We start from the raw sequence: 121,766 nt of genomic DNA on the forward strand, positions 1-121,766 counted from the left end.
TTCCCCATACCCTGGGTCTCAGCCTTCTCTGGGGCCTGTCCTCTGACCTTGCCCTGATTCACCACCAGCCGTGGACAGGAGTCCCCTGGCCTGTGATTAAACATGCAGACACATTTGCCCTTCGCTGCCTGGGGCCTCAATCTCCTCACCTGTTCCTTGCGGTTGGTAAGAGAGTGAGATAACCCATCCACAGGGCATAGCACAGTGCCAGACACAGAAACCCCGGGTGGGTGGCTGGTAAGTGACACATGTTAGCTATTATGTGATTTCATTCATTTGTGCAATCAGAAATACACTTTGAGCATCCATTATGTGTCAAGCCCATTTATGATACTGGGAACACGGCAGATAAAACTCTACACCTCCTGGGATTATAATCAGGCGGAGGGAGACAAAAAGCAACCCGTAACATTTGTGGTGTGCAGGGGAGTGATATGTCGCCCAGAGAACTTGAAGGCGGGGGCGGGGCTCAGACAGGGCTAGTCAGGGCCGGGCTCTCTTGAGCAGACTCCTGAGGGGGGTGGGCAGGGACGGAGCCATGCAGGTACCTGGATCAGCACAGAGAGACTGAGTAACCTGCCCCAAGTCACGCCGCGAGCAACTAGAATTGGCCCCAGAGCTGGAACCCTGGATCCCAGTGGCATGCTGCCATTCTCACTCTGCCAGGCGTGTAGTGGAGTCACTGTTTTCAGACCTGGATCACCACCCTCACTGGCAGCCAACAAATTAAAAAGCGTCAAGCTTTCCTCCATTCCCTGGAGGAAAGACAAAACAAGCTCTCCTGTAGGGCACGAAGCAGGCAGTGCTCAAAAGGCCTCCAGATGGACTCACCCAGAGAGCTCCTTGACGACACCAAAAACCCCTCCATGGCCCAGCAGGCCACCTCCTCCAAGCAGCCCTCCAAAGCCCAGGAGGCCCTGGTTCACAGATGTGACCGTCCCCAGCACGTTCTGCAGAATGGGGCCCCCAACCAGCGAGTTCTGGATGGCTGCAGGGAGAGAAGAGACAGCAAGGTAAGAAACCCCTACCTCACCCCAGGACCACGGCAGCTGCCCTGTTCCTCTGAGCTTGAGTTGACCTCTCTTTCGATGGAATTGACCCAGAGGCTACACTGAAATGGTGGAAGCCACCGAGCCATGACAGCCTCTTACCCTCACCGCTGGGCACGGGGGAGGTACTCAGTAAGCATCTGTGGTATGAGTGAGTGGATCCCAAGACAATCCCTTTGTTTTACAGCTGGGGAAACTGAGGCCCAGAGAGGGGCGGAGACTTGCCCAGAGTCACACAGCTAATTGGGCTTAGGGCCAATAGTATTACAACTTGGGCTCCCAATCCTGGGCTGCCCTGCAGCACCAAGAGAGCAAAGGAGGGGCAGCTCATAGCCACCAGAGGCTTGATCAAGCTGCAGGAGGTGACCCCTGCCCTCCTGGGACACCCCTGGTCTGACTCTGTGCGACTGTGGGAAGGGCAGGATGGAAGGAGCCACCCTGTGGGGGTGGGGGCAGGCCAGAGTGGCCTCCCTGACGCATTTCCCATTCACAGCTGCCCTACTCCATCCCTGAGACTGTCACCAAGGGCCACTGGGCCCTGTAGCACCAGCCTGCACCTTGCCCTGGACCTCCTCAAGCCCACCCGTCCCTATCCCTGAGCCACACACAGCCCCCACACAGCCTCAGCCCACGTCACCCCCGTCCAGCTCTCAGCCTGCAAACAAACCTTTAACCTCCTGAGCACCCCGCCCCTCCCAGTGTCCCAGGGCAATATCGTCTCTAAGCAGCTGAGAATCGCAAACTTTTCCCATCTGTTCTTAAAGCAGATTCTCTAAGCATGTGGATGGGGTCACTGACATTGCAGCGGACCCAGCACGGACTGCCCACCTCGGGCTCACCTTTGCCAAGTTCATCCTTGTCGATCCGAGCGAGCGTGCCCACAGTCTCCAGCAGCCCCTGGCACGGTGTCGCCAGGCCCCAGAGCAGAAGCAGGGACCACACGCCCAGCATCGTTGGCTGCACAGCTGGAAGGGGCGGAAGCAGGACCTCTGAGACACTCCTCGTGCTCAGCCTTCCCCTCCCTGATCCCATCAGCCCGGGCACCTCCCTCCCGCCCACCTGGCACAGCCCGAGTCCAGCTTCACTCCCAGGAAAGCCCTCTCCTCCCCAAGGCCGCAGTGCCCTCAGCTTCCAACGCACTCAGCCTCCAAGGCCCTGCCCAAGCCGCTCCCTCATCGGATTCCATTTCACAGATGGGAAAGCTGAGGCTGAGAGAGGGGAGGGGACTCGACCAACGCCACAGAGCTAATCAGTGACAGGACCGGAGTTTGAGCCTGAGCCCATCTGATTTAAAAGTCAGTCCTCGGCGGCCGGGTGAGGCTGGTCAGGTGTCTAGAGCGAGAGCTGCAGCGGGGCCTCCCCTTCCAGGACAGCGGAGCTCTGTGTCCTGGACCTGCTTTCCCACGGCTCAGGAGGCCACTTTAGAGGTTCCCCCACCCCATCTGATTGGGTACGCCCAACACTTAGACTTGACACGTCCCATCTTTCTCTTCTTCCCCCACCTCCGTCCCAAATGTTGTTGAAAAAGGGAACGAGTTGGCAGGTGGAGCATGGCTAATTTGCTAGTTTCATGGAGTGGGACTTTTCTTTATGGGGGTCCCCGTCTGCTCTCCCAATCACATGTCCACCTATGCCTGCCGGTTGCCCTCACTTAAGCCCCTTAGTGGCTCCCCTGCTCTTCAGGTAAAACTCAGGCTCCTTGCCATTACCCACGAAGTCCCCTCCTGCCTCTTTGATCTGCTCAGCCTTGAGCACACCAGGGCCCACCTCAGGGCCTTTGCACATGCAGTTCCCGCGGTTAGGAAGGCTGCTCCTGCGTTTTTGCATGGCTGACTCCTTATCTTTCCAGTTCCTGCCTCCTTGGAGAGGCCTCCCTCCTTCACCTGCCTAAAGAAACCCGTCTGTCGCTAAACATCACCCAGGATGCTTACTTTAAGGTGCCTATCACAATTTGCAATTATGCAGTCTGTGTTTGTGTCCCCGTGTGCCATCTCCGTAGGCTCCAGGAGGGCAGGGACTGTGTCCAGGGCCTCCGTGTGTGGTTGCGTGTGGAAGGGGCCCTGCCGAGGGGCAGGGGTGGGAAGTCCAGCAGCACTTCACTCGCCACCCGTTTGCCCCGGCGCAGGCTGCCTCTGTGCTAAGAGGGCACCTTTTCCTCGTTTGCACAGAGGTGCCATGTGGCACCATAGGGACCAGCAGCAATCTTGGCTGTGTCTGTCTTCCTTCCCTGAGACTTGTCCCAGACTGGCTCCCTGTGGCCTCCGGGTCTCTTACAGAAGGAAATACCCCATGATGAGAAGCCAGCCAGGTTCTGTGGCTCAGAGAAAAATGGGCACCCCTCGAACCCTGTCCCAAGGACGATTCTGTCCCCTGTCTACCCCTCCCCATTGTGAACTTGTACAGCAAGGCTTTGCCCCTCTTTGAGCCCAGGTCTATGAATGGGTTTTGTTCTCCCACTACCCTCCAGGTCCCCCCCAGTCCCCTCCCGGGGTGAATTCTTTCTGTGCCCATTATTCAGATGGGGCAGCAGAAGGTTGCAGGGTCAGTGGTGGGGCTCAGGACGAGGCCAGGGCTGCCAGAGGCTGCCTTACCCGCTTGCTCTTGCAGCTCCAAAGGGGTGAGTGGGGGTTCCTGGCCTTCTGTGGGTTCCTCCACCCACCTGAGCCCAGGGGCGGCACTTATATGCCCATAGCAATGCTGGGGACACAAAGGAGCCACAGCTGCCAGAAACCCATCAGTATGTCATGTCAGAAGCAAATTGTGGTTTTCCCCGAGGGCCTGGGCTAAGCCTTCCTTCTGGGGGGAGAGTGGGGGGACTGGGGTCGGTGCCTGGGGGCGGGGATGAAGGTGCGGGGGCTGCAGAGGCTGCCACCCCCTCAGCTGGGGGCAGGGCTCTGCCACCCCCTTCAGCCACCTACTGGGCCCCCTCCAGGGCTGCCCAAGAGACCCCCAAGGACACAGACTTACCCTGCCCCTCCCCACCCTTCCCCAGTGAAGGTGCACGGAGGGGAGGATGGGGTCATCTGACCCTGCACTGCCCCCAGCACAGGCCTGGCCTAGAGATGGCCACAGGCTGGGAAGTCTCCCCAGAGATCGTGTCATGGCACACTGTCACCTCTGCCGGGTATCCCCAGTGTTCCTAAGGCATCTGCTTGAAGGAGGGGGAGGGAAAGCTGCACCTGGCATTGACTGAGCCCAATAACTGTGTCCAAGGCACCTGACAGGTGTGAACACGTCCAGTCACCACAACGACCCCATGAGGTCAGTACTGTTGTTACTTCCCCATCTTGCAAGGGGACGCTGCTTGCCCGAGGTCATATAGGGGTCCAGCCACCTGACTCTAACACCATCCTAACCACCGCCCAGCCCAGCCTCTTGGAGGGGAAGAAAATGCTACCTAGTTTCTTGCTGGACTCATCGCCTGTCTTCCTTCCAGACCCCCACCCTCCCCCAGGGGACTCCGACCTCCACCAGCTCCCCAGGCGTCCCTATGTCCCCTCAGGCACCACAGCCAGGGCAGGGACTGGGCCGGCCCACGGTGGAGAGTCATTAAAGTGCTCATCTCCGGGCCCCTCCTTTGGCAACCAGGACTCCACGGGCGGGGCGGGGGGCATGCTGCCCAAGTTCCAGGGCCGCGGTGATGTGCAGGCCTTGTAAGAGCCCTGGTGAGGGCGGTGGGAGCCAAGGAGGGCACTAGGGCAGGGGAGGGACTTGATGGGGAGAAATACCCCTGGGCCTCAGCTCCCAGCGTGAAGGCTCTGGAGCCGGAATTCCTGGGTTCGACTGGCTCTGTCACTCGCTATTGAGTGACTTGCCTTACGGAGCCACAGTTTCCCCATCTGCAGAGCGGACTGATATTAAAGGCGCCCACCCTCACCTGACTGGCCCGGCCTGAGGACAGGTGTCCTGGGAATGGACTGTGGGGTGTCAGGAAGGGCGGCCAAGGGTGCGAGAAATTCAGAGGGTGGCGCTGTCCCTGGGAGGCCTTCCCGAGGGGCCTGGGCTGGAAGCCGTCAGGGAAGGGAGAAGCAGGGCAGGTGGGGACGGGCGGGGACACAGGCGTGGGGAATGGTGTGTGGTCTCCTTCCCGGGTTAGGCTGCCTGGCAGGTCCCTGGGAGTCAATAGCCGTAGGCCCAGGATCCGAGACCCGGCTCTGCTCCCCTCTTGCCCTGTGACCTTCGGCGTCAGTGTCTTTAAAGGAGGACACTGCATGCCACTGCTGAGTGTGGTGTGAAGGAGCCAGGAAGAGACTCGGACTCAGGCAGACACTGGACTCAGACAGACAGGGTTCAAGTCCAGCTCCAAGTGCGCCATGTGCCTTGGGCAGGTCGCTTTATCTCTCCGAGCCTCTGTCTCCCCATCTAGGGCTGGGGGAGTCTTGGAGGTGAGCAGTGGCCTGGGGGACAGAACTTCTGTCGTAGCTCTCTGAGAGGTGGGGTCACCATGGAGGGCTCCCTCGCCGGCCCAGACCCCCTTTTCTGCCCTGGGTGAATCCAGAGTAACTCACTACTCAAAGATTGTTGAAATCAGGTTAGAGGTCAGAGCATCCACACCCTTTCTCATTGCACAGATGGGGAAACTGAGGTTCAGAGGGAAGCTATGCCTTGTCCAAGGCCACACAGTACCCAAGGCCTGGCGAGAACCTAGGCCTTCCGACTCTAACAGCACGTGCCTTGGTTTCCCCATCTGCACACTGGGGCTGGGGAGGGTGGCAGGAAAGCTTTAGCCAGCCACAGGTGCGCTGTGTGAACATCCAAGTGCAGGGCTGGGGGAGCGGAGGGCGTCCCTGGCATGCCCAGGGTCATGGATTACCCAGGCGTCTGTCTGTGCCTGCCAGGTCTGCCTCAAGGCTGCCATTGTCCCAGAGCCGGGAGATGATGGGTGACGGTGTTAGGGCTGATGGTGAGGGACAAGGGGATGGCCCTGGCATCCGGGCTGAGGCAAGGGACGGCCCTCCCTTCTCTGTGGCACAGGCCTGGGCGTGGCTAGGACGGGGTGAACCTGCCAGGGCCCCACAAGCCCCTGACCAGGCCTCGGGCCACCCCACACCACCTGCAGACACACGCCTGTGCCCAGACACAGACCCAGCCACATTCACAGATGTCCCCAGACCCCCCACATCCAAAGCCTCAGCCCCACAGAGACATTCAGGACGCAGACGCCAATGCACACACACAGAGACACACGGCCACCACCCCAATAACTCCCAGGGCTGGGACACCCACTGATCATAGAAGACTCCGATGTATATTTTTTTCAAAGTTGTGGGTTTTTTTTTTTTTTTTTTAACATTCTAGCACATGACGCAGATTTTCAGGGTCCACTTAGAATACATTTATTTTGAGATGTATTTTTAACTTGATGACATGCAAACATACAGTTACTTTAAAAAGGAGTCACTTCAAAGAACAGTATCTGTGTGAATCCCAGGAGAGGCGATGGGGGCAGATGTGCCAATGTCAGGGAGCTGGTTGTCACATGAACATGAGGCGTGGAAACCCTTGACGGGTCACACGTGGGTGAAGTGGGACACACAGACACAGACAGGGAGGGACTCCATGCAGTCTTCCACGACGGGCCCCTCGTGTCTGCACAGACCCCCGTGCAGGCCGCTGGAGCCATGGGCCGTTTATACACTGACACCTGCTCACCCCCACACACGCAGCCACCTCCCACACTCCAACACAGAAGCACCCGATCACGTCTCTCTCGGGCTCAAAACCCCACCTGTGGCTAACACCAAGGGGGCATTTACTGTGCACAGGCACTGTACTAAGCACTTTGTATGATTTCATTTAAACCTCACAACAACCTGCCGAGGTGGTACTGCCCTCATGCCCACTTTACATGTGAGGAAACTGAGGCTCAGGTCGGCGAAGTGACTTGCCCAGGACACACAGCTGTGAGAAGGCAGAGGCAGGATTTGAACCCCGGCAGGCTGGCTCCAGAGCCCACACTCCAATCCCAGCTCTGCCCCCTGACCTGCCAGGTAGCCTCGAGCCAGTCGTTCCACCTCTCTGAGCCTTAGTCAATCTCCTCTGTGAAACGGGAACAGTCCTTATCTACCTCAGCTGTTTGGAGGATTTAAGGAGGTGACATGGGGAGAACTCCTGGGGTCACAGGCTCCCTGTGAATAGAGCCATCCTCAAGTCACCAAGATTTGGGGTCACACAGCTAAGGTGGCAAGAGTTTTGCCACTTGCTAACCTGTGTGACCTTGGACAAGGGGGTTGACCTCTTGTGCCTCAATTTCCTCATCTGTAAAGTGGGAATGACAACATCGGGTTATTGTGTAGATTAAATGAGATGGCACAAGTAAGCCCTGAGCATGGGATTTGGCAGGAATTCAATATGTGCTCTCGACTACCCCCCAGCTGTGACCAGATGCCTTCCAGACCCCAAAACCCACCAAAGGGGAAGAAAAGCCACGCACCAGTTTACTACAAAAAAAGAGACTGGAGCATCGTGTTTATAAGGGCCTTTCTCCTGTTTATTGGCAAGGCCCCAGCCCGGGCCCACCTGGCTCCATCAGGGGCTCCTCCATTGCGGGTGGTCGGTGGTGGGCGGGCAGCTGGCAGGGCGTCCTGCCATGGTCAGTCCAGCCTCAAGTCCAGCACCAGGGCGTTCTGGCAGGGGGCAAAGGGCCAGGGTGGGAGTGGGGGAGCAATGACCAGGGCCACCCAGGCACAGGCATGGGAGGGAACTGGGCCCCTCTCTAGGAACTGGAAACCAATGCGACGTTTAAGCAAAGGTTGAAGTAGACCCGCCTTGTGATGCTGGGGAAGTCCCTTCACCTCTGTGAGCCTCAGTTTTCTCGACTGTCAAGCAGGCACAAGCACCCCTACCTGCCAGCTCAAAGCCTGGCATGCAATAAAAAGCTCATATTTATTGAGCACTTATTGTATGCCTTTAGGTGAATTCGCTTAATGAATCATAATACTAGTTCTATGAGGTCAACGCCCAGATTAGCATCCCATTTTAAGCACAGGAAAATGGAGGCATAGAGAGAGGCGAAGTAATTTGCCCAAGGCAGCAGAGCAAGAGAGCGGCAGAGTTCAAGTTTCTTTCTGTGAAACCCCTGGCCGAGGAGGGCCCCAGGTTGTGAGGGGCAGCCTTGCTCATGGATTGGCAGGATTATACTGATGGCCACCGGCCCTCCCCAGCCCCACTCCCTCCAGTTTGAGAGAGGCAGGCTCTTGCTCATCACCCACTGGCTGAAAGTGTTGATTGACATGGCGTCCGCCAGCCCCGCCCCTCACCTCCACTATGTCCAGCTGAGCCAGGTTGTAATTCATAGCCAGAAAGTCCGGGAGTGGGAGCCCAACTTGGAGCGCATCTGAGAAATACAGGAAGGGGCTTCTCAGCCTGACTGCCCTGCAGGTGACTAAGGAGCAGGGTTGTGGGAAATAGTGCAATGATTGATTCATGATGTCTGCCAGCTGTGCAGGCAAACGGCCAATAACCCTGCTCTGGCATGTTGTTACATCCCAGGTAATCTCACTCATGATGTGGGGACAAGAGTCAGAGCCCAAATGGTGGGAGAGGCCACTGTCCCCAGGCAGGTGACAGTAACACTCCATTAGCCTCAAAGATTTGGCAATGATCATCTACTTCCTTTAAGCCTCCCCTGTCTGGAGCCAGTGACGGGGCTCTGAGGTCACCCTTCTTGCTTCAAGTGCTTCTTGGCACCAGTAAAACGAAAGCCTGTTGGAGCCCTCACCATTGACGACCGGGATGTAGGCTTCTTGGAGATAATCTGTGATGAAGCCATTTAGTTCCTTCTCCTGGGGGAGAGAAAGAGAGAAAACATCCACATCCTATCATTTAACTCAATTCAATCCAGTCCAACCCAATTCAACAAATCTGTTTGGCCCTCACTCTGGCTAGGCCGGGGGACCACAGGAGTTGACGTTAGACATCGAACAGTTTGTCCAGCTAGCATCAAAGGGCTGTGCCCTTCACCTCTGCTTAGTCTCTGTTCAGGCAACACCTGGAGTCTTGGGTCATGGTGCAGGAGACAAGAAGTGGCTCTGCGGACGCCACTCTTGCTCCTCCAGAAAACTCAGTGGGTTTGGTCAGCCATTCTCTCACCACCTCTCTGTCCCTCAGTGAAATACAACAGCACCTACTCATGGCCTTCCATGAGGATGAAATGAGTTTGCATAAAGCACACTGCACAGAGTAAGTGCTGTTGTTGTTGTTACTACTCTTAACATCTGCTGGGGTCAGGATCTGTGGTGGGCCCTGAAACTGTGGAGTCTAATAAGAACAACAGCTTGGCCAACCAAGGCCAGTGCGGGCTGCCACTATTCAAGGCAATGTTGTTAACATCACTCCAGGGAGAGGTCCAGATTCTATCCAGAAAAGGAAACAGGGACCCAGAGAAGCTAAGGGACTTTCCTAAGCTCACACAGCAAGGACAGGAGCCCCAAACCTCCCAGTGGCCTTGCCCTATTCATCCTGCCTCCATTGCAGGGCCTTTTCCTGCAGTCTGAAGGGAAACGGGCCCAGTCTTGCCCTCAAGCCAGCCCAGGCAGAAGCCTTTGGGATACTTACATTGAAGGGGCCAATCGATGAGGACTTCCGGGCAAGGCTCAGTAATCTGTGGAGGAGGGGAAAGAATGGTCAGAGCCACTGGCCCTGGCCCTGGAGAAGGGGCTCCCACACACCCCAACCCCTCCCCGATGCAGGAGTCCCTACAGCTTCAGACCAGGTGCTCGCGAGTCTCTGCTCACGTTACCTGTGACGGGACACGTTCCACCTTCATCTCAGCCCATTCTGTTTCCCACGGCTCAAACCACTACACTCTCCTGATCTCTTCTCACGGGTCCCGACTCATCCCTCTGGGACCCCCAGTCATGTCTGCTGCTCCTGCCCAAGGCCGGCTATGCAGAGGTTTACAGCCAGCTGGTCAGTCCCAGATCCTCCAGGACACGGAGTAGGAGCCCCTTACCCTGCGCCCCGAGCCCGCACAGCCTCCAGTAGGCACTAATGCATGTTAGCAGCGGACAGGCCACGCGATGGGCACCTGGTGGCTCTACCTGTCTCCTCTCGCTACTCCAGTAACAGACCCTCCATTTTCCACGCTCATCCCAAGTCGCCCAGGTGGGGCTGAGCCCAGCGCCTCTAAGGTGAGCAATATGACCCAGGCCTGGCCAATCAGAGCAGGCCGTCTCTCAGGCATGGTGATTGGCTTAGCATTGGTCATGTGACCCAAGCTAGCCCCAGGCCTTGGTAATTTCATCAGAACCATTGGACAAAAGGCTTCTCTTGTTGTTGGGATGGCTCTCCCACCCTGCAGGAAGATGCTGCCTTAGAGAATTTAGCCAACAAAGTGAAGAGCAGAGGCAAGGTGAGGAGGGAGACAGATTCTTGAGGACTTTGTCTGCCTGGATCCCACCATGCCTGAAGGCAGACCTACCCCTAGAGTCTTCAGTTCTAGGAGCCAAAAGTTTCCCTTTGAGGCTTAAGCTAAAGTTGGAATTCTGTCTCTTGCAACTGAAAGAATCCTGACATAATACAAATCAGATTACTTATTAAGGCAAACACAAGAATTCATGAGTGAGTGAATATAATGCTAGAATGTTAATAGCACCCTCCTCCCAGACTGTAAGGATGAAGTGGGATGATGAATACAATGTGTGTACTCGGTGCCTCACAGATAGAGAGAGCCCCATACATGTTAGCTGCTCTTTGTATAAGCAAAGGCTTCCTGGAGCAGGTGGCATTTCAGCTGGGCCCTGACTCTCAGGTGACATTTGGATGGCATGGGCAAAGGCCCATTAATGCAAAGGGGTGCATGGGCCCATGCATGACCAGACCCACTGGGAAGAGCCTAGTGGAAGAGTGAGGGGTAGAAGTGAGAGAATTTAAGAAAGATCTTTAGTGCCAGACTAAAGATTTGAGAAAAGATCATGCAGGCAATGGGGAGCCATTGTGGGTTCTAGAGCAGGGATAGTAAGGATAGTGACTAGAGCAGCCTTGTAGTGTGGACTGTGGTGGAAGGATCAGGGGGAGAGCTGGGGCAGGAAGCCAAGTGTGTTAAGGATGCCCATGCAGGGGTACAGGGACACCAGCCTGGGGCAGCAGGCTCCTACCTGTCCAGAGAGGTGGCCATCTGCAGTCGGTTCTCCCGCACTGAGTACTGGACTTTCAGATTGAAGTGCTGGCATGGGGGAGGGAGCAGAGAGAAGGAAGTGTGGCCCCCCCATGAGGGCTGGGAAAGCCAGAGACTTTACCACCCTTCAGCATCACTGCCACTGCGAAGACAAAGCAGGGGTCCTCCTCTCTGCCCCTCCCACCCTCGAGAATTGAACCCAGCCCAGGCTCTTCATCCCTCCTTGTCCTGGGCTAGGATAGCAACCCCCCAAATACCTGGCAGCATTCTAGGTCCCTGCATACACCGTGTTCTTGCTCCAGGCCTTCGCATATGCTATAACCTCTGCCTGGGCTGTCCTCCATCCCCAGCCTCCCCAACATCAACCCCTTCCCTGGCCAGCTTCTGCTCAACCTTCAAAACATAGCTATCACTTCCTCTGGAAGTCCTCTGTGATTTCCCCACACTGGATCTGGGCTCTCTAGGCTCCCATAGTCCCTCGGTGAACCCTTCACTGCCTTTGCAGATGCTAATGACTGTTGGAGGGAGAGGGGGAAGGAAACGGAAAGGCAGGACTCAGCCACTGACCCTTGGTTTGCTGGCCTTGCCAGCCTTTCAAAGGCTCCAGGCAGAGCCAAGGGTCAGACATCGTGACAGTGACTGGGAGGTTAGGACCAGCAACTGAGATTATCTAAGAAGCCTCCAATCCGTGACTTGGCTGTCAGCTAAAATCCCACTCTCCAGCCTCGAATACCCACGAGGTTGGGAACAAATGGGGAACAGATCTCACAGCTTCTAGGACAAAGAGGGACACCGGAGCCTTGCCCCGCTGCCGCCGAGCAGCAGCCATCTCCAGGGTGCTGTGCAGGTGAAGCAGGCTCTTGCCGGGATTCACGGTGAGCTTGGGAGGCTTGTTTATCCTGATCTTGGTCACCAAGGGCTTCGACCTGGGGTAGGCCTCAGCCACCTGCAGAGAGCAGGAGACTCAGGGCCAGTCCTTAGACTGGTGGCTTCAGTTGAAATCAGGAGTCCCTTGTGGAACTAGGTAACTTCTACTTTGGACACAGGAAGTGCAACATGCAAAGACCAGGATGTGTCAATCAGGAAATAAAAGGAACAAAACACACAATTTGGCTGTTCTGTCCTGAACACAGAAAGCACAATGCACAGAAGTTGAACTCTTTCCATGCTGGACCCAAAGGGTGCTTTATGGAGAAGTCAAGGTGCTGCCACATTGGACGAGGGACATGTGGCATTGAAAAGATGCCTCCCAAGTCCTCCCCTTTGACCAGAGGGCAACAGGGCAGGGCAGGGCAGGGAGTGGTGGTCACGGGGAATTGGGGACTCACTGCAGGGATGAAGCCAGCCAGCGTCACAGTGGTTTGTGGGGGCAGCTCACCAATCTACAGAACAAAAGTCAAGGTTGGGATCACTGATGTCGTCCCTGACCCAGCCTAACAAACTCTCCTCTCACTTGACAGTGTGTGCCCTCCGAGACTCCCTTCATACAGCACTTACCACTCTGCGCTTGACTAGATAATGAGCTTCTGGGTAGCCCAGATGACGGCCTACACATTCCAACACCCATAGCTCTTAGCACAAGGTCAAAGGCTGAGAAATGTTGTTGGATGAAAAAGCAAGAAGATAGATGGAAGAATGGGTGGATGTATTGGTGAGAGGGGGCGTGGGTGGATGGATTCCTGGAGGGATAGATAGATGGATGGGAGAATGGGTGGGAGGATGTATAGGTGGATGGAAGGATGGGTAGGTGGATGCATGAAAGGAATGATGGAGAAGAGGATGGGTGTATGGGAAGATGGTGGGATGGGGTGATAAATGGACGGGAAAATAGATGAATGATGAGCTGGGAGAATGGATGGGAAGGTTCATGGATGGCTGGTGAGTGGATGGATGGGAAGATGAATGGATAGATCAATGGGGTGGATGGATATAGGGATGGATGATTGGATGGATGAGTAGATGACTAGGAGGATGGGTAATGGAAAGTTGGGCGGGTGTAGGGGTGCTTGGGTGGTAAATGGCAGGTGCATAGATTCACTCATTTGACAGCAGGCACTGTTCTAGAACTTGTGTGGATGATATGGTGGGATGGATGGATGCTAGTTGGAAGGCTAGAACCTAGGGCATGAATAAATACATGGTAGCTAGCTGGATAGGTGGGTGGAGAGTGATTGGATAAAAGGAAGGTGATGGATGGCCAAGGCATCAGAGATGTCAGTTGAGGAGCGGTTGGTTGTATGGACAGTGGATGTATGGAAAAGTAGGTGGTGGTTACGTGGACAGAGGGATGGTGGATGGTGGGATAAATGTGATGGAAACCCAAATCAGTCCTGGCATCTCCCAGGCTTAGTGTCGCCCACAACCCCATGATAATTCCCAGAGTGGACAAAGTAGGCAGGGACTGCCACTATGGGGGCAGAAGAGGATGGGGTGGGACACTGGACAGCTCACCATCGTATCCCGAATGTCGACATCAAAGGACTTCTGCAGCAGGGCGAGCTCTGCTGTGAGGAGGGCGGCCGAGAGCAGCAGCCGTGACGAGCCTTCAGCGTAACCCTCGGGGAACTGCAGGGCGTCCCCGGCATCGGCAAGCTTGATGGCTTTGCCCTTTTGTTGCTGCACCACAGGCTGCGGGACAGCCGGGAGGGACACACTCACCCTCAGCCCCCGAGGGCCTGTGGTCAGGGGTGCGTCTCAGTCCTCCAAACCCCTGGGGCTCACAGCAAGCCCCAGGTCAGCAAGTCACTAACTGTCAGAGCCAGGGCAGGCCACAGGGCAGGCCCGACCCTCCCGGTGTACAGGTGGGTAAACTGAGGCCTGAGGAGAAAAGGAAGTCAGTCATGAAGTCCTGAACCACTGGGGGAGCCCCTGGTCAGGAGAAGCAAACGGCCTTGGGGGAAACACAAGTGTGAAGTCGGCAGCCCCAGAAACCAGCCAGGAGTTCGAGGTCCACGTTCAGAGCAGAGAGCAGTAGAGACCGGTGCCCGGGGACACCCTGGTGGGGGCCTGACGGGCCTCCTACCCTCTGCCTACCCACCATCCAGGCGGGGAGCCTGAGCCTCCAGCCCCCTGGTGGTCCCCAGCACTTACACTAAAGTCCACTTGGATGTAGCTGGCCGTGGTGACGGGTGTGGACGTCAGGACATACTTGACAGTGCCCCTCTGGCCCACGGGCATAGGGTCTGTGTGAAAAGGGGGTTCCAGAACCATCGGAGAGTCACCAACCCTGGGTGCTGCCCGGAGAAGCCCACGCCAGCCAGCTGCACCTGACCCCGGCCCTCCGTGTGACCCGAGGCAAACTGCTTAGCATCTCTGGGCCTCTGTAACTTCATCTGTAGGACAGAGGCCACAGTGCCCGGCCCGGGAAATCACATGGCGCTGCTGGCACAAGGCTTAAGAGTTCACCACAGGCCGTCGCGGCTTGGGTCTCGCAACAGACCGGCGGGGATGGGCTTATCAGCTCTGTATTACAGATGCGCAAACTGAGGCTCGGAGGAGGAAGTGGCTTTCCCAGGCCACACTACGGGGGACATGAGTGAGTTTTCTTCAGCCCCAGACATTGACGTTTCCTCTCCCCAACACTGGGGAGCCCTGTGGACCCCAAAATGGAAGCAGCAGATGCCCCCAGCAAAGGCAAATCAGGCATTGCCGCTATCGGATTACAATTCGGGGCACAAGGTTTGCGGCAGAACACAGAGTGGCTGCTGTCCTTGGGGTCTGGGGGTGCTGGATGGAGCGCGGGGTGGGAGGATGAGAGGGAGGAGCCCAGAGCCCCTCAGGACCTCAGGGCCTCGGGCTTCCCATCTGGACAGTGCAGGGCGGACACCCTGACCTCAGGGTCCTGAGTCCCGAGGCTGGGCAGGAAGCAGGCATTGGAATGGGGAGTAGGGCCCCCAAATCCATCCATCCTGGTGTCCCTGTGTAGGGCCGAGGTGTGGCCAGGGCTACACTCACCATTCAGGTTGGCCCACTTCTTGTTCACATACACCAGGACGGCATCGATGGCTGGACACATCTGGAAGCAGGGAAGGCACTGGGCTGAGAGGGTCCCTGCGTGGAGGGCCTCGCTCGGCACAACTGCATGGTTTTCCACAGGGAATCCTAAGAGCCCTGGTGGGACATGGACTGGTGGGGAAACTGAGGCCCCACATCACACAGAAAGTCCGTGGCAGAGCCTGAACCAGGATCCAGATCTCCTGGCCAGAATCAAAGTCTGCCAAATGGGCAAGGACTCATTCCCCAGGCACTGGCCGTCTAAGCAGGGCTGGCAAGCTATGACAGGCAGGCTGTCGTTCCCTCCTCCCGTGCTCATGGCAGACATCACTAGATGATCATGGCGCTTTCTCTCACTGAGCCAGCCACAGCCTCAGCACCCTTCCCAGGCACTAGCAACCAATCAGGGTCAGCACCCAAAAGGAAGTGCACTTGCCAGCCCTGGTCTAAGCCATCCCAGCCGCGAGGGCTGCAGGCTTTGTCCAGGCCACTCACCAGGCCAGGGAGGACTTTGTGCAGGGTGCTGTCCAGGAACTTGTTGACCACCTTGGGCAGCATGCTAGACGGACACAGGCACCAGAGGATGGGCGAACAGGTGCACCAGTGGCAGGAATTTAGGCACAGGACATGGAGGGACACGGTTAAGGGGATGTCAGTGGCTCAGGAAGTGGGATGCTAGGAGTGGAGCAATGTGGACCAGCCTTCCTCCCCAGCCAGAGCCCCTCACTTGCTAGGCAGGTTGGTCTTCACGTTGACCAGGATGACCTCACAGCCCTCGCTCTTGAACATGGGGAGGCCTGTCTCCTCGTCCTGCAGAAGCCGGTTGGTGGCTGTGATGTTCAGGACCACGATGATCTCCATGTTCCCTCCCATGAAGCTGGAGGGTGGGGCAGGCAGGCATTGTGGGCAGCTCTGCCACTGTGACCACTGTCCCTGCCTCCTCCTTGCTCACAATCTCAGCATCTCTGAGAGGGGGGAATGGGAGGGGACCACCCCCACAGGACAGAAAAGGGGAGGGGTGGGACCTGCCCAAGGTCAAACAACCAGCCTTTTCCCTCCCCTCTTGCTTTGGCAAACTCTTACACATCCTTCAAAACCCTGCTCAGCTGTCCTCACCTCCTCAAAATCTTTTCTGATTTCCACTGACCTGCCCAGTGCTTCCTCTTTTCTAGACCAATCACTGAGTCTGTGATTGTGCCCAGCTCTAATTCCCATCAAAGGTAGGAACCAAGTCTACATCACCTCAGTCATAGCACCCAGATGGTACACAGTAGGCACTCAATAAATGTGCATGTGCGGGTAAGACAGGGAGGCCATTCTCTTTCTGCCTTCCGTCTGCTGCCAAACTCACCTCTTGCCAGTGATGGTCATGCCTGTGGCCACACACTGGAAGATGCCCACTCCGGGTACAAAGTTCAGTGTGATGACGGGCAGTTGGACATCCTTCACCTTCAAACTGGGAGGGGACAGGCGTCCACAGCAATGAGAACTGAATATGCGAGACCCAGGGCCTCAACCCACTCCTCCACCACCTTGCTGAGGGGCCTTGGGTACACCCCTATCCCATGTCACAGGGATAAGCCTGCCTCAGGGGACCATGAAAAAGTACAGACAAAAGGCTGGACATGAACCAATTTTTATACAGAAATCACTCATCATACGGGAGATGGGACACCTGACTGACTGTGTATGACCTTGGACTGTTCCCTTCCCTTACGTGGGTCTCAATTTTCCCATCAACAAACGTGGACGTTTGCTTAGATCAGGGTTTCTCAACAGTGGGGCCATCAGCATTTGGGGCAGGATACTTTGTTGTGGGAGGCCGTCTTGTGCATTGCGGGGTGTTTAGTAGCATCTCTGACCTCGACTCACTAGGTGCAGTAGCACTTCCCCACTCTCCTGCAAACTGTGACAATGCAGACATTGCCAAATGTCCCCTTGGAGGCAAAGTCACCCCAGTTGAGAACCAGAATAATAAAGATGTGGCACACCCCCCTCCACTTGCCCATCCTGAGCTCTTGGCAGACATTGCTAATTGATCACAGTCCTATTTCCTGTTAAGTCCGGATAGTGGCTCAGAACCCTCCCGTTCCGGGCAGCCCCTACCAATCTACCCCACATGGCACTTGCAAAGGAACCAGTTTCCTCTTGTCATTAGATGATTGTTGATACCTTTCCAGCTCTACCATGTGAGGATGTTTTCATTTAATTTCACGCACGTACAGTGAGCTCACATTGCATGTAGGGAGTTGACGTTCGACTTTTCAACCTTACTTCCTCCTCAAATGACCCTGCTCACAACAGGGCAAGAATTGTCCCCAGGGGACGGCTGAGGAGGCCCGAGCAGAAGCAGTGACCTGCCCAACGTCACATAGCAGGACAGCACGAGGCAGGCAGGAGGCCCCACAGCCGGCACCAGCTCTCTCACGTGGCCTTCTCAGGTCTGGGCACAGCCCTCCCCACCACCCTCTGCCCGAACCGCCAGCCCCGCCCCTCCCCTGCGTACTTGGTGATGCCCTTGATCGGTTTCATGCCCGGCTGTTTCTTGCCTGCCTCAGCTGCCATCTTCTCCAGGATATGACTCTCATCCATGGCACTCTGGACCTCTGCCGTGGGGGTCCAGAGAGACACTCAGGTGGAGAGACGAGCTCGGGCATCCCAGGTGCCTTCTAGTCACCATGTCCCACCCTGGGCTGGGCACAGACCCGCAGATGAGTCATGCCCAGCCCCTGCCCTCCCCCAGCCTCCTGGCAGAAGCCAGAGTCACCAGTAATGACAGTGACAAGCTGTAGGAACCACAAATGGGGTTTAGGCCAGGAAGGGAAGAGCCAGGGAAGGCTTCCAGGAGGAGGTGACATATCAGCTGGTCCATGAAGGGGGAATAGCAATTTTCCCCAGGAAGCAAAGAAAAAGGGTCCCACTCCGGGCAGAGGGCACAAGTACAAGGGTGAGGGCAGGAGAAGGTGGCAGGTGAGGAAGACTGTGACATTCAGCATGGCTGGAGGGCAGGGGAGAGAAGACAAGCAGCTGGGGCAGTTTGCAAGGGGCATATCATGGGGGTCTTGAATGCCAGGTTGGAGTGTTGCTTTATCCTGTGGGCCAGCCACTCCCAGACCCAGGGGACTGGGGACTCCTCTGGGAGCTTGTTAAAATGCAGATTCTGGGCCTGAGGCAGAGAGATTCTTCCCCAGGCCTGGAGGCCCCAACTCCAATTACACCACCAGAAACACCTCTAGTGCCCAGAAAGGGGACAAATACTGAACTGACAGAACTGTCATTAGCCTTTTGTGCCTAGATGTGACTCCATTTCCCTTGTGGCCATGGAGTTGGGGGTGGAGGTGGAAAATCAATTTTACTAAGGTTCCCCCAGGGGATTTTAATCTCACATTTTATTTGATCCCAAGGAAGAACTGGTTGCCCTCTTTTACATTTCCTTACATTTTACATTTACAGATGAGTGAACAGGAACACAGAGAGGGCAAGCGACTTGCCTGAGGTCACACAGCAAGTTGTTGCTGGGATTTGACCTTTGTCTGTCACCCCCACAGCCCACTTGTGGCCACCAACACCTGACATTAGGGCTAAGGAGAGACTCCAAGGGAGCAGGATTTCCAGCTGTGCCTCTAACTTGTGGGGAGACTGTGGGCAAGTCATCCCATTTTCTCTGGGCCTCAGTTTCCTCCCTCCGTAAAATGGGAGGATGATAATAACACATTGCATATAAGTTTATTCTGAGGATCATAGTAGGCTCAAGGCCACACAACCATGATCACTGACTACCAACTGCCTGCCCCGTGCGCCCCTCCTGGCCCCACCCCCAGCCACAAGCTCACCTCGGTTCATGATGTCCATGCCCAACCGCAGCAGCGCCCCAGGGTCAGCTCGTGTGCCGATCAGCAGGCTGCAGAGTGCCAGACACAGGATCCGCAGCATGGCGCCACCTGTGCCGGGGGGCCTGAATTGGGTACAGCCCAGCAGGCCCTGGGTCCCCTCGGGACCTCCCATCTCAGGGCAGATTGGGCCTCCTGTTGTCAGGGGTCCGGGAGCCTCTGGCCTCCAGCCGTTCCAGCAGACATCGTTACTGTCTCTCCCAGGGGATTGGGGGATCCAGATTAAACATGGGGCCTCTGGAGTCACCCCCAGTAGGTCACTTCCCTCTCTAAGCCACAAACGCCCCATGGGCACGATGCGTTCTGACCAGCCTATGGTGGGGGGGGGTGGGGGGGGGAGATTCAGCTGCGGTTTCTCACGAGTTCAAGTGGGGCCCAGTGCTGGGGCCGCAGAGGGAACCCCAGCCCCACCCTGATTCCGGGAGCCCCCACTGCAGTGTGGATGTGGGGAGCCCTGTGTTCCCCGCCTGGCCCTGCAGCCAGTGCCACCAGCAGCTCTTCTGTCTCTGCCTCACCTCCACGTGCAGCCAGAAATCTCAACTCCAAGCCTCTTAATGCCCCTTGAGACATCAGCTCACCAATAGAGAAACCGAGGCACCCATAGGAGGTCTCACAGCTGGTGACTAGTGAACTGAACGAGGACCTCCCACCCCAGACCCTTCAAGGTTCCCAGGAAAGCCCCACCCCACCCCTGGCCCCCAGAATCCCTCCCTCCTACTTACCAAGACCTAAAATTCTCCCAGCCAGGGGCCAAGTGTGTCTTTCAATCCTGAGCTTTGGCTGAAAAGAATGAAGGAGGGGCCCGTGGGAGTCGCGCCTGCGTGCAGGGGCGTCCCAGCCGGACTGTCGCTGACAGAGGCTCAGGCACGGAGGGCTCCCCCAATCCACAAACAGAAGTGGGCCCTTACTGTGCGCCCACCGTCCCAGTCCAAGCCTATGCCTGTGTTCATTCATTCATTCATTCAGCTCGCATTTACTGAGTGCCTACTACGTGCGGGCAGACCGGGCTGCAAGGTGCCCATGGCAGGGACACCCCTGCTCCTCCTGAATCTCAGTCTGGGGGAAGGCAAGCGACAACCCAGGGAACAGGCTATGGGATGAGGTGGTCACAGAAGGCCACAGAGACATCTAGGCTGAGACCTAAAGGATGAAACCTGCCCAAGTAGAAAGAGCTGGGAGAACATTTGCAAAGACGACGAATATTCACTGAATGAAAGCGTGACCTCTCACGTCTATTCCGTTTGTAAATATCTATCTGGGCTTAAAAATAAGAGCTCTTAGAGCTTCCTCGACCCCGTGAACACACGCGAGTGTGCTTTGGCACGTGATCGTGTCCGTGACCGCCCAGCGCAGAGTGTCTTTGAAGATCGTCCCCAGAGGGGCTGTGGGGTCTGAGCCAGGTGACAGCGCTGGGAGGGGCTTGGTGAAGGTCTCCTCCAGCCCCAGCCCCATCTCACAGTGCGGGGCGCTGAGCATCACCCCAGACTCCCCATTCCCAGCCCAGAACTCATGCCAGGTGCTGGGGTCACCCAGGGCAGGGGTTTTGTCCTCTGGGAATACCCAGTGTCTTGGGGTAACAGGGTCGTGTGGGAGTTTCTGGGACGAACGGTTGGTTAATGCCAGGGCTTTGTTTCTGATCGTGCTTTGCCTGAGCTGTCCCTCCCTGTTGGAACGCCTTCCCTCCACCCACCCATCACCTGCTCATCCCTCAAGTCCTAACTTCAGCCCTTGCCTCCTCCTCCAGGAAGCCCCCCGCAACCCCAACTGCCCCCAGCCTCAAAGACCCCAGTTTGAACCCAACCATGCGCATAATCCATCCCACCGTGGTGAGCGTTTCCTGCTGCCTCACTGCCATCCCTTGCTCATGTCCTCCTCCTCCAGGAGTCCCGTCCTCCCTCTCTGTGCCTGGCACATGCTCCCGGCTGCCCAGCTCAGCGCTGAGTTCCTACAAAGCACAGCCAGGGTGTTCCCTCCCTGGTGTCCCCTCGGCCTCAGATGGAACCCGAGGAGGCCCATAGGCTCTGCCGTGTCCTTGACCTTGCCCAAGTCCTGCAGCATCTGAAGAGGGCACCGTGAGGTGTGGAGCACATGGGTTAAGACATCACAGATCCAAGCCCTGGCCCTGCCACCCATTCGCTGTGTGACCTCAGGCAAGTCTCTTCCTGCCTCAGTTTTCTTACTTGTAAAATGCCAGTGCTGGATAAGACACTCTCTAGCGAGGGTTCCACAGGTAGGGGACTGTCCTTACCTTGACACCAGCTTGGGGAAGTCCTGCAGATGACTGACCCCTGCCTCCCGACCCTGAGACGAGGAAGCCCTTATATTCGGGAGCCTGATTAGCTGCCTGCATAATTGAGGGTTTAATAAGGCCCAGATAATTATCTAAAGGCCCAAGGAACAGGAGACCCGACGCTCACGTGACGCTTCAGTCTGTTCCAACGTAAATAGCACAGAGGACAAGGGTGTCCAGGGAGCCTGGTGACCACAGAGGGCAGGTGCTGGGGACGGGCTCTGGTTGCCTGAGCAGGCATCCATCCTCACACCGGCCCCTCTCCTAGACCCAGCGCCTCCCACAAGGCTGGGCACACAGCAGGCACACATTCGTTCCTGGACAAACATGCAGTGAGCGCCTACTGTGTGCCAGTTCTGTGCAGGGCGCTAGGGTTGCCTCAGTGAACAGGGCAGTTTGGGTCCCTTCCCTGAGGGCTCCTGGAGCCCAAAGGGGGAGCAGGGGCCATGCACGTCACCGACCGCAGAGCCAGCCACTCCTGAGGGTGGTGGACACCACTGAACCAGGGGGACGGGGCAGGGATGGAAGAACAGGGTTCTCGTCACAGCTGGGAGATCCCTTGAGCAGGGGATGTTGGAGCCGATGCCATGGGCCGAGCAGACCAGCTCTACAAGACAGGGGGAGGTGTTTGGGGGGGACTGGCATGTGCAAAGGAGACATCAGCGGAACCCAGCGGGGTGTGTGCCCTGAGATTCACTCACAGGGCAGAGGAGCTAATGGCCAAGTGGGCCATCCTCAGAGGGACGCTCCTGCCAGATGCTGGGACACGGTACCTCCCAGGTGTGGGGCTTTCTCTCAAGCCCAAACCTGGGGGGCAATGAAGTCAGGGGTGACCTCAGGGTCACAGGTCGAGCCAGCCGCAGAGCTGGGCTAGAGCCAGGCCCGGTGCCAGCCTCTGCTCTGCTCCCATGAGCTCCTCGGGGAGGCCTGGCCTGGGGGCACCTCGAGGGCCCTTGTGCTGGAGGCTGCTGGGGCCTGGGGTCTCCTCTCCCACACCACAGGGAGCCCATTGAGGAAGACCATGGGGGCCACTGAGGCCACGGGGAGCCAGTGCCGCCTGAGGTCACTCAGCGTGGCTGAACCAGCCGCGACAGGGCGAGAGCAGGACCCTCGGCGGCTCAGCCAGTCTCTGCCCTGATCCAGGCCCTGAGCCGCAGGAGCCAGTCTGCAGATAGCGTCGCCTTATCCCCACGGACCCGCCCCCCGCAGACGGGGCCAGGCAGGCCTCACAGCACCACCGCCTACCAATCCACCCCGTGTGCTTCCGGCTCCCATCGCCGGCCCTCCCTGCCTCCCCCAGGGCCGTCTGGGTACAGCGGGGGTGGCGGGCAGGAAGGACACAGGGTGGGGAGACATGAGGAGCCCCTTGAATGGGTTCAGGGACTCGAGCCCCACTCCCAGCCACTGCCCTCCCAAGCTGTGTGTCTTGGGGCAGCCCCTCAACCTCCCTGGGCCACTTTTTTATCCTGTTGATGGTGGGGGCAGAACTCTGTGGTGCTATCACAGCAATGATAGGACCCTGTTCCAGGCACCACGCTAGAGCAAGTCACACATTTAACCCTCAGAACTGCCCTATGATGTGGGCAAATTGGCTATCTTCTCCATTTTACAGATAGAGAAATGGAGGCTCAGAGAGGTCAAGCCATTTGCCCAAGGTCACACAGCGAGTGAGTTGCACAGCTGGGGGTGGAGTGTGGATCCAAGGGGCTCCAGAGCCCAGGCCAAGACCTGCCAAGGTTGACCCACTGGGGCTCCTGCCGGCCTCTCTGACCCCCGGCCTCTCTGACCCCCCCTGCCCCCCGGCCCCAGGATCACCCTGCCTGATCCCTCACGACACCTTCCCTGCTATTGCTCCAAATTCGCCATCCTTCCAGGGCCAGCTGCGGCTCCTTACACCAGGGAGCCTTCCCTAGCTCACTTTCCTCCCTCAGCCTCTCAGACACTGAAGATTGGGCCAGTCTTGAAGCTCAGTGTCATCTTTTCCCTTCCCCATAGACCCTCTGGGACCCAACAAAGGGGACTGCAAGTCCAGCATCCCCCACCTTCCTGCGGGGCCTGCCCAGGGTTGGGTGTGGGGCGAGCCTGGGCCAGAGCTCTAGCATATACGTGTGCAAGCAGCTCACTATCCACACACTTATCATGCACTTGCTGTGTGCTGGACTCCGGGAAGGGTCGGGGAGGTGCTGTGGGGGAGGAAACCATGGACCCCAATAACCGTGGTGTGCAACTGAAGGGCATCGAATGACCAGGAGGGATGCCCTCCCTGGCTTTGGAGAGAGACAGGTCGCCCTGTGCTGCGGCCGGGGGACACTGCCTTTGAGCTGGTGCGTGGGGTGAGCGGGCTGTGACGAAGGCCCCCGAGTGAGCAGAGAGCAGGGCAAAGGCCTTGAGAGGGAACGTGCCGGGTGCGTATTCAGGGTTAGGAGTGGGCCGAGCAGGGGGCAGGTAGGAGATCTGCCGGACCCGGGAGGACCCGGGCCTTGCTTCTGCGCCCCACGGTGCCACTTAGCAGTTGATGCTCACGTCTCAGCTCTGAACGCGCCCTTCGGTGCGTGCTCTGTGATGAGTGACGACTCAGTTAAGTTCCTCCTTTCCAGCGAGCGTGATGGGAACCTTTCTCAGGAGAGGGCCCTGCGGGGCAACGAGAGAGGAGGAGGCTTCCTGCAAGTCCCCGTGGAGGTTGGGGCTGGCTGTGTGGGGATGTGAGTGAACCCTGTCCCAGCCACAGGCCCTGAACTTGAGCCCTCTGCAAGCTTGCAGCCTCAGCCTGGGGACAGCCCTTCCGTGCAGCCCTCTCCAGACAGAAACCAGAGATACCTGCCATGTCCCCACCTGGACGGCCCATCCCCTCTGAAGGCCTCTTGTTCATGCTGGTGCACAGACTCCTCTGTAAGTGGCCCGGTGTGGCCTGTCTGCAGCCACCTGTGGCCCAGAGAGCCACACTCCGAGCTCCATCTGCAAGCCACGCCCCGCCCCCCGCCCCGCCACACCTCTGCTGCTCACCTCTGGGCTCCAGGGCCCAAGGTGCCCGTAGCTTGCACAGCAACCCCAGGCCAGCTCCAGCCTGGCTAGACAGCCAAGGTCTCTGCTGTCCAGCAGGCTGACTGACGCTTTCTCCGTGAGGCCTGAAGCCCTTCCAAGTATGTCCTTCCTTAGACGCTGTCCCTCAGCCCCAGAGGACCATGCGGAGCTTCCTTATAGCTCACAGTTACTCTTTCATCGTAGTGAATAACTGTTCACACTAAACTTCCCCTGCTTAAGCTCCCGTGTGGTTTCTGTCTTCTCAGTGGACTCAGACTGCTACACTCCTCTGTCCCTCTCAGCAGCCAGTGCCCAGCAGGCCCCTCACTGAATGACCGATGGCATCTCTCAGGTACTGGACGGCTCTCTTTCGGCAGACCCTCTGGGCAGGGAGCTCGAGTCAGGAGTTTTCATCCCCCTCCTCTTAAAAGAACATATATTATTGAACTAGGCACATCATGGGTACAAACAAAGCCTGGCTGGGTGGAAAAAGTGATTGAATAAATGGGTGGATGTGTGGATGACAGGATGGATGGATGGATGTGGGGTGGGTAGATGGACGGATGGATGGATGTGGGGTGGGTAGATGGATGGATGGATGGATTGGGGGTGGGTAGATGGATGGATGGATAGGGTGGGTAGATGGATGGATGGATAGGGTGGGTAGATGGATGGATGGATGGATTGGGGGTGGGTAGATGGATGGATGGATAGGGTGGGTAGATGGATGGATGGATGGGGTGGGTAGATGGACGGATGGACGCATTGGGGGTGGGTAGATGGATGGATGGATGGATTGGGGGTGGGTAGATGGATAGATGGATGGATGGGGATGGGTGGGTGGATGGATATATGGATCAGTGGACTGAACTGATGGTTGGAAAGATCCTACATATTGAGCTCGTAATATTTTTCTAGATTATTAACCTTCTTTATGGGCTGGGGCTGTGTCTCTCCCATACTCCAGCCCACCCAGCCTAGGGCTGAGCCTGTACTAACCCTCAGGAAAAGTAGGATTAAAGAATTCACTAAGCAACCAAATGAAATAAAAGCCACGCTGTCCTGAGCAAATCTGTGAGGTTGGATTTTCCAGTCTGCCCCGTTCCACCCTCAGCGCTACCCGCACCTCCTTCCCACAACCAAGACTCTGGGCTCGGTCCAGTCCCCTCAGCCTGTCACCCCGGAGACTTCAGGAAAGAACCTGAACTCCCATAGCGGGAGTGGCTAGTGTCACACAGGACCAAAGGCTTTGCTCACCAATGGTGGAAATTCAGGCTCCAAAGGAAACACAAAGCAAAACATGAATCCTGCGCATCTAGGCAGGAAGAAATCCGACCTCTGGCTAAGAGATTAGCGTAACGGGGGAGAAAATCACACGTCCTTGGCTTGCCAGTGTTTGCACCCCTTGGTCTTCCCTGGGCCACCTTGTTGGTTCTGACCCACGGGGCTTGAAGAGCTTTCAGAGGGAGAAAGAGTTAGACACATTCGCTGAGACCAGAAGGGCAGAGGCCGGGGAAGCAGATCTGCCTCCTTGGAACAAAACGCTTGCTCACGCCCAGAGTGAACCAAAGACGGAGAAGCAGCCGGGAAAGGCATGAACCTCCCATCACCTGAAGTTTGTGACTCAAGGACAAAGTCCAGGTGGGGGAGCTGGTGGATGGGAGAGGGAACTGGACATCTTGTGTCTGGATGCTAGGAAGGTCACAATCCGAGGGACCTGCCACCGCCCCACTCTGAGACTCTGGGCACATTCCTCTCCTCTGGCCCCGTCTGTAAAATGGAACCGCAGAGCTGCCTGCCCAACACACGGGACTCCTCTGAGGTCTAGTAACAAGGTGGAGCAGGCCACCAGGCAGAGGGTACAGTGCCTGAAGGGCCACCACGGCGCTCTGACTTCCAGCTCATCCGTGTTGCTTTCCGGGGCCGTCTTTCAAAAAAGGAGCTCCCCTGGGCAAGGGGGTGACAGAGGCAACAAATGTGGTCAACAGAGATGTGGTCACATCTTCTTCCTCTCTTGGGCAGCTTTGGTGGCTCCAGGGACAGATGGGACCCAAGGACTGCCTTGGATATGCAGAGTTCACCAGGCCTGGCTGGAAGCTGCAGCTCAAAAGAAGTTGTTTAATGCAAGAGGGGAGGTCTATACAGCCTGGAGGAGCAGTGTGCTCCCCACCAGGAGGGGACAGGGGACAGAGCAGGGAAGCGAGGGAAGAGGAGGGGAAGAGTCGGGGAGGAAGTGAGAGAGCGGGACCCAGGCACTCAGTGAACATTAAACAGCTTGGCCGGGCAGTCTGGCTTGCTGGCGATAGCTGAATGTGGCTTTGCCTCAGTTTCCCCCATGGCGTGAGGTCAGAGTGTCCCCGGAGCAGTGAGCTGACACATTCTCAGCCCTCCCAGTCATCCTGCCTCAGTGCAGGTAGAAGAGTTCACTGGATACCACGACGTAGCCCTGAAGGACAGAGAAAACCACGGACCAGGTCAGAGGCCGCACGAGGCCAGGGACCCCAGCCGCCCGTCAGCCTGGCTCCGAGTCCACGCTCTGCCATTCTTGCCGCGTGCCCTGAGGAGACTCCTTTGCCTCTCTAGGCCTCAGTGTCCCTCTCTGTCACTCGGGGGTGCTGAGGTGGCTGTGAGGTGCAGTGAGACCCCTCAGGAGGAGCACTCGGCGTGGGGCCAGCACTGGATGTGTGTCCAGTGGTCAGGACCACTGCTGCTTGGGGACCAGAACTCTAGAACCATCGAGTATCTTCTTCGAGTCTAGGTCTCCCCAGCTGAGGACCCTCCACGCTCCCTGCTCTCTCTGCTGCCCTGCAGAGACGTTCTAGAGAGCCGCTCATCTTTCATTCATTCATTCAACAAATCTTCACTGAGCCTCTGCTACAAGCCAAGCGCTGTGCCAGGTACCGGGGACCCAGCAGAGGACAAGCCAGACCTGCTTCCTGCGCAGTACAGCTCGCAGTCTAGGGGGACGCGGTCCAACACAGTAGCCCTTACCCACACCTGCCTGTGGCCAATAGCGGCTACCGCTTTGGATGGTGCAAATTTCCATCCTCGCAGAAAGTTCCATAGGACGGTGCTAATCTAGGGACCTTTGACTTCTGTCCCAGTAGGCTGGACTCAGGAGTGCCAAGAGAGGTCAGTCACTGACTGTGCCCGTTTCGGGCAGTCTGCGGGGGGATTCCCACTAACGGCCCTGCTCCTCTGTGCACCGACTGTCCTTCTCATGTGGGCGCATCACCCAAGTGCCTTGGGACCAGAGTTCTTAAGGAACAAGGGCATCCTCCCTGGGAAGACATTGGCGGGTCACCCTGAGGGGGTGTGAACAGCACATGCAGATGTTGGGCTTCTGAGACTTTGGTTCAGTTTTCTGTTCTATGCACTTCTTGTTGAGTTAATTTCCTTTTCTATCCCAGGCAAAACATGAAAAAAACAGTTGTAGGATCTCACCCTGGGTTCACAGTTTCTGATCCAGGGAAAGCAATTCTAGAAAGCTCAGGAAGTTCCCCACCGCCATCTAGGTTGCAGAGGGTTGTCTACAAAGCTAGAAGGAGCCCCTCTGTCATCCTCCTCCAGACCCCACAGGGGTCGTGCCCATGGGACAAATCCCCTGAGTGTGGCCTGTTGTGGTATTTGATGGGGACTAACAGGCACCAGCGCCTCTTGATGTCCTGAATTGTCCAACTCGTGCAGTTAAGGATTCCTGGCGTGGTCCCGGCGGGAGCAGGGTGCACCCCCAGGCCTGGCTGACCCTGAGCCCCCACAGTTTGCACTAGCAAGGAGGCAGGAGCGAGGTGACCCCCACCTCACGGAGCCAGCCTCCCTCCAACGGTGGAAGAAGCCCTTCTGGTCACACCCAAAGGCTCTCACCTCGTAGACGAAGACCTCGGGGTCGACGTAGAGGAGGTTGACCACGTTGGGGAGGGAAATTCCTATGCCCAGGAGAGCTGTGGGTAGAAAGAAGGATCGAGTTGTGCTGGGAACGATAACATCATCTCCTGGAGCCGGCCCTGAGCGGGAGTCCTCACGTGCCTCATGGCGCTGACTCCTCACAGACACCCAGGAGGTGGATGCCGTTGTTATTATACCCATTTTACAGAAGGGGAAACTGAAGCTCTGAGAGGGAGAGGAACTTAGCAAAGATCACACGGCTGCCCATGTGTGTCAAGGTGCCACCCTCTTAATCTTGGAGCAGGGAGGTGGGAAGGGGGCGAGGACTGAGCACGGGACCGGGGTGAGGTCAGGAGGGGGCCTGAGGGGCCCCACTGGGGCGGAGGGAGGGGCTCACCGTTGAGTTGGTTCAGCAGGGGCTCCTCAAACACGCTGCCCATGAGTGCACGCACTTGACCCATCTGCGGCCGCAGAGCCAGTGGGGGAAGGGGGCCCAGGGAGAGATGGACAGTTAGGCACATGCATAAACACACAGACACACAGCCAGACAGACAGATGGCAGAGGCGGAGGGAGAAGGAAGGAGGACGGGTCACCTATGTCCTGGCTTCAAGCAGAGCTGAGCTGCACCCCAGGGCCGGGTCAGGCACCAGAGAGCAACGCTTGCCCAGGGGGAGGCTGAAGGACAAGCACTGACTTGCTGGCACCCATGCCTTGTGACCAGCAGGGGACGGGCCAGCAGAATGTCTGCCACCAGATGGCCGACAGACAGACAGACTGACAGCCCGGTGGAGGGGGCAGCACACTGACTGGCACATCAACTGACAAGCGGATACTCGGTGGCCTGTGGCCCAAACGCGTCACTCAGCTGAAGGGACAGCCCATGTTCTGACTTGCCCAACTGACTGGTGGACTCTTGGGCTGAGGGCTGGGTGACGAGTCATCAACTACAGAGTGACAGGCAGGCAGGCTGACTGGCCACTGTCCCCAGACACCCTGGGGAAGCCCGATTATGGTGACACATACAGGCACACGCACACACACGCCCCTTCCCCAGGCTCAAGGCCCGACCCCCCCAGCAGGGGGTCTCTGGAGACCCCAGCCCTGCACTCACATCAATGAAGCCCACATTGGAGTAGGACACCGCGAGCTGGATGTCCCTGCAAGAGAAGCAGGAGGGTTTGGCTGGGCCCAGCACACGCCGGCCCCCGGCTCCCCCGGCCGACACCGCGACCCGTGTGGCCGTGGGCCCCTGGCCGACACCGCGCCCCGTGTGGCCGTGGGCCCACTGCGCCGACACCGTGACCCGTGTGGCCGTGGGCCCACTGCGCCGACACCGCGCCCCGTGTGGCCGTGGGCCCACTGCGCCGAGCACACCGAGGCTGCTGGGCCAGGACGTCTCGCTCACCCCAGCACAGACGTGGTCCCCTGGAGCTTCGCCCTGGACACGGACAGCTGGAGGCTCAGGTCTACCACCTGGGCGTGGGGAGAGCAGGGCAAGTGGTCACAGAGCCACGAGGGAGCCTTCGTGGGCCACCAGCTACCCGGCCTCCCACGTACCTCCCCACACGCTCAGGCGACAGGTGTGCACGGAGCACTTGCCGTGTGCCAGGCCACGCAGTGAGCACCAGGGACAACACGGCACTCACAAGGCAGGCCGGGCCCCTGCCCTGCAGACCCACCACGGGCCCATGGGGGAGGCAGACAGTAGCCAAAGTAACAAGGGAGGATCCTTTCAGAGAGTGGCAGGTGCCATGAAGGCAGAGTGGTGGCATGGAGAAGGCTGCTGGGGACCTTCTCACGCAGGGTGGGCCAGGAAGGCTGCCGTGAAGGATCCGAGCTTTAAGCCGAGACCTGAAAGATGAGGAGGGGCCAGCCAAGCCCAGAGCCAGGGCAGGAGAGTCCTAGGCAGAGGGTTCAGAGTGTGCAAAGGCCCTGGGGCAGGAATGTCTTGCCGTGTTCGAGGAACAGCGAGGAGACCAGTATGAATCGAACAAAGCAAGTGAGGAGAGCGCAAGAGGCAGTGAGAGGTCCCTGAGAGTCGCCCACCCCCGGCTACTCCCGCCCAGCCCAGAGCACTCACCACATCCAGGGTGAAGAGGGAATTGAAAGCCGAGTTGGAGGTCACGGCCAGAACTTCCACAAAGGGCTGCAGCCGCAGGGTGGCGTTGTTGGGATGGAGCGTGGCCACGGGCGTGGCACGTAGCCGCACCTTGATCACCACGGGCATGGGCTCGGGGAACTGGTGGGCCACCTGGGGAGGCAGAGCGGGAGGAGGGCCCCCCGGGGCAAACCTGGGTGGGCTGTCTAGCCAGTCACTCCCCAAATGCTGGTCAAACCACTGCTGTGCTGTGCGTGGCTGGGCCACAGAGGTGGGTCCGCCCCAGGCTGCTGGATTAGAGGTTTGATCCTCTCCTGGATGGTGATCCCCGAGCGTAGTCGTGAAGATGGACAAGGGAAGGGCAGGAGAAGGGGCACCCCGGGCAGCGGGCATCGCTTGGGCAAAGGCACAAGGAGGAGAAAGAACGCGGTGCCTGGGCAGGAGGAAGGGCCTCCCTGCCACGGAGGAGGGGCAGACGTAGGTCGGATGCAGGACCCCACTTGGGACAGACACAAGCCAGCCAAGATCCCACGGCCCAGAGAACCCCCACCCCAATCCCATGTCTCAGCCCCTGGAATGGCAGAAATGTCACCAACCTCAGGGATGAGCTGGCCCAGCTCGGAGGTGTTCAGCGGGTTGTCATCTGACCTCTGAAATCAGCCCCCCATGCCACGAAGGGTTTTAGGGCAGCCGCTCCCCGAGCTAGATCACCACTTGCCCCTCACAGGCGGGAATCACAAACCCTGTTTAACTCTTCCGACAGCTTTCCCGTGGCCCCAGTCCCCAGCTGCCCCACGCACCCACCATGTGGCCTCCGTGGGGTCTCCCCAGGCTGGGCCACAGGGCCCCCCTGCCCCCCGTGCCCTGGCAGCAGGCCCAGCGCTCACCAGCTGCCCTGTGATGTCCAGGTTGAGGGCGCCGGCTTTCTGCAGCAGCAGGAGGGCGGAGTCGAGCAGGTCCTGCGAGAGGCCCACGGTGGCCGTCGTGTCCTCGCCGTGCAGGTGCTCCGGCAGCGCAAAGGGCGGGGGGTCCCTGGGCAGGACGATGGGCTTGCCCAGCAGGAAGAGGACAGCCTATGGGGGGAGGATGGAGAGAAGCAGCAGGGTGGCAGCAGGGAGGTGGCTCTGCACAGACCCTGGGCTCCTAGACATCACCCCCGCCACCACCTGTCCAGCCTCACACCTGTGCCCGTGTGCCACGCTCCCGGCCGGGATGCCAGCCCAGCTCCGCTGCCCGCAACTCCCTGCTCCCCTAGGAATCTCCCGGGACACCAAGGACCCCAGAGGCAGCAAGCCCCCCGCTCTGGGCTGACAAGGAGGCACTTACGGTGATATCCAAGGAAATGTAGTCACTGGTGACCGTGGGCTCATTGATCATGGTGTAGCGAATCTGGGACTCAGGACCCACAGGGTTGAGGCCTTAATGAAACGGGATGGAGAAGAAAAGGTGGCTGGCTCACTTGGCACTAGCCACCAACGCCGCCTGTATCCAGCAAATACTGTCTGATTACCCAGAGCCAGGCCAAGAAACAAAAGAGGCGAGGCAGGGCTCTGAGTGGGCGCGTTTGAGTGGCCAAGTGCACACACCCAAGATGAGCTACTCGCAGCCTGCCGCCTCTCCCCTTAGACAGCTCTCACAGCCAGGTTTCCGCTTTCCCGTGCGGTAGAAAACTAGTGACCCCAAATTAGAAGGAAGGAGAGGGGTCAGACCAGGCACAGATACCTCCTGGCAAAGGCAAGAAGGATCCACAGAAAACGAAGAGAGCTCACGTGTATCGAGGTCCAGACATTGGACGTACACGATCTCATTCAATCCTCAGGACGATCCTGTGGGGGCATTTTACACACGCACACGTGTGCGCACACGCGCACACACACACACAGTCTGGCGAGGGTCAGTCCTGCCCAGGAGTGTATACCGGGTCAGGAGCTCCAAGGGCACGTACACCTGCGGCCAGTCGGCACAAAGCACAGAAGCCCGACCTCCCCACAGACCCTCCAGGCAGCCCTCGGCCAGACCCTGCTAAGCACCCGCTTCCTCTGAGGCGAGTTTGCCGAAAGCTCGGAATATTCTGGCTGGGAAGGTGCGAAGGGTGAGACCCTGGTGGGACACAGCTGGAAGGCAAGGCAGGCACAGGCTCAACCCCAGCCGTCAGGAAAGCTCTGCCCAGTCCCAGGAGCTCCCCAAGGGACCGAGCCACAGCCGCCCACAGCAGTCACCTGCTCACGAACACCCTCCTTCCCCGTCTCACTCGCCCCTTCCCAACCCGTGCTCCCTAGAGCACCTCCCACAGGAGCCACTCTCACTAAAATCCTCCTCTCTGGGTCGGCTTCTGGGGGCTCAGCCTAAGACAGCCGCCTACTCCTTCAGTCAGTCACCCCTGGGTAAGGACCTCTGGAAAAATTGCAGGTGAACAAGCCTGATGGGGGTGGAGGGGAGAGGAAGGCCTTGGCCCTGCGCCCTGCCTGGATGGTGGGCAGCCCCTGAGGAGGGAAAGAGGAGCAGGGACACTTTGCAGCAGAAGAGCTTGAGTGCTGCCCAGGACATGCTGAGTCGGAGGAGCCTGTGGGACTTCCCGGAGGTGGTGTCCAGGAGGAAATGGAATGTCAGGGCCTGAGCTCAGGGTAAGACCCCCAGTCCTGAAGGTGGGGAAGGGGAAGTGGGTCCCACAGAGAAGAACAATGTGGAGGTCTGAGGTGTGGGGGCAAGTCCAGGGGAGCAAGAAATATGCAGGTAGGAGAGGCCATTGCAAACAGAGATGTACCTCCTACACACACACACACACACACACACACACACACACACACACACACACACACACGACATTCACGGCAAGAGCCCAGAACTGCCCAGCCCTCAGGCGTGAATTCCTCCCCCCAAACACACCTGCAGGAGAGCTCACGACATGGTGCCTGCACCCAGCCTACGGCTGGCACCTGGGTCTCCTCCCCGCTCCCTCCCGCCCAGAATCTTCTATAGACTGTGCCCCGCCCCGGACCTGGCACCCAGAGGCTCTGAGGATGCAAGAGAGGACAAGGACAGGGTCCCCTTGGGTCACACAGCCACCCTCCCTGAGCTGCTTAAAGAACCCTCAAAAATCTGAGCTCAAAATTTGAACTCAAAATCTTCAAAGTGTGAGTCTTAAACATTGGAGAATCTTAGCGCCATTGACTCTTAGAATCTAGCATCATTCACATTTCAGAATCGTGGGATTTCAGAAACCAGAATCCCACCGCTGGCAGGGACCTTGCAGTTGCCTTAATGAAACCCCTGAAACCTTTCTGCACCACCCCAGAGAGGCAGGGGCGCGGGGTGGGCACACATGTCATTAGAGGGGGCTCGGCACATGCTCAGGGTCCGGGGCTCGTGCCTAGGCTTCATGGGAGGTGTTTTGCAGCTAATTCTTCAATTGGACAGTTATGCATTTATCGTGAGGCCACATTAGGAAGGATAAATAACCACCCCATCTAACTGGTGATGCCATGAGGATTAGTGTTGGTTTCTGATTCTTGATAGTGATAGAAAGTTTTCTTTGCAACTAATTTAAGAAAGAGGAAGTTGATTGAAAGGAAATTGTTAAATCAGGACAGGAGGCTGCACCGCATCAAGCCTGAGAGATCTTGCTCTGGGGCCCGCCTGGCTGGGTTCCTGCTGTGCTGCCCAGGCTGTACCGCTCAACCTTTCTGGGCCTCCGTAAAATGTGGGTAATAATAGAACCTCCCTTGCAGGGTGGCTGTGAGAATTCAGCGTGACAGTCCGCGTAGAGCGCTGAGCATAGCGCCAGGCCTGGGACACAAGCTGGGTCTATTTAATAAAGTGCTAGACTTTGCGTCTTGGTTTGGGAGGAAAAAAGATGACAGAATCAAAGACTTGGTTCTAGAATTTGAAGATTCTAAGATCCCGTGAATAATTATGCAGTTTTCGGGAGCCCACAACTGAGTCATCCTATGATTGACCTCCTAGAGGTCAGCCCTGACCCAGAAGGGGAGTCTTAGAAGGGTCTTAGGGGCCCCAGAGGGTCCCAGAGGTCCCACCCCACCCCCGCTCCCAGGTCTTACCAATTAACGTGCCCAGGTGGGCATTGAATTCCTGCACCAGGCTGGCGACGCCCAGGCACAGCTGCGGCAAGAGAGACAGGAGGCTGGAGTTAGGGGGTCCTCAGGCGAGAGGGGCAAGGGTCCCTGTCTAGAGCCTCCCCTGACCCGTGCACCAAGCCTGAGACCCCTCCCTCCCTCCACCACCCACTGGGCATCTCCTGGCACCTCCTCTGGGCACTGAGGAAGCAGGAGAAGCTGCCCAAGGCTGATGGGGGCAGCATGGGCCCATGGGCGTTGGAGACAGAACAGGGCTGGCAGCACAGCGGAGGTGCCCACAGGCTGGGCCTGGGCAACTGAGGCAGGAGCCCACGGTAGTGGGCCCCACAGGGCCAGCTGGTGAGAGGCTGGTGCCCATGGCGGGCCTCAGATGCCAGGCCAGGGAGATTGGAGGCTCTTCCAGGCACAGCGGGCGGCCGGAGAAGCAGATTAAGCCGGGGTCAGTGTGATCCAAGGTGGGGGCAGAGGAGGAACTGCGAGGCCGGGGGCGCTCACAGCCTGTCCAGGCCAGAGCTGGTGAGACTGGGCCAGGCGAGGCTGGGAGGAAGAGGGGAGGGCCGAGTCCCCCCTCCTGCAGTGCCGCCCGCAGCCCCTTGCCCAGAGGAGGCTGGCTGAGAGGGGAGCAGGGGGCCACAGGGAGAAGCAGCGCTGGACCGACAGGCAAGGTCGAGGGACCACTGGGCAGCCTGCAGCCACCTGTACCCCTTGAGCCTCAGCTTTCCCATCTGCAAGATGGGAATGTTGCAGTCCTCCTCTGGGCGCTGTTGACTTGGTCTCTCCTACTGTTCCTTAAAGGGAGGTGGGGGTGGGGTGGGACGAGGCAGGGAGGGAGAACCAGCCCCCCCCCCCCCCCGCAGTGGGACCCTCGTGATCTCTCCCAGGTCGGCCCCATGCGGAGAATGACAGGAGCTAAAATAGCAACAACAGCTGCACTCACTCTGCCAAACGCCCGTCGGAAACTCTTCTCAAATGCGAGTGCGCTCAGTCCCCACACAACCCCGCGGACGAGGGGCTCACAGCTGGGAAGGAGGGTGCCAGCACCCAGCCAGGCCACACTGGCTCCAGCGCCCATGCCGTGCCCACTGTGGCTCTGTCTCCTTTCTGTAAACCACAGGGTCCCCACCCCACCCTCTGTCCTGGAACTGGGTCTCCCCGAGAGGACGAACCTGCCTCCCCTCCAGCACGGCACCAGCCCCTTCCCTGCCTGCAAGGGGACAGCGAGGCACCCTAAGGGCCTTCTATTTTTAGAAACCCCAGGCGGAGCCCCCCGGCCTGAGGCCCGCCCTTCCTTCGCCCAGCCTTGCGGGTGAGCGACCCCTCCTTGCTGAGACATCGTCAAGTCTTTACCTTGTTACTCAAGACAGCTCTGACGTGCTCCTGCACCGGGGCCAGCAGCGCTCGGGAGGTGCTGGGGGAGAGACGGGGGGAGGCTCCCGAGTGCCCGGACCACCCGCGTTAGGTCCCGTCCCTCCCTGTCTCCGTGCCTTCGTGTCCGCATGATCATGGGCATGCCTTACGCCATCGTGGCCACTAGATAAAACCCTGAGTGGGAAGCTCAAAAAATGTCACCACAGCCTTAGCATCCGGCATTTCCGCCCTGCCCTCGCCAGGTGCTCACCTGTTGCTGTCATCGAACTCGCTGGAGTAGCCTACGAGTGGCAAGCAGTAAGGGATGCTGATCACAGGGGTCTCGATGGAGCTCTGGGCCACGCGGGCGTCGGCCAGCAGTTCCACCGGCAGCGTCAGCTCCAGGGGCTCCAGGACACTGCGGGGAAGCCGGTCCTGAGCCCCCGCAGCACCACCCAGCACAGCCCACCACGGCCGACGAGAGACCCCGCGAGTCCCCCAGCACGTGCCTGCCCTCCACTCAGTGAGACAGCCCCACCTGGGACAGGCCTGGACACCCCCGCCAAAACTCCTCTCAGGGTCACAGACATTGCGGCAGCTGGGTGTGACCTCCGGCTCCCTGGGCCCTCTCACCGCGAGACCCTAGGCCAGCCATTTGCCGCCCTGAGCCTCAGTTTTCTCTTCTGTGAAATGGACATAAGATTGGTGGTGCCTATTTCACAGGGCTGCACTGATTTTTCTATGAAATAATCATGTAAAACCACCCACCTCAGAGCCTGGCCCACAGTAAGCACTCATAAAATTGTAGTATCAGGCGGAGGAGATAAAATAATAGATCCGTCTGCATGCCCAGCTCACAGTTTGAAAATTAAACACAGTAACGTGGAACGTGCCTGATGCATGGAAATAATTCGGACAGCTACAGGGAGGGAGCATCCTCAATGTGCCTCGCACTGCGCAGGGAGGCAGCGTCACCACTACAGCAATGAACCCATTCACTGCGACCCTCACAGCCACCCCACACCCCACAAAGGTTCACCCCACTTTACAGATGAGGGGACTGAGGGTTGGAGAAGGCAAGCGACTCTGCCCAGTGGCGTGGCTGCTGAGCAGGGTCTGGGCTCTCAGGAGTTCTCCCAGGGTGGGAGGGAGAGGGCGCCGGCAGGGAGTCGGGGGGCCTGGGTGACGATCCTAGAGGAGTTGCCAACCCCCTCCCCTCACTCTGCCCCTCAGAGAATCTCGGAAACTCCTCTCACACCCCAGCAATGAGATTCACTCACCGAAAGATCTTAAAAGTAAAATTGGCTGCTGCCGACAAGCGAATCCCAAAATCAGCAATGAATTTCAGGTCGAATTGGGGCAGGTGGACATTCAGAATCTGGATCCTGCAAGACAGTAATCAAGGTGACAGAGACGCCCCTGTTAAACCATGCTCTGAGGCACACCCTCGTTGCTGGTGTTATGAAGAAGGACTTTCTGACAACTGCAACCATGAGGTGAGGGAGAGAGGTGGTGAGCTCTCCATCACAGGGGGCATGCAAGCCAAAGGTGGACAACCAGCTGGGAGGGAAAATATGCAGGGGCCCCAGCACTGGGCAGGATTTGGGGGAAATGGTTGCTCAGGCTTGTGACAATTCCTGACAGCAGTCTGGAAAGTTGGGAAGGTGGGGAAAAAGCTGTGGGCTCCACAGAAGGCAGAACTCCCTCTCTAGCGTTCTAGCCAACAGAAACGCACCCCACCAAACCTGGCTGTTCTGCTTGCTAAGCACTCTCCAGCTCACCTGCGATTTCTTTTTCCTAAATGAAAGTCATTTTGGTCCCCTATAGTAGTGGGGGGAGGAATTCAGACATGACAAAGTGGTTCAAAGCGTAAGGGTCACATCAGAACCCCACCGTCAGACATCCTCACTGTTAGCCTTGGGTGACGTCTTTCCACGACTCTCCTAGGGACGCAGGCCGACCTAGGACCTGCACCTGTTCCCTCAGCAACCATCCTGGCTGTGTTCCCTCCCGGTTCTCCACCGTGTTAACCGCGCCAGGAGCCGCGGCGCCCCAGCCCTGCTAAGGCTCTCAAGCCTCCTAGCCAGATTATTTTTACCCGCTCCTTGTGCCAGTGTCCTAGAGTTTTAAATGTTTTAAAACCGGTTGACATCATTCAAAATTTGATAAATTATGGATTATCTGGGAAACCCAAAGATCTGACAATATTGGGTCTGTGTTCCCGTGTAGATGGTGACAATCGGCCGGCCCCTGGAGGTGTCTCAGTTTGAGACGACCCCACCTACCTCTGCCTTTCAGGCTCTGTGTGTTAAGGGGGTTGAAGGTGGGGGTAAATGCAGCTCAGACTCGTGTCTAAATTCAGTGTCGAGCTTTTGGAGGAAGGAGCTGAGGGTCCTGCCAGCCCTGGGGACCCTGCAGCCATGGCCTTGGTCCCCGAGGGTAGAAATCCACAAATTCAGAGGCACCGGGCCACCTCGGTTCCTTCACCTAATTCCTCTTGCTACCCGCTCGCTTGGGGAGGGGAGCAGTGGTCCAGCTGTGGGGGAGCACCCACCCCTAAGCGAGAGTGCTCATCGGGGGGACTGGAGGGTTCTGCCCAGTGGACAGGAGCACTTGCCTTGGGAGGACCGTCCAGCTAGCAGGTAGGAGCACCTTCTCTGGAGGGTGGGAGCACTCACCTGATGGGCTGAAGCTCCTCTCCACTCCGGTCCAGGAAATATGGGACAGTGACATGCAGAGCCCGCTGGAGAGGGCCTTTCCCGATTTCAGACACTGTGGGGCCAGGGCAGGGTGAGATCACTGAGCAGCAAGGACACACCACCTACCACCGTCTGCCCGCACCGTGGGCCAAGGGGACGCGGGCTGGAAGGGGGGGCTTGCACTCAAGCACACAGGGAGGGCAGATGGCTCCCCGCAGCCCACCTTGGGTGCCCGCTGGCATCGGGCCCTCTGCAGGGCACACCCTGCCGCCCTCACTCTGCCTCTGAAAATCCTGCCTGTTTACCCTCATCCTCAAAAATAGCAATGTCCTTTGCTCTCCTGCAAGGCTCCCTCTGGATCCCACCTCCTCCTCCAGGATCCTCTCCCAAGTCCCCGAGCAGGAGCATTTCCAAGTCATGCCTGGTCTGCTGCGGAGGCGTCCCCTGGGCGGGAAGGCTGAGGACTCAAACCCCAGCTCTGCCCCTCACTGCCCGTGCAGCTGCCCCGTGCTCAGTTCTCTCATCCACAAATTTGTAATGACTATGATGGCATCTGTCGCTCGGGGTCCTTGTAAGGACTCGGGGCGCAGTAAGTGCTCGCTGTCACTGCTGCCATTTACATCTGTAACAACAGTGGCCACCACTGACATAGCACTCCGGTAGGGCCGGGCACCCTTCCAAGTGCCTTACTGCCTTACTGTTCCTGTTATCACGCCCGATTTACAGAGAGGTGAGGACACCTGGCCAGGGCAGCTGGCTCTCGACTGAGACACCTGGCGCCCGAGCTGGGCTTCCTCACTCACATGTGCTGCTGGACCCGAGGAAGGTGTTGATTAAACGTGAGGTGAGTTACAATGAGAGGAGATGGGGCTGGAAGGGGACATTGAATTAGGAGTCTCAGGCCCGAGCTCTGCTCAGATCACTGTGGGGCCTCGGGAAGTCCCTGAGCCTGTCTGGGCCTCAGTTTCCCCAGACACAGAGTGTAAAGGTGGTGGTCTTTATGTTCCTGATGTCCCTCCCCGGCCTGAACACATGCGGCTGAGCTGAGACTCACACCCCGGCCTCAGACTCCATGTGCAGTGCTCCCTGACACAGGCCTTGGACTCCGGGGCTTGCAGGACAGGGTGGGGGACACAGTAGGAACCGCCCAGCCCGGCCTTGGAGGCGACGTGTGCAGTGTGGGCTTCCGCCGGATTTCTGCCAGGAAGAAACACAGGCAGGCGAGCCAGGGAGGACTCCCTGGGGACAAAGGAGGCTCACACAGGACAGGCAGGGGGCAGGAAGGCGGCGAGGGTGGCGGGCCTCACGTCCCTTCCTGCAGGCATCCTTGCCTGGCTCCATGCGCCTGTCACACTCCGGCACGGATCACTGACCCCTTTCATTGCTGGCCCATCTGCCCGGATACAAGGTCCCGGAAGTCTGTGTGTGCCCAAGGGTGGGGGGACCCTGCTGCTTTCCTGAGCCACTGCCTCACTGCTTTGTGGCCTGGGCCATTGAAAGTTGCTCCTGCTGTCTGGCCTGAGTTCCTCGCACTGAAATCTGAGCTGGGTCTGGCCTTGGGGAAAACAGCTTCTGATTTCTCAGCTTTGGGGGGGTGCCTAAAGTCTCCCTGGGAGGTAGCTGAGGGTGAATAAAGATTTACGTGCTGGAACTTTGGCAGTTTTTGTCCCTCCCTGGGCCTGGGTTTCCTCATCGTGCCTTCCCCAGGGGACGGGGCAGGCCTTGGAAGACTCTAGCAGCAAAGCCACAGGACACAGCCTTCCCCTAAGCGGGGCCCAGAGAGGGGCTGGTTCTGTCACTCTGAGCCCGGCAGGGACCTGGCTTAGGAAGCTCCCTGCAGCACTGTGCTGGACTCGCCTCTCCCAAGCACACGTGTGCACGCAGACACCACACGCACACTTGTGCACCCAAGGTGCACAGCCATTCCGTGCACACACATCCAGGCATGCGCCATGGGCACGCACTCTCCTCGACATTTGAGTCCACGCGTGGGTGCATCACTATGAAATTTCAAACTCATAAGTAGACACATACATGGAAAAATAGCCACTTGGACCGACCCCTGCCCACCCACTAAAGCACATGAGCGCAGTCCCGTGTGCACACTTGCACACTGGCCACATGACACATACTCCCACTCGTGCATTCATTTTAATAAATATTTGTTGAGCTGCCCTGTGTCAGGCCCTGTCTGGGTGCCAGGGACACAGCAGCAGATAAAAATCTCGGTCCTCATGAGGCTTTGGGGGTTCACAGATACACACGCACACTCAGGATCTTGCACACACGTGCAGACGTGGGCTCGCTGGCACACGCTCGGCGGCACGGCTCTTACCATAGCTCAGCGCTGCCTTGTTGAGTCTGACCACGGTGCCCGGCATGGGGGCGCTGACCACCGGCAGCAGCGCCAGCAGCAGGCCCAGCCCACGCGCCCCAGCCATGGCTGCCCCGGCCGCTGCCCCCGGATCTGTGGGCTGGGGAGGGGGAAGAGAATTAGGGAGCTTGGCCGGAAGGGCCCACCCCTGAGCTGCCTGATTGGAGCTCCCGGCCCTGCCCCAGACGCGCAGACCTCAGTATTCACGTCTCTGAACTGGGAACACTTTGCCGCCTGCTTCATCGGGAACCACTGAAGGGGTCTGGAAAAGGTCCCCAAGGCCCAGAGAAGAGTGGTCCTGCCTTAGGCCACACAGCAGACTGGGGCAGGCTGCGGGCCCCAGGCCCAGGCAGAGGAGGATGGTAAGACCCCCAAATGGGGAGCCTGAGGGCAGCTTCCTGTCCCAAGAAGAGAGCCCAGGCCCACCACCCCGAGGCCCAGGGCTGTGTCACCTGATGCCAGGAGTCCAGCCTAGTGTGACAGCCCAACCTGGTGTCCAGCTGTCCAAACCCAGCCAGGGGAGAACCCAGGGTGCCTCCTGTCCTCATCTCATCCTGGCCAGGTGAGGAAGAGCCTCAAAGCAGGCCTCTCACCTGGCCCCGCAGCCCTCCCGCCCCCGCCCAGCTGAGCGGGCAGGTCTGCGTCCGGCTCGGGACGGGGAGCCAGGCGGGAATGAGGGCTGCCGAGCACATGGGCTCACTGAGGCCCATCAAGGTGGCACTGGCCAAAAGTCCCACTGCAAGACCAGGGATGGACAGACACTTCTGCAGAAGGCGGCTGGAGGTAGTATCCCACGGACCAGACAGAGAACTCGAGGCTCCCCCCGGGACGAGTGCCGGTCCCATCCCCATTCCTACCTCGGGCGGCTCTGTGAGCAGGTGAACTGTCTGCCCCAGGTGGGCAAGTGTAGAGGCTGCTATATGAGGCTCCGCGGTACACAGGGCCACTGGGAAGGGACCGGAGGAGTGGCAGGTTTGCTTGTGGTTGCAAGTGTTTTCCCTGCAAACACGGCCTTTGCCAGAGCGTCCCCTCCACATGCGCATGCGGCTGCCACGTAGCCAGGCCTGGCTGCCAACTTCGGCAAGACCCTGGGGTCAGGCAGCTTTGGCCTCAAGGGCCAGGAGGTATCTGGAAGGAAGGCTGCTCCTAAGAGGGTTCCAAGAGGGTCCCCTGATCACCCCAGCCTGGTCCAGCTAAGACCCAGGAGGAAGGGGGTGCCCAAATGCAGGAGGACGGCACCTCTCAAGCCTGGTGCCTCCAAGTTCTCCCAGAAACATGACCCGTTTAAGAGGAGCAGAAGCTACCTGAGCCCTGACCCAGTCACTGACTAAGCCTTGATCCTGGTCACACACTGAGCCCTGATCCTGGTTACATACTGAGCCCTGACCCAGTTTCTAAGACTTGATCCTGGTTACATACTGAACCCTGACCCAGTCACTGACTAAGCCTTGATCCTGGTCACACACTGAGCCCTGATCCTGGTTACATACTGAGCCCTGACCCAGTTACTGACTAAGACTTGATCCTGGTCACACACTGAGCCCTGATCCTGATTACATACTGAGCCCTGACCCAGGTACTGACTAAGCATTGATCCTGGTCACACGCTGAACCCTGATCCTGGTTACATACTGAGCTCTGACGCAGTCACTGACTACTAAGCCCCGATCTTGGTCACACTGAGCCCTAACTCAAAAAGGAACAGATAAGAAAGTGCAGATGAACCAATCCCTGTTCCTTAACACCCCAGATTCTCCCCAAATGCACATCCCACTCACAATGGATTTAGCACCTCATCTTCCACACTACAGACTCCACCTTGGCTACAAGGGGCACAACGAAGTGTGTGTGCACATGGAGAAATTTGTCTTATACATGTGTGTGTGAAGGTTATGTGTGTGGTTGTGTGTGTGTGGTTGTGTGTGCATAGTCACATGTCCACATGTGCATTAGGTCATAATTACTGGCATCAGAGGAAAACGTGTGCTTTTATGTGTGAATGTGGGCATGACATGGGCGTGTTGGCATCTTGGTTTGTAGTGTTACATGCCTGTTTCCACAAACATACATGAGTGCAGATAGGAGTTTTGTGTACATGTATGCATATGTGGGTCTGGCCTACTGAGTGTTTGAGCCTGCGAGTGCATGGTGTTAGGTGCATGTGTGTATGTGTGTATAGTAGACTGTTTCCTGGTATCAGGGTGTGTGTGTGCATTTGTGTGTCTGTGTGTACATGTGTGCATGAGGGGTGATGTCGTAGCTGCAGGGAAGGCCCCTATGTTCCTCTGTATAACTCACCTGGGGCACAGGTACAAGGGTCCTTGGGACCTTCCCCCACTCCAGAGCCCTCTGTGGCTCCCACTGACTCCACACCACCCCAAATATCAGGCCCAGAGCCCACGCCCACCCTGGGCTGGGTCCCCACTAGTTCCCACAGAGCCAACAGAGGCCGCAGGTCCCATCAAGCCCTCCCCGAGCGGCCGGAGCTACCCTGAGCTAGTCCTGCCTCCCGGCCAGTGCTCCTCTGCCGCTATTCTAGAGGCCACAAGGAGTGGGAAGAGGCTGCCGTGAGCTCTCTGACCTCCTGCTCCTGGCCTCAGCTTGCCCAGCAATGCGTGTGACCAGGCCCTCCCGCCCCTCACCACAGGCGAGGCAAACAGCAGACTCAGGGGACAGAGGTGCAAATATTGACCGAAGCCACTGTCGGTGTTTGCTCTCAGCATGAACGCTTCATCTTCCTCAACATTTCCAGGGACATTTGGGTGACAGCCAGTAGACACAAAGGAGGGAGATTCTCACCAGCCCATCCGCAGAGCCCAGCAGCCCCCCCACGGCGATGGAGGCGCCGTGCTCACGGTGAGCACCTGCTCCGTGCGAGACGTCCTGCCAGCCACCCTGCCTGCACCCCAGGGATGGGGGCTGGTTCTGCTCGGCCCTGTATCCAATGACTAATAAATATTAGGTTTGTTGAATGAATAAATGAATGAGTATATAATTGAAAGACCTTGTAACAGTTGTAGTGGTAGCATTTTAGTTTCCCCTTCCCTGAATATTCTCAGGAGTACCGTATTGGTTTCCTGTTGCTGCTATAACAAATTGCCACCAACTTAGTGACTTAAAACACAAATTTATCATCTTACCATTGTGGTGGTCCAAAGTCCGAAATGGGTCTCACTGGGCTAAAATCAAGGAGGTATTGGCAGGGCTGCGTCCCTTTCGGGAGGCTTTAGAAAAGGCTGTTTTCTTGCCTTTTCCAGCTTCTACAGACTGCCCTCACTCCCTGGCTCCTGGCTCCTTCCTCCATCCTCAAAGCCAGCAATGTTGAGCTGAGCACTTTCATGCTACCATCTTTCCATCTCCCACCTGTAAGAACCTTGTAATACATGGGGCCTATTCGGATAATCCGGGATATTCTCCCCATCTCAAGGTAAGCAACCTAAATTCCATCTGCTAGCTTGAATTCCCTTTTGCTAGGTAATCTAACATATTCACATATTCAGGATTTGGTACCGGGGTCTCTTTGGGGGACCGTTATTCCACTTCCCACAGATACTTAGCCTGCAATTTAGAGCAACTGCCACAAGGGGGCAAAGGTGAATTCATTTTAGCCTCACTCTCCAAATGGTCAGGCTCTCTCCAGGCAGGGTTGACAGAAAACACTTAGCCAAACATTTCCATTCTGTTCTGCTTTTATTTTTCCCCAGCAAAAACTAGAACTCTATTAAAACAGCAACACATGTAATGTTACTTTGTGTTATGCACGATGTCCACGAGTGAGAAGCTCCGCATTGCAAAATGTGTTCAAATATAACCTAAAGAGGTGGTAAACCCAGGGAGCTCAGGGCAAGAAGGGGTCCAGGGAACGAGGAAGTGCATGGCCTGCTTATTGGAGCCTCAGCTCTCACCCAGCTTCTCAGACACTGGCTTCGTCCTTCCCATCTTGAGGCCTCAATTTCCCCATCTTGAAAGTGGAGAGCTGGTTACAATGGCTGCCTGTGATGGGAGGGTTCCGGGGCCAGGCTGGAGAGGGGGCACCACCACCCCACCTGCTCTGTGAGGTCACAGTACTGACCGCTCAACATGACCCGGGCAGATTCCACATGGCACCTCCCAGGAGATGCTCAGCAGCCGCAGCAGCAGCAGCAGCAGCTACTTCCTCCTCGCCACCTCCCCGAGATCGCCCAGTCCTAGGGAAGGAATCGATGCCACGGTCCCCAAGGAGCACTGGGAACCTGGGCTGCCCACCCGAAGATGTGGCCCATGGTGCCAGGCCTAGGAGGTGAGGACATAGCCCCTCTCTCTGTCTGGCCCTTTGCAGGTTACGAGTGCTGTCCCTCTGCCCTCCTTGGAGGTGAGCGGGCATCGTCAACTGCACATTACAGATGCGGCAACTGACACCAGAGAGGTTTGACGATGGCTTTCCCCAAGTCTCCCAGCCAGTAAGTGGTGGAGCAGCCATCCTTTCGGCACAGTTTACTGAGCACCTACTGTGTGCCGGGCACTGCACAGAGGACTGGGAGCACAGTGTTGCACCCGCCTGACGTGCTCCGTGCCCTCATGGAGCTCACAGCCTGGTGAGGGACAGACGTGGAACAAGGAAGCCAGTATTTCTGCTGTCTTTATCTGTCAGGAAGCCTCTGGTAAGAGGCAGGTGACAGCAATTCCAACTCAGAATGACCTACCTCTGGGCCCCCCAAATGGGGTGTATATCCCAAGAGGGTACACAAAACAATCCATGGGGGTGAGAGGAGAAATTATTAGAACTTGAATGTATATTTTTTTAGCTTATCCTCTTAGTTTATATTCCTCAAAAATGTATAGATGAATCTGTACATTTGGAAAGAGTAAATAATATATTAGCACAATTAGGCATATATATAATTTCTTCATAAAAAATATAAATACGCTGGGGGTAAAATAAAACACATTTGAGGACCTTTGCGTTAAGAAATAAAGAAAATATTTGTATCTCACATACCAAGAGGCCCCAAGGCATGGAGGCTCCTGAGCACATTAGTCCCGCAGTTCTGCATTGTCACTCAAGACCCGGGTTCCTGCCATTGCTTTGCTCCTCTTTTCGCTCCGCTTGCAGTCACAAGCTGGCTACCACAGTTCTGGGTGTCACACAGAAATGTGGCTGTCTAGAGTGGAAGGAGAGTGGGCATTTCCTGTGGGCAATAAAGAAATCTTTTCCCCAAGTCCCTCCTAGCCACCCCCTACCCCCACCCCACCTCTCCCCTGCAGACGTCCCTCACCTTGAACCAATCATGGCCAAGGAATGGGCTTCGACCAGTCACGATGGTCTAAAATCACAGGGAGTGGGAGTAGACAAAGGAACAAAACCAGGCTTCTGCCAGCCTCTGGGACATGGTGACAACCACCTGTGACTGCCACAGCAATCCTGAGTCCTATCCTCAATAAGGACCTGGATTTCGGGTCAGCCAGACCTGGGTGTGTCCCAGACTCACAGGCTGGTGGTCTCGGGAAAACTTCCCTGTACCTCAGTTTATCTGTCTGGAACGTGGTGACCCGGTGTTCCTTGTAAATTATAAAATGCTATTGTGAATCTTGTCCTCCCCAGGGCTGCCCAGCGAGGCCGGAACGCCTGCAGGATAATGGAGGACTCCTCCCCAAACCTGAGTGAGCAGGGAGGGGAGCTCGGGGGTCTTCCCAGCAAGGGGCAGGGGCAGAGGGGCAGGGATGCTCGCACCAAGCTCTGGGCACTGCCCAGGTCTCTGCAAGACCATAGCCCAGAGGCTGGCAGTGATGTGACAGTCCTGTGCTCTCTGCAGGTGATGCCTTCCTGTTGCCTGTCCGCATCAGTGCCCCAGCTGTGGGCCTGACTCAGTGCATGCTGGGATGTATGTGTACGTATATACAGAAGAACCTCCCTGGCCATCAGCGTGGGCCTGGGAGGGGGCCCAGCGTCAGGCCAGGCTGCCCTGGGGCGGTAAGGCCTGCCCTGGGCTGCAGGGCTGGTGGGGAGCTGCAGGGAGTGCCCTGGAGGTCTAGTCAGCAGTGGCATCCAGCCGGGATCTCTTTGGTGGTTGGAGAGGAGAAATGGGAGGGAGACTTGCCATTTGGAGGAGGATTTGACAGCCAGCCCTCCTCTGCTCTGCCACGGCCTGGCCACTGCCACCATCCATCCCTCGAGTCACTCACCAATTCGCCCATGCTTTCCTTGTCAACAGGCACACCCACCCAGCCATCAACCCATGCATCTCCCCGTCCACCCTCTCAGCCAGCTCCTATTCACCCATCTTCCAAGCCAGCCATTCTCTTCTCTGTTCTTCCACCCACCCATGTATCCCCCCGCCTTCCCACCCATCCCGAACCCCTGCTTTTTGCCTCGCTCCATGCTGGGCATCCAGGGAACCCGCCAAGGCCCCTGGCCTTGCCCAGCTCCCGGTGTCTGGGAGTCGGCACAGGCACATGCTGGCCGTCTGGTGCCAGCAGTGGCAAGCATTGCTCACCCACGGGGCCCACACTCACTGCAGGCCGGTGCCTACCCATAAGCAGAGCCAAAGGCTTTCCTGGGCTTGGGCAGCAGATTGAGAGGGTCTCCCAGCTCCGGGGCCTCCCCCCAGCCCCAAGACAGTCGGCGAGTCCTCATCCTGGGACAAAGATGAGGGTGCAGTGACTCACTGCTGCTCTGTCTCCTCCGCAGCCTGGGTCACCTTCGTGGCCTGCTTCCTGAGAACTCAGGCCCAGCAAGTCCTGTTCAACACCTGCAGGTGAGTGGGGGCAGGGGGGTGATGGAGGCTGGAAACAGACAGCTGGGGACCATAGCAGCCCTCCATTGGTTTGCACCTCCCCTTGGTAGCCAGACCAGACAGCTATCCCAGACCTGGCTTTTATCAAATCCTCCCACCAGAACCCACCGTGGCTCCCCATTGCTCCAGCCCCTCCTTCCCAAGCTGCCCTCACTCTGCTTCCTGCTGTGGACCACTGGGCCAGCAAGGATAGAGGGGTCACTCCCTGGACGCCCCATTCCCACCCCCACCTCCGTGCCTTTGCACATGCTGTTCTTCCCGCCTGGAGTGCCCGTCCCACCTTTCCCTTCACCCTTCCTGTCCGTGCAAATTCCTCTGGGTTCCAGCGCGCTGTTCACCTCATGCATTTCCAGTTTACATTTCACACATTTCCTGAATGCCTACTCTGGGCCCAGCCTCGGCCCCCACCACTCATGAGCTCCCGGTCAGGCGGCAAAGGCAGACCCCGAAACAGTGCCAGGCTGGGAGTGCTGGGCGTGTTGACTCTGGAGGGCTTAGGAGGAGGGGACATGAGCTGAGTCGGGAAGGATGCGTTCAGCAGGGAGAGAAGAAGGGAGGGGGCAAACAGCACGCCGTGGAGGAAAGGAGTGAGGAGGAGGAGGGCGCACACTTGCCAGGGACTTGCCAGCCCCGCCTCGGCCACCACTTTCCTGTCTTCCAGGTGCAAGCTGCTCTGCCAGAAGACGGGTGTCCTGGTCCTCTGTGCTTTCGGTGCGTCCCCAGGGCCCCGTCCAGTCCCAGGTCAAAGTAGCCCAGGGCTCTGCACCGACTATGGGACACTGGACAAGACACTGCTCCTCTGTGCGACTCAGTTTCCCCATCTGTCTGATGGGTGTTGCCGTGAGGATTAAATGAAATGATGACCAAGAAAACTTTTTGGAAGCCCAGAAATGCTTTGAAAACTGTAAAGCTCTCTCCAAACCCTGCTATGACAATTGTCATTCCCTCTTTCTGGGTTTCCGTGGCTTCTTTTTAGCCACCACCCCCACCTCCCACGTCACAGCTTGGCTTTCCCAAGCAAAGGGGTCTCCCCCCGACTCGAGTATACTGGTCTTGGAGGTGGGGCGGGGGCCGGGGCAGGGAAGGAGGGAGAACCAGCAGGGAACTTCCTGCTTTAACTCAACACATAGGACTTTTTCACGTAACAGCTTTCTTGAGATATAATTCACATGCCATAAGTTCACCCTTTTAAAGCATACGATTCAGTGGTTTTTAGTGTATTCACAAGGTTATGCAACCATCACCATTATCAAATTCTGGGATATTTTCACCAACTTAAAAATCATCCCCCAGACCCTGGCAGTCACTCCTTGTTCCCCGCCTGCCCCCCGCCACCAGCCCTAGGCAAGCACTGATCTATTTTCTGTCTCTATTCATTTGCCCATTCTAGACATTTCATACAATTGGGTAAAACGCTATGCGGCCTCTGTGGCTTTTTGCACTTCGCATAATGTCTTCAAAGTCTATCCATGTTACAGCACGTATCAGTACTTCATTGGTTTTCATGGCTGAAAATATTCCACTGTCTGGATATGCCATTCTTTGTTTATCCATTCTTCAGTTGATGGATACTAGGGTTGTTTCTGCTTTTTGGCTATTACTAATAATGCCACTGTGAACACCTGTACAATGTTGGTGTGGACATGTTTTCAATTCTCTTGGGTGTATCCCTGGCTCATATGTAACTCTATGTTTAACTATTTGGGGAACTAACAAACTGTTTTCCAAAGTGGCTGCACCGTTTTACATTCTCACCAGCAAGCAATGTATGAGAGTTCCAATTTCTCCACATCCTCACCAATATGTGCAATTATGTTTTTTTTTTTATTATAGCCATCCTAGAAGGTATGAAGTGGTATCTCATTATGGGTTTTTTTTTTTTTTGGTGTTTTTTCTTTTTGATGACTATCTCTATGTCTTTTTTATAGACATAGAGATATTATGTCTTTCAATGATGTTTTGTTCTTTTCAGAGTATAAGTGTTGCACTTATTTTGTTAAATTATTCCTAAGTATTTTATTCTTTGTGATGTTATTGGAAATGAAATTGTTTCTTAATTTCATTTTCAGGTTGTTCACTGTTAGTGTATAGAAATACAATTGATTATTTGTTGCTTGATCTTGTATCCTGCAACCCTGCTGAACTCAATTTTTAGTTCTGACACGAGGCAAGACACCTAATCTTGGATACCTTAGAATTCTATATGGAAGGTCATGTCATTTACAAATAGAGGTAGTTTTACTTTTTCCTGTGTGATAATCTAAATGCCTTTTACATCTTTTTCTTGACTAATTGACCTGGCTAGGACCTCCAGTACCATGTTAAACAGAAATGGCAAGAGCAGACATCCTTCTCTAGTTCCTGATTTACGGTAGAAGCATCCAGTCTTCCACCATTAAATAGGATGTTAGCCGTGGGTTTTTCATAAATGACCCTTATCAGGCTGAGTTAGTTCTCGTCTACTCCTAGTTTGTTTCACGTTACATCAAGAACAACAAATAAGTTTTAAAGGCTTTTATATAATGGGTCCAGTGGTGGTATTTCAGTCAGCACGGACATCATAAAATGCAGAATGCCTTCTTCTCTTTGCCAGTTGTCCCCAGTAGGGTTGGGACAGGGGAGGGGGAGAAGACACACATTATTTGGTTTATGTGACACATGTTATGTGTATGATATCATTTGATCAAGAAGTGGATATTACTGTTATTCCAATTTTACAGAGGAGGAAACTGAGATATAGGGAGATTAAGTAACTTCTCCCCAAGTTGCACAACGCTAGCAAGTGGCAAAACTGGGATTTCAGCCCAGATGCCTTAACTCCAGAGCCTAAGCTCTTCACTTTCCACACGAAATGGCTCATTCTTATTCTCATGGCCCCACAGGATTCTGGATGTTTTCTATTCACTTACCATCAAAAGTGGAGGTTTGGCAGGTGAGTGTGTGCCCTCTTCAGGCCCCACAGCCGACTGGTCTCACCCTAGCCAGCCAATGTCACCTCCATAGCTCCCCTCATTCTCACCAAATCTGGACCCAGTTGCTGACTTGTCCCAGATCCAAAATTCTGCCTTTGTCATGCCACCCACCTAGAAACCATCTCTTCTGCCAAATGCGACTCTCAAAGACCAGATGCAACAGTCCCTCCTCCAGGATGGCTCTCCTGTCAGTCATTCCCAGAAATGACCCACCTAAAGTGGGATAGTGAGAACAGGGAACACATTACTCTACCGAGGGCACTTTGTTCTTCTGCTTAAATGAAATGATGCCCATTTGCTTTGTGATTTCTGAGGAGGAAGGAGGAGGAAATAAGTGGCCAGATCTCCCTGTTGGAGGACAGCAAAAAGTCTCAGAAGGCCTCGGAAAGGGGACCTGAGAGGCCTGTCCCTCCCTCCCCTCTCCTCCGCCTTTTGAACTCCTCCGTATCCTATAAATGTCATATCCTCTAGAAACACTCTGGCAGAGGTGGTCACATTGCTCTTTCTTCCCATAATTTTCTGTAATCATGACTGTCTCCCCAACTGTGCTGGCAGCTTCTTGAAGGAAGAAGCCAGGTCTGATTCATCCAGCAATGTCCAGCTCAGTGCCAAGCACAGGGTGGCCACTATCAATCCTGGATGACTGGATGGCCAGATGGGGGTGTCAATGGAGGGAGAATAGATGGGAGGATGGATGAATATATGGATAGGAGGTTTGATGTGGTGAATATAGGTCTGGGGGAAAGAGATGGGAGGATAGATGAATAGGTAAATGGGAGAATGGATGGATGAGATAGTGGATAGATGGGAGGGCAGATGAGATAGATGAGTGAGTGGGTGGGTGAATTAATAGATGGGTGGAGGAAAGGGTGGATGAATCGAGTAGGGTGTATGGATAGAAGAGTAGATGGATGGGGTGTGGATGCATAGATTAAAAGGAGAGTAAATCAGAGTTTGGATAAATGATGGATGCGTAGATGAACGGAAGAGCAAACACGAAGGTGGATGAATGGATGGATTTGTGATTGTGAGAAAATGGATGGACGAAGCTCTATTGGGCCGAGACTAGGCCATCTGAACAAGATCTCTTGTTTTTCTCAACACTCCACCAGGATGACAGCATAAATAGTCCACTGCAGAGTTTGAGGTAAGAAGAATCATTTGAGTAGTCATATAATTACCTAAAACCAGAGATCCAGCCAGAATCTGGAGTGTAATGGAAAAGAATACAGGCTCTGCAGTCAGATCAACCTGGGTTCAAATCCTAGCTCCCATACCTGCTACCTGAATGACTTTATGCAAGTCATTTAGTCTCTCTGCCTTTGACTACTTATTTATGAGATGAGGCATAACGCCCACCTTGCTCTGGGTAGTTATGGGCATTAAAGAGGATGAAAAATGTCTTAAATAGTTCCTGGTGCATAGTCAGTACTCAGCAAATGGTAGCTGAGAAGAAATTTTGACCAACAAGACACCACTTGGTGTCAGCATCCTTCATTGTAGACAAAATACTCAGGAATATTTCGAAGGGATTAAGGATGTTCCAAGCAGAAGGGCGAGAATGAGCAATGCTTTAGAGATAAGACCCTGCTGGGAGTGGGGTGGTTAGGGATGGGCCCAAGAGAGCGGAAGAACCTGAAGCTAGTTCTTTGAAGGATAACTAGCAAAGGGGGAATCTGAGGGCAACAATAGCAGCATCACAAATTAATCAGTTTTTGTTCTCACTCTTTCCTGATAAGGATGTACCAGGAGAAGGTGCGACATCACACTGGAGAAATCCAAGACCTCCGAGGTAGCATGAACCTCCTCATTGCCAAGCTCCAGGAGATGGAAGCCATGTCAGATGAGGTGAGATGCTGGCCTTTCTGCCCCAAACACCTAACTTACCTTCATCTGATGCCCCATTTCCTCTATCCCAAGTCTTCTTTCCTGGTTTTATCCCTCATTTTGATGGAGTACATCCCTCAATGACTTCCTGTAAAATAGTGAAAGAAAAAGTATATTTATTTTTTTAGAACTTGCATGTTTAAAAACACCTTTATTCTACCCTGGCACTTGATTGATAGTTTGGCTGGGTATAGAATTCTAGATAGGAAATCGTTTCTCCCGAGAATTTTGAAGGAAGCTCACCACTGTATTCTATATAGTTTGTACTGTTGCTATTGAGAAATCTAATGGCACTCTTATGATTCATCTTTTGAGTGTGGTCTATCTTGGGTTTTTTTGAATCCCTAGGAGCTTGAGAACAGTCCTGGCACATGGTAGGGGCTTTATAGATCTCTCTAACCCTCACAACACCCTCCAAACAGTGAGAGTAGACACGATTATCATCCCCATCTTACAGAGAAGAAAATTGAGGCTTGGAGGGGCAGTAAATTGCCCACATCCCCCTAGCAGTAAAGGTCTGCCTGACTCCTGAGCCCTTAACCTCACTGAGACTCCAGGACCCTCATGTGCCATCTGGTCACTGGAAAACCCTGTGGGTGGGTGTGGGGCGGCTCTCTGCAGCCTGGGCTTCCCCACAGCACAGCGACCGGGCAGTCCCGTGCGCACCCAGCCACGGACTTCCGCAGACAGGGGTAGGCTGTCAGGGAGGAGAGGGTGTCCTGCAGCACCTGTCACCTGGTGTGGACACGCATGAGGGGATCATGACCTGGAAGAACGCGCCAGCGCACAGCTTGTGTTTTCTGCCTTCTCAGCAAAAAATGGCCCAGAAAATAATGAAGATGATACAAGGAGATTACATTGAAAAGGCAGACTTTGCCCTGAAGTCTATAGGTGAGTGACCTTCCCCCCGATCTGCCCACCTCAGGATAGAGGGGACCTGGGCAGAGGGAGGCCTCCTGGGGGCACGTTTGGGCTGAGACTTGGTGAGGAGGGAGCACTATTCCAGATCAAGGGACATAATGCAGCAGATGCCCCATGAAGAGCCCCTCAGGAGCGAGCACAGGGCAGCCCAGGACGAGACCCCGGCCAGGCAGCAGTGGCCAGTGCGGGCACCCCAAGGCTCAGTGAAATGTGGGGCCAGCACTTCGGTGTATCAACTCTCGGCAGCACCGGGGGAGCCCTGTGAAGTGAATGCTGCTATTACTGCTCCCATTTCCCAGAGGGGAACACTGAGTTCCAGAGAGGGCCAGTGAGCCATCCAAAGTGCTCGCCTGGCGCATAGGGAGTGCCCAGTCCTGGGGTCCCCTCCATCAGGCAGGAGCCGGGCTGCTCGGCTGAGACCCACCTCCCCCCATACAGGGGCCAGCATCGACTTTGAGCACACATCAGCCACGTACAACCACGACAAGGCACGCTCCTACTGGAACTGGATCCGGCTGTGGAACTATGCGCAGCCCCCAGACGTGATCCTTGAGGCAGGAGGATGGCAGGGGCGGGGAGAGTGGCAGGGGCGTGGTCAGGCAGGGTCTGGGGACCAGAGCTGGCAGCAGAGGTTGGGGGTGGGAGCGAGGGTGGTGGTGCAGGGGCAGGGTTAGAGGTAGGAGCAGGAGACAGAGACGGGGCAAAGGCAGGGGGCAGAGGGGGACAACTGACAAGGTGTGGGCTGGAGAGAAGGTGGGGCAGGGGCAGGACACAGGGCAACCTGCTCTTGGCACTGGAAGGGGCCCGATGCCCCAGCCCGTGAGGGTCAGGGAACCCTCAGAGCCACCCTGGGGACAGGCCTGTGATGTACTCATTTTGCAGAGGAGACTGAGGCTCAAGAGCCAGGTCACTTGACTGCAGCCACACAGCTGGTCACGGGCATGCGGCAGAGCCAGAATTCAAACCCCTTGGGAATGCTGCCTCACCGAGGAGGAAACTGAGGCCCAGAGTGGGGAAGGCGCTCGTCCAGGTCACAGAGCAAGTGCCTTCACTCAGTAAACACCAGCTGAGCATCTCGTCCTGGTGGCCAGCCCTGGGGGGTGCCAAGGCCACAGGGGACTTGTCTGTGGGCTCCACCGTCAAGGAGCTCCAAGAGCTCCGCACTGGGGGCCAGGCTGGGGCGGCGGCCTTGCCCAGCTGGGTGGGGGGTCCTCCTGGTGTTTGTCAGCCAGAGGGAATGGCGGGGCCTGGGCCAAGCACGTGTCCGGGGAGCACAGGGTGACTGGCAGACCCAGGCCACGGAGGGCTGCAGTCAGGTTAGAGCAGAGGTGAGAAGTGGCCCCGCAAAGACTCTGGGCCTCAGCCCTTCCCCCTGCTCCATCCTGACCCCCAAGCTCCCTCCAGCCCACACATCGTCAAGCGTGGCTCGCCACTGGGCCCTCTCCATGCTGTTCCCTCAGCTCACTTTCCCAGCCAACTGCTAATGTCCCTTGTCCCCGCTCCCCCAGGAGTCCTTCCCTGACCCCACACCGCTCTGCACCCCATCCTAGCATCTACTGTTCCAGATAAGGACTGTCCATGCTGTGTCTCCAAAAACCTCAGGACCTACTAAATGAGTGCCTTTGCTGTGTGACTCTGGCCAAAACTCTTTCCCTCTCTGGGCCTCTGTTTCCTCTTTATGGGGCAGGAGATTGCAGTGGTTCATGGCAAGCTCCAGGGTCCAGTGGCCTGGGTTGCACTTCCAGCTCTGCATGGCCCAGGACCAGTCATTCCCCTGCTCTGTCCCTCAGTTTCCTCATCTGCAAAACGGGGGTGGGGGTGTGGAGTGGGGGGGTGGTAATGGTGCCTCAGTCCTAGGGTGATGGTAAGACCATGCAAAGAATGACGGGAGGGATAGAGGGATGGATGAAGGAAGGAATGAATGAATGAAGCAGACCCCTGCACTCACTTTGCTGGGCTCAGGGGGCTCGTCCTTGCCATAAGCAGTCAGGGGAGCTCCTGAGAGGGGGTGGCACTTGAGCCACATTTTGTAGACAAGGACCCGCTCATCTGGGAGGACCTAGAAAGCGTAGGGGATGCGAGGTAGGATGAGGAATGCCCCCCTACACCCCGTCACAGCCACCACCGCCCCACACGTGCTTCTTCTAGCCCAGCGTGACACCTGGCAACTGCTGGGCCTTCGAGGGTGATCGAGGCCAGGTGACCATCCGACTGGCTCAGAAGGTCCACCTGTCCAACATCACTCTGCAGCACATCCCCAAGAGCATCTCGCTGTCGGGCCGCCTGGACACCGCCCCCAAGGACTTTGTCATCTACGTGAGCACGCCCCAGCAGGGAGCAATGCTTAACTGAGGGGACAACCTCATGATGGCGCCATCGCAGGCCTGCGATAAACAGGGCCTGCACAGCTCACGCAGGCCAGAGGGCTGGAGGTGGCTCGGTCAAGGCTGGGCGTGGCTGGGGACAGCAGGTCAGCTCTCAGCCTTCAAGGGTAGGGGAGAAGCAGCTACTCTATTTCAACCCAAGCTTTTCAGAGCCAAGACCATTGAGCCCACATCCTGCTTAGAAGGTCCAAAGAATTATCTCGATCTCCTCAGTAAAATGAGGCCCAGAGGAGGATTGGGGACACCCCCTAATCCTACAAGTCAATGGCAAAGTTAGAAATAGACCCTCAGCCCTTGACTCCCAGCCCTGTGCTCTTTCCTGTCTGTTACCCTGTGCTGCAATGGAACAGTGCCCAAGTAGGTAGGGAGCTCCCCATCCTGGGAGGTGTGCAAGTCTCACCTGGAGAAGGGGGACACCCTTGAAGGCCCTGCTGGTATCTGACACCTTCTCCTCGATTCTGGTTCCACAGGGCATGGAAAGCTCCCCCAAGGAAGAGGTGTTCCTGGGGGCGTTTCAGTTTCAGCCAGAAAACATCATTCAGATGTTCCCACTCCAGGTACGTGAGAAAAGCTGCCTGTGCTGAGCACCCGCTGGACGCGCGCCGTGTGCAGGCTTTACCCAGGGTCCCCGCTCCATCCCCTACAGCCCTAGGAGGTGCCCAGTCGTTACTAACCCACTTGACAGGCAAGGAAAACTGAGGCTCAGAGAGATGGAGCCACTGCCCAGGGGCAAGATCAGGACCCCAGGGAAATCAGCCCAACCTCTGGTCGTCCTCCATGTCCCCTGTCTGCCCCAGAGCCCTCTTGCTGCGTTTCTCCCAGGGACGGCAGTGTTGAGCAAGAGGTGCCCACCTGGCAGGGGTTGCTGGCTCCAAAGGTAGAGTCTGCATACTGGGAGACCCCCTGATCAGCACCTGACCCAACCACAGATGGGGAAACTGAGGCCTAAAGGGGAGGAGTTGGGGACAGAAGGAGGACCCAAGGGGTGGCTCCTGGAATGGCCACAGAGCTTGACAGGGCGAGTGTGTCGGCTCAGGATATAGGCCATTGCTTGCACAAATCGCAGCCCAACCACAAATTCCCTGTGAGCTTGGGCCATTCCTTTCCTCGCTGGAGCCTCGGTTTCCCCTTCTGTAATTCCCTGGGAGGCTGAAACCATCTGGTGAGATCTTGAAGGCCAAGTCTGCCACTCTTTCTGCACAGCTCCACCTCCCTCTCGAGGGGCAGATGGGGAGGGGGCTGCACTCACAGAGCCTCTGTCACTCGCTGAGCTGCCCGGCCCCAGGATCTCATTTCCTGTCCACAGCAATCCTAGAAGCAGATAGTCCCACTCCCACATGACAGAGGGGGAAACTGAGGCCCAGAGAGGAGTGGTGGCTTGCCCAGGGTCCCACAGCAGATAGGCTGCAAGGCCCCAAGGCTAGGACATTCCCAATCACAGTATGTCTGTCCTTCTGGCCTTAGCACCTTCCACACGATTCCTTGAGTGTTGACTTGCTGTGTGGCCTTGGGACAGTCCATTCCCCTTTCTGGCCTTAGCTCCCTGCCTGTGAAATGGGAGAGTTCCCTTCCACTCCTAGATGTGCCCCCGGACCAGGGGGCTGCCTAGGAGTGAGCTGCCCGTGTCCGATTCTCTCTTCTAGAACCAGCTGGCCCGGGCTTTCAGCGCAGTCAAGGTGAAGATCTCCAGCAACTGGGGGAACCCGCGCTTCACCTGCCTGTACCGCGTGCGAGTGCACGGCTCTGTGGCCCCCCGAAAAGAGCAGCCTAACTAGAACCCCTGCCCTGAGAGAGATTAAAGTTTATTCTTTGCCCCAGCCCGGGTCTGCGTGTCTTGTGGCCCCAAAGAGAGAGAGTGGCGAGCATTTGACGTCTGAGCATGACGGTTGGCGATCACTGATCACACGCTGGGTGCCCGGGCACCTTCACAGCAGCCCAGTTTGCCCCATTTCACAGACGGGGACAGGGAAGGCTTCAGACAGTGAAGTGACTTGCTGGAGATGACAGGCAGAAAGTGGCAGCCCCAGGATTCAAGCCCGGGCAGTGTGGCTCCTGCACACGAGAAGCCTCTCTGGCTTCAAACAAGCTCTGCCCTGACCTGCGTGTGACCCTGGGCAAGACCCCATCCTCTTGGGGCCTCCGTCCCCCCTTCTGTATAATGGGGACAGAATGGCTGTTGTATCAGACGAGGTGGTGGGTAAGAGGTCCCGACAACCCCTCTGTGGAGTGTCTCAGCGTCATCCAGGCGACTGACTGTGGCACGCTGGGCGGGAGAGACCCTCTCCAGACCTCAGTTTCTCCGGGTATAAAAGTTTCTGTTTCCCAGTCTTCAACCACTGATGTTTTTTCTGCATAATCTTTATGTAGCTGAGACCCACCTGCTTTAGCATTTATTGGAGATCTTACAGAGTTCTGAAAACAGTATCTACTGCCACTATCCACTCTGACTCTGCCCACGAAGCTCTCAGCGCAGAGCATTACGGACGGGAGGTGCTGGGGAAATGATCACCAAGGCTAGCGCCAACCTCTGGCCCCAGACAGGCGGTAGGAGGCCCGGGCCTCCGGGAGGGGGTGGCACTGCCTCTCAGCAGGCTGGCCCAGCAGGACGGCAACAGGAACCAGAGCCTGCCGGGGAGGGAATTCCTAGCGGGCAGGGGCGGGCAGGTAGAGATGCCGGCAGAGGTCCAGTTGGCATTGAGAAGGGCGGATTGATCGGAAATACGCTTGTCTCCAGCCAGAGCACCCTGAACACCCTGCCCTGCTGCAGATCCACCCCTCTGGCCACCTGCCAGGCCTCCGTGCCAGCCCCAGGGCGCCCCCAGCACCTGGCCCCAGGGCCTGCTCTCCCGTGGTCCCCACCGTGGAAGGGGCTTCGAGGGGTCACCTCACACTCCTGCCACTCCCCGCCCCTCCCAGCAATCAGTGGACCTGAAGCCACACACATCCAGCCTGGCATCGTTTTGGTAGATTTTAGGTGAACCATTCTTGTTATTCAAAAAGCCAAATCATACTAAGGTTTGGTAAAAGCCAGCCGTAGACACCCACTTCCTCCCCCCAACTTTAGAATCAGGTTGTCAAGTTGCATTTTTAAAGGGTGGTTGGGCTTGCACTGGTTTTATGTCTGAAGAATAAATCTCTTGGCCATGTCAGCTCTTCTCTTCCTGGAACATGGAATCGTCTCTCCGTTTCTTCTGGTTTTTCCTCAACATCCTTCAGGAAAGTGTCATCACTTTCTTCGTGTGAATTCGGCACCTTTCCCGCCAGATTGAATCCCGGGTGTCCTGCCAGTTTTAGCGCTGCAATCAATGGGATCTTTACCCTCAGTGACGTCCTCTGTGGTTGGGGCTGCTGTGGACGCTTGTGAGGCCTCGCCCTGCCCCCTCCCCATCCCCGAGGGCTCAAGTTAACTCTCCCAGGTTCCAGCGGGACAATCCTATGGTTCGCAAACACGACGTCATCCACAGTGTGTTCACACCCATCACCTCGCCTCCCCCTCTCTGTGGGGACGGGGCATCCCCACAGATGTGAGGAATCCAAGACACAGAGAGATGCAGCCATTTCCCAAGGTCATGCAGCGAGCCAGGGCAGATCTGGACACCCACCCAGACCTGCCACACCCCACACACTTGCCCTCCCCTCCCGCCCGGCCACGGTCCTTCCAGAGCCCAGCGGAGCCGCGAGTGGAGAGCAGAGGGCTGGTTCTGACAGCGCCGCCCCAGGGATGGCCAAGACAGTGGCACAGTGGACAGGACGGGGCAGGACCCGGCCCGCGCTCAATAGCTGGGGGTCTCCTTAGCGTATGAAGAGCACCCACTGCTCGGGGCTCAGCCCCCTACTCACCACTGGTTCCCCCCTCACCCCACACGCCGCCCGGGTGCGCGGGGGCTGGGGCTGAGCACTGCAGCCCACGGCGCCCTCCAACAGCCCCTCTGCAGACAAGGACACTGGCGCCCTGCGGGACACAGCCTCACCCAAGTCTCACCACAGAGCCCTGATTCGGCCCGGCAGGGGCAGGGCCTGCCCCAGCCAAGGGAGGGCTTGTTTCTGGGGCAGAGCCTGCAGGAGAACAAAGGTGGCCCCTCGGTCCCCCTCCTGCCCACTCCCGCCCCAGGTGCGTAATGCACAAGGCTGGCCGCCCCGTTCAGCCCACCCGCTGCACTGGAGCAGAGGAGTGGGCCGCCGGCCAGGGTGGGAATCAGCTCTCTAAGGCGACCAAGACAGGACCGGAGGCACAGAGCGCCAGACCATCCCCTAAGGTCCCCAGAGTGGCGCCTCTGATAAGCCCAGCTCAAGCCCCAGGATCGGAGCTAATCCCGCTAATCCCTGGACACCAGGCCCAGCACAGCTAAGGTCGGGGTGGGGGAGGCCTCTGCTTCTCTGAGACTCTGAGACCCCTGGACAGACAGGGGCGAGTGCCCCAGCCATGAGACAGGGCCCTGGGCCCTGCCCCCACCCTGTGCACCTTTACTGTGTGGCTTTGAGGGAGGCGCCTGCTGAGCCTCAGTTTCCCCATCTGTACCGGATGCTGGTCCCCACCTTCTCCCCGCCAGAGGCGGACTGAGGGCCCAAGATCCCAGTGTGGACGGCACTGTCGACTATGCGATGAATGTGAACTGCTGCACGCCAGGGGGATGGACGTACCACATTCCTTATTTCTCCAAAGCAAATCCAGCCCCAAGTCCTCATGCAGCCAGGCCAGCGGGAGGTCCCACAGTGGCCATTTTACAGGCCTCTGTCCCTCTCCCAGGGCTCTGGGGATGACTCAGGCTGGAGAGGAGGGGCTGAGCTGCTGGTCACCGTCTGCCATGGTCACAGCCAGGGGGCCGAGGCCAGAGGACCCTGTCCACCCCTCTCTTGACCATGGGGCCCAAGGGCTGTGGGAAGCTCTAGGTGGGCTGGAAAGCTGTCCCAGACTCTGGGCACCCCACAAGACACCCCACATGCCACCCACATGCCACCCTTCTAGGAATGCCATGGCTACACCAGTGAGTTGGGAATGACAAGAGAGGCGCAGGGCGAAAATTTCTCACAGAGACTTGGGGCCAGGGGAAGGTAAGGAGACTTACCTGTAAATATTTAAACACCGTTTCCATATTAGAGGATTCGCAGCCGGGAGGAGGGAAGCCGAGGCAAACCGAAGCAGGTGGGCGCAGCCTCAGACCTCCTGGGGGAAGCATGCTTTGAGCTAAAGGCCACTACCATCTACTTGACAGTCATCCGACACCTGCTACGTGCCCAGCACTGTGCCAGGCATGGAAACCAGGAACAAGGCAGACCTGGTCCTGCCCCCAGGGAGCCGATGTGCTGCAGGAGGGGACAAGTGATGAGCAGTACACAAGGAACAATGTGTAGAGGATAAAGCCAGGCAGATGTGACAGAGTGCAGGGTGGCAAGGCATTTGAGGACATATCTGAGCAGAGCACGGTGGAGAGGTCATTCCATCTGAGGGAGACCTTCTCCGGCAGAGAACAGCAAACACAAAGGTCCTGGCTGGGCTTAGAGACCCCCTCCTCCAGGCAGCCATCTGAGATTGCTCTCCAGCACCTGCCCCTCTCCCGTGAGATCCGCCTGCCTCATCTCCAGATGCCCGACGCTTGGCACAGCGGAAGATGTGCTCAAGGCAGACGGCCTTGCAATAAACTTCCAAGAAGTTGCACTCGCACTGCGAAGGAGCGACCTGTGTCCCCAACAGAAAAGGTCAGGGTCTTCCTTTCTTCCTTACTCTGCCGTCCCCAGTGCCTGATACACAGCAGATGCTCAACAAGTGTTGGGCAAGTGTGAAATTTGGAAGTGGTGCCAGAAAACACGGTCCACGATGGCTTCTCTCTGAGGACAAAGCTGTCCCCACATTCCCCTGGGTGCCCTCACAGCCCCTGTCCTGGTGGAGGTACACCCACCCTCAGCCCAGCCAGCCTGGGAACGGTTCTGCTGCCCTGGAGGTAAATGGCTGCTTGCTCCCTTGTCTGAGGGTCCGTGGTGCGTGGTCAGGGGCAAACAGGAGACGTGTCACCCTGCTCCTTTCAAGGGCAGCATGGTGGAGGCTCTAGACCCTGGAGAAGGTCCAGCCCTGGGTGGGGCTGTGTGCTCAGTGTGTGTGAGTGTGGACACGTTGTGGGTATGTGCACGAGCTCGCAGAGGAACAGAGAAAAGTCTAGGAGAAAATGCACCAAAATTGTCTCTGGGTGATAGGATCCCAATGGTTTTTATTGGCCTTTGTGCTTTTCTATTATTTTCCTAATTTTCTATTCTCAGCCTGTGCTACTTTCAGAGTCAGAAAAGAGCTAAATCTAAGCAGGTTTTAAGGCCACTGGTGCAAAAGGCAGAGGACAGGCAGAGAGGAGCCAGGGCCCGGGGAGCAGGGGACAGGAGCTGGGAGGGGCGTGTGGGCACTGGGGAAGCACCGGTCGGGGCTGGGTCCTCATGTGCCAGCTCCGTGTGACGCTGGCCTTCATTTCCCCATCTGGGTTCTAAGCTCCTTCTGACCGTGGTGCCCTGGAACTCTCTGCCCGACATCCCAGGCGGGAGGGGCTGTGTGGGCAGCAGGACAGACAGGGCCACTCGTGTCGCTGTTAGCGGAGCTCAGCCCTGTCTGTGTTCTGGGGCCTGTGAGGGCTGTATCTTGGGCACCTGCTGCCTAGGGTGCCGCCTGCAGGCTCTGCAACCTGAAGCCAATCTCCACGGTTGGGTGTGGCCAGGGATAGGAGGTGAGACTCAGACCGTACAATTATTTCTTAAGTAGCTACAACATGCCAGAACTAAAACATGTAGGGAAACGCAGTAAGAGGTTGTTGTAACGGGCCTAGGTCCACCGAGGGAAGGGCTCAGAGTCTCAGGGCCAGGTGGAGGTTTGGGACAGGTTGGCCTGTCCTTGCCGCTAGTGTCCAGCCAGATGGCCACTAAATCACAACCTTGGTCTCTAGAGGAAAATCTGATCACCCTCCAGTTCAGGGCTGTGCAGACGCCTTTAAGAAAACCCCCCAATTCCTGGTGACTGCCGCGGCCCACGCTCTCCCAACAGCCTCTGGGCAGGGGGTGGCCCTGAAGCTGGCCTTGCCCCACTGCCACCTTCACTGAGTACCCCACGCGCCTCCCCACTTCCTGAGTTCTCCTCCTGAGATGCTGCCCAGAGCAGGCCACAGCAGAAGGATCAGAGGGCTCCGGCTCAGAAAAACCTGGGTTCAAATCCCAGCTCCACCAGTTTCCAGCTGTGAACCCCTATCCCTCCCTGAGCGGCAGACTGCCCCGCTGTGAAGTGGAGCAAATGCCTAGGAAGTCCATTGGCCTGTTCCAAGGAGCTCGTGGGCAAGAGAGGGCTTTGGAAATACACCCTGGGCTGGTAGGAAGCACGTGCCTAGCCCCTCTGAGAATGGCCACAGCCGCCCATGCCATGCCCCTCCTGGTGTTTCCAATCTGAGTTGTGACCTCACCCCAGTCCCATAACTCACTTCCAAATCTGTGTGGTCTGAGTCCCACCTCCTGTCCCTGGCCACACTCAACCATGGAGATTGGCCTCAGGTGCCAGTTCTAGAGACTGGAAACATCTCCAGTGTGGCCACACTCTCCTCTGCCCCCCGCCTGGAGGGCTACTATGGGTTGACCTGTGTCCTCCAAAAGGATATGCTGAAGTCCTCACCCTTGTTACCTCAGAAAGTGACCTGATTTAGAAATAGGGCCGTTGCCGACAATGTCATTAGTGAAGACGAGGTCATGCTGGAGTAGGACGGGCCCTTACTCCAATATGCCTAGTGTCCGTACCAAAGACATCAGGAAGACTCATGCAGAAGATGGCAAGTGACAACGGAGGGAGAGCTTGGGGACGCGTCCACAAGCCAAGGAACAGTAAGCAGGGATTGTGGGCCAACGCCAGCAGCTGGAGGAGGCAAGGACAGATCCTCCCTTACGGGTTTCAAGGTGGCCCTGCTGACACTTTGATTTTGGATGTGGCCTGGGAACTGTGAGGTAATAGATTTCTGTGTTTAAGGCCACCCAGGGTGTGGCACCTTGTTACCAGCGTTTAGGGGCCATCGAGGAGCCTAGGACACAAGGGCAGAAGTCCCAGCTGGGAAGGGGCTTTGTGTGGGCAGGCCAGGGGAGGCCTTCTGGGGGTCTGCTTGGCCCGGGCAGGCGGCCCCCTCTCCCCTGTGCCCGCACCCTGAGCACACTGTTCCTGGTTCCCAGCACCTCTTCCTGGGGGCAGATGGAGGACCTGGGACCCCAGGGACACAAGCCATGAGCCTCTCGGCCCAGCCCATCCTGGGCCCCAGATGGGCACCTTTTTCAGCTCCACTGTGAGGAGGAATTTTCTAGACCAGGAGGCACTTAATGAATGTTTGTTGTGAAAGTGAAAAACAACGAGGGCTGCCAGGTGCGGATTTCCTGGGAAGCTAATGAGGCTTAAGCTTGGGGGCCCCTGATAAGCCTGAGTCTGGTTTTTGTACCTGTTGTCGCAGATTTGTTTTCTTAAGGGAATGTTGTATAAGCTTTAAGCCCCACAAACCCATGAGGTGCCGTGAGAGCCCCAGACCCTGGGGCTGCTCAAAAGGAGGCCCAAGGACCTCTCGGTGCGTGGATGGGGGTGGTATCTGTGCACCGGAGCGAGTAGTTCCCCAGCGCTTTGACCTCAGCGCCCTCTTGCCAGGCCGCCTTGCACAGACCCTCGGCACTAACTGCATGTAAGAGGCTTACATGTAGCGGCTGTGTGAGGGGGTAAGGGGACCTGGGACCTCCTGCCCCGTCTGCCTCCCCTTCCAGTGGCTCCTGGGGACTCAGGCAGACCCAGCTTGAAAACCCAAGGGCCAGAGGCCTCTCCAGCCTCCTCCAGCCCATGTCGCAGCTGATCCCCGGAGTCCCCTGCCCCGACTGGCTCCATAGACAGGGCCCCAGCTCTGCTGGCTTGGTGCCAGGTGACCTGGGCTGTCTGGGGGTGACGTGGGTGCCACCTCCCTGTAAGCGTGGCCCCAAGCTATGCCCCTGCCATGGACACTGAATCTGAAACAGCACGAGGGGTTCAGGGTGGCAGGGCCTCAAGCTTCACCACCTCTGACCCCTAGGAATGGTATCTTCATATATGAAGAACATCATGACCTATGTTCTCTTTTAAGGTTCGTGATAAATTAGCCAGACGAATCAGACTGGAGAGAGCTGTGGTCTGAGGGGCCTCAGTTTACACAGGTCGTCATTCCTCTCTGGGCCTGGTCTCCCCATCTGTAGAATGGGGGCAGTGACCACCTGCGCTGCTGGCGGGGGCACAGTGAGGATGGCATGAGCATCTGCAAGGCCAACCAGGGACCAAAGAGGAAGGAAGGGTGAGAATCTTGCTGTACATACCTTGATATCCATGTCCTCATCTTGGAATGTGACAGTCACCTTCCATGGCAAAAGGGACATTGCAGATGTGATTAAGTTAAGGACCTCGAGATGGAGAGACTATCCTGGATTACCTGGCTGGGCCCAGTGTCATCACAGGTTCCTTAAAAGAGACAGACAGGTGGGACTTGCGTGTGTGTGAATTTGGGTAAGAAAATAAAGAAAAAAGAGAAAGAGACAGGAGGTCTGAGTGAGAGAAGATGTGACTGGGGAGCAGATGGCAGCCTGACGCCGGGCCGTGGGCCAGAGAACGCCCTGGCTCCCAGGCGGGCCCTGGCAGCTGGAAAAGGCAGGGGACAGATCCTCCCATGGAGTCTGCGGCAGGAACGCGGCTCCGCTGACACCTTTACTTTAGTCCACTGAAACAAATCAGACTGCACAGTCCGGAACTATGAAGCAGTTTGTGCTGTTTTCAACCGCTACGTTTGTGGTAACGTGTTACAGCAGCGATAGGAAACTCACGCAGGTCGCCTCCCCGCCCCAGGCCCTCCCCTCCCGTGTCCCCCTGAGCACCCAGCTCCAGGCCACACTGGCCTCCCAGGAACACCCGTCCTGCAGCGGACTCAGGGTACCAGCCTTGCAGACACACACCTTTCAAGACATCTAGAATGTTCCAGTTTCCTTCTAGGACACTTTTCCTTCCAGATCCTACCTGTCCCTCCTGGGCCCACTCTTGCCTTCAAGGAATCAACACATGGTGCTCAAGAGCTAGGGCCCTGGGCCCTGGCAGCCACCGAGTCACTATGTGACCTTCACATGCCTGCACCTCAGTTTCCTCATCTATAAAATGGGGACATAGGGTGGTGCTGTGAAGATAGTAACACGCTGTGTACCACATGGCACGTGCCCTGAGCCGGGGGAGGGGAATCATGCCTTGAGACTTCTAAGACTCGGGTTCAATTCTTGTCTCCACCACTAACTTGATTTGTGACCCTATGAAGCCCCTCTCTGGGCCTCAGTTTCCCATTAAAAAATAAACACATCATGACAGGGTTAGACCAGCTGAGTCCTGGGGGGCCTTTGAGCACTCACACCCTGCAACTCCCTAATGTGGGTGGCCCCGGCAGCCCCCACTGCAGGCCTGGAGGTGGAGCAAGGTGGAACATGGTGTAACTGCCCCAAATGGGTGTGACTGAACAATGGCCCTAGGTGAGTCGTGTGAGTCACAGCTCTGCCACTTCCTCCCCGCCTGCCAGGGCAGGGACCATTGTTCCGAACCAGGCTCTGATGGTTCTGCCAGGGAAGGGACGGCCCAGCTCACAGACCGCACCCTGCCGGCAGCTCATCTCATCACAAGGCCAGCCAGGCCGGGGCTCTGAGAGTAAGGTGGGGCTCTGGCAGCCCCCGGTCGCCCCGCGCCAGCCCACGGACACCCTGGGGAGGGTTCTGTGCCCGAGGAGCTGTAGGAGCCCTCACAGTCCACCCCTCTGGACTGCTGTGAGGCCCAGAGGCAGCAAGAAACCAAGAGGCCCCGAGAGAACCAAGCTGCAGATGGGACAGAGCAGCTTGTCAACGCAGGGTGCCTGGGGGTGTCTGGTGGTGAAGAAGGACAGACAGACACCAGGAGCAGGAGACATCAGACAGGCTGAACCATGTTCTGAGCCAACCCCCTGCCCCAGAAGTGTGACCCACCCACCACATCAGCACGGGGCTTGCAAAGCCCCCACCCTGGGCTTCAGCCAGCTGCACCCACGTGTCCTAGGGGAGGGGCCCTCCTCCCTGCCTCTGCCCAGGGATGTGACCGGCCCCAGAGATAAGTGGGGACCTAAGGCAGCTAGGGACACTCAGCCCAATCACATCACCTATAGGACTCCCACATCTGAGAAAATTTATTCTCCTCTCCAGGACTCTGGTGCGAAGCCAGAGAGAAGACGGGCAGGGACAGGTGGACTTCACCAGAGAGGCAGACGGGGGTAGCAGGGGGAGGGCCACACCCTCTGGGCCTCGCAGGGCATAAGCCAGGGACATGCAGGACCCCACGGGCTGGGACGCCCTGCTGGAGGAGTAGAGAGAAGGCCGGGGCACCTCAGAACCTGATGTGGGGGCCCTTCTCCACAGAGGACATGAAGGTGGTCTTCAGAGGCCTTGGGAGCTGCTTGGGGGAGGCGGCAATGGGCATGGAGCTCACCAACCTCTGCAGGGTGGGCTTGGACACTGGGGATGGGATCGAGTGTGTGGACTGGGCCGTGGAGGCCAACCAGGGGCGCAGCAAGAAGCCGGAGGACTGTGGCCTCAGGAAGGCGGGCAAGGCGGAGTCCGGCAACCTGGAGGCTGAGGCTGTCGGGGACAGAAAGGAAGAACGGGAGGAGGTGGTGGGGAGCGTGTTGGCCGTGGCCTCCATCATGGCCAGCTCCCGGCCAGGCTCCAGGTCCTTCTGGATGTCAGGGGGTGCCAGGAGGACGTGTGGGCCCCTGCTGGTCGGGAAGCTGGGCTGCTGGATGGGCGTCAGTTCAGCAAAGTGCAGGCTCTGGTAGACCTGGGGCGAGATCTGCGGGGAACAGAGCAGGGGGCGCGGGCACCCGCTGGAGCCGAGGGCACCCAGGACCAAGGGCAGGCTCACAGGAAGGAAGGGCCCCGCGGTCTGCCCATGCAAAAGGAGAAGACGCCACAGTACTGTGGCTGTCACCAATGACCACGGCCCACGGGCCCGCGCCCCCTGGACACCAGGCCCAGCACCCAGCCCTCCCTCCACACCATCGTTTGGTGCTCGCAGCAACCCTGTGAGGTCGGCACCCAGACTGCTCCCTCCTTCGAGCGAGGCCAGGGCTGGACCCTGTGTGAGGCCCAGGTGCTAGGAGCTCCCCGGAGTGATCCCTCTCATACCAAGCTCTCCCCTGCCCAGGACAGCTCTCCCCCTGCAGGGACATGCCCTTTGTCATCATCTCATTTGTTCCTAATCCCACCAGAGAGAGGAGGGGCGCCCACAATGCCTCTGTGGCAGACAGGAGGGAGAGGCTGGGACCGGCCCGGGCCAGACGCAGGATAGAGCTCGAATCTGGTCTCTCCAAAGTCCCTTGCTCCCTCCATTTCTCCACAAGCAGAGCCACTCCTTCCATCTACTTACTTTGTCCCTCACTGTGCCACCATGACACCCGTGTCTGCTCTTGGGCACCCACAGAGGTGGGGATACAGGCAGGAAATATACTAACAAGCAGAGGAGCAGCCACAGGCCGTGGTAAACACCCTGAAGGCCGTAGCCAGGTGCTAGCACCAAGGAGGACCCCGTCCCACAGGCCCAGTGAGGCTTGTCCTCAAGGGCTAAGCTGTGCCAACGGCCTCAGCCAGGGGCCTGGCAAACAAACCAGCCCGACCAGCCTCACCCCAGAACCATCTGTGGCCCAGAGTCCTTTAAAAGGGCGAATGTCCCCATCACCCCCACTGAAGGGTCATGTGGGGCACAGGGTGGCTGCTGATGGGGTGGGATGCCCTGGCTCCGCCCCAGCCTCTCGGGGAGCGGCCTGTCCTGCCTCACCTGCTGCTTCATCCAGCCATACTGCACGTGGGTGGACAGGAACCTGGTATTCCGCCACCGCTCCTTGGGCCTGTATGCTGTTCCCAAGACTTTGCTCACCTGCAGGAGTCATGCCCAGAGTGAAGCCGGGGGTTGGGGGGCAGGGGAGCCTCTGTGCCCGTCCCCACACTCCCCTAGCCTTACCTGAGACTCCCACTTGCTCCAGCTGTCCTCGATGTCTTCCGGGAAGCGCTCTCCAGCCCATGGGGACAGCGGGGACAGCTTCTGCAGCTTGGCCCAAGGCTCCGCCTCCGTATCTGCCTTCTCGTTCAGGAGGGCCAGCAGTGCCACCTGCTTCCGCCGTTGGTACACCAGGGCCTCAGTGAGATCCTGCTCCTCCCTAGTGTGAGGGGATTCCTTCACGTGACGTCCCCCTACCCACCACCCTGCAAGGGCCTGATCCCCTCCAATCTCACCCCTCCCTGAGGCCAGACTCCCCAGGGCCCCTCACTGAGCAAGTGTGTAATTAATGTTAGCAAAGCCCAGATTCGGTTGGCCCAGCAAGCCCTGCCACTCTTCCACCACCTGTGCTTTCCTCCTCGGAGACCTGACACTCTGTTCTGGCCTTACTTTGACCCCTTCTGGAATATTTAAATATCCCCCACCCTCCTCCCTCAGAGAAACCCTACCTTTGCCTTGTTTGATATTCCCCAACAGGAATGTCAAGAACCACAAAGATTCTGTGAGTGCCTGGCAAACTCCTACTTACATGTCAAAACCCAATCTCAAAATCTCCTCTCCTATGAAGCCTTTACTTGACCCATTCAGTCAGGTAGATTGTCCTCTGAGCCATCCCTGTTCTCCTAACACTCCCAACACTTATCACATAAAACTGTAGTCACAAGTTTGCATGTCCATCTCCTCGAGTGAACTGTGAGTTCTGTGAGGCAGGACCTGTCTGGAAAGTCTTGGATCTCTAGAACCTAGTACAAGGTCTAGCAGTCAGCAGGATCTCAATACATTTTTTCTTGAATGAACCAAAATTATTGATGGAGTGGGTAGGGGAGAAACCTAGATGGGAAGGAACGAGTAGCGAGCCGCCTGCTCTTCCCTGTGGATCAGGGAAGTAACACAAATGTCTGCTCAGGGCCAGAGCCTTGGCCGTGGGTCCCAGGCAATGCCCTGGACGTGTAGAAATGACCTCTGCAGGGAAGCTGGCCCTGGTGAATCTGAGCCTGGCTCACAGGCAGGGTCCCATGTGAGCGCTTGGGTTTTTGTATTTTCCCCCTTTCACTGCTCAGTCTTTCAGCTGAGCTGGGCTGGAACCTGTGAAGTCAAGCTGCCTGCAGGTCCCAAGCCTCTGGCCTTCCGGGGGCCCTCCCCGACCATGGCCAGCTCTCCCCAACTCAGGCAGAGGACTCTTAGAGCCTGGGGAGGCTTGTGGCATCTCCCTCCTCCAGCCAGAGAAGATCAAGTGTGCTGTGCTAACTCACTGCAGCTCCAGGTGGGAGGCCTTCCCGGCGGTGCCTGTGGAGTCCGTGTTTGCCTTTTGTTCTTGAAGACCACCAGGGGCATCATGGAGTATTTTCCACATACTCAGGCCAAACGTTCCTGTGATTTGACCAGACGCTGCTCAGAACAAGGACCGGCGTAATCTTCTCCTCTGAACCCTCTGCTCCTTACCCTCCGGCCTCCAGTGTCAGCCAGCAACCCCCTACCCCCAGCCCACACACTCACCCGAATACTGAGTGCCCACTGTCTGCCAGGCATTCCGCCCAACACACAACAAATATCTGCATGAACTGGACACTAGCCCTAGGACACGCCTGGAGCTCAGGCCTAGGGCACCCTGCCCGCCCATGGGATGAGACGGAAGAGTACTGGGGCAGGGACCGAGTGATCCTCAGGTGGGCTTCAGGTAGCTCAGGTATAAAATGGCAACAGCATAAAATGACCAGACACCCATCAAAGGTGAATTTGGGGTGGGGGTGGAGAGGAACGGGGCTGGAGGAAAAAGCAGGTGGTGAACATAGCAAAGCTTGAGTCCTGTTTCTGAGTAGGGAATAGTGAGTCATAGGTTATTCTCCTGCTACAGAGTTTTAAAATTTAAGAAAAATAAAACAGGGAACAAAATCATTTTTTTAAAAAAATCACTGGACAGCCGTAGAAGCAAAGAGGATTGGATGGACTAATTACAGAAGAGGAAGAATCTTTCCAAGAAGAACTGAGATTGTGAGCTGCTTTCTTGGCTGGGGGTTGTTACAGAGTCTGGGCACAGGCTGAGTAAGAATCAGGCTTGGCTTAGACAGAAGAGGAAACGAGCAGAGCTTCTGACAGCCGCTGTGGCCGGCGTGATGGGTTAAGTCGAGTGGAGCCCTAAATGCACAGACACTCTTCCTGTTGGGACATCTGCTGAGCGCCGGGGAGGCTTGGGTTAGAGGGGTTGGGCTAGAAAAGCAGAACGAGCTCATGGGGAGGCAGAGTCCCACTGAAGAGATCTGCAACACACACAACAAACTTCACTCTGACACGACAGAGGCAAACTTAGTCTCCCTGAAGCTGCAGCCCAGCCCCAACCCAGCTCAATGCCTGCTTGGACTGAGGTGATCAGCCCTAAACAGAGGAAAGAGCAAATGCTCTGGGAGGAAATAATATCAACTTCAGTCTCCACAGTTCTTTTATACAAAGTCCAGGAAAGTTTTTTTTGTTGTTGTTGTTGTTTTACATATAAGACCTGTGAAAAGGCAGGCAAATATAACCAATGATCAAAAGAAAAAATAGGCATTAGAAGCAGACCCTTCAGATGATTCAGACATTGGAGTCAGCAGATTAAAAAAACTTTAAAACTATTATAAATAATGTTAAATAAAATTAAGGAAAATATGAAGAAAATGGGGGGGGGTGGAATGAGGATTTCAACAGAGAATTGCAATCTATAGGAAAGAATCAAATGGGCATTCTAATACTAAAAAATACAGTATGTGAAATCAAGAACAAGGTGGAACTAAAATGTTAGGCAATAAAGATATCGAAGGCAGGAGAAGGGAGTTCAAAATATGACAAGTAGGAGAGGGGAGTTAAAAGAAGTTAAAGCTTGCTAATTCACGTCCTTGTCTTGTTCAAGAAAAGGTAAAGGCATTAACTTTAGTCTTTCTTAGAAAATTAGATGAGAAAAGTTCAAAATTACCCACTAAAAGCACAGGCAACAAACACAAAAATAGACATTAGACTTAAAAATTTCTGTGCATCAAAAAACCAACTGACAGTGTCCTGCCCAGGGGGCTTCAACTCCCCAGGTTTCGTCTTGCTTGTTCCCAACAGACATTTCCCAACTTCAGCCCGGCCTACAGGAGCCACAGGGGTCCAGTGGGTCCCGGGAGAGCTGCGTGACTTCGGAGCCCGGTCATTCTGGGCAGACGGCCTCTGGGAGAGAGGGGCGGACAGGACCAGAGTGCTGCTAGCTTTCCTCCATCCAGACTCTTTCTCCCCTTCCCTTCCCCGACCGGTGGCTGCCAAGAGAGACAATTGAGCCGCCACACAGAGGCTTGTACAGAGAGTGGAGCTCAGACCTTTGCTTTTGGAGTCCAGCAGTGGGCTGAGGGGTGCTCGAATTGTGAGCTCCCTGCCTGCCAGCCCTCCCTAGTGCAGCTTGCCTGGTGACCCCATCAGAATGGGGCACACCCAGAGGCGGAGGGACACAAAACCCTTGGTGCTTGGGCACCTCATGGGCAATTTGGGACCAGCACGCTTCTCCCTGGCATGGTCAGGGATGATCTCCAGGGCCACAGGGATGGGTGCACAGGCCAGGTCGGGTACCCCCAGGTCTTGATCGTGTTGGCCAGAGGGACGGAGGGGATATCTGTGAATTAATCTCAGGAGGCGCGGGTGCCCACAGGGGCAGATCGGGGGGAGAGCGCAGTGTGAGTCCTAGCTGCAGCATGCTCATGGGGCACCCCTGCTCCCACAGGAGGACCACAGTCCCAGCTCAGGCAGGGATCCTGGGCAGGGAACCTCCCGGCCCGCATCACAGTCGTGGGGGAGCTCAGCTGCCTTGAGGTCCTGTCTGCCAGCAGACACCAGGGGAAACCACAGGATAGGGGAGGGTGGAGAGGAGCAAGGCCTGCTCCAGACTGCGGGTCTCAGGCAGCCCTGCCTCCACACGCAGACTTTCTGGCTGAGTGGGGCCACTTCAGCCCCTCCCTGGTGGGCTCTGCCCAGAGGCGGGGAGCTTCCTTTCATTGTAAGGAAGTTCAATGAAATACAAGAGAAAATAGGAACCCAACACAGAGAAACCACAAAAACAATGCAGGAAATGAATGAAAATTTCACTAAAGAAATGGAATTCTCAAAGAAAAATCAAACAGAACTTCTGGAAAACAAAAATTCCTTCAAGGAAATACAAAACACAGTGGAAAGCCTTAAGAATAGGTTAGATCAGGTAGAAGAAAGAATCTCAGAGCTAGAAGACAACACCTTTGAATTAAACAAGTCAGTCAAAGAGACAGAGCAGAAAAATAAGAGGAAAAAACAAAGCCTACGAGAAATATGGGATGAAGTAAAGAGGCCTAACATAAAAATCCAAAGCATCCCTGAGGGAGAAGAAGAAAATACACACAGGTTGGAAAACCTATTTGAGGGAATCATGGAGGAAAATTTCCCTGGCCTTGCTAGAAATCTAGACATCCTGGTACAAGAAGCTCAAAGGACCCCTGGGGGAAGTCCTTTGAGGAGGAAATAAAGACTTTCTCAGACACAGTGGAATGAAACTAAAAATCAGTAGCAAAAAGAAAACTGTAAAATTCACAAATACGTGGAAATTAAACAACACACCCTTAAACAACCAATGAGTCAAAGAAATCAAAAGAGAAATTGGAAAATATCTTGAGACAAACGAAAATGAAAACATAGCAACCAAAACCTATGGGATGCAGCAAAAAGCAATACCAAGAAATAAGTTTATTGTAGTAAATGCTGACATTTAAAAAGAAGAAAAATCTCAAATAAACAATCTAACTTTACACCTCAAGAAACTAGAAGAACAAACTAAGCTCAAAGTTAACAGAGGGAAGGAAATAATAAAAGTTAGAGTATAAATAAACAAAATAGTGGCCAGGCGTTGTGGCTCACACCTGTAATCCTAGCACTCTAGGAGGCCGAGGCGGGAGGATTGCTGGGGGCAGATGGGGGACCCCTAGAGTATTGGTTTTGGTTTTTTTAATTGACATATTGGGACTGCACACATTTATAGGGTACAATTTGATGTTTTGATACATATATATCATATAATGATCAAATCAAGGTATTTAGCGTACGCATTACTCCTGCATTTATCATTTCTTTATGGTGAGAACATTCAAAAGCCTTTCTTCCAGCTATTTTGTTACATACCATACCTTACTGTTAACCGTCTTCATCGTTCTGTGCTATGAAACATCAGAACTCACTCCTCCTATCTATCAATAATTGTAACTTTGTACCAACTGACCAAAATCTCCCCATCCGCTTCTCCTCCCTCCCCTCTCCAGTCTCTGGCACTGTTCTACTCTCTACTTCTGTGATATCCACAATATCAACTCTTTTTTTTTGAGCTCCCACATACGACTGAGATAATGTATTTGTTTTTCTGTGCCTGGCTTATTTCACTTAACATGACGTCCTCCAGGTCCATTTATGTTGTCTCAGATGACACAATTTCATTCTTTTTTATAGCTGGGTAGTACTGCACTGTGTACAGGTGCCACATTTTCTTTATCCATTCATGCATTGTTGGACAACTGGGTTGGTTCCATATCTTGGCTATTATAAATAGTGCTGCAATAAACATGAGAGTGCAGATACCTCTTTCGACATGTTGATTTCATTTCCTCTGGATATATACCCAGCAGTGGGATTGCTGGATTGTGTGGTAGTTCTAGTTTTAATTTTTTGAGGAACCTCCATACTGTTTTCCATGGTGGCTACACTAGTTGCTCCTTGATATGGATGGTGACTATATGGGTATAGTTTTACCTTCTGAAAATTCATCCATCTGAACTCCTTTGGTTTGCGCATTTTTCTTTATGTATAATATAACAATTAAGTTTATTTTTTAAAAAAGAGGAATATACCTTATCAGATATATGATCTACAAAAATATACAAAGGCAAACAATGTTGGGTGGATGGGTGAATGGCTGAGGAGCTGATGGAGGAATGGACAGCTGGGCAGACTCACGTCCTGTAATACTATTTGAGCAAAGGCAGCTGCTGTGGCCTGACACCCCCTCCCCACAGCATGTAAGGTTCATGCCAGCTTACATTCTAACAGGGCCAGGGACAAGAAGGGCCACAGGGCATAGCTGCGCTTCAGGACACATACCAATGGCATCACCGGAGAGTTTCCAAGCCTTGACGTTCCGGTCCTGGCCAGCACTGATAACCAGCTGGAAGCTGTCCACATACAGGATGTCCGTCACACTATCCACATGGCCCTTCCAGGTAATCAGGAGCTTGGGGAGAACCAGGGAAATGGTCTGGCCATCCACGACCTATAGAAGACAGTACAGGAGAACTGTTTATACCACGACCACTATACAGGCCCATCACAGGGCACACAGGACCGGAGGTGGCAGAGCCTGGTTGGAGGGGCCCTGGGACACAGACTAGAGCTCTAGTTCTGAACATATCCCACACTGACTTGTTCATGACCTTAGGTAAGCATCATTCTACTCTCTACTTCTCTGGGTTGACGTTTTAGATTCCATGCGTAAGTAAGATCATGCAGCATCTGTCTCTCTGTGCCTGGCTTATTTCACTTAGCAATGTGTCTCCTAGGTTCATCCATGTTGTCCCAAATAACAGGAGTTTCTTCTTTTTTAAGGCCAAATAGTTTTCCATTGTGTATATATACCACATTTTCTTTATCCATTCATCCACTGATGGCCACTTAGGTTGATTCTGTATCTTAGCTATTGTGAGTAATGCTGCAATCAACACGGGAGTGTAGAAATCCCTTTGACATACTGATTTTAGTTCCTTTGGATATATACCCATAAGTGGGACTGCTAGATCATATGGTAGTTTTATTTTAAGTTTTCTGAGGAAGCTTTATACTGTTTTTCATGGTGTTAACATGGTGTTAACATTCCCACCAACATGCACCAGGCTTTTCTTTTCTCTACATCCTTGCCAACATTTATCTCTCATCTTTGTGATAATATCTATTCTAACAGATGTGAGGTGATATCTCTTTGCGTTTTAAATTTGTATTTCCTAATGATTAGTGATGCTAATAATTTTTCCTTATGAACCTGTTGGCCATTTGTATGTCTTCTTTTGGGAAACATCTATTCAGGTCCTTTGCCCAATTTTTGTTGGTTTATTTGTTTTCTTGCTATTAAGCTGTGTTCCTTATATATTTTACCTATTAATCCATTACCAGATGTATCATTTGCAAATACTTTCTTTTTTTTCTTTTTTTGAGATAGAGTCTCACTCTATTGCCCGGGCTAGAGTGTTGTGGCGTCAGCCTAGCTCACAGAAACCTCAAACTCCTGGGCTCAAGTGATCCTGCTGCCTCAGCCTCCTGAGTAGCTGGGACTGCAGGCGCATGCCACCATGCCCAGCTGATTTTTTGTTTCTATTTTTAGTTGGCTGGCTAATTTTTTCTATTTTTAGTAGAGACAGGGTCTCACTCTTGCTCAGGCTGGTCTAGAACTTCTGCCCTCAAGCAATCCTCCCACCTCAGCCTTCCAGAGTGCTAGGATCACGGGGTGAGCCACCGCGCCCATCTGCAAATACTTTCTCCTACTCTGTGAGTCATCTCTCACCTTGGTAATTATTTCGTTTGCTGTGCAAAAGCTTGTTAGTTTGATGTGGTCACATTTGTTTTTGCTTTGGTTGCCTGTGCTTTTGGGGTTATATCTAAATAATCATTGCCTAGGCCAATGTCATGGAGCTTTCTCCCTGTGTATTCTTCCAGTAGTTTTACAGTCTCAGATCTTATATTTAAGTCTTTAATCCATCTTAGTTGATTTTTGCATATTGTGTGAGATAAGGATCCAATGTCACTCTTTTGTATATGGATCCCCAGTTTTCCCAGCACCATTTACTGAGGACGCATTTTCCTGATAACTATTGAAAAGGTGCTCGACTTTATTAGTCATCAGGGAAATACCAAGTGAGTTTTGATCCATGTAAATGTATCGTCTATTCAAGAAAACACATAAATAGTTTCATTATTTTTAAGAAGAATTCATGACTTCAGAGTCCTTGTTGCAAAGATCAAAGTCCATGGAAGGCAGGGTGTGCTTGAGTGTGCGTGTACGTGTGCATGTATTTGGTGTGTGTATTCTTGTGTTTTACTGGTTATTGATGACTTCTGGTTAATGAAGGCTTCCCCACATCAGCCAGACAACCATGACCAGGAAACGTGAAAGCTCATCATCTCAGTAAGGGAACCATGTCCCAGCTCATTAGCGGGGCTCACAGGCACTTTCCTGAGCAACCTTCCAGGAAGCTTCCTACCTCTTCCTCATCCGAGGGACTGTAGTGTGAGAAGCCGGTCCCAATCTGTTGAGGAATTAAGACCCGGAACTTGTTCTCTATTTCAGAGACGCCCTCACCCCCACCAGACTGGGATGGCCGTTGGTGAGTGACTACGCAGTAATCCTTGATGTCCCAGATCTAGGCACAAAGTATGGGTTAGTGGCCTAGCACCCCTTGACCCAGGCCCCACCTCACTCTGTGAGCTCCTCCCAAACCATTCCTCTTCACTCCGGGGGCAGTTCTTACCTACCCTCTGAGATACCTGGCCACTCAGGGCCAGAAGGAGCCTTAGGGATCATCTAGGCCAGACTCCTTGGCTGGCTGGCAAAGAGGGTGTGGCTGGCTCAAGGACAAGATAATCCTGCCTCATGTCTTACCACAAGGCACAAAATCAGTTCCTGAGACAGCTGGTGGCAGATTAGCCACACGACTGGGGATGAGGGAGTCATCAGAGGACAATGACGGAGCATGGGATTCCCTGGCAAAGGCTTCCTGGAAGGTCTTTTGCACCAAGCCCTCCCTCATTTCTCTGGGCAAATGGAGCAGGAGAGGCCTTCTAAGGCAATCCACCCTCTTCCCCACATCGTGTCACAAATGAAACCAGTACCCGGAGAGAGCAGGCACTAGACAAGGGCCACGTGCAACCAAGAGGGGGCCAAAAGCTCAGCTGGCACTAGCCCCTCAATCTTAATGCCCGCTTTTCCTCACCTTGATTTGTCCTTTGCAATCCCCCGTGATGAGGATCCAGTCATTTTTGTCAGTGGCCATGGCACCCACGACAACATCCCCGTTGGCTCTGAGGTCCACAGGGAACTTCCCCAGCAGGCCTCCGTTCCCGTGGATGGACCAGGCGTAGATGTAGCCGTTGCTGCAGCTGCTCAGCAGGGCAGCCGTGTGCAGCTGGCGAGGCCTGGTCTGCAGGAAGATGATCTGTGTGGGAGAGGGGGGCCTGGCTCAGCAGGGCTGAGGGAACCCGGGAAAGTCGCTGCACCCACCTGGTCCCCCAAGTTCCTGGGCACCCAACAAGAACAGTGATGGTGATTCCACACTTCCTACCTAGCTGGTGACAAGGAACATCATACTGGACCATGAGCTATAGAGGACAGGGATTTGCGTCTTTTTTATTCACTACTTTATCCTCAGTAACCACAACGATGCCTGACACATAGGACATGATCAATAAGTGTTTACTGAATGAAGACTCACGAGTTTGACTTGACATAAGGCTCAAACAAGATTTTTCAAGACCTGTAACTCAACTCAAAATGATTTAGAGAAGGAACTCATTCCTCTTCATCTGTATCTATCATGAAATACCCATCATTTCTAGCTGATCATCAAGAAAGCATTTTAACCAAATTCTTGTTCAAGTCTCTCTTTGATCAAACCCTTTGCTAAGCCCCCCCTCTGCTCGTTTCTGCCTTACATGCCACTCCTGTGGCCCACGTGGGGGCCACCATGGGAAGGTACCTGGCGTGGCAAGCAGGGAAGAGAGTTTCTTGCTGGCACCCTTTGGAGGCTGAGAGCACAGTCAGGTAGGGGGCAGAGCAAGTCAGGCCGGGAAGGCGAGATCGGAGGCTTCCTCGCTCTTGCTAACTCAGAACTTGATGTTGTGATGGCTAATGTGTCCCCAAACATGTCACCAACAACGTAAAAAAAAAATCTTGATTATTCTTATTTGCAAAGAAGTCCAAAACAAGATGCTCAACCTGCTCCCCATTGGCCCAGGTGTCAGGGACAAAACTAGGACCTGATGGCTTCACTGGTGAAGTTATCACACATATAACGAAGAATAAACACTGATCCTTCTCAAACTTTTCCAAAACACTGAAGAGGAAGTAACACATCCCAATTCATTCTCCAAGGCCAGCATTATCCATATACCAAAGCCAGACAAAGACACTACAGAAAAAAAACAAAACTATAAACCAATATCCCTGATGAACACTGACGCAGAGCATCACGCTTAGCAGGCGGGAGCCCCACGGCAGAGCAAACCGAAGCTGCAGCCCGGGACCAGACGAATCATCTGAGATGAGGTCTTGCTGTGTTGCCCAGGCTCGACTTGAACTCCTGAGCTCAAGGGATCCTCCTATCTCAGCCTCTTGAGTGAGTAGCTGGGACTACAGGCACACACCACCACACCCAGCTAATTTTTTTAAAATTATTTTTTGGTAGAGACCAGACCTTGCTATGTTGCCCATGCTGGTCTTGAACTCCTGGCCTCAAGGGATCCTCCCATCTCTGCCTCTCAATCAAGGTCATTTTTTTGAAGTTGAGTTAACTCTTCCTTGGCTAACATGCTCTACCTTCATTTTTAATGGATTAGTCACTCAACCTGGCCTTTATCACTCTCCATCGAATGAGACAGACAAAGTTCAAAGGGATGGATTCCAGCTCAGTTCTGGAGGAAGATGAGTGACCTGATCCCAGGCAGAGCTGCACACTTCTAGGAGACTAACAAAACCTTGATAACTGACATCTTGAACACAGCCTGTACCTGAAACAATTTTTCATCTTTCAAGCAACAACAGCTTTCACTGACCACAAAAGCCATGTTTATATTGTGTGAAACCCTATTTATTGTTTTGTTATCCAAAGATAACCAATAACCACATCCCAAACTATCTGCTCATTTTATATCCATGGGTGAAAGAAGAAAAAAAAATGCCAAACTAGTTCACATTTCCCCTTCCTCTAGTCATCCCCACTCCGACTAAATGGTGGTGTTTGCCTGTCTATATGGGTAACATATTTCTGATCAGCCAACTGGGAGGCAGGTTCCTCTCCCCTCACTAGAGCCCAGAGGCAGATCCTATTTTTTGAGAGGTCAGGGCAGCAGCCTAAGGAAGTAACTGTCCCACTGGAATGGTGTGAGCCCTGGCCTCTCATCTCTCCACCTCTGCTACAGAAGAGCCACAGTGCAAGACATTGGGAGACATCAGAGGGTGTTCTTCCACTGAGCATCCAAGGCAGGGTCCTTTGGCTCTCAGAGAATCAATCATGAAGGAAGTCAAACGGGTGACCATAGTACAAAACCAGCTCCAATAAAGCTGATGGAAGTGCATTAGAAACTCAAGCTTCTCTTTACCAAATAGTTTCACAATAGAAGAATGCCGAGTAAGAGAGAACTGCAAATCACTTTATTTACAGAAGCCTGTGAAACCCAGTGGTGGTACACACCTGCAAAGCACAGATCCATTGGTCAAAAAGGTCCAGCAATTACCTACTGAGACTGTGTTATTTGGCCATGCTGTGATGGTCAGTAGCCTCATTGTCCTCCCCCTCTCTCCTTTTAAGGAGATGAGTGCTTTTTGCTTAACATCTTTTATGCAATGTTTATGCAATTTATTTATGGGGACAAAAGTGATTTTATTTTAAACACTAATCCACCTGACTAACCCCAAGTCCAGGAATGCCTCCAAAGTGTCTAGTTGATGTATTACTCTTTATGTGGGAACACAATATTCACTGCAAGTATCACTTTCCTTCAAAACAACCCTTGATGTTGCTGCATACATAATAGGCTATGACACTTTTAGCCACTTACACATTCCTCTCAGACCACGTATACTTCTTCCCTAAGATATAAGCCCTGGGTCTCAGGAGTTGCTATGTGGAAGATCTACCTATCTACCAAAGACCATGCTTCTATCAGGAAGTTCTCCTAATAAATCATCCTAAACCAAAAAACAAAAAAAACAAAAAACAAAACCAAAAACACACTGATGCAAAAATTCTCAAAAAAATACTAGCAAAACCAAATTCAGTAGCATATTAAACGGGTTATATACCATGACCAAGTAGGATTTATTCTTGGAATGCAAGGATGGTTCAACATACAAAAATCAATAAATGTAATACACCAAATTAACAGAAGTGCTCTGTCTTGAACTCCAAACAAGCTCTCTCCAGGAGGGTCTTTGTGCCTGCTGTTCCCTCTGCCTGGGTCACCCTCCTTCCAGATAACTGCAGGCCCTGTTTCCTTGCTTCCTTCAAGCTCTGTGCAATGTTGCCTTCTCTGTGAAGCTCTCCTCCACCAGCCTATTAAACAGCAACACCACTGCCACCTCCCATGCTTGTTCCTCCCACCCTCTTCCTAGCTTTCTTATTCTCCACTCGACCTGCTCACTCTCTGATGTGCCCTTTATTTCACTTGCTGGTTAATTGTCTGTCTTGCCCCAACTGGAATGGCAGCTCCATGAAGGCAGGGGCTTGGTGTCTTTTGTTCACGGTTCCCTCCCAGTGCTTGGCATGTAGGAAATGCCTGTGCCCTGACAGCACTAGGTCACCAACTCAAAAGGTCAGGTTTGGAACCACTTGCTGTGGATTCACAGATTTGAAGAGATAGGGTCTGTTGACAATTCTGCTTCCAAGAATCCACCCTTTCAGTATACTCACACTAGTACACCAAAACGTATGCACAAAGATGCTCAATGCAGTGCTGCTCCTAAAAGCTAACACCTGGAACTAACTACATGAATATCAATAGAAGACTGGCTTAATAGTTCATGATACATCCAAATTATGGGGCACTACGAAATTATTAAAAAGAATAAGATAACAAAAGACTAAGATGAATCTAAATTACTGACATGAAGGCATATCCATGATATATACTTAAATAAAAAAGCAAATGGCAGGACACAGCTATCACTTTATGTCACTGGTCTAAAAAACATACAAAGGCTCAAACCAATCTGTTAACAGTGACTGAGAGTTGCGAGTGGCATGGGGTGGGATGAGCAACACACAGGGGCCCTTTATTTTCTCTTTACACACACTTCTACTCTTTTTTTAAATTAACTAGCATTATTACTTTTAAAAGTTTTTTAAGGTACTTTTTAAAAGGGAAGGAAGAACATTCACAGAAGAGAATGTGTAGCCACTCTCCGCTCTCCACCCAGTACCACAGGACCCCACTCTGGGGGCACCGCCCCTGGTCCCTGGAGCTGGGCAATGGGGCAGGCCTGCCACACCCTCACTCAACCACGATATGTATTTTCAGGAGGGGGAGTGACTATCACAGTGAGGGGTGTCCAGGGTCAGAAAGAGTAAGGTATGGGAGGAACAGAGAATGGAGATGAACCAATCCCCCTACTTGAATGCCAAACAAAACACCGTACCGGTAACAGGAGGGCATTCTAACAGTGGATTCCGGAAATGTCACTTCTCCTACCTCCCAGCCCAGCACTCCCAAGCATGAGGGTGACCCTAAAGCACCCCCTTGCCCAAGCCCCCACCCCATCTGACTGCCAGCTCCCTGGCTCACAGCCCACTCCCTGGCAGAGAACAGCCGACCTTCTCCACGGAAGCGCTGGACTGCAGCAACATCTTCTGCAACTCCCCTCTCACTTCCGCCTCTTGCATTGATGGCTGTCTGCTCTGGGGCTTGCTTGGCCGCTTGGATCTGTCAGCGTTGGAACGTTTCTGGAAAGAAAAATGGGCCTCCCAGGTCACCATGAGGCTCTTTCCCTTCCCCATGGGGACCAGATATCAGGGGCAGATGATGAATGAGCAGCCGCCTACACCACCCTATGGAAAGCAGAGCAGGGAGTCTGGTGCATCCTGAGCTTTAAGACACTCTGATGCTGGGAAATCTCCATTTTAAGTTACCAGCAATTCCGCTCTCGGAGGCAGAGGCTTGAGTTTGCCTTTGGGAAAGACCCTTCCTTTGTCCTGGAAGAGACCACCCTGGTTAAAAGTGAGGACAGAGGGGCATATGTATGCATTGCTCTAGAAGATTTGAAAGAAGGGGTGTGACCCTGACACTTCAAAGATGGCATGAGTGTTGTACGGTAAAGGGTACACACCTTAATGGCAGAATCATGTCCTGGCAGATCATGTGAGATCCAGGTCTAGACTGCCTACGCCTGGCAACTACTGTGTGCTTGGGCAAGGCGGTGTTGCTCATTCAAGCCTCGGTTCCGGGAACGAGAATCAGACTTTGGCTGGGAAACAGTCTGACGGGCTCCTCTGGTGCCACATGAGCCTCCTGCCCTCATTGCTGGAATGTTCTCGCGGCTGCAAGTCCAAGGCCTACCCATCCCCTGCGGGCAGGGAGAGTGGCTCCTCCTGCTCTTTCTCCCTGCTCCCCCAAAACAGAGCTGTCAGTCATTCTTGGAAGGGTTAGTCCTGGGACAGACACAGGGCCCAGAGGAGGAGGAAAGTGGTTTGCCGGCATCTGGGCCTCAGACCTTCCCAGCCTGGTCTCCAAGGAGGTGAGGCCTCCATGGTTCCCCTCTGCACCTGGGCCGGGGCCAGGAGATTTGAGCTTGAAGACTGAGAATGGAACCCAGGATCTAACATCCAATTTTAGATTTTTGGGGTTGTGTTCCCTCTGGGTCCTGCCTCTAAGCTTTCAGACTTTGGGAACAGGCCACGCCCAGGCTTGAGGCAGCAGAGTGGGTTAGATGCGATGGGACTGAAAGACACTCTGGAAAAAGTGCCTTCGTATAAGAAAACAAACACACAACGAAGGAACGCAGGTGGCTGGAGAGTGAGGGTCGCCTTCTGCTGAGGCTCTGGCTCCCACCTGTTGGGGCACAGGCCCGTCTGGCTCCTTGTCTCCCTCATGTCTCATCACCGGGGGAGCTGACGTCAGGCTGCGCCTCAGGTTGGCATTGGCCACAGTCCTGTGGCTGGCGCTAGAGATCTTCCTGTGGGCCTTGCTCACCCACTTCTCCTGCTCCACACAGGGCCTGCTGGGCCCGTGGCTCTCGGGCAGGCAGCCATCCACATCTTTCACCTGTGCCGGGGGAGAGCAGCTCCTGGGGCATTGCAGTGTTGCGGAGGGAAATTCAGCCCTGTGTCAACACTGCGGGGCCCTGCCAGCACCCAGGCCTTGCTTCCCAGAAACCTAACACCCTTAAAGGCATCAGACCACAGCTTATGACCCCACCCCGGGCGAGCTGTGCATGCCCTGAGTACCCACAGGCAGGACCCTGCTCCCATGAGGAACTCAGTCTCCCCATCTGTAAAATGGACAGTGGTTTCCAAATCTTTTTGAGGTTGTTTTTAATCTCAAAGGAAGCTCTAAAGTGTAAAACGGATAAAAAGCTGAGCTATTCTGGGGAAGCCCCACCTACCTGAGCCCCTTCACCCCTGCAATAACTTCCAAACATCTCTCTCCAACACCTTTGGAAAATCACTGGATGAGGTGACCCCTAAGGTCCCTTCCAGCTTTAATCTGCTAAGATATGGCAACTCAGAGACTGTATGGGCTTCCTAAGTCCTTACTAGGAGCCTGGTGGGCCCAGAGCAGTAATGTGTAACAGCAACGGGTAAGATGTGAGCCGCCTTGAAGGAATGAGTACCCTGTAATACTAACAAGGACAGGACTAGCACCATCAGCCCTGGAATCAGACTGCCTGAGTTTGAAGCTACCCCTCGTTGGCTGTGTGACCTTAGGCAAGGTGATTAACCTGTCTGTGCCTCAGTTTTCTCATCTGTCCAATGAGGAAAATTAGGGAAACTACTACCTACCTGCCTTGTTCCCAACCCCCTCCAGAACAAGTCACCACTGTCCCTTTTACTTCCCAGGGTGCTTCCTGTCCTCCACATCCTATGGGATCTGGCCCACAGCTGAGAGAAAGGTGAGAGGAGAGTTGACCATACCCTCTTGGGCTGCGAGGGCAAGGGGCTCTCAGAGGCGTTGAAACTGAAGACGGGCTTGAAGATGTTGGTGCTCCAGAAGAGGATGTCCCCATTGTAGGAGGCGGTCCCGAGGAACTGGTCCCGGTACTTGGCCATGCTCAGGACATCCTCTGTGTGGAAGGTCTGCCAGTGGTGGCACAAGAGCACTGGACTGGTCTCGTGGAACCTGTTGTGCATATGGCCAGAGGCAGGAGAGCTGAGAGCTCTGCCTTTAATGCTCTATTGGGGGAACACTGAGGCCTTTAGGATTCTGGAAGCCGACTCAGAGAAGGATAATCTCAGGTGTCAGAGCTGCGTTGAAGCCATTGGCCTCATTTACTGAGCACTTACTATGTGCCAACTATAAAGACCCTGTCCTAGGTGCTTTACATAAACTAACCTTATGGATAATGAATCTTAATTCACCCCCAGACACCGAGATAAGGATTAAGGCTCAAAGAAGGGGGAAAGGCCCCCTAAAAGGGAAGGAACCTTGCACGTGCTGTTCCCTCTGCCTGGAATGCACATTCTATCCCAAGGACCTCACCGAGACCTCTCCTGCTCACCCTTTAGCTCACACTCCACCCGCGACATCCTTAGCCGAGCCTTTTCTGACTGCCCCCCAAGAAGAAATCAGGTTTCCACCCACTCCCAGAAACCTCTACTTGTTTTTCATAGCATGCAATATACTTTATAATTATAAATGAAATTATCTGATTAGTGTCTGCCTCCTTGATACAGACTGAACATTTGTGTTCTCCCAAAATTCATGTTAAAACCTAATCCTCAATGTGAAGGTGTTGGGGGTGGGGCCTTTGGGAGGTGATTCGATCAGGAGGGCAAAGCTCTCACACATGGGATTGGTGCCCGTATAAAAAGAGGCCCCGGAGAGATCCCTCGTCTTTTTGGCCATGGGAGGGTACAGTGAGAAGATGGCCATCTATGAACCGGGAAGCAGGCCCCCACCAGACACCGAATCTGCAGTGCTTTCATCTAGGACTTCCCAGCCTCCTGAACTGTAAGAAATAAATCTCTGTTATAAGCCACCTACTCCACGGGATTCTGTTATAGCAGCCCGAGTGCACTAAGACAGAAATTGGTACCGGAAGTAGGGTGCTGTCGTAATGAATACCTCAAAATGTGTAGGCAGCTTTAGAACTGGATAATAGGTAGAAGCTAGAGCAGTTCTGAGGTGCATGCTAGAAAAAGGCTACAATGCTATGCACAGACCACTGAGGGTGACTCCTGGGAGGGCCCAGAAAGAAAATAAGACAGCTGCGGAGAAAGCCTCAATCTTAGATCCTGAGTAGAATGTTGGTAGAAATATGGATGGTAAAGACCATTCTGGTGAAGTCTTGGGTGCAAATGAGGCACATCTTACTGGAAACTGGAGGAAAGGCCATCCTTGTTAAAAAGTGGCAAAGAACTTGGCTGAATTATGTTCATGGTCTAGTGTTTTGCGGGAGGTAGAACTTGTGAGAGAAGAAATTAGAAATCTGGCTGAGGAAATTTCTAAGCTACATATTGAAGGAGTGGCCTGGCTTCTCCTGACTGCGTATAGTAAAATACAAATCCTAGCACTTTTGGAGATAAGGTAGGAAGATTGTTTGAGGTCAGAAGTTCAAGACCAGCCTGAGCAAGAGTGAGAGCCTGTCTTTACTAAACATAGAAAACTTAGCCGGGCATCATGGCGTGTGCCTGTAGTTCCAGCTACTTGAGAGGCTGAGGCAGGAGGATCGCTTAAGCCCAAGAGTTAGAGGTTATAGTGAGCTATGATCATGCCACCGCACTCTAGCTAGGGCGACAGAGCCAGACCCTGTCTCAAAAAAAAAATTAAAAAATAAAGACCAAATTGTTAACTAAAAAGGAAGCAGAACTTAAAGATTCAGAAAATTCTCAGCCTATCCATGTAGAAAGGGATGAGAAGGCCTGTTCAGGAGGTAACACTAGAGGTGTAGCCAAGTGACTATCTGATAGGATTGGATCAACCATCTCACCAGAAGCCATGTGCTATTCTCCAAGACAATGGAAGAATGACCCTGATGGCAATTCAGAGATCATTAGGACGAGCCTTCCCATCTCAAGCCCAGAGTGCAAGGACTCTAGGGCCATAATAGTTACAAGGGAGGGGCCGCCAGTGCCTGTGGAACTGCAGCACTCCCTGCCCACAATCACTTCACCTCACAGGCTCCACTCCCTTCGCTCCTCAGCCACCCAGGGGCAGCTCCAGTGGGCTCTGGTACAGCAAGAGCTCCACCTGGATCTCACAGGACTGGGCCTCCCGGCAGAGCCACGGGCTAAGGATCTCAGCCCCAGAGAGCCAGGAGCCCATGCAGGGAACCGCAACAGGAACGGGGTCCAGACACAGAGCCACCGTGGGGGGCAGAGCCACCTGAAGCTGTGGGGGTTGGGCTCTCCAGAGCCCTGGGGTCCCAACCCTTGCCTAGCAAAGCCTCAGGGGCAGGGTTGCCACCCCAGTGAGTCTGGAAGGCAGGACCTCCACCCCAGGGCACCTGAAGGGCAGGGCAGCAAGCCAAAGAGGATATCTCTGAGGCTTAAGGTCTACTGGAATCTGCCCTGATGGATTTTCAGCTTGCTTGGGACATGTCACTCCTTTCTTCTTTCCTATTTCTCCATTTTGTCTATCCTATGCCTGTCCTACCATTGTATTTTGGAAGCACATAATACATTGGTGTCACAGGTTCACAGCTAGAGGGGAATTTGCCTCAGAATGAATCATACCTTGATTTGGATAATATAAACCATATCTGATTTAGATAGTATGAGACTTTGGACTTAGAATTTAAAGTTGATGTTGGAACAAGTTAAGACTTTGGAGGCCATTGGGATGGAATGAATGAATTTTGCATGAGAGAAGGACATGAATTTGGGGAGCCAGGACCAGAATGCTATGGACTGAATTTTGTTCCCAAAATTCATCAATTGAACTCTAATCCTCATGTGAGGGTATTTAGAGGTGGGGCCTTTGGGAGGTGATGAAGGTATTAGTGGCCTTATAAAAGACACTCCAGAGAGATCTCCCACCCTTCCACCACGTAAGGTTACAGCAAGAAGAGAGCTGTCTATGAGCCAAGAAGTGGGCTCTCACCAGACACCACATCTGCCAGCACCCTTGACCTTGGACTTCCCAGTCTCCAGAACTGTGAGAAATAAATTTCTGTTGTTTATAAGCCAGCCAGAATACCACTATAGCATTCTGTTATAGTAGCCCAAACAGACTAAGACGTTCCCTTGCTAAAATAGATGCTCCAGGAGGATGGAGACTCCATCATTCTTGTTTATACCCATCCCCAGCACCCAGCAAAAAGTCAAGAATACATTAGCCCCAGTGAATGATGGATGAATGACTGGATGAGCAGATGAAGCAATAGTCATTACCCACCACTAGTTTCCTACTTGGTGTTCCAACCACCAGGTAAGCCAGGAATGGAGGAACCCACCTGGAAAGAGAACGCTCAGCTACCCTTACCAGCTCACCATGCACGCTTCTACTCACATGAAACAGGTGATTCTCTTACTCCACCCTGTTATGTAGTACACTTTGTTCATATGGACAATCCCACTAATCTGTTGAAAGAAAACAGAATTCTAAAACTCCTCAGAGAAAATGGCTCTGGGCCCTAAATGTCTTCCTAAGGATACCAAGCAAGAAGTCAAATGTCTCAAAGATGATGAGCATTCCCTAGAGTCAATGCCACGCTGTATTTTTCAGAGTGTTCCCACATCCCATTATCTCATTTCATGGCCTTAGGGGAGGCAGATAGGGTAGGTATCCATGTCCATTTTATAGAGGGGATACCTGGGAACTAGGCAACTGACCTGGCTAGGGTCCAGTAACCACTGAGTGTTAGGATCTGGAGCAATACTCAACCCCCTCACTTCTTGGTGAAGTACTCTTTCTGAGTTGGTTAAAGGACTGTGTCACGGGGCTAAGGTAGTGGGCTCAAGTCCCAAAGTGGGAGTGCTGGCTTTGCACTATGCCACGCCCATGCACTGTCCCTAGAATCCTGCCAGGCATTTCCCAAATAGGGGTGAGCACGCATGGCTTGGAATCACCTGACCTGACTGTTGGGAATGCAGTCCAAAGCTCCAATATGTGGGATGAGAAGTGCTGACAAATTTAAAAAGCAAGAGTAGCTAACACCTGTGGAAACCTTAATAAGGCTGGGTACTGTTACCTGTCTTCATTTCATGCAAAGGACACAAAGGCTCAGGGAGGTTTGGAGCAGGCAGCCTGACTACGCTACACAGCCTTTCAGGGAGGCATAGAAAACAGTGCATCCCAGGGGCATGGGAGCTGGGCTCTGCATCTCGAGAGGCCCTCCTAGGCTCCAGCTGCCAAGCCAGACTGACCTCTAGCTGGTCTGGGTTGGGAAAGGCCAAAAGGCATTCACCGATGTTGTAGTTCCACATCTTCATCGTGCCATCACCTAAACCTGTGAGCAGGCACCGCTCAGATTCATCCAGGGCCATGGCGGTCAGCTCCACGTTCCGGGCACTGGACACAGAGAACTCCATCGCCTTCCTGCCCGTCACGACCTCCCACACACTCACTGAGCCTTGCAGGCTGCCAGTCACCACCTGTGGGGAACAGGAAGCCGGGGGCTGCTGGAGGGGCCAGGGCCTCCCCTCCCAGGAGCAGCTCCAGCCTGCCACGGCCCCTCCCCTCCACACAGGGAGAAATCCGATGTTCAGGGCCCTGCGGCAGCACAAGCCACTCTTGAAAACAGGCCTTCCCCTGCCCTGCATCGTGGGGCAGTGCAAGCGGCACTCCTCTTTTAGAAGGAACCAATTTGATGAAGTCCCACGAACTCAGAAATCCATCCGAAGAAATAGTTGTTCATTCAGAAAAGACATTCACTAAAGCACCATTAATTATGACCAAACAAAACAAAACAAAAAGCCAGGAAATAAACTAACTGCCCCCTAAGCAAGGAAATGTGAAGAGCAAAGGACGGTAATCCCACTCAGTGAAACATTTTGCTGCCATTCCAAATGTTATAACACAACAGAAGCAGGTAAGTCTATTTCAGACCAACCCTCTTAGTGAGAACAGAAAAGCTGGGAAAATTTTAAAAACAACAGTAGCAAAAAAAAAACCCAAAAACCCAAATAAACAAACGACAACAAAAAAAACCTGTTGAAAGGCACTGAAGAGCCCTAAGGCAGTCAGAGACGATGGTGCCAGCAGCCAGGATGGGAGGGCAGCCCGGAGATGGGCTCCAGCCTTGTCTGCAGCAGGTGCGGCCTGCCCTGCCCAGAGCCCAGGCCAGACAAGAGGTACAAACAGGAGGGAGAAGAGGCCCTGCCAGCCCTTTCTGTTCCCACACCCCAGAAACAATTCCATGTGCCTAGCTGCCCTGCCCAACCCAGAGATCTCTACTCAAGGCCAGGGTGCTGTTGCTGCCTGGCCTCCCTCCCTTCCCTCAGTGAACAAAGCCAAGCTATGGCTTCCCTGCGCAGTGGTGCTCAAGAATAGCACCCGTGCTGGGAACCTCAGAGCGCACCCCATAACTAGTGTCCCGTCTCACACTCCACATAAAGAAGGCTCCTGTCCAGAACCGACCTAAGGCGCTAAGCCAGGAGCAAGGAGGCTCAGACGATCGATGACCAGTTGGTGGAGCTTGGATCTGATTTCACGCTGACCTGCCTGTAGGGCTGCTTTTTGTCTATACCCCGCTGCCCCCAGCACCACCACCAAAGCCATGAGTTCCCGACATGCCACAGGAGCTGACTGCAGACACCCAGGCACGTGGGAGGTCCGGGTCCTGCGTCACACTACCCGGTGCTCCTGCCTGCCGCGGAGGCAGGCCCTGGGCCACTCACCTGCTTAAAGGTCTTGCTGTAGAGGACAGCGCACAGGGACGAGCCATGAGTTGAGATCTTCCCTGCTTTCATAGGCCCCTGGGACTCCAAGTACCCTTTTAGGATCCCAATCTGAAGGTGAAGAAAGGGACAGACAGCTGGGGGGTCAGGAGACTCTGCCCTCACTGACAAGGTTCCAGGGAGGAACTTCCAACAAATCAAGACATCAAAACATCCTGACTGTGCAGAGGTCTAAGCCCAGTGAGGCTCCTGAGGCTGGTCCCCTGCCCCCACTCCCTGGGATTGGCCTCCCAAACCCTCCTGTTCCTAGAACTCCAAAGTCCAAGTCCAAGGCCCCTCTTGTCTTATACCTTCTGAGAAGCCAAAGCCTCAGTCAGGTATTCCCTCCAGGAAGCCTTCCCCGACTACCCCTTGCCTTGGGCTTGGCTAAGGATTCATCTGTGCTCTGTGAAGCACTTAGCACCAACCTCTACCATAACACATAGCACTTTCTACCTAAATTATATGTTTTTCTTCTACCTTGTAGGTTCCTTGAGAGATGAGACAGTGTCTTATTAAGATATTCTCAGCTCCCAACAAAGAGCAGGGGGTCAATAACATTTGATAACCTGAAATGAACTTCAAAAGTCTATTTAATTCAATAAATGCTGATAGCCTGTCTGCTACTCAGCAAAGAGATGAAGGAACCCACACGCCTCCTTCTCAAGAAACATGCCATCTGGGGGAAAGCCAGCCAAGTGCACAAGGATGACATGTATGACCCCTGCCAGGGTGGCCTGGCCAATAGGCGGCACGAGGCCTCAGTGGAGTTCAACCACAAGCAGCATCCTCTTCTCCTTTCTAGGCAGAACCTCTCTGTCCACTGGCACTCTTCAGCCTCGAGGCCCCCTGGCCCCCATCCTGTTACAGGCCCATCACCTCCACCCCGACAGGCAGCAGCTCATGCTCGCTCCCCGTCTCCCCTGTTTTCCAGGGTCAGGGCAGACCTCTCGTGGGCACCAGCTAAGTCCTAATTCACAGACGGCCTTCCTGCCAGTTTCCTCCAGGGTCTCCCCTCCAGAGAGGCTGCTCAGACATGGCCCCTCCTTCCTGGAGTTCATGACTTGGCAGGAAAGACAGTCATGTAACAGGACAGGACAGAGGTATGAGGGCCATGACCAAAGGAAGGCATGGGGCCAAGGCAGCATGGAAGAAGGCTCTACCCCAGCCTGGGGGTCGGGGTGGGCTTCTGGAGGGAGAGTCCAGAGGATATACAGGCGGGGAAAGGCACAGAGAGCGGAAGCAGCAGAGAGGATGACAGGCCAGGGACCTAGAAACAGTCTTTTGGGAAATCCCAAGACACGTGGAGCCTCACGGGCCAGGCCACAGTCTAGCAGCTTCAGCAATCTCAGGAGGGATGGGACGTGACCACCCCTCAGGTTCCCTGGGGACGTCAGACCCTGGGCCTCCACCTGCAGCCATGCCCCCGCGCCCTCCTATGGCGGTGCTCACTGAATAGGTGCTGCAGATGAGGGTGTCGTCCCTGTGGAAGTACGCGCTGGTGATGGGGCACTTTCCCAGGGCAAACAGCTTCCCGCAGAAAGACTGGAGGCATATGTGGTCGTGCATGTCCCACACGCGGATGTTCTGGGGGGTGGGAGATAGGCAAGAGGCCGAGGGTGGGTGCTCGGGGATGCAGCTGGCACCTGAGGCCTCGTGGGTGCCCCCTGCAAGCAAGGCCAGGGCAGGGCACATCCTGAGCACTGCCGCCATCACACCCTCCCACAGAGAGGCTATTCTTATGCTCATATGACCCGGGTGTATGGTGGGGGGTAGGATGAGGGACAGCTCTGCCCCGCCAGCCTTCCCTCAAGCCTCAGCCCCCTGGAGTCGCCGACTTCACGGCTGAGCATGGAGACCAAGGCAGCACGTGCAGCCAGGCCCTCCTGTGCTCCCACTCCAGCCTCGCTCAAGTAAAGTCAGCTTAGGACACAGTCCGAGAGTGTCCACCAACATAGTTGCCAAAATGGCCTGTCTGTCCCCAGAGTAGCCTCCATTCACCCCAGGTTAAGGAGCTTTCCCCAGAGGGCCCTCACTTCTTAGAGGCAGTCTCTGCCATGGCTGACTGTGACAATTTCAGCATCCTGTCCCTGTCCCCACCCCTCCAACCTCAGATCCTGTGTCGGAGGTGATGATGCCGGCTCCCACAGCTGGGAAAATTGCAGACAGTATGTGTGAGGAGTACTGGGGAGGATGGCCTGGGTGACCCTGAGGGCCCTGACAATTCTCTATCTACTGGGTCCCAGAAAACACAACTTGTCCCCTGAGAAAGGGCACCCGTAGCTGGTGGCCCGGGACCCTGGACAGCCCAGCAGACGGGTGGCATCCTGAACTGTTAGCTGCAGAGCAGTGATGGGCGTCTGAGCAAGGCCGAGGCAGCCCTGACAGCCAGGCAGCGGGGAGGCCACAGGTGCAGCTGACGTGCAGATGGGGCAGGGGTGGCTCCCGCATACTGTACAACCACTGCACGCCAGACACTGCGCTGTTTCACTGCCAGGTCTCCTCTACACCACCCAACAGTCCATTCAGGGTGAGGAGACTGAGCCTCAGGAAAGGGAAGGGACTTGCCCAGGGCACAGAGTGAGCAACCAGGCTGGGCTGTGTGGGAACCCAGCTCTGGAGGACTGCTCAGGACCCAGGGCCGCCTTCTCCTTCATTCCGCCTGGGACCCCTCCCTCTAGGCCTTTGGCCAGGAACACGGACAGGGGGGTGACACTGTTCCTCCCAGCGTTGGTCCCCTGGGCTGGCTGAACCAGCTCACCATCCCCAGGGCCAGGGTCTCGCCTAGAATGACAGAACTCATGGGGGATGGGGGCTCTGTGGGGTAGCACCTTGTCCTTGGAGATGCTGATGAGGATGCTGCTGTCCTTGCTGTTCACAATGACATGTGTCACTGAGGTCTGATGTCCCTTCATCAGCCACACAGGTTTTTTTGAGACAAAGGGGTTCCAGAGGTGGATGATGGGGTTGTAACCACCGGTCACTGAGGTCAGAAAATGGGTATCAGCCACCCAGGCCCCCACTGGGACCCTTCCTCCAGGGCCAGGCCTCAGTCCCAGCTGGGCTTGCCAGGTGGGGGTGTCACTGGGCTCCATTGCTCTGCCCTCTCCTCCACCCCCATCCCCTGCGGAGCCTGCATCATCACGCCGGTGCCCACAAGCAGGGCTGAGAGCAGCAAGAGAAGAGGCCAGACAGAGGCCTGTGCCACAGGGCCTTCTCCTCAGCCCTAGTGGTGCCCCCACCCACAGTAGCCCTCACCCCAGCTCTGTCACGCCAGCAGCTCTGGGCGACATGGAGATTACTTACGCACCCAGGAAGTTCTTGTCTGGGCAGTAATCAAAGCAAAGAATCCCTTTTCTTAGATTCAGCGCTAACAACCTACAGTGGCAGAGAGATAAGGGCTGCAGGGCTTGGTGCAGCAGCCTCAGGGAGCCTCTGAGACTGAGCAGGTGGGGGGCAGGAGCTGGGGCCGAGGCCACCAGCAAAGTGGCAGCTCATGGGAGAGGCGCCCACTCTCAGGTGGAAACAGCCCCGAAGCAGGGGCAACTCCTGACATTATAAAGCAGCTGGCCTCATTCCAAGGGCAACGTAACTGGACTTTCACATCAACTATCCCAAGACAGGTGTCCTCCCACCTATGACACACATCAAGAAAAAGGGGGGCTCCAAGGGCAGGGGAAGGGAAGAGAGCGTCTGGGTGCCACCCCCTTGCTCTGCACTGGCCCCTGCACTGGAGGCTGTCTCCTGGGTCACTTGGACCCCTCACACAACCCTGAAGAGTGGCATCGGCCCCATGCCAGGGATGAAGACACCAGAAGGAGAAGTGAAGGAGCTCGCCCAAGGCCACACAGCTGGCAAATGATCAGTTTATGGGGTTCAGGACATGCTACCCCAAAATATGGCACCTTGGCATTTGAGACAACAGCAGAAGCAAGATGCCACTCTCGCCTCCCCCTTGCCCTTCCCCCCTGAAGCAGGTCATAAAACCTTCATCCCATAGCTTCCCACCCTATACCTGGAGGAACGAAATGTCCTTGTCTCTGAAGACACAGGGACACAGAGAAGAATCTGAACAAACAGGGCTTGCTAAGTCCCCTGCCCCAGTTTCTTAACATTGGATCATAGCCCTACGTCCAACCATACTCTTGCAGAACTGTCCACACGTCATCAAACTTAGCATCAAAATACACAGGTTTCCCTGTTTCTTTGGGTCCTCTGTTCTGAAGGCTTTCATGTCACATAAAACTTATATTAAATACATGTGTGTGCTTTTCTCTTGTTAATCTATCTTCTGTTATCAGGGCCTCAGCCATAATCCTTGCAATGGGTGAAGAAAAAATATTACTTCTCCCCTACAGAAGTCAGGATCGAGACTGAAGGGCCAGGGTGACCCAGGCAGGAGTACCAGGAAGGCCAGGGCCCAGCAGCCCTCACAGACCCAAGAACCCGGGGCACCCTTTGCCCACTCTTTCCTCTCATCCACATGTCCTGCCCTGCCAGCGCCTTCTAACTTGCCCTTCCAAGGCCCCTGCTGTGGGGCACCCAGCCCTCGTCCACCACCCTCAGAAGCCTAAGCCAGCAGCCTGGGCGGTGTCCTGGGCGGCATGGGGGCCCTGCCCATTATCCAGCCAGGCCCCGAGTCCACACCCAGGGCCTCTGCTGAGCCCAGGCCCCCTTCCTTTCTGCATCAGCCTCCCAGCTAGTTTCCCAACCTCCAGTTTTGTTCCCCCTCGAATCTTCCCTTCACTCTACAACCACAGGGATTCCCCTAAAAATCGAAGCTTCAAGAAGAACATATAGATGTATATACATTTCATTTATTGTCAAACCAGATACACCTACTTCTGCAAGCATATGTGTGGAAAAATATTCTGGAAGAACAGTCATAAACATGTTAGTGGAAATTATTTCAGGTTGATTCACTTATTTGCTCGACAAAGATGCTCTGGCACCTACTCCCTGCCAGGGTTGCCAGCGGCGTAGCTCTGGAGCCCTGTCCTATGGCACTTTCCTTCCAGAGGGAAACGGCATGAGTGGGAAAGTGGGCAGAGAGACAGGGAGATGGACGTTGACAAAGCATGGCAAGGGCTGCCAGGGAAATAAACAGGTGGCTTCAACAGAAGAAAACTGAAGGAGAATCACTCTTTCGAGCCTCTCCAAGGAGGGTGCAGGGAAGCTGAGACCTGAAGGACAAGAAGGAACCGGCTATGGGAAGAGCCGGGGCAGAGGCTTGGGGGGCAACTTCAGACTGAGGAAGCAGCATGTGCAAGGCCAGCGTGGCTGGGGCTGGGTGGGCCAGGAGGGGCCGTTCCATGCAGTGCCCCAGCTGGATCAGATCTGTAGATGGCTGCCGTGCGGGGAAGGCAGCCAGAGGGGACATGGGGAGGCTGCTAAGATCTGCAAGCAGTTCAAGTGGGAGACGAGGCGGCTTCAACCAGGTGGTGGTGACAGAAGGTAAAGAAGAGGGGCAGTAGGGGAAAATGACGTGGGTCAGCCCACTCACTCCACACCGGCTCCTCTATCAGGTCCACTCCTGGCTCCAGCCACCTGGCTGGCTGCAGGGAGGCCAGACCCTTGGGCACACAAGGATTGTGTCTTGGAGGCTAAGACCTGGAGGCGGTACCAGGCCCCACCTGCAGCGCCAAAAACAGATCAGCAAGCAGTCAATGGTGCCACCTGCCGACGAGTGTGCTATACTACATTCAGACAAGAAGGTTGGGTGGGGTGTGTGCATGTGTGTGTGTGTGCATGCGCGTGTACGTAAATATATTCTCCAACCTACCTTCATAATACAAGTATATCTCCAGTCCCTCCATCTCCACTGGGTGGTCAACTCCAGGCCACTATCCTATATAGCCTAAATTATTGCAATGTCCCTACCACCACTCCTGCCCCACACAGACTCTACTTGCAACACAAAGGTCAGATGACACCAGTCCGTTGCTCAAAACCATCCCAGAACATCGCTTATATCTGATTCTAAATAATTGTAAGAAGATATTCTGAGACCGGTTGCAGTGGCTCACGCCTGTAATCCTAGCACTTCGGGAAGCCAAGGCAGGAGGATCACTTGAAGCCAGAAGTTTGAGACCAGCCTGAGCAATATAACAAGACCCCATCTGTACACAAAAGTACAAAAATTAGCCAGGTGTGGTCATATGGGCCTGTAGTCCCAGCTACTTAGGAGGCTGAGGCAGGAGGATCACTTGAGCCCAGGAGTTCAAGGCTGCAGTGAGCTATGACTAGGCCACTGCACTCCAACATGGGCAACACGGCGAGATCCTGTCTCCGAAACAAAAAGGAAAAAAGAGAACATATTCGGAGACACTTGGGGAAATATTAACTCGGACTAGGTACTAGATGATATGAAAGAATTACACTATTCTCTCTATTTTTGTGTATATTTAGAAGTTTTCATAATAAAAACGTTAATTAAATTATATAAGCAAGAGCACACAGGCGGAGAGGACTGGGGCAGGAACAGGCCAGTGGTGCTAGAGGGGGGAGGAGGAGCAGGTGAGAGCAGGAAGGCAGCAGGGCCCACAGAGGCCGTTATGGCCCTGGTGAGGTGACCCCTGATACCCTCTTGCCATCAGGACTCAATAAAACAAGAAGCTGAATGAAGCGCATAGCACATACGTGGGGTAATACTACTGCCAAAGCAGAGTGAGGACCTCAACAAACCAGCTCCAGGCCAAACCCCGCCACACAGCTCCATCAGAGCACTGAAGCCAAGACTGCAACTTCCCCGCCGCACCAGACCCTCTCGGAGGCCCCTGCTCCAGCCTGCAGCGAGCTCCAGGACTCTGCTGGGAATGTGTGCAGAACACTTTTTATTTAAAAAGGTACTGGACTTATAATGAGGCCTGAGATAAAACCCCAGCTCAAATGTCTGCTCTAAAGCAGTTTTTACTTCCCTCCCTGAGCCTCTGGTTTCCCATCTGTAGAATGACCAGCTGGACTAAATTTGCCTTCTCATCTCAGGATTGAATTTTCCTCCAGACAACAATCGGGACAGAAAGGGACAGACAGGGACAAGGCCTGAGTGGCCCCCGGCCTCCCCAATGCCTCACCCGGCTGCTCCCCAACGTAGGCCTCAAATCTGGGTTCCCCCAAGAAGACTCACCTGGGGCTCACTATTCAGCCTGCGGGGACCTAACTGCCACAGGCCAAAGGCTAGACACCTGGGTCAGCAAGAGAACACCACCGAGAGACTCCTCAGGGGCAAGTCCTACCGTCAAACGCACAGGGACTAAATAACACTAAAACTACAGAAGTGGGGACTTTGACAACAGGGTGAGGGAATGGGGATTGGAGACGGGGAGGGGGACCCCTAGGACTCCCGCCTTATCTTTACTGTTTTAATTTTTATACATGGACAATGCATTTAATATACACTTGTGTGACTAATAACTGATTTTTTAAAAGGAAAGGAAAGGAAAAAATTCTCTCTGGGGTAGAGGAATAGATTGGAACCATCTCCAAAGAATTAATGCTACCAGTGATTGAACACATACATGCAAAGCATTCACTCAAACAGTCCTTGAGGTAAGTGGGGTACATGCTGGAATCACCCCCTTTTATAGATGAGGAAACTGAGGCTCGCAGAGGACAAGTAACTTGCTTTCATTCCTTCACTCAGAAAATATCCCGTTGGCTGCCTAACTACCACGCGCCGGCTCCTATGCTGAATTTTGCATATAAATTGGTGGACAAAGGAGCCACTGATGGCAATGCCTGAATGATGATTAAAACCAGCCCACCGTGCTCTAACCACCACACCCCACTGTCAGCTGCTTCCCTGGACCAGCGGCGTTACCTGCAGGACACCACACTGCCCACTGGAGATGCCACTAACCCAGAGGTGGGTCCTCTCTCTGCAGGGGCGTCCACATGACACTGAAGTGAAGCCAGACCCACCTCAGGTACACTCACCACCCACCTCCCCCAACCCCGTGGCCTCAGCCTGGAGAAGGGTCTCCTTACGTGGGCTTCTCAGAAGCATTGGGTGGCAATATTGTCAGCACCAGGGAGGACTTCTCGATGGCAGAACAGGAGGCCACCAGATTCAGCTGGTGGATGAACTTGACCTTCTGACACCAGTTGGGATGCAGAGCCTGGGGAAGACAGTGGCAGTGGTGAGGGACCCAACCCAAGGACAGCATTCCAGGCCTAGTCCCCAGAACGTGGGCAGGTGCTGGGGCTGGCAGGGCCGAGATCATGTAGTCTAACTCCCTTCTCCTAGGGAATCACAAAGTATTAATATTAATTACAGGGCCCCACAGTGCTAGCCTAGGCCCCATGACCAGGAGTGGTGGCCATCACTTCCACTGAAAAAGCTTAAAGGCACGTGAGCCTGCTTTCATTTGAACTCTTGTTTTATAAGGTAGAGGATGGGCAAGGTGGGACCCCTACTAATATCAGTCCCCCAATGGGGGAGAAAGGACAGACTCAAGCCTGGCCAGGCCATGGTCCTGTCACCCACAGGGAGCCCCACTGTGTAAGAGCGTGTGCTCCCGGCCCACTGCTGCCCTCCACGCGTGTCTGGATACTGTGTGCTCACGGGAGCGTGGAGTGCATGAAGAGTGTGCACTCTGCTGTGACCTGGGCAACAGAAGGATGACACACAAGAGCAACAGGTGGGCGGGCTGGGCTCTGAATTTCCCTGGGAAAATCCCCAGATTTTCCTCTCTAGGACAAGAATAGAGGAAATGGACTGGAGAGATTGGCTCGTCAAACATTCATTCAGTGCCTTCCACGTGCAAGGCCCTGAGCTAGGTTTTACACACACTATCTCCCCAAGTGTCTGTCACATGAAGGCACCGAATCCAAGGCACTGAATGAGACCTGGGATACTTAGCACGTTGGAGGGGAAGCCAAGCCCAAGATGAGATTCGCACAGAAGCTGGAAAAGGACAGCCGCTGCGTGCTTCCTCCTGAGAGGGCCACAGCACCTGACACCTCTCTGAAAGAAGCATTTAGGAGCCTTGGGCCACCCCACTCACACCGGCCCTGAGGGTTCACTCATTAGTTCATTCGTTTGTTTGTTCAACAAATGTCCTGGGAGCCCACTAAGCCCCGGGCACTGCTTTAGGCACTGAAGACAGAACAGAGAGCAGAGTCCTTGTCCCCAAGAGGCTGTCAGTCTCATGAGAGTGACAGGCTGTGAAATCAACAATGGACAATGCATAGCTGGGAGGTGGTGAACACTGCAGGGTTAGAACCAGAAGGAAGCAGAGAGGGTGCACAGGTACCTGGGGGAAGAGCCCTGCACCCTGGAGGGCAGCATGTGTCATGGCCTGAAGTGGGAAAGGGCTGTGTCACAAGGAGCCTGCGTCTCTGCAGCAGAGGGAACGAGGAGGAGAAAGGTAGGAAACAAGACCCAAAGCAAGGCAGCAGCCAGACCACCCCGTGTCTGGATGGCTGCAGTAAAGACTTGAGATTTCGTTCCAATTGTGATGAGACACTACCGGGTGGCACAACTATATTTCTAACGTATAATTCCTCTGGCTCTCAACGGAGACAGTGCTGCGGGGAGAAAGGAAGTGGGAAAACCAGCTAGAAGCCACCGCAACAATTCCAGAGAGAGGCTGTTTGCCAAGACCAGGGCTGAGCAGTGACGGTAGTGAGAGAGACGTGGCCACGCCTGGGATTCTTACACATTCTGCAGACAGAGCTCACAGGACTCAACAGCTGCCTCCACCTGTCCCCGGAGACCAAGCTCTGGGCGCTAACACTGAACCCAGGAGGTAAATCCACATTTTGCATTTATTTTTGAGTGATGCATGTGTACGGAAAATTACCATGGGAACAGGCCAAGGAGACAACTTACCTTCATTCGGTAACTTCTATGCAAGGTGGACTTCTCATTTAAGAGTTTCTGCGTGGAAACTTTGATCCAGTGCTCTGATAGGGGAAGAAACCAAGGTCTAAGTCACCAGCTTCCCCGCTTTGCCAGACAAGCAAAGCCTCAAAGGACATCTCGAGGTGGTTTACGACTCCTACGCTTCTCCAGGCTTTCCCACCTAAACACTCATCTGCACCTCGCTGTGTCCTCGTGAGTTCAGTGGGTGCCCCACCCCAGGAAGATTAACACTGCTGCCCAGAGTGCCCCCCGCCAGCTCATGGCAGGACCGGAACCAGACTTCAGGGCCTCTCAGGCCCCAGATGCTGCACTCTAAACAAGCTGCTGCTCCACTAGGAGCTCCACTTTGCTGGAGTGGAGAGTGAACTGAGACTCGGGGTTCTGCTCATTCTGAAAAGTAGTCCAGGGGGAGTTTGCCTTCTTGCCTCAAACTGCACATGTGCCTTGTCCAGACAGACAAGTTCCAGGAAGTGGAAGGTACAGGCACACATCACAAAGCACGCACCTCTAGAGCAATTACAGCGGGCCAGGTGTGGCCCTTGCTGGGCTGAGAGTCTCCTGGCCGCCGAAACCACCCAAGGCCAGCAGCTGATGAATCCCCCAGGAAGTAAGCTGGACAGGGACGGGTGGAGTCGGGGGACAAACATGGGTCCACCCTCGGAGCAGTTGCAGGAGGTAGGTCAGGAATGCAGAGCAGTCTGGGCTCAGGCTCCCTCCCAGGGATTAAGGAGGGAAAGTCAGTGGGGTGGATCTGGGGGCTCATGCCAAGCATTTTATTGCTGCAAAGGCACCAGCCCCATCTTGCAAGGGCAGGAGGAAGCTTGCAAAGGATGTCCCGGCGGGGTGGAATGCCGCGCAAGGCTGCTACAGTGGGGCTGGCTGGGCACGGGCACAGGCAGGAGGCAGCCTCGTGAAGAGCTGCGGTATAATCACGCTTACCTGCCCATCTCTCCCACTAGACTGTGAGGTCCCCGGGAGGGCAGGGAAGAAGATATATAGTCCCTGAGCACTTACTATGTGCCTAACTCTGTGCCTGGGTTTCATGTGTCTTATAGCAAAGCCATTAATTATATATGGTGGCCCCTATTTGAATAAGGGAACGGAGGCACAGAGAGGTCAAGTGACTGGTTCCAGGTCACAGAGCTGGGGTGCACACCTGGGTCTGTCCATTTCCTCCAAGTCAAAGGCCCACCCTGTATTCATGTTTGTTCCCAGCCTTCAATCAGCAGGTGGCGTGGAAGGAATCCTGCCCAATACTCCAGCTTCATCTGCCTCCCTCAATTTCCCGTCCACCACTCAGCCCAGAGACCACCACAACCTCTGTGCCAATTCCCAGGGTGGCACAGAGTGGCCAGGGCCAGACAGCTGAGTGGCTGGGGTGGGGCAAGGCAGGCACCAGAGGCCGACAAGGCAGGGACAAAGCAGGTGAGACACACTGCTGCATCCAGGACAGGATCTATTTCTGCCAACGAGGCCTGGGCAGCCCTGGAGGGCATCCTGCTTGGAAACTCTGGCTGGAAGCCCAAGGGGCAGCCCAGCATCCTAAATGGAGGAAGGGTCAGTGTCCCTGTGGCTGGGGCCCCTGGTGGCCTGGGCCTCATCTGGGTGGATGTGGAGCAGCCTGAAGACCCAACACTGTGCATCCAAGGCTCCATCCTGGACAGGATCCATTTCAGGTGAGTCTCCTAGCCAGCCCCAGGCCCTGTGGCCTCTGGGGACCTAGTGCCACTTAGCAGAGCATCTCCAAACAACTTCTTTCAGCATTTAGTCAATTTGGGAAGGAGCCCAGCAAGTGGGTAAGAGCGCAGACTCTGGGCACACAGCCTGACCTCAGACCTTCGCAACTAGGTGACTCAGCTCCTAAGCCCCTCTCGTTAATAGGCTGTAACAGCAGCCCCTTCCCCCTGACAGCGGGGAGGGATTATGGGAGGTGACGCACCCAAAGCACCCAGCACAGGGGTGCTCAGTGACGTGGGTGGTGCTTACTCACACCCACGTCAGCCAGGTGCCCGCCAGGCCCCACAGAGCCGCCTCCAGGGCAGCCTCTCCTCCCTACCCCCTGCCCACCCAAAGACAGCTCCCGAGCCAAAGAGAGCAGAAGCCTCCTCACCACCATCCAAGGAAGTCAGTGTCCTTACCCCGAGGCTCAGAGGGAGTGACTGACTTCCCCAGGGTCACACAGCTAGTACATTTTCTTTTTCCTGGGATAAGGAGGGTCCTGTAGCCCCCGGCCCTCACCTGCACAACCCCCCACCTTCAGAGAGACTGCCCCTTCTCAGCCCCTCTGGTCTCCTGCTCTCACCCCACCACCAATCTCTCCCACGGGGTGCTGAGCTCTGAGGAGCCACCTTCCCGGAGGCTCCAGAGCAGGGAGAGGGAGGAGCCCCAGGGCCAGGGCCACCTCAGCACCCACTCCCGGTCCACTGCCAGCCTCCACCCTGCCCTGAGCATCTTAGCTACCCTGTTTGGAGGCCTTGGGGAGGATGTTGGGGTTGAACAGCCCATCGGCCACGTTGTCCGAGGTGAAGATGATGACATTGCCTTTGGTGTCCCCGTAGCAGAACACACCTCTGTGATAGTCAGACCTGGGGAAGGATGGAGACAGATGAGGCTATGGAGCCCCCGCCCCTCCCCAGCCCTCCAAGGGCCTCCCTCCTCCTGGGAGTGCAGTTCCAACAAGACCTGCCGGCCTTGGCGGGGCATCTGCCGAGCTGACAGACACGGGCCCAGCAGCCCGGATCCAGACCATTGTTGAACCAGAACTCAGTATTTTTTTTTCCAACCAAAATAAATTAATCCCTAGTCCTCTAATGGCCCTTTGTCAGGTCACCCTCTCTATAGCCTGTAACGTTCCCGAGTCCTCAGCCACAGCAGGACAAGCCTCTGCCAGGGCGTGACGGCTGATTCGGGCAGGGAGGGAGAAGGAGAGGAGTGACCACAACTCCAAGGTCTGAGCGGCCGTGAGAGGTGACCCCGAGAGAGAAGCAGGCTGGGGGGAACAGGACCCAGGGGCCTCAGAACCAGCAGGGGGATCTTCTCAGGGCTGTTTCCCAGGACACTTTCTGGGGGTCCCAACCCTACCAAGTGCTGTGGCTGCCACCAAGACCCTGCCCAGCTCTCCCATGAGACTCACCAGTAGTCCATGACCAGGACACAGCTGTCCAGCTCAGTAAAGGTGAAGTCCCGGACACATTTACCATTACTGATATTAAAGAACTCTGGGGAGAGACAGAAGAGAAGGGGCACATGGAACCCAAACCCCTGCCCCGGGCCTGGGATGTCTCCCATGATGGGGAGCAGCCTCACAGCTCTCCCTGAGGCCTCTCTGGCCCCTTCCGCCCTTTCCTCAAAGCAACCAGGGGCAACTGGTCACACAGTAAACCCACCAAGCCAGGTCCCCGCTGAAATGCCCCCCTTGGCTTCCCACAGACTCTAGAATAAAATCCCAAGTGCCCAGCTGCAGCCAGCAAGGGCTATGTGGCCAGCCACTGGGGACTGCTGCACCCCCATCTCACCCGCTGTACCCCACACCCAACCCTGGCCTGCACACCAGGCTCCAGCCTTTCAGCGCCAGGGACACAGCAGGCCTGTCCCACTTCGGGACCTCTCCACTGCCATTCCCTCCACCCAGAGCACTCCTGGGACTCGTTCAAGACCCAGCTCAAATGTCACCTCCTCAGAATGGCCTACACAAGGACCCCACTGTTGTTTTCCTCCTCAAGTCCTTATTGATTTCCTTCCTGGCACTTCTCTCGGCCTCTGACCACTTCTTTGTTCTGTTTGGCATTTAGGGTCTGTCTCTCTTTCTCGAATGTGGGCTCCAGGAGGGCAGAAAGCCTGTCTGTGTGGCACCCTGCAGTATCCTCAGTGCCTGGCACAGCACCGAGGGCTCTGCGGAGATTCACTGAGTGACTGTGGGTGTGACAAGCAAATGCTGACCCTGGGCACTGTGGGCAGCTGGAAGCCTCGTCCCCTCTGGCCCTGGGCTAGCCCATTTGTGCTCTCTGAGCTTCCCTCCAGGTGCTAGGAGCAGACAGAAGCAGAGAACCCACGCCAGGGCCCTGGCCGATCACTCACCCGCCTCCTTATCAGGGCAGGGCTCAGGCCAGACCGGTCACCCCCACTGCTAGAAGCCCCAGACCAGGCAGGGACCTGCTGGATTATGCACAGGTGCATTGTGAGGAAGGGCTCACAAAGAAGACTTCCTGCAGCCTCAGCCCCTTCCCCCACTCTGTCCTGCACTAGCCCCTGCCAGGCTAATCTTTTGAAAACTACTTTCATCCTGTTCAAAAGCCTTCAATGATGCCCTTGTGCCTGGCTGCCTCACAGCTGAACTCTGCTCAAAAGTTTGGCTCCTTTCAACCCATCCAGCCCCAGTCCCAGCCTCTGTCTGACGAGCAGCAGCCTCACCGCTGCGCTGTCGTCCTGGCCTGAGCGGCCGGCTAGGGCCCCCTCTGCTTTGTGCATGGCCAGCCACTGAGAAGGGTGGGGCACAAGAGGAGGGCTGGCTGGGCTGGGGCCACAAAAGCCGAGGGTCACACAGGTGCCACTTCCACCCCTGCTTCTGTCCTTGACTGAGTGACTCCAAGCAGGTGACAGCTGCTCCATCAGTACAGCAGTGATGAAATGGGGTTCTAATGCCAAACTCCTGGTGCTGTCTGAGGATGGCGAGAGATCACCGACAGCACCTGGTCTTCAGGGAATGGACACTACAACTGAAGCCCCGTATGGGCCACAGAGATATTGCTCCAGCTGGCGCTGATGACAGACCACTTTCTGCATCACAATTCACCCTCACAATGATGTTAATAGGGACTGAGCACCCACCATGTGCCTGGTGCTATGACAGGAGCATCACACACCTAACCACTAAGCCCCACTCACCCTGGAGACATGTATTGTTAGCCCCATTTTACCTCTGGGTGAACTGAGGCACCAGGAGGTAAAGTCATTCCCCAAAGTTCTACATCTACAGAGTGGTGAGACCAGGGTCTGAACCCAGGTCCTTAATGATTCCAAAGTTCCTGCTTGTTCCAGAACAGCTGCTCTCTCCTTTCCCACTTAGCCTTGTGTCCTTAGTTTCACTTATCCGTTTCCTCTCCCTGCCCACCTCACAAGTCTGCTCAGCCAGACGCTTCATCCACTCGCTCATCCATCCACCCCCCCATGCAACAGTCATCGAGCATCTAGGAGGGGCCAGGCACTGAGATACAGAGTTGAGCAAAACAGATGCATGGAGCTGCCTGGCCTCGTGGAGATTCCAGTCTGGAGTAGACAGACACTAAATTAAGAATCACACTAATAAATGATTACACTGAAAGGGGGACTTTGAAGGGAAGAGGAACAAGCTCACGAGGGTCTTTTTAACAAAGGAACCTGATTTGGACAAGGTGGTCATGGAAGGCTTCCTGGAGGAAGTGACATCTGAGATGAGAGCCAAAGAAAGAGCAGAACCTGCAGGAGTGGGGAGAGGTGCAGGCTGGATGGCAGAGCACACGAAAGAGGCCACAGAGTCCATCAGAGGAGGTAAGAGAAGGCCACAGTGGCCTTGGTGCCACAGGGAGAGGGGCAGGTGAGGAGGAGACCGCTGGGGGAAGAAGACGTCAGACCTTTTAGGGCCTCGTAGACCACGCTGAGGGTCCCATCTCAACCTAAGAGCAGTGGGGGTGAGTTGAAGGCTTTTTGCAAAGAGACATTTTAAAAGTGCACCCTGGCTCTGGGGGCTGGAGGAGAAGTGTGGCAAGCAGGAGGGGGCTTCAGTGCTATTTAAGTGAGAGATGAAGGTGGACGAGGAGTGGCAAGAGATGGCAGGTAGAATCAGGACTGGAGATAAACTGGTTACTTGGATCTGTTCAACATCCATGTATTCATTCGAGCATTTACTGAGCGCCGCTGCCTGCTTGGCATCGGCACACAAAGTGGGAGTCGCGAAGTCAACAGCATGAGTGACTAGCCCTCCCCGTACCTCTGTGGCACCCAGCACTCAGCAGGCCCTCACTAACCACACTCTGATTATTAAGGCCTCACCACCGGGCAACATTCTAATCCATCTTCACAGTTGCTCGGCCAACAGACCTCACCCAAGTGCAAATGCATGGTTCCCAGTGGCCAAGAGCTGGCCTGGGGAGCCCCAGGGGACTCACCTATCTTCTGTTCAGTAGTTGCAACTGCAACGAGGTTCACGTGGTGCAGACACACCATGTCAGTGACCCACATCTGCTGGCTGTGGAGCTGCTGGTTAAGCTGGCCAGAGGAAGAGCAGAAACGGGCTGGGGAAGCTCACCCAGGAAGCACAGCCTCCCCGCACACCCTCTGCTGCCACATGAGGCCCTGGAGCCAGGCACAGACTTGGCATGGAGCCCAGTGCTACCCTGACTACTAATGATAGGGGCCTTGGAAAAACTCCCTGAGTCTCAGTTTCCACATCTGTAAAATGGGCTTAAAGAACACGCACCTTCACGACCCCTTTTAGAGCAGTTTCACTGTTCTGTCAAAGTCCTGAATGTACATAGCTTTTGATTGAGGACGCTGTTTCCGAGACATATGTATGGGTGTGTTTGCACGTACTCAAGAGCACTGCAGCACTGCTGTGACAGCAACAGGCCAGGGACCACCTGGAAAGCACTGCTCATATCAACCCACAGCATGGGACATCACCCAGACACTAAGAACAGGGAGCTGTGCACATGCCCATAAAGAAGGGTTGCCAAGATATATTATTAATATCAAACGAGAAAGCAAGGTGGAAAGCAGCATTATAACGTGCTACCCCTTGTATATTTAACAAGAAAAGAGGAGGGTACGAGAAGAGGCTAGCCATGGAAGAACACTCCAAAACTGGTCACAGAAGTTGCCTCCAGGGAGAAAAACTAGGGTCTTGGGGAAGGGAGACTGACTTTCTATCATCTGCCCTAACCCTAACGCCCCCAATACGTCTGAACCTTGTTTACCATCTGCAGGTGCCACCTGTCAACGTGGCTTACTCATGAGCAATCGTTCTGCAAGGTTGCCAGGAACAAATGTAATAACGAATGCTAGCACGCCGAGGGTGCTGCCCAGCACCCAGCAGCTCAGCACCAGTGCCCTTCCACATTCTGGTGCCAGGCTCACGTAACACGTGGGCAGACGGAATTGGGGTTAGCACCCCAGGTGGGGGAAGCCACAGCAAAGCCATTTCAGCAGAAATGAGCTGCTATGTCCCGGGGCAGGCCAGCTCGACAGGCTTGGGATTGGAGAGAAAGGGGAGAGGAGTTAGGTGTGGTCAACTGAGGAATCTGCTGTTTACTCCCTGAATACCCAAAGGTTCTGAACTGAAGAAAGCAGAAAGTATGATCTGGAAGGGGTTGGGGGGTGTTTTAAAGCAATTCCTCTAGATGGACATTCAGAAGGAACGGTGAAGGCAGGAGGCAGGGAGCAGACTGTTTCATCTGAACTCAGACAGCACCAAGAGCAGAGAGGCCTGTGCTCCCCCAGGTACCTCAGGCAGTGAGGACACAGACCCCCTGAGGCCCTCTCCCACGCCCAGGCTGGGGTCTAACCCATACATTCGTAGCTGGGTAACTCCCACCACCCACACTGTTCAGATGAGAAACTGAGTGCCCCAGGGAGCTTCAGTGACTTCCCAAGGTCGCACCACTCGTGACTAAGGCCCAGGCCCCACCTCAAACTCCAGGCCTTTCCCTCTGCGTGACAGTGGGCACATGGTTAGTGTTCACAGAACGTCCTTGGAGGCCCAGTCTTGCCAAAATCTACCTGCCAAAGCAGCCCCTCCAGGAAGAATCCCAGGTCTGCTGGGCCTTCCCAGGGAGCCTTCCTCTGTCCTCTCTAGTCCTCCCAGGCTATGGCTTTTGAGGGGCACTGAGGTGACCAAGGAGCAGCCACAACCAGGAGCTCAGGCTGCAATGTGCCCTCCATCAATACACACACAGAAAAGGAGGACGGACGGTGCCAGAAGCCACAGCCTCAGGAAGGCAGACATGACTCCCCCTGGGTGCACCCAGGAGAGCTCCACAGACCCCAATTCCGTCCCGGCCCCTCTTCCCCCAAGGCATGGCCCCTGATGCAACTGTGACACTCTGCAGTTATACAGGCTTAGAAAACCCTTCATGCTGCAGGCAGCATTCTCAAAAAGCCTTTCTGTAGAGCCCTGGAGAGCAGTGCTTTCCTCGTTTGCTGGAGGATTCTGGACTGGACTGGCAACACCAAGTACACGGTGGGTATTCCTGAGTGTCTTGTCACTTACTACTCTTGGTCAGCTGAGGGCACAAAGACAATGATGATGTCGGCTGATAGGAACCAGGTGCTTTCTGGGTGCCTTGCTCTGCACACAGTATTCTGTCATGGGGTACTATTACTAGCCCTGTTTGACAGATGAGGAAACTGAGGCATAGAGAGCTACACAGTACCTTGTCCAGGGTCACAGAGCTGGCAGGTGCTACAGTCAGGTTCTAACCCTGGGGTCAGACTGCAGAGCCCACGCTCACAGCCACGGGGATTTCCTGCCTGACCCAGGCAAAGGGTTTAAATAAGTAGGACTTGGGGACAGCGTGGGTGTGACTGACTTCTAGCACATGAGCCTTGCTGGATGATGCTGCCATTCACTGAGATGGGGACACAGAGAAGTAAGCCTGGTGAGCTAGGAGAGCTAGGGCGACATGCTGTTTGGACAAACTGGGTCTGAGGTGTCGGTGGACATCCACGTGGAAGGGGCACCCAGGCGGGGTCTCGCTTCACAGAAATGTGAGGCTCCCACGTGAAGCCAGCATCCGACCCAGGTGCTGTGACCGCAAGGCCAGGATGCTTAGACCACGAATCCCAAGAACAAGCCCACTCCGGGTCCGGGCCACCTTTCCTGTCGGGGTGCCAAGGCAGAGGCTCTCCAACACCCCCACATGTACAGGCCCCACTCACCCAAAAGGACTTGATCAGCAAGAAGGACTCAGACCAGAACTGCAGGATCCCGTCTTTGGTGACAGTCAGGAAACACCCCATCTTCTTGAGCCAGTGGATTAAAAACTCCACTTTTACAATCTCACAGCCATGATTCCTGTGCAAGGTGAAGAGAGAAGTGTCCAGGCAAACACAACTCAGGAAGCAGGAACACCTGCACGAGAACGCATAGCCACAGAGGAAGACACGCAGAAACAAGCACAAGGAGCGTGGCTCACACGCAGGCATGTGCACATGCACGCAGGAAACCACCACTGGCGACAGGAGATGTCGGGCTCTGCCCCCTCCTCCAAGCAGATCTCTCCTGGATCAGGGACTGTGGCCAAAAGAGAAAGAGCCCCATGTGTGATGCTGGTATGAGGTGGGCTCCAAAAGCAGCAAGCTGACCTTGAGAAATGGCCAGTTAGCCAGCCCCCTCCCCGTGCGACAGGACAGAGAAGACAGAGAACAGATGGGACAGGGTCTTCTGCAATGCTTGTTTCATGGGAAAAACAATAGCCCAGAGAGGGCAAGCAGAGTGGGGCTTATAATGGAAAACTGAAAACTAACCCTTTCTAGCAACAGCTCTACTGCTCCAGGGTGGAGTGGGGAACAGAGTTCAAGAATGAGATAACAGTGGACAAGGGGACAGGGAGGCACTAGGGGCCCCAGTGTCCAACTCTTCACAGCAAACAGCTCCTGGGGCAGGCCTGGCCTCGCAGGATGCCCCCCTCCCACCTTCCCAGCAAGCCTCAGTATTCCCTTCCAGTGGCTGCCTTCCTGCCCAAAGTGGGCTCTCTGTTAAGGGCCACGGCACACACTCTCCCACTTAGGCTGCCCAATTTGGGGGGCCCGGCAGGGCAGGTGTTGTTGCTTGGCCTTACAGGGACCCAAGGGATAGCCACTTGCTTGGAGCTATGTCCTAGTTACCAGCAGGGCTGAAACTGGAACCCAGCTGCCTCGACCCCTCCTCCAGAGCCCTTTCCAAATGTCTCCGTGGGCATGGTCTGACCTGACCCGGGGCTTCAAGAAAAGCCACGTCATTGTGAAACGCGACTGCCATTGCTACCTCTGCAGAGGACAGAGGGAAGCACATATCTGGACACGGTTCTCCTCTCTCTCCTGCCCTCGGGCCACAGCCCTGTGGGGATCGTGATGAATATTCCCAGTGGCCTCTAGTCATCATGCCCCATGCCACCACCTCTGTCAGGGGCAAATGCCGCGCGGAACGGGCACAACAGGTGAGAGCTACGGAAGGGAAGCCAGCCTTGGGGAAAGGCCATCGCGGAGAGGTCTGGGCTTCCTCATCTGCACGACGCCGGCACTGCCACCTCCCACCACGGCAGGATCCGATGAGATGGTGCGTTTGGCACGCCCGGCCCAGGCTCAGTCAAGGTGAGCCAACTTTTAAAAGTTACCCTTTCATGAAGATAATTCTACATGATTTGGTTATTTTCTCCACCAAGCTGGAAATGCTCTCTGGGTTTATAAATTGAGCAAACAAATAAGAGAAAATTGGGGCAAGCTACAGGCCTTGCTAAGTTTCTCCCAGTTTATTAACTCAGCTCATACCCCCTTTGTCCCATCCTATTTCTCCACGCCTTTCCACTCTTTATCAAACCCAGCGCAAAAACAAAGGGTTTAAATGCTTCTTGAGGTCTTCATTTCCTCATGAAGGCTCCATGTCACATAAAACTTACATTAAATAAGTCGTATGCTCTTCCTTTGTGAATCTGTCTTCTCCTACAGGGGCCCCCGCCAATGAACCTACGATGGCTAAAAGGAAAAGATGTTTTCCCTCGCCCTGAGAGCCCAGGTCCAGCGGGCACAGAGGGTGGCAGAGGCGCAGGGAGGAGTGAGCACACGTGGGCAGGCAGACGTCGAGGCACAGACGGAACCACCAAGCTCCAGGAGTCGCAGAGGCACCTGCTCCCGAGGGCCAGCCCTGCTGAAGCCTCCACGGCCTGGCTGGGGGCTCGAAGAGCAATTTCCTTCCTGTCACCTCTGGGGAAAGCCCCACGCGAGCTTATGCCAGCCATCTGTGGCCCCGTGGATAAGACTGGCAGCCTGGCCATCGGAGGGTGCTAGAGAAGCCATGCAGTACACTGCAGAGACAGGGCGATGAGAGTGGGACAGAGCAGCCCCACCACTTTCTACCTCTTGGCCTGGGGCAAGACACTTGAGCTCTCCGAACCTCGGTTTCCTCATCTATGAAATGGGGACAAATCACCTACCCTAGCCCCTCACAAACACCTACAGGGTTGTGAGGCTGAAATGAGCCAAAGGACATCTAGCAGCAGGCCTGACGCCAGCCCGTGGGTCAGCACCAAAGAGTGGCTCGTGGGGGCTTAGGGAAGGGTCTCACTGCAGGGCAGCACCAGCACTTGTCCAATCACCACCCTCTGCCGTCCCGCCAGGTCCAGGGCAGAGGCTCCTTACAGGGGGATGATCGTCATGGGAAGGAAGAAGTGCAGGCGGTACTGGTTCTTCCTCATCTCCTCTTTTCCCTGGAACTCACGCATCATGTAATCCATATACTTTTCCTGCCTCGGAAAGAAAACGCAAGGGAGGAAGGGTGTTGGCAAAACAGTTTCAGCATCTGCTTTGGGAGCCCAAGCCTGGCTTCCGGAGTCCTTCCCCATCTCCCCCAGCCCCTTCCAAGGAGCTCTGGAGGCTCCTTCCTGAGCATTGGCCAAGGGACTGAGCAAGCAACCAGCCTGTTCTGGAACCTTGAATGTGTGAAGGGCCTATGTGCAAGCCCCTGTGAAAACGGCACAGGAGCCCCTTCCTCCTGAGCTCGTCAGTGACGCTAAATACCCCTTCCGGCATCTCAGGTGAGGCTCTTTATCCACCTCCACTTTATGCATAATAGGATTGAGGCCCAGATAAGTAAGTAGGAGCTGCCCAAGCTCATGTATCAAGTTAACAGTAGGCGAGGACCCAAAACCAGGGCCACCAGGGCAACTCTAAACAACACGGACCAGCTCCTTGCAACGATGGCCAAGGCCAAAACAAGACACAGTGTGAAGCTATAACAAGAAATAGGGAGTTATTAAGAAGGATCACTGTGTAAAGGGCAGACAATGCAGGAAATGTTAAGAGAAATAAAAGCAAAAAATTTAAAAAATAAACCCCAGAATGTATACCTAAGTCAAGGGGCAATTAACATATGAATTCTTGAGGCAGGCTCCCAGGGCTTGAACACTGGCTCTACTGCTAACTAGCTCTGCAGCCCTGGGCAAAGTTTCCTAACTTCTCTGTGCCTCAGTTCCCCAACCTGTCAAATGGAGGTAAACAATAGCACGTACCCCACAGGACTCCTGTGAGGTTTTAGTAAAAATAATACATAAAGTATTAGCACAGTGCCTGGTGTAAATGCTATTAATATTTATTGTCATCTTAATACATCAGTATATCAGCCTATGTTGTACTTTTCTGTATGCTTAAATGCTATATGCTTATATGCTCATTGCAGAACATTTAGAATCAGCAAAAAACAAAAGCATTATTATAACGATGCTGTAAAACCCTGGTGTTTTTGGATTTAACAGCCACAGGTTTGCCTGTTCCTGGGTGAACATAAAGGACCATGAGAGGGTTGTGACACCAGCGTGAGTCCAGAGCTGGGCAGGAGGTTGGAGGGTGGGAGAGCCACGGGGCAGGTGGGGAGGCCCTTGCTGCCCGCCGCTGCACATTCCACAGGTCTCATGCAGGGCCCAGTGACATGTATCACAAACTCTCCCGTACCCCAGGAGAGGAATGAGCTGCAATGAGCCCAGCTCACAGAAGTCTCAGGAGCGACCTCTCCAAGACACCCCAGCTGGTGCCAGCATCCACAGGGAGGCTTTCAGATGTGTTGCCCTCCCGTCTTCAACCCTGCATTTGCTCCACTGATGGGTCAAGGACTGTACCTTCCAGCCTCCCTCAAGCTACCTGAGGCAGCCGGGGCACCCTCCTCACCCAGGTGACGAAGCCATTACAGTCCGAGTCCACCTTCAAAAACAGTGCCTCCAGCATCTCATCTGACACACCACTCAGAACCTTCTTCGTGGCCTTGATGAAAGCTTCCATGTCCAGGGCTTCAAAGAGAGAAGTGAGAACAGCATCCCTTCAATCACAAGACACTCAGCCTGTCACCGGCCACGGTGTTCTCAGGTGTCTGGGTGCTGCGAGAACATGCGAGGACCACGTTCACCAGGTGCTTTGCTGCCTGCCCCGCAATCATGAGCTGCCCACCACAGGGGAGAAGACGACAGGAGACAGCTTAGCCAGAGACAGGGAGCCTTAGGAGGCTGCCTTGTCCCCAGCCCCTCGGACACTGCATCTCTCTTGCCCCCGTCCCCCTTCCTCAAGTCTCAGCACCCACCTCATCCACCCTAGCCTAGGCCCAGTTCCTGAAGCTTCTGTCCTCAGTTACCTTTTGCATCTTATCTGTTCAACAATCAATCGCCCCACAAACACTGACTGAACTCCTACCCATGGGGAGCACTGTGCTGGCCCCCCGGCAGTGTACAGGGCAGCTACTAAAAAGACCAACTCCTATTTCTGGACATTTGAGAGAGACTAGCCATTGAGACAAAGAAAACTCTCCCAAGAAAAGGAGAAGCAAAATGGTATATAATGGCAACAAACATTAATAAATTCAAACAGAGAGAGGTAAAGTGCATCTTTTAAAAGTGATTATCCGGCCAGGCACAGTGGCTCATGCCTGTAGTACCGGCCAAAGTTAGTCCTGCCAGGGTCCCCCTAGACAGTGGTGGCTGCAAACAGCCACACTGAAGAACTCCAACTAGGAACCACCTTATCTTTAGGTAAGACACAGATCGTCCCTCCTAGCTCATGTTGCACATTCATATGAGAATTTGTTAGCCTTTCTTGCCTATATCACAGTGTGGCTATAAACTCAAACACAATTAATGGGGCAAGTAAGTGGGCCCTCAGTGCTCATAGTCTAGTGGATATAAAGAAAGATGCCTTTAAGTATTCCTGTTATTTGACTTTTGGGAGTATCATCCCAAGGAAGAAAAAAAATCAAGCACTAAAGAGAAAAAAAGTGCGACGTACAAATGATAATATCACATTATTTAAACTCAATAAAACTGAAATGTCCAAAAATAGAGGAATAGCTTAGTACACCAGGGGAACACCAGCACCCATTAGTAAGGACTGGACGATTATATAGCAATATGGAAAAGTCCTTAAGATATTAACATTAAGTGAAAAAGAATGGTCTGAAATTACATCTATAGTACAATTACAGACATTTGAAAACACACATGGCCATCCGTGGTGGAGAAACTTAAGGAGATCCCCATAACATCCACCTCCTGGTGTCCACATCCTCCTGTGATCCCCTTCCCTTGAGCATGGCGGTACCTGTAACCAATAGAATATGGCCCAGGTGGCAGGTTGTATGGACTACGTGCATATGATTACATGATGGTGTTATGTAAGATTGCAACACCCATCTTGCTGGAGTTTCTCTCTCCTTTGCTGGCTTGAGCTTTGCAAGCAGCCATGTTGGTGAATCCCACAGGGCCAGGAACTGTGGGAGGCATCTAGGATCTGAGGGCGGCCTCCCACCAATGCCAGGAAGACAAAGAAGCCCTCAGTCCAACAGCTGCAAGGACCTGAATTCCGCCAACAACCTGAGTGAGCTTGGAAATGAGTCCTTCCCCAGTCAAGCCCCAGCTGACCCTGTAGCCCCAGGTGACACCACAGCCCCAGCTGACAATTTGATTACAGCCGTGTGAGATCTTAAGCAGAGGAGCCGGCTAAGCCATGCACAGACTCCTAACTCCCCAGAACTGTGAGATAATAAATGTGTGTGGGTTTAAGCCACTAAGGTCGTGCGAATATTATTACACAGCAATAGACAATAAACCATACATATGAAACTGTTTGGAAGAAAATATACCAAAATGCTAACAGTGGTTGCGTTTGGATGTTTGGACTAGGGGTATTTTTTTTTTTTAATTTTCTAGACCCCAGATAGCCTCCAATATGTTTATAATACATAATGATTAAGTTTTAAAGAAGATACTGGATACAAAAATGCTTGTCAGGTTTGAAGGCTCCACACACCCCAGGTACTGGGTCCCACCCTGTGTAAAGTAGCAGAGATGGGACCTACAGGGCAGCTTTACCTCCAGTCGAGTCAACGTCCTCCTCAAACATTTTCTCTATATCGGACAGGTACAGCTCAGCAAACAGCCGAGACCCGTGATGGATGTCAGACCCCTGGCTAAGGGTGATGGACGATGTCTGCGAGCCAAGAGGCTCCTTGTTCTGGAATCCACCTGGGGCGGGTGGCTGGAACGAATATGACAAGAACCAGGGACTGAGAGGGTTAATTTCCTGAGCCTTTTTTGGCACATCTTATTTAAAGAGAGACTCTTTGGGGAAGAACAGGGTGAGGAACATTATGATGCTATTAACTGATGGAAGCTATTAAGTCCTCACCACTGTTAGACCAAGGAAAATCAACAAAGATCTAGGCTGCTTCTCTCAACTCTGGGGAGTTAACTGTTGTTCCCCTTTTACAGATGCCATGACTGAGGCTCAACGAGGTTAGAGGACACAGCCAAGGTCCTGCCTTACACATAATGCAACTTTAATTTATTAGGTGCTTCAGTTCTGCAACTGTATCATTTCAAATTTTTTCAGTGGTCAGAATCCAAGACCCTGAGGAACACAGCTCCATCTTCCCCATCTTCCCTAGACAATTCAATCTGGCTGCAACCAGCCCAGATGTCCCACCTGGGTCAGATCAGCCCGTGTGTCCCATGCCTGGCCTCTGTCCCAACACACACCAATGCTCATGCTGACCCCCCCCAACCAGGGCCTCCCTCACCTCCTCCAATTCATCCTTCCCAGACTCCCAAAAAGCCTTCCCCACCCTTCCAGCCCTCACCAATGCTTCTCCTCCTCAGCCCATGCATCTGACTCATTTGAACACTTAGCACGGTGCTTTAGGTCACTAAAGGCTCAGGTCATCGAAGGCTGCTTCCCCCTAGTGTGCACAGCTGATGACCACTGAGTAGCAACCAGGCAGTGCTGCTCCTGAGACACGTTGCTTTGGGCCTCGAGCAATCAGTAAGACTTTAGTTCAAAGCCAAAAGACAAGGGATTGAATTGCCCACTCTCCCCACCCCAGCCCCACCTAAAGAGCAAACATGCTCATCTTCCTGTGAACTTTCATTCGATCACTTGTGGTCTGTACACATTTGTTGAGTGTCAGGCACTGTGAATACAGCAGTGATCACAGTGATGGTCTCTGCCTCCATGGAAACCAACAGAGAAGTGAGGCCCTAAATTAGAAATCTCTGTACCACATTGTCTTCCCTGTTCCTCCTGTGCACATTTTCTGTCCTCCCAGCTGATTTTTACTGGGATCCATTTCCCACCTAGAGACCTTCCTCTCCCACACCCCTGACCACCCTGAACTCTGGTCCTTTGCTGGGACAAGCACAATGGCCTGCCCTAACTGAGACCAGAGTTTGGCCTTCCCCTCCAATCCGCCTCCCAACACTGCCACCAGTCGTCTTTCCAGGAGGCAAACCTGATCAATGACCTTATCCTGGCTCTGACACTCCGCAGCCGTGCCCTCGATCCCCAACTCCTGAGTGCGATGTTCAGAGCCCTCATAACCAGCTCTCACCCACCTTTCTACTTTCAACGGCTATACCATGTTCCAGGAACACCAACTGCTCCCCACCATCCCCAAACCCAGCGAGTGTTCCACATTTGCTCACCTTGTCCCCTATACACAACACAACACAGCCCATCTCCCCCAGAAGGGAACTCCCACCCACTCTTCAGAGCCTGGCTCAAATGGTGCCTCCCCAACGGAAAGTTAAGCTTTTCTATAACTTTCACATGGGCGGCATCACTGCCACCTCCATGTTCCCAGGCTTTGTTCCTATCTTTCCCTCGTGGCATGGTCCTTGTGCACATCTGCCCCTTACACATGAAGAGCAAGGCGTGAGGGGAAGCCCATGGCTGCAGTGTCCCAGAGCTCTGGGTTGGAATTCTGCCTGGCTCCCTCGCTTACAAGCTATTTTACTGTGGGTCTATCACATCACCTCTCTGAGTCACAGGGTTCTTCACCGTACCTTTCGCATAGAGATCCACAGTACCCACCGTGCAGGCTTGCGGTTGAGACCTAAGTGACACCTGAATACACGTGAAGCCCCAGCAAACTATAGTTACACAGTAAGTGACAGCTCTTGTTATTACTCTCATCTTGTAGTGAGCTCTTCGAAGGCAACGGCATATTTATCTTAATTTAATCTTGTTTATATTCATTATCTCTATATTCCTCAGCCCCGAGAACATAAGAAATACTCAATATTGGCTTGATAATACATGCAACCCATCCCACCACTAACACAATTTTGCTGGACAAAACTAAGTGTAGTCCGTGTATAGACTGCAAATTGGTAGCCTCAGGTGTGTGGCCTCTGGCCCGGTAGGTATCTGAGTTTGCAAACCCCACTGCAGAGACCACTGCACTTTTTTTTTTTTTTGTGACAGGGTCTCGCTCTGTTCCCAAGTTGGAGTGAAGTGGTGCTACCATAGCTCACTGCAACCTCAAACTCCTGGGCTCAAGTGATCTTCCAGCCTCAGCCTCCTGAGTAGCTGGGACTACAGGCTCACAGGACCACACTCGGCTAATTTTTGTACTTTTTGTAGAGACAGAGTCTCTTGATGCTGCTCAAACTGGTCTTGAACTCCTGGCCTCAAGTGATCCTCCCACCTCAGTCTCCCAAAGTGCTGAGATTACAGGCGTGAGCTACCGTGCCTGGCCAAGACCACTGCACTTCTACGCTGATGAGTGATGTTTTCGGTGGCTCTGGGATGCCCCCTCCCTTTATTAACTCTGATGGTTTTCTTACCTTTTGAAGTTGAGGGCTCTCCATTAAGTCCTCAGAAGACATTAGACTTGACCTAGAATAGGGAATCATAGTTGCTTTAATGCCAGTCTTTGTAAGGACCGTGTGGGAGGCTGATTTAGCCAGGTCACAGAACAGTGGAAAAGAAGTCAGGGTCAAGGGAAAGGATGGCTGCCCTGGCCCACAGCCCCACCCAGCAAGCATCTCATGAGCATCCCTTTCCCCGGAGAGACTTCTCCAGCAGGCAGCTTTTTCCAAGCTTGCACCTGAGCCTTCCTTCCCCTGATGGAAAGGAATTCTCCTACTGAAGCCACGGGGTTTTGTAAATTTCTTCACTCCTGACTTAATGCCAGCTTTCCTGAGGGGTTCCCACTTTCTACAGAATTAGAAGGAGCTTAGGAAGTCATGCACTGGTCCAAGTGCGATTCATAGATGATGAAAATGAGGTCCAGAGGCAGGCACACATCCAAAGGGTCAAAGACATGCACAGTGTAGGGGCAGGATGGGCCCCTGATCTTCCCCTGCACACCCCTCCCCACCTGCCTTCCAGTGCCCTTGGGGTCAGGACTTCACAGTAGTACGAGGATCGGGCAGGTGTGGGGACGAGATCCATTCCACAGAGCTCTGCCCTGTGACCATAAAGGGCATATTGCTACTGGGTCAGCAGAATCTCCACATGAGATGGATTATCAGAGCCCACCTCATCAGCAAGTTCTACCAGGCAAGTCAGGCGGCACTCCAGGATGGCAGGGGGAGAGCCAAGCCCAACATATACACAGGGGACAGACCAAATGAGCCAGCTTGGCTTGACCTAGGGGTTCCCAGGAGGCAGAGGGGAAGGAGGAATGGTGGGAGGAAAGAGTAAAAAGAAAACTTGGAAGAAGAATGTAGAATCTTAACTATCTGGCCAGGGAGTCTGACCAAGATGAAGGGCAAGTGTGAAAATTCATCAGTGCAAGAGGGAAGGAAAAAGGAAGAGAAGGAGGACTGTAGACCTAACCTAGTGTCTCGGCGACAGCTCAGACGGAAGCACCAAAGGAGAGAGAAGAGCCAAGGGACGGAGATTTGGAAGCGAAGAACCAGGGTGACTGAGAGAAATGTCAGGACCCCATTTCCAGAAAAAGGAGCAAAGAGGGAAAGTGGTTTAATGCATGTGACACTGGGCTGTCCATCCAGAAATAAAACACAAATACTTGGAAATCTGGGGAGTGAAACTTAAGGAGTGGCTACATTTAGGGGATAAAAAGAGAGAGAAACACACAAAAGACAGCTAAGGAGGATGGGATGCTTCAGTGAGCCAAGATGAGAAGGGAAAGAGAGGACCACTGAAAATGGCAGTTAGGAGGTTACCAATGAAGAAAGCTGCGCAAGTGTATTTAACATGTGAGTCCATTTCTGTTAAGAATACATGCGTGTACACGTGGGCACATGCATGAAAAAGAGCCTGGGAAAATATACTCCCAAAGTTAATGGCAGTTATCTCTGGCAGGTGAGATTATGGAGGATTTTTGTAGTCTAAATCATGCATTTCTCTAATTTTTAATTCAAAGAGATTCATAGCAATCTTTAAGATTTTTTTCAGTGGAGTGGGTAGAGTGGTGGGTAGTGATTCAACTTACTTGTCTGTGAAAGACCACTGTACAAGAGTGGTTGCTGTAGCATTGTTTGTAGCAGCAAAAACAAAAGAAGTGAATGGTTATCAGAGAAATGGCTGAGTAGACCAGTACACCTGCACTCAGAACATTACTCAAACATGCAGAAGGATGAATCTGACTTCCAGCAGCTCCCTAGGAAGGATTTCCATAAGGTAATCCATAATAAGTAAGAAAAGTAAGATGCAGAGAAGGGTGCACCGTGAAACGCCAATTTTTATGAAAGAATGTCAAATAGGTCTGTGTTTATACGTATAAATACATACATGTACATACACACAAACACACACACACAAACAGGACTACCCCTAGTAATTATGGGGCCTATGGTAAGAGTCCAAATACAGACCCACATAGCAAGTCATTTAAAGTGTTTATAAATCAACTGTTTATAAATCATACTGTTAAATATATTTTATTCTCCTACCTTGACAAATACACCTTCAAAACAACCTGGAAGGCCAGGCTCAAATTTCAAATTCTTAAACTTAGCTCAGTACCGCAATTTGGAACTGTGGGGAGAGCCAGCCTCCAAGCCCTCTTCCCACCCCCTACCCGCTCCAAGTGTTTTAGGGGCCTATGGCATGGCGGCAGTATACGGGCACCCTGCCCACACATCCAACCTGCACCTCCTAGGCTTCAGGGCCACCTTGAGCCTAGCAAGGGCTGCCCTCAAAAACGATGGGACTGGGAAACACGCCCACAAAGACCCTGGAATCAGGTTCGAGCAATCTGGGCAAGAAATTACAGTACTCAGAGCATAGGGGAAAAGGGAGAGAGCTCTGGTTGGCCATGTCCCCTTAGCTCCTCGGACTCCTCACCTAGTAGAGTGGGATGTAGCTAGAGAAGGGACAAAGTGGGAGCCCCTAAAGCTCAGGGCAGGGGCCCTTCTTACCTGGATCTAAGGGGATACTGATACTGTACCATATGTACAAAATTATGAGTACAAAATATGCAAGGTTACATACGGTGTTGACTTGGGTTAGGGGCTAATGTGGCCCAAAAAAAGTGGGCCAAGAGAAAAAGGAATACAAAAAAGTCTGCACAAAGGCATATATGTCATTACATTTATATAAAGTAGGTTAAGCATGGGTGTGTATAAAGAAAATGAGTAAGTTTTGTTTTGCTTTAAAGTCTTAGCTAACAAGTGATAAAAGCTAACATCACCAATGATGCAGCAAAATGACATCATGCATCTCCTGATGTGACACACTCAGGACACATCACTTTGGTGGTATTACTGCCCCAAAATGCGTAACTTGAATCTAATCATGAGGAAACAAACCCAAATTGCAGGACATTCTACAAAATAACTGGGTTTTACTCTTTAAAAATGTCAATGTCAGCTGGGCTTGGTAGCTCACACCTGTAATCCCAACGCTTGGGAGGCCAAGGCAGGAGGATCATTCAAGGCCAGGAGTTCGAGACCAGCCTGTGCAACATAGCGAGATCTTGTCTCTACAAAAAAGAAAAACTAGCCAGGCATGTTTGTGCACACCTGTAGTCCCAGCTACTTGGGAGGCTGAGGTGGAGGATTGCTTAAGCCCAGGAGATGGAGGCTGCAGTGAGCTATGGTAGCACCACTGCACTCTAGCCTGGGCAACAGAGCAAGATCCTGTCTCAAAAAAACAAACAAACAAACAAAAAACCCAAAGTTTTGTAAAAGAAATGTCTCTAACCAGGAGAGAGAGCAGTTCTGTGTATGTTCATGAACTGGGGCAAAGCACAAAGTGGGAAAAAATATTGGTTGCTGGCAACAGAGACCACTC

The 121,766-nt window shown here is 54.5% G+C and overlaps 5 protein-coding genes across 5 annotated transcripts in view; 1 reads left to right on the top strand and 4 right to left on the bottom strand.

Annotated features, from left to right (window-relative positions):
- Positions 1-2,006, bottom strand: part of BPIFB3 (BPI fold containing family B member 3) — a 15,838-nt gene extending 13,832 nt beyond the window's left edge. The window contains exons 1-2 of the mRNA XM_045528822.1: positions 1,889-2,006; positions 832-988 (exon numbers count right to left, since the gene is read on the bottom strand). Coding sequence (XP_045384778.1) covers positions 832-988; positions 1,889-2,000 — 269 coding nt within the window. The 5' untranslated portion in view covers positions 2,001-2,006. The remainder of the gene's footprint in view (positions 1-831; positions 989-1,888) is intronic.
- A 5,636-nt stretch (positions 2,007-7,642) lies between these two features.
- On the bottom strand, positions 7,643-19,092 carry BPIFB6 (BPI fold containing family B member 6). The gene is made up of 15 exons (XM_045528823.1): positions 18,993-19,092; positions 17,666-17,765; positions 16,511-16,615; positions 15,887-16,036; positions 15,655-15,718; positions 15,121-15,181; positions 14,257-14,348; positions 13,618-13,794; positions 12,495-12,548; positions 11,936-12,112; positions 11,147-11,214; positions 9,606-9,651; positions 8,770-8,833; positions 8,309-8,385; positions 7,643-7,675 (listed from the first exon to the last, which is right to left on the bottom strand). Exons 1-15 carry the CDS (start codon positions 19,090-19,092, stop codon positions 7,643-7,645), a joined length of 1,368 nt encoding a protein of 455 aa, XP_045384779.1.
- Positions 19,093-26,692: 7,600 nt separating this feature from the next.
- Positions 26,693-40,925, bottom strand: BPIFB2 (BPI fold containing family B member 2). The gene is made up of 15 exons (XM_045528824.1): positions 40,820-40,925; positions 38,464-38,557; positions 37,066-37,170; positions 36,057-36,203; positions 35,786-35,846; positions 34,403-34,463; positions 31,671-31,762; positions 31,232-31,417; positions 30,941-30,994; positions 30,327-30,497; positions 29,652-29,719; positions 29,358-29,403; positions 28,643-28,706; positions 28,225-28,301; positions 26,693-26,806 (listed from the first exon to the last, which is right to left on the bottom strand). Exons 1-15 carry the CDS (start codon positions 40,923-40,925, stop codon positions 26,765-26,767), a joined length of 1,374 nt encoding a protein of 457 aa, XP_045384780.1. The 3' UTR covers positions 26,693-26,764.
- Positions 40,926-45,060: 4,135 nt separating this feature from the next.
- SUN5 (Sad1 and UNC84 domain containing 5) lies at positions 45,061-57,570 on the top strand. The gene is made up of 13 exons (XM_045528825.1): positions 45,061-45,137; positions 46,440-46,498; positions 46,651-46,725; positions 47,526-47,592; positions 48,293-48,342; positions 50,514-50,563; positions 51,716-51,750; positions 52,343-52,451; positions 53,303-53,381; positions 53,850-53,965; positions 55,560-55,727; positions 56,266-56,352; positions 57,439-57,570. The coding sequence occupies exons 1-13, from the start codon at positions 45,061-45,063 to the stop codon at positions 57,568-57,570; spliced, it is 1,104 nt and encodes a 367-aa protein (XP_045384781.1).
- A 9,431-nt stretch (positions 57,571-67,001) lies between these two features.
- EFCAB8 (EF-hand calcium binding domain 8) lies at positions 67,002-117,695 on the bottom strand. Its single transcript, XM_045528427.1, has 28 exons — positions 117,566-117,695; positions 117,116-117,213; positions 117,013-117,072; positions 115,598-115,814; positions 113,412-113,530; positions 111,891-111,994; positions 109,434-109,569; positions 106,667-106,766; positions 103,657-103,741; positions 102,984-103,108; positions 100,491-100,564; positions 98,645-98,775; positions 93,969-94,036; positions 93,490-93,641; positions 92,111-92,245; positions 90,620-90,730; positions 89,147-89,374; positions 88,290-88,360; positions 84,755-84,959; positions 83,673-83,885; positions 82,439-82,567; positions 77,846-78,067; positions 77,117-77,275; positions 74,970-75,138; positions 70,106-70,223; positions 68,817-69,012; positions 68,634-68,732; positions 67,002-67,649 (listed from the first exon to the last, which is right to left on the bottom strand). The coding sequence occupies exons 1-28, from the start codon at positions 117,693-117,695 to the stop codon at positions 67,188-67,190; spliced, it is 4,116 nt and encodes a 1,371-aa protein (XP_045384383.1). The 3' UTR covers positions 67,002-67,187.
- Between the last annotated feature and the right edge of the window lie 4,071 nt (positions 117,696-121,766).

Source organism: Lemur catta, chromosome 17 (genome assembly GCF_020740605.2).
Source record: "Lemur catta isolate mLemCat1 chromosome 17, mLemCat1.pri, whole genome shotgun sequence".
NCBI lineage: Eukaryota > Metazoa > Chordata > Mammalia > Primates > Lemuridae > Lemur > Lemur catta.

Excerpts from the sequence above, each read along its gene's own strand:
- EFCAB8 (XM_045528427.1), bottom strand. The coding sequence starts at position 117,695 with ATGAGAGTAATAACAAGAGCTGTCACTTACTGTGTAACTATAGTTTGC. Across the intron at positions 111,995-113,411 it reads GTAATGGCTTCGTCACCTGG|GAAAAGTATATGGATTACAT; the intron begins GTGAGGAGGGTG and ends TTTCCGAGGCAG. Across the intron at positions 69,013-70,105 it reads GCCTCCCACCTGGAGCTGCA|GGAGGAGCAGGATCTCACTG; the intron begins GTGAGTTAGCAC and ends CCCTCACACTAG.
- SUN5 (XM_045528825.1), top strand. The coding sequence starts at position 45,061 with ATGCCACGGTCCCCAAGGAGCACTGGGAACCTGGGCTGCCCACCCGAA. Across the intron at positions 53,966-55,559 it reads CCCCAGACGTGATCCTTGAG|CCCAGCGTGACACCTGGCAA; the intron begins GCAGGAGGATGG and ends TGCTTCTTCTAG. Across the intron at positions 56,353-57,438 it reads TTCAGATGTTCCCACTCCAG|AACCAGCTGGCCCGGGCTTT; the intron begins GTACGTGAGAAA and ends TCTCTCTTCTAG.
- BPIFB2 (XM_045528824.1), bottom strand. The coding sequence starts at position 40,925 with ATGGCTGGGGCGCGTGGGCTGGGCCTGCTGCTGGCGCTGCTGCCGGTG. Across the intron at positions 31,418-31,670 it reads ACATTTCCTTGGATATCACC|GCTGTCCTCTTCCTGCTGGG; the intron begins GTAAGTGCCTCC and ends CTCCCCCCATAG. Across the intron at positions 30,498-30,940 it reads TGGGCCAGCTCATCCCTGAG|GTGGCCCACCAGTTCCCCGA; the intron begins GTTGGTGACATT and ends CTGCCTCCCCAG.
- BPIFB6 (XM_045528823.1), bottom strand. The coding sequence starts at position 19,092 with ATGCTGCGGATCCTGTGTCTGGCACTCTGCAGCCTGCTGATCGGCACA. Across the intron at positions 15,182-15,654 it reads ACAAAGTCCTCCCTGGCCTG|ATGTGTCCAGCCATCGATGC; the intron begins GTGAGTGGCCTG and ends CCCTGCTTCCAG. Across the intron at positions 7,676-8,308 it reads CTCAGCTGGACATAGTGGAG|AACGCCCTGGTGCTGGACTT; the intron begins GTGAGGGGCGGG and ends GCCCCCTGCCAG.